The sequence below is a fragment of the Aegilops tauschii genome, chromosome 4 (assembly GCF_002575655.3).
Source record: "Aegilops tauschii subsp. strangulata cultivar AL8/78 chromosome 4, Aet v6.0, whole genome shotgun sequence".
NCBI lineage: Eukaryota > Viridiplantae > Streptophyta > Magnoliopsida > Poales > Poaceae > Aegilops > Aegilops tauschii.
In genome coordinates this window covers 204,676,338-204,820,516 of record NC_053038.3, presented here as the reverse complement: position 1 = coordinate 204,820,516, position 144,179 = coordinate 204,676,338, and the positions used below count along the sequence as shown (strand labels likewise).

The window sequence follows — 144,179 nt, the reverse complement described above, 5'->3', positions numbered from 1 at the left end:
TTGACGTGCATGCTTTGTTCTTCAATATATCTGCTCATGCATGCACAATTTTGCCAGACACCAATTTTCATCATGCATTCATATTCTTCAAATATCTTATGATCATACATGATTGGATTCCAAGATATAGGGGGAGATCTCCACAATTTCAACCTGCCATGTACATTTACAATCCAAAGCAAATTCCTCATATGCACATCTTCAGGGGGAGTTCCTCGATATTTTGTAACCAATTTCTTCAAACTATGTACTTACACTTCAAGTATTTTTACTCCCGTTGAAACCTAACCAATTTGTCATCAATCACCAAAAAGGGGGAGATTGTAAGTGCATCACGTGCCCCCTTAGTTGTTTTCGAGTATTGAAGACAAATAGGTTGAGGAACTAATGAGTTTGTGAGTGTACACAGGAGACAGAGTCCCAAAAGATTTGGTTTAACACATGGAAGATGACCCCTAAAAATGAATTTTCTTCAAGTGAAGAAATTGATGTGAAGACTTTGAAGCTTGAAGACTTTTGTTTTCATAGTTTTTTTCTTCTTATTTGAGTCATAGGAAAAACTACACTGTTAAAGGGGCTCTAGGTGAAACATATTTCACATGTCCAAAGTGATGCTCAAACCTACTCAAACCTATACACAAAAGCCGCTTCGAGTGAAGCCTTTGGAAATCTCCAGTACAGCTGACGCAATTGCTAGCGACGGTGACGAAGTTCATCTAGTCGCTGAAGAATTTGGCACGCCGGGGAGTTGGGAGTTCGCTAGTGCAATCTTCCTAAAAGTGAGGAAATTGAGTGCCCCGATGAATTTGAGAGTTCAAATTTTGACTGTTGTTGCACTGCATGCCAGTTGTCAAGTGGATCCTTATCCTGACAACGGTCGAATCAGAGAAGGGCATTTAAGACAATTCATGTCCGGTTGTCGTGGCTATAAATAGCCGCCCCCACAGCCACTTGTTGGTTGGCTACTCTGAGAGTACTTAACACTTTTCATAAGAGACCAACCCATCCTCTGACGATTTTGAGAGAATCCTAAGTAAGGAAAAATCCAGAGCCAAAGTGATTGAGCCACTAAAGAGATTGATCTGTGTGATCCGGCGCCTATTACCTTTGAAGATTGTCATTCTTCCACACAGTTAGGCTCAAGTTCTGAGTATACCAAGAGTCATTGTGGCGTGCCGGTGAACAAGTTTGTGAAGGTTTTGGAAGTCTACCTTGAAGACTTATCACGAGTGATTGGACGAGATCTGCAGGTTTTAGTTCAAGAGGAACCTCTGAGTTGCAACTCAGCCGCCACAACCAGACGTACAGTTGATGCAGCAACTAGAACCGGTCTATCAAATTCCATTGTCTTCACCAAGCCAACCTGGTTTGAAATTTCTCAACTCTCTCTTACATTATTCCGCTGCTGAAGAATTTGTGATATATGCTCTGATGAATTTGAACTGAAGAATTTCATCACGCTATCTTTTATTTCCTTAGTTCATATTCTTCATGCTTGTATGAATGTATGATTGCATGTTCTTCACTCTTATGTATCCTGATTGCATGTACTCTGATTCTGTGATGACTTAGTTTCCCTCGTGTTTCTATTTCTTCACTCTGATCTTCGTCAAATTCTTCAGAGTTTGACGAATTTCTAAAAATCTTCCATTCACCCCCCTTTGGGAGATAACCTGCGCTTTTAAACTTATTATCTGAAAATATCACTTAACCATCGGACCCTCCTTCCGGAGTAGATCGTGGTTGGTCTCCATCCTGTATAGCTTTTGTTAGCTTGTTCCTGTAATGATTTTTGCTTGCCATTCAGATTCACGGAAACCATGAAAGCATGAAGGGAACCTGAAGTCAAAATTCCAGGATTTTTTCACGTGTTTAGTTCATGCATTCTGGTGATCCGTAATCTGAGTGTGTTGCTATGAATAACTTACACTGATCCATGACAATTGTGTAATATTTCCTCTGAAAGGGCCTTGATGTATTTCACATTAGCGGAAAAGTTTCACTACAAAAAAAATACACATCCGTGACATTTTGGGCCGAACGAAATTTTTTTCTGTCATACTTATGACACTTCTATGACGATAATTGTGACAAAACCCGGTATCATCATAGATGTGGTTGGGTCCTACTTCTATGACAAAAAATCATGACAGAAAATGGGCTTTTCGTCCTGGGCGGGCCGGAGACGCAGCTGCATGACATTCTTTGGGCCGTCCATGACGGAAAAAACCGTGGTAGAAGCGAGGGTGAGGAAAATATCGGGGTGTTCCCGGTTACGGTGGGTGGTCAGGGCCGAGCGATGCGCGTTTCTCTCGTACACGCACGCGCGTGGGTGCGAGGCGTTGGGCTCTAACTGAACCCGGGCGAGGGGTTGGGCTCTAACTGAACCCGAGTGATTGCACTGCAGGCTACGCGTTACTGAACTCGAGCGATCGATCGATGGCTGTTAACTGAACCCGATCGAGCGATTCCTTCGCTACTGCTGCCTCTGGATGAACAGTGAGTGTTGCTGGGGGGTTTGGATGAACAGTTCCCGGTGTGGGTGGATGAACAGGACCCCGTGGTGTTGCCTCTGGATGAACAGGACCCCAATCGATCGAGCCAGTTGGGGCTGGATGAACAGGACCCCGTGGAGGGCAGGATGAACAGGACCACCCCGTGGAGGGCAGGATGAACAGTAGACGGTGGAGGGCTGGATGAACAGTAGCCCGTGGAGGGGTGGTTGAATAGGAGCCCGTGGAGAGGGCTGGTTGAACAGTAGCCGGTGGAGTAGCGCGCGGTGGAGGCTGGATGAACAGGAGCCCGTGGATGAACAGTCGCAGGTGGAGGCTGGAGGAGGTCGACGGTGGATGAACAGTAGCCCGTGGAGGCTGGAGGGGGTCGACGGTGGAGATGAACAGTATCTCGTGGAGTCTCGTTTTGCGGTACGCCACACCCCTCCCGATGAACAGGACCCCCGTTTCGACCGTAGCGCTCCAACACAAGTCCGTTTCCTCCGTTTTGCGGTACGCCACACCCCTCCCGATCAACAGGACCCCCGTTTCGACCGTAGAAGGTCCGTTTCCTCCGTTTTGCGGTACGTCAGACCCCTCCCGATGAACAGGATCCCGTTTCGAACGTGGCCGGTCGAACACAAGGTCGTTTCCTCCGTTCTGTGGTACACCAGGCCTCGTTTCCATCGGCTGTTCCATCCAAGCCCTCCCGATGAACACGACGACGCATTCAGTTCCGACCCAGCCGGTTGGCTCCCCATGAACACGACGACGACGCAGTTTCTCCGTTCCAACCCAGCCATGTACACGAGCCCTGGTCGTACGTATGCGCGAGTAGGCGTTCGAGACCCTGCCCGTATGTACGTACGTGGCCGTATTTTCTTTCTTACACACTGGTTGCTGTACGTACGTGTACATGCTACATGCGCGCCTCTACTACGACACGTGCGCGCCTCTACATCAACCAGTATGTACGTACACGTTCGCGACCAGAATGACAACGCTACGTACGCTTCGACCAGGTGGGTCCCGACTGTCAGGCACTTCCTTACGTGCGAAGATGTAGCTGGTGGGTCCCAGCAGTCAGGGGGAAACATTTTTTTCATGAAATACGGTGGCCCGTCCGGTGGGTCCCCGCTGTCAGGTGGAGGAATAATTATTTTGCGTGTAATAAGGAGGCACTTCCTTGCTGTGGCCGTGGACCCAGCTGTCAGCCTCTCCACGTACAGTCCACGTCCGATGGAAGCCGTTCCTTGACCACGTTGACCACGCCACGCCAAGAGCACCAGGGCAGTGGATGACGGCGAGGCTAGGAAGGGGACGACGCGGAGCCGGGGAAGACGCGGCAGTGGATGCCCATGCGTAGAGGAGTACGAGGGTTCACTGGTTCGCTGTGGTGTGAGGCTGCCGTCGCCGCAGAATAACAGGGGGTGTGGGTGAGAAGAGGGATGGCCTAGCCAGCGGTGGGAATAGTAGGGGGCGGTGAGGCCTCCGCGGCAGCACAGCCGGCCACGGGAGGCAGGAGCATGCGGCACGACCGGCGCTGCTTTGGGCGGCTGGAGCAACAAGACCAGAGGTTGAAGAAGCACTACGGTCGTTGGATGGACATCGTACGGTCACTGGAGCTAGAATCGTTCATATTGACTAAGTTGACAAAGCACTCCGTCCCCGTCAACTTAGTAGGCCCACAAGTCAGCCTCCCACCAAGGTGGCTCCCAACTAGCAGGGGGAGATACATTTTTTGTGCGTAATAAGGAGGGACTTACTTGCGTGCGAAGATATAGCTGGTGGGTCCGACCTGTCAGCGGTGGGAACGTTTTTTCGCGAAATACAGAGGCCCTTCCGGTGGGTCCCAGCTGTCAGGTGGAGGAATCATTATTTTGCGCGTAATAAGGAGGCATTTCCTTGCGTGCGGCCGTGGACCTATTTGTCAGCCTCTCCACGCACAGTCTACTTCCGATGGTGTCGTTCGTTGACCACGTTGACCACTCCGCGCCGAGCGCATCCAAGGTGGTGGACGACGGCGAGGCCCCGGACAGCAACGAGCCGGAGATGGGAAGACGCGGGAGTAGAGTCGCAGACGGAGAGGTGTACGAGGGTTAACTGGTTCTGGTGCGGTGTGGTTCGGCAGTCGATGGAGAAGAACAGGAGGTGTGGAGGGGTGGAGGGATGGCCTGGCCAACAGTGGAGTAGCGCCTCATAGCGAAGCGTGCTAAGCAGAGCTGCGAGCAGCAGGAGGTGGGAGCAGGTGGTGCCGGCGGCGCTGGAGGAAGAAGACGAGAGATTGAAGATGGATGCCGGTCGTTGGATGTAAATCCAATGGCTAACGATGTCAGAATCATTTCTTGACTAAGTTGACAACGACTTGCATTGGCTTCGGCCTATTAGCCCACATTTCAGCCTCCAAAAATGTGGCACGTATTCAACCCATTTTTCAGAATTTACAGTATTTTTTTGCGGGGTAGAATTTACAGTCCATTTGATCTCTTTTTTTTGAATTACAGTCCATTAGCTGGGTTGGGTGAACAAATAATGTAGCGTCCATGCAGCCCATTTATGTTTTTCCTAAAAAAAATACAGGCCATTTGCACTTTCTCGAAATACACGATTTTGCTGGGCTGATTCTAATTATAATGTTGGGGTGGGCGCAGCAATGTTATCAAAAAATAAACAGGGGCTGAGAATTTTGTTATATATTTAAATAATAAGTGATTTATTATTACATTGGTCCTTAAATCTTACCAAGCTTTTGTACACAATCACCAGGATTTTCGTTGCCAAAAAAAATCCAGGATTTTATTGTTAAGAAATTATTTTTATAAGTTAACAAGATGTGGGATATTGTTTTCTTACATATGTAAGTATCTGTTAAATATATGATGACAATAATAATAATATATAATAACATATAAAATATTAAATATATATAATATAGTTAGAAGGGAAACATACGTTGGACCAAGCGTTCCTATTCTTATATAGAAAAATAGAACAGACCTCTGCGTTTTCTTCAAAAAAAATACATAAATTGGGCTGCCGATGTTTCAGAAAAAATAAAACCTCGCCGGTCGATACATGACGGCCCTCAAGAAAATACAAACAGCCTTATGGACCTCCCAGGTCGTGGGCTGCGCATGTTAAAAAAGAAAGCCTAGACGGGGCAGCCCAAAACCCAGCTGATACTTGCTGCCCGAGTGATAATAAATGATTCCTGCCAGCTCCCCGACTTTGTTGTGAATTTATCTCCTATAGTAACTACGTTGAAGCACCTAAAAATGTAACTATGTTGACAAACCCGTGGGCCCCAACGTCAGTATAGCATTAGGAAGAAGTATTTTTGCCTCTGCCTTTATTGACATGTGGGTCCCAATTGTCATCTACGCACACCACGTCCTACACTTGCCAAAACTTCGTCCCTCGTTTTCTCTCTTTTTCGCACACTCGACATTGTGTGGGCATTTTGAAAATAGCATATCTTTTTGACTGTGCATCATATGAAGATGTGCTATGCATGAATGTTGATCAGCATGATGTTAACTGGCTGGTAGTTCCAGTTTCGACCATGAATAAAACCTCCAGCATGATGTTAACACTGTTTGAAAAGGCCGTGTTAATATAAATGCTCTACCTCTGAAAGTTGCAGTTTCTTATCTGAAACTGAACTTGGAGTTTCTTATCTGAAACTGAAACTTGCAGTTCTTCTCTGAGAATCACATTGTCTGCACTTTTATACTCCTATGAAACTACATTTTTTAAGTGCTAAAAATAGATCTCTAGAATTCATAAAATACTTCATATGCTCAATACTGCAAATCTGAAATTCAAAAGACATTCATATATGAAAGTACTCTCAAAATACACAACACAAAACATAATTCACAACCTGCAAATACTAACAACCCTAAGCTCCTCCTGACAATTCACAACCTGCCCGACTATTGGTCGGGGGGCAAATCCCTCCTATTCCTCGGCGGCAAACAGCCGCCCCGTGAGACGATGTGAACGGCGAGGGAGAGGATGGCGGGGAAGCGTCGTCGGGCCAACTGTTTTTCTCCTCTTGCAGTTGGGTTCGGTCGACGAAGAATCCACCGGCTCGCTCTGGCACGACACCCTCACAAACGGCACCCTGTAGATGCTCGATCCTTCAATCTCTGGTGGATGCTCCATCTGGATCGATACTCCCACCACCGCTCCCTCACGATCGGATTCGGTGAATCTGTTTGCTCCATGGCCCAGAGGAGCAGCTCTATGTACTCCCGCGTGACTCCCTCCGGGAGTATCGCCGCCTTTTCGCTCTGTTGCAGATATTTGGCCATGGATGTCGTCGTCGCCACTAGTTGGTCCTTGTTGTCAAACCAAGACTGTATCTCCAACATCCTAGCTAGCTTCACAGGGTCGCCGTCTGCGATCCTCAAGTATCGGTTGTACTCCTCCATCGATCTACTTCTCCACGGCACCTTCACTCGCCGGCGGTGGTTTTTGAATGGAAGAGGAGAGGAGCAGTGCTGGTTTTGGTTTAGAACGGGAGAGGAGCGACACTGGTTTTGGATTGGAACATGAGAGGAGGGGCGGTGGTTTTGAAATGGAAGAGGAGAGGAGCGGCGCTGGATTTAGATTGGAACAGGAGAGGAGCGGCGGTGGTTTAAGAGGAGAAGAGCGGAAGAGCAGCACTGGTCTTGGAAGTATTTTTTTGTTTTGCGTATTTTGGGTCAAAGTTTGACCACGTACTGTATTTGACAAGCAAAATGTGAATGCATGTCACCAAAAATTGTATCGTTTGCTTCGTATATGAATGTACTTTCAAATTATATTATTTTTGCAACGTATAACATATATTTTATTTGCAGAAATCATGGTCAATTATGACCCAGAATAAAAGGGAGACTAGTTAATGTGGGGTCGCTTTCTTAATTGAAGGGTAAATTGATTTTGATTTTGATCCAGTCACAGCGCGCCGGCCCTCTCGTCCAATCCTAAATCGCTGCCGCACGCTCCTCTCCCTCTTCTCCATTGCAAAACCACCTCCTCTCCTCTCCACCATCTCCATTCCAAAACCACCGTCTCGCCTCTCCCTCTTCTCCATTCCAAAACCACCTCCTCTCTCCTCGGACGAGGATCCCCTGACGTAGCCCATCCTACCATTGAGACACTGACACATGGGTCCCACCAAGCGCGGGGCCCACCTGTCAGTGACCGAAAGGCAGGGGAACCTCTCCTCTCCATCATCTCCATTCCAAAACCACCGTCTCGTCTCTCCCTCTTCTCTATTACAAAGACCACCATCTCTCCTCCCATCTTCCAAAGCTAGCACCGGACCACTCAGAAGGACATCTATGGAGGGGATGCGACAGCGAATCAGGCAGATCGCCGGCGGCGACCAGGCAAAGTTAGCCAGGTTGAAGGAGATCCTTACTTGTTAGCCACGTTCCACAAGTATAGGGGATCGCAACAGTTTTCGAGGGTAGAGTATTCAACCCAAATTTATTGATTCGACACAAGGGGAGCCAAAGAATATTCTCAAGTATTAGCAGTTGAGTTGTCAATTCAACCACACCTGGATAACTTAATATCTGCAGCAAAGTAATATGGAAGTAATGGTAACGATAGCAAAAGTAATATTTTTGGGTTTTGTAGTAATTGTAACAGTATCAACGGAAAAGTAAATAAGCAAAGAACAATATGTGAAAAGCTCGTAGGCATTGGATAGGTGATGGAGAATTATGCCGGATGCGGTTCATCATGTAACAATCATAACATAGGGTGACACGGAACTAGCTCCAATTCATCAATGTAATGTAGGCATGTATTCCGAATATAGTCATACGTGCTTATGGAAAAGAACTTGCATGACATCTTTTGTCCTACCCTCCCGTGGTTAGCGGGGTCCTAGCGAAAACTAAGGGATATTAAGGCCTCCTTTTAATAGAGTACCGGACCAAAGCATTAACACATAGTGAATACATGAACTCCTCAAACTAAGGTCATCACCGGGAGTGGTCCTGATTATTGTCACTTCGGGGTTGCCGGATCATAAGACATAGTAGGTGACTATAGACTTGCAAGATAGGATCAAGAACTCACATATATTCATGAAAACATAATAGGTTCAGATCTAAAATCATGGCACTCGGGCCCTAGTGACAAGCATTAAGCATAGCAAAGTCATAGCAACATCAATCTCAGAACATAGTGGATACTAGGGATCAAACCTTAACAAAAACTAACTCGATTACATGATAGATCTCATCCAACCCATCACTGTCCAGCAAGCCTATGATGGAATTACTCACGCACGGCGGTGAGCATCATGAAATTGGTGATGGAGGATGGTTCATGATGACGACGGTGATGGATTCCCCTCTCCGGAGCCCTGAACGGACTCAGATCAGCCATCCCGAGAGAGTTTAGGGCTTGGTGGCAGCTTCGTATCGTAAAACGCGATGAATCTTTCTCTCTGATTTTTTTCTCCCCGAACACGAATATATGGAGTTGGAGTTGAGGTCGGGGGAGCACCAAGGGGCCCACGAGGCAGGGGGCGCGCCCAGGGGGCAGGCGCGCCCCCACCCTCGTGGCAAGGGTGTGGGCTCCCTGGCCTTGATTCTTTCGCCAGTATTTTTTATTATTTCCAAAAATAATCTCCGTGGAGTTTCAGGTCATTCCGAGAACTTTTGTTTCTGCACATAAATAACACCATGGCAATTCTGCTGAAAACAACGTCACTCCGGGTTAGTTCCATTCAAATCATGCAAGTTAGAGTCCAAAACAAGGGCAAAAGTGTTTGGAAAAGTAGATACGACGGAGATGTATCAACTCCCCCAAGCTTAAACCATTGCTTGTCCTCAAGCAATTCAGTTGACAAACTGAAAGTGATAAAGAAAAACTTTTACAAACTCTGTTTGCTCTTGTTGTTGTAAATATGTAAAGCCAGCATTCAAGTTTTCAGCAAAGATTATGAACTAACCATATTCACAATAACATTTAGGTTTCATGTTTACTCATATCAATGGCATAATCAACTAGCGAGCAATAATAATAACTCTCGGATGACAACACTTTCTCAAAACAATCATAATATGATATAACAAGATGGTATCTCGCTAGCCCTTTCTGAGACCGCAAAACATAAATGCAGAGCATCTTTAAAGATCAAGGACTGACTAAACATCGTAATTCATGGTAAAAGAGATCCAGTCATAGTCATACCCAATATAAATTAGTAGTAATGGATGCAAATGACAGCGGTACTCTCCAGTTGGTGCTTTTTAATAAGAGGGTGATGACTCAACATAAAAGTAAATAGACAAGCCCTTCGCAGAGGGAAGCAGGGATTTGTAGAGGTGCCAAAGCTAGATTTTAAAGCAGAGATAAATAATATTTTGAGCGGCATACTTTCATTGTCAACATAACAACCAAGAGATGGCAATATCTTCCATGCTACACACATTATAGGCGGTTCCCAATCAGAATGGTAAAGTTTATACTCCCCCTCCACCAACAAGCATCAATCCATGGCTTGCTCGAAACAACGAGTGCCTCCAACTAACAACAGTCCCGGGGGAGTTTTCTTTGCAATTATTTTTATTTGATTTGCATAAAGCATGGGACTGGGCATCCCGGTGACCAGCCATTTTCTCGTGAGTGAGGAGCGGAGTCCACTCCTCTTGAGAATAACCCGCCTAGCATGAAAGATACGGACAACCCTAGTTGATATATGAGCTATTCGAGCATACAAAACAGAATTTCATTTGAAGGTTTAGAGTTTGGCACATACAAATTTACTTGGAATGGCAGGTAGATACCACATATGGGAAGGTATGGTGGACTCATATGGCATAACTTTGGGTTTAAGGAATTGGATGCACAAGCAGTATTCCCGCTTAGTACAAGTGAAGGCTAGCAAAAGACTAGGAAGCGACCAACTAGAGAGCGACAACAGTCATGAACATGCATTAAAATTAATGAACATTGAGTGCAAGCATGAGTAGGATATAATCCACCATGAACATAAATATCGTGAAGGCTATGTTGATTTTGTTTCAACTACATGCGTGAACATGTGCCAAGTCAAGTCACTTGAATCATTCAAAGGAGGATACCACCCCATCATACCACATCACAACCATTTTAATAGCATGTTGGCACGCAAGGTAAACCATTATAAACTCCTAGCTAATTAAGCATGGCCTAAGTAACTATAATCTCTAATTGTCATTGCAAACATGTTTATTCATAATAGGCTGAATCAGAAAGATGAACTAATCATATTTACAAAAACAAGAGAGGTCGAGTTCATACCAGCTTCTCTCATCTCAATCAGTCCATCATATATCGTCATAATTGCCTTTCACTTGCACGACCGAACGATGTGAATAATAATAATAGTGCACGTGCATTGGACTAAGCTGGAATCTGCGAGCATCCAATAAACAGGAGAAGACAAGGCAATATGGGCTCTTGGTTAAATCAACAATAATGCATAAAAGAGCCAACTCAGCAATTTAATCATGGTCTTCTCCTATCGACCCCCAAAGAAAAGAAAAGAAATAAAACTATCTACACGGGAAAGCTCCCAACAAGCAAAAGAAGAACAGGAAATATTTTTGGGTTTTCTTTTAATTATTACTACTACAGCAAGAAAAATAAACTAGCTAAAAGCTACTACTAATTTTTTTTGTTTTTCTTAAGTTTATTAAACACACAAGAAGAAAGCATAAAAAGAAAATAAACTAGCATGGATACTACAGTGAAAAAGTATGAGCACCGACATCTAGAAATGAGTGTGTAAACATGAATGTAATGTCGGTGAGAAATACGTACTCCCCCAAGCTCAGGCTTTTGGCCTAAGTTGGCTTATTGGCACGGATGGCCTGGCGGATATCCAAAGTTATAGTTGGGGTCGTACTGAGATGCAACAGTCATTGCATCGTGGGCTGCAGCTTGGAGGCGAGCTATCTCAGCCCTCCTCTTATACTCTTCCGCCTCCTCTCTAGTTATAAAATATCTCCCTTTTGCCTGAAAGTCAAAGAAAGTAGAAGCAGAGAGAGCGACGTGATAGGTGCGTCGTCTGTCAAAGATTAGTCGGTACTGGAGGAACTGATCGTTCCTCTGAACAAAATGATGACGAACCATAGCCTCATAATCCAAATAAGCAGGAGAAAACTCAATATCATCCTCACGTATGGTTACACCAAGAAAATTAGCTATACGGGTTGCATAAATTCCACCAAAGAAATCTCCATTAAATCTATTATGATGCAACCTACGTGCAACAATGGCTCCCAAATTATAATGTTTATCTCCTAACACAGCACTCCTAAGAACACTGAGGTCAGGGACACACATGTGACATGCTTCATCCTTACCATTTATGCACCTACCTATGAAGAGAGCAAAATAGTGTATAGCAGGAAAATGAATGCTCCCTATGGTAGCTTGTGCTATGTCTCTAGATTCCCCCACAGTTATACTAGCAAGAAAATCTCTAAATTCAGATTTGGGAGGTTCACTAGTACTACCCCATTGTGGAAGTTTGCAAGAAGTGGTAAAATCCTCTAAGTCCATAGTATAAGAATTTTCATAAAGATCAAACAGGACAGTTTGAGAATTGCGTGAAGATGAAAATTCAAACCTCCTCATAAAGGAACTAGTGAGATAGTGGTACTGGCGGCACTTATCTGCCTCAAAGCTCACAAGATCAGCGTTACGCAAATATGCGTTAAATTCTTCCTTAATTCCTGCTTGATCCATGAAGTCCTCTAAAGACCATTCACAAGGCCGCACGGGAGCGTCCCTTGGTGGTTCATCATCAGCATCACGCATTGCAAGCCTGGGTCCTTGCTTCCTTGAAGGACCACCTTGGTACATTTTCCTAAACATATTTCTTCCTCTGTAAAATTTCTGAAATTTTTAGTAACTTCAAATAAAAGTGAACCAAACTCAACAAAATTGATAGCAACTACTCCTACAAGTGCCTAGAGCCTATATCATGCATTAGAACTACTTGGAACCATATAAATTTGACATGCAAGCTCAAGAACATGGTCACCTAGGCAGCACAAATTTGCAATGAATAAAGCACTAGAACAAAAACTAACTGGACCAATGGAGGAGTCACATACCAAGGAACAATCCCCCCAAGCAGTTTTGTGAGAGGTGCTTTGAGCAAGGAGATCGAAAATCGCAGCGAAATGAGCTAGAACTCGTGCTTGAGCTGGTTGGTGATTTTTTTGGGAGGAAGAAGAAGTGTGTGGGTGCAGGAATAAGTGGAGGGGAGCCACCGTGGGCCCACGAGGCAGGGGCGCGCCCAGGGGGTGGGCGCGCCCTGGACCCTCATGCCCAGGTGCTTACTCCCCCTGCTGTGTTCTCAGTGCCAGATATTCTCAAATATTCCAGAAAAAATCATATTTCAATTTCAGGGCATTTGGAGAACTTTTATTTTCGGGGTATTTTTATATTGCACGGATAATTCAGAAAACTAAGAGAAAATACTATTTTTACTTTATTTAAACTAAATAACAGAAAGTAAAAGGAGGGTACATAAGGTTGTGCTGTCTAACTTCATCCATCTCATGCTCATCAAAAGGAATCCACTAACAAGGTTGATCAGGTCTTGTTAACAAACTCATTTCGAATAACATGAAACCGGAGAAATTTTGAATAACACTATGTTACCTCAATGAGGATATGCACATCCCCAATAATAAGAATATCATATTTATTTTTGACAGTAGGAAGAGGAAATTCAAAACCTCCAAAAATAATCGATGGAACTTTTCCAATAGAATTTATACTGTGAACTTAAGGTTGTTTCCTCAGAAAGTGTACCGTATGCTCATTACCATTAACATGAAAAGTGACATTGCCTTTGTTGCAATCAATAACAGTCCCTGCAGTATTCAAAAAGGGTCTTCCAAGAATAATAGACATACTATCTTCCTCAGGAATATCAAGAATAACAAAGTCCGTTAAAATAGTAACGTTTGCACAACAGGCACATCCTCACAAATACCGACAGGTATAGCAGTTGATTTATCAGCCATTTGCAAAGATATTTCAGTAGGTGTCAACTTATTCAAGTCAAGTCTATGATATAAAGAGAGAGGCATAACACTCACACCGGCTCCAAGATCACATAAAGCAGTTCTAACATAATTTCTTTTAATGGAGCATGGTATAGTTGGTACTCCTGGATCTCCAAGTTTCTTTGGTATTCCACCCTTAAAGGTATAATTAGCAAGCATGGTGGAAATTTCAGCTTCCGGTATCTTTCTTTTATTAGTAACAATTTCTTTCATATACTTAGCATACGGATTCATTTTGAGCATATCAGTTAATTGCATACGCAAGAAGATAGGTCTAATCATTTCGGCAAAGCGCTCAAAATCCTCATCATCCTTTTTATTGGATGGTTTAGGAGGAAAAGGCATGGGTTTCTGAACCCATGGTTCTCTTTCTTTACCGTGCTTCCTAGCAACAAAGTCTCTCTTATCATAACGTTGATTCTTTGATTGTGGGTTATCAAGATCAACAGCAGGTTCAATTTCTACATCATTATCATTGCTAGGTTGAGCATCATCATGAACATCTTCATTAACATTATCACTAGGTTCATGTTCATTACCAGATTGTGTTTCAGCATCAGAAATAGAAATATCATTTGGATTCTCAGGTGGTTCAGCAATAGGTTCACTAGAAGCATGCAAAGTCCTATCATTTTTATTTTTCTTCTTTTTAGAAGGTGATGAGGACATGACTACCTTGGATACGACCAAAAATATTGCATACATGCATATTTGTCAGGTGATTTCTAGTGCAAATTATTCAATAATTTATTTATGTTATCCAGAACAAAAATACTTCACACACTTTTGTGTTTTGTCTAATTGCAGGTGTATGGGACATTTGTACAATCCACATATGAAGATAGGGGAAAAGGAGAAGTTTAGGTTCTGTTCAAAAAGTCCTCTCACGTCATTTTTGGGCCAAGAGAAGATAGAGTCCAAGTCTCTCACGTTCTGGATTCAGATTCAGACTGCACAGACATACCTGACTCAAAACGCCAACAACTTTTTCATACGGACTCCGAATCGGGTGATTCTTTTTTTGTTGGAAAGTAGATTTCGTCCTCTTTCCAACCCAATTGGATTCACCTTTCAATTCGCCCAGAGCATTGAGATATGGACGAAACAATCTGATGCTGCAGCAGAATCCGAGTCAAACAACAAGTCCAAAGGTGTTGCATCACCTCCACTTGGGCCCATGAGCCTTGTACGACCTAGGGTTGGTTTTAGGCTGCCTTGGGATGTCTTCCCACCTCCTTGGCCTCCACCCCTTGCTCCTATATAAGTAGATCCATCTAGTAGCTTTTTCCTTGGGATTTGTTTAGTTAAAAGTTAGCCATTGCAACTTCGTGTACTTCGTTTGTGTCCAACGACCAAACCAAGACCGCTTACGGATCCCCACCTTTATCAATACTTTATCTATATTCGCAATATTCAGATTGCATTATCATATTCTTGCTTGTTCTTCGATTGCGTGCAGGAATAGACCTTCGTGGTCAGGCTGATTGTGCTTCCAGCATCGTCAGTAACCTCGGGAGATTGGTTTAGCGATTGCTAAGGCGCAACGTCGTGCACGTTTGTAGTCGGATCGTCAAAGTCGGCTCCACCAAATCGATAGTTATCATCTCATCGAAAGATCGGGACACCCCGCCTCTATCAGAAGGACTAGGTGCATCTACATTATTTCTCTGAGAATCTTGCTCAACTCTCTTAGGATGGCCTTCAGGATACAAAGGTTCCTAAGTCATTTTACCAGTTCTAGTAGCCACTCTAACAGCATAGTCATTATTCTTATTATTCAATTCATTGAGCAAATCATTCTGAGCCTTAAGTACTTGTTCTACTTGAGTGGTAACCATAGAAGCATGTTTACTCAATCATATAAGCATTTTGTTTTAATTGTCTACAAAAATAAGCATTAAAATCTTCTTGCTTAACCATAAAGTTATCAAACTCATCCAAACATTGGCTAGCAAACTTAGTAGGAGGGATTTCAGCTTTATCATACCTATAGAGAGAATTTACCTTTACTACCTGTGTCGGGTTATCAAGACCATGTGTTTCTTCAATAGGTGATGAATTAAGTCCATATATTTCTTCAACAGGCGGTAAATTAAGACCATGTATTTCTTCAATAGGAGGTAAATTCTTAACATCTTCAGCTTTTATACCTTTTTCTTTCATAGATTTCTTTGCCTCTTGCATATCTTCAGGACTGAGAAATAGAACACCCCTCTTCTTCGGAGTTGGCTTAGGAGTTGGTTCAGGAAGTGTCCAATTATTTTCATTTGTCAACATATTATTCAATAGAATTTCAGCTTCATCTGGTGTTCTTTCCCTGAAAACAGAACCAGCAGAACTATCCAGGTGGTCTCTGGAAGCATCGGTTAGTCCATTATAAAAGATATCAAGTATTTCATTTTTCTTGAGAGGATGATCAGGCAAAGCATTAAGTAATTGGAGAAGCCTCCCCCAAGCTTGTGGGAGACTCTCTTCTTCAATTTGCACAAAATTATATATTTCCCTTAAAGCAGCTTGTTTCTTATGAGCAGGGAAATATTTAGCAGAGAAGTAGTAAATCATATCCTGGGGACTACGCACACAACCAGGATCAAGAGAATTAAACCATATCTTAGAATCACCCTTTAATGAGAACGGAAATATCTTAAGGATATAATAGTAGCGAGTTTTCTCATCATTAGTGAATAGGGTGGCTATATCATTTAATTTAGTAAGATGTGCCGCAACAGTTTCAGATTCATAGCCATAAAAAGGATCAGATTCAACCAAAGTAATTATATCAGGATCAATAGAGAATTCATAATCCTTATCAGTAACAAAGATAGGTGAAGTAGCATAAGCAGGATCATATTTCATTCTAGCATTCAGAGTTTTTTGTTTAAGCTTAGCTAATAATTTCTTTAGATCACTTCTATCATTGCAAGCAAGAAAGTCTCTAGTAGTTTCTTCATCCATAACATAGCCCTCAGGCACAACAGGCAATTCATATTTATTGGGAGAGCCTTCATCATCACTTTCATCAATATTATCAGTTTCAATAATTTCATTCTCTCTAGCCCTAGCAAGTTGTTCATCCAGAAATTCACCAAGTGGCACAGTAGTACCAAGCATAGAAGTAGTTTCATCATAAGTATCATGCATAGCAGAAGTGGCATCATCAATAACATGCGACATATCAGAATTAATAGCAGAAGCAGGTTTAGGTATCGCAAGCTTACTCAAAATAGAAGGTGAATCAAGTGCAGAGCTAGATGGCAGTTCCTTACCTCCCCTCGTAGTTGAGGGATAAATTTTTGTTTTCGCGTCTTTCAAGTTCTTCATAGTGACCAGCAGATATAAATCCCAAGTGACTCAAAGAATAGAGCTATGCTCCCCGGCAATGGCGCCAGAAAATAGTCTTGATAACCCACAAGTATAGGGGATCGCAACAGTTTTCGAGGGTAGAGTATTCAACCCAAATTTATCGATTCGACACAAGGGGAGCCAAAGAATATTCTCAAGTATTAGCAGTTGAGTTGTCAATTCAACCACACCTGGATAACTTAATATCTGCAGCAAAGTATTTAGTAGCAAAGTAATATGGAAGTAACGGTAACGATAGCAAAAGTAATATTTTTGGGTTTTGTAGTAATTGTAACAGTAGCAACAGAAAAGTAAATAAGCAAAGAACAATATGTGAAAAGCTCGTAGGCATTGGATCGGTGATGGAGAATTATGCCGGATGCGGTTCATCATGTAACAATCATAACATAGGGTGACACAGAACTAGCTCCAATTCATCAATGTAATGTAGGCATGTATTCCCGAATATAGTCATACGTGCTTATGGAAAAGAACTTGCATGACATCTTTTGTCTTACCCTCCTGTGGCAGCGGGGTACTAGCGGAAACTAAGGGATATTAAGGCCTCCTTTTAATAGAGTACCGGACCAAAGCACTAACACATAGTGAATACATGAACTCCTCAAACTAAGGTCATCACCGGAAGTGGTCCCGATTATTGTCACTTCGGGGTTGTTGGATCATAACACATAGTAGGTGACTATAGACTTGCAAGATAGGATCAAGAACTCAGATATATTCATGAAAACATAATAGGTTCAGATCTGAAATCATGGCACTCGGGCCCTAGTGACAAGCATTAAGCATAGCAAAGTCATAGCAACATCAATCTCAGAACATAGTGGATACTAGGGATCAAACCCTAACAAACCTAACTCGATTACATGATAAATCTCATTCAACCCATCACCGCCCGGCAAGCCTACGATGGAATTACTCACGCACGGCGGTGAGCATCATGAAATTGGTGATGGAGGATGGTTGATGATGACGACGGCGACGGATTCCCCTCTCCGGAGCCCCGAACGGACTCTAGATCAACCGTCCCGAGAGAGTTTAGGGCTTGGTGGTGGCTCCGTATCGTAAAACGCGATGAATCTTTCTCTCTGATTTTTTTCTCCCCGAACACGAATATATGGAGTTGGAGTTGAAGTCGATGGAGCACCATGGGGCCCACGAGGCAGGGCGCGCGCCCAGGGGGGCAGGCGCGCCCCCACCCTCGTGGCAAGGGTGTGGGCCCCCTGGCCTTGATTCTTTTGCCAGTATTTTTTATTATTTCCAAAAATAATCTCCTGGAGTTTCAGGTCATTCCGAGAACTTTTGTTTCTGCACATAAATAACACCATGGCAATTCTGCTGAAAACAGCGTCAGTCCGGGTTAGTTCCATTCAAATCATGCAAGTTAGAGTCCAAAACAAGGGCAAAAGTGTTTGGAAAAGTAGATACGACAGAGACGTATCAGAGGTGTACCGTGCGTCGCAAGGATGAAGGCCGGGGGTGCTTAGACTGGGATGCTGAAGCTGGCTCTTTCAGTCCCTATCTTCCCCCTGATGTTTCTGTGGTAGCATTTGGGTTGTAATCCAAACTTGGTCGAGCTGGTGCTGCGTCCCCCTACCTGCCTAACTTATGTGGCGAACTTGTCTCCTGCTAGTACTCAGTCCGTTCTAGTAGTAGTTGCATAACTGCCCGTTTACACTGAGATGTTGTCGGATAATGGTTCTCTATGGTTGGGTTTCTTTAATGAAATCGGAGGGAACCCCCTCTTTCGGTATATAAAAAAACAGTGGCACTAGCGGTGCCAAAACATTGCCTCAAATTAATAGTGCCACTAGATTAAGGTGCAAAATAATAACATTACTGCTTTATCATGGTAGTGCCAAAACAGTAGCACAAGAGCAGGATCAACATGCAGGATCTTTGGAAAAGGTCAAACCAAAAAGGAACATACCTCGTGATGGGAACCATATCTGTAGTCAACGCCATCGTAGAAGGGATGACACCAGTCACCAACATGGATGATTCAATTCATGGGACCTTTTGGTGCAGTTCACCTAAAATGAAGCAATGTCCCATGAGCTAGCAGCTTCTTCTTCTTCTTCTTTTTAAGATAAGGGCTCCAGCCCCGCTTCCATTTCCATCAGAAAATGAAACCCACAGAGCTTCTTCATTAGTTGCAATAAAATTGAGCAACATCAAGGTTGGTCGTGAAGCTCCTGGAGAGTAGGCGGACCAGGACACTTGCATCTCTAACGAAAAGAAGCAACTTATCTTAATGGGAAATTTAGCAGGACATGAAAAAAGTGCCATTGATTCATATTACTGGAGGCATTACATTGAAAACAACATTGGTTTAACGTGTCCTTACTTTTAACAGTGCGACTGCTACATTTTACCAGTGGCATTACATAAGAGCGGCTCGGGGCAACAAACATCAGAAGAGGATATCTGGGTTGGTCCCATTTTTGTTCGGTATATAGCCACCTTATACTGTGTGAGGCTAGCAAATCTAGTGCTGGACTTATTTTGTTGACTTGTCCCCTAGTCCCCACTTTCTTTCCTTTTTCAACCAATAGATCGGGTTTATATTGAGTTTGTACTGCGTTCCCTTTATTTCCCTATTAGACCTAGAGACCAGTTGGATAGCCAGTCTCTACTACCTTTCGCCCCCATTATTTCCTCTTTCGACCAAGTCCTAGATTCAGGTAACAAATCTTCCCCCACCCCCACCCCCTTTCTTCCTTGTTTGAACCAAGTACTACTAGATTCGAGTGCATGAACTAGTTTTACCTCTTAACAGTAAAAAATTAGGTGGTTTTCGAACAGCCAGTCGATCCTATCTACACGAGGGGGCCTGAGAAATAGTAAAAGATACAAATGCAGCGACGTCAGGAGCTCGAGAAGTAGAGCAAGGCCGGTTTCGAAGAAGTTATACCTGAGGGTCACCGGGATGTCGCTAGGTGGGCGGCGGGAGGCCGGATCTACCCACACTACGGCAGCGAGGAAGAAGGGGTGGGAGGCCCTCCCTCGCCAGCGATGCTTGGGAGAGAACGGCAAGGCACGCTGATCGGGATGCGCCGGCAGTGGGTAAGAGCCGTCGCCGAGGACGACCGCGTGAACATTGCACCTTCTCACCTTCCCCGGCGGAGAGGATCTGGCTGGATCTATGACCAGCGGTGAGTAGAGAGAGAGTGTGTGGCCACCGCTGTCGTGTTTAGATCTGGAGAGGACGAGACAGTGTGAAGAGAGCAACACTAGCAAGCAAGCGCGGAGGCTGCTGCCTATATAGCGGAGTACTAGTTTTCTTTTGTCTACGGGCCGGAGCCAGCTTGACCTCGGCAATGACTGTCGAGAAGTCTTCATGCACGTGCCCCGGAGGTGCAGTTGTCGTCATTTTTTGATCTGAAGCACCGGATTTTAACATATAACACGAAAAAATGCCACATGACAAGAAATCATAACCTCACTGCCCAAAGGAGACAAGATGAATCCCGACGGACAAACTAGACGAGGATCAAAGCTCAAATTAAAGATAAACTCTAGAAAAGGGGTCCGTCGATAGATGTCCTAATTAACATAGCTGGCTTGACCTAGATGGCAGCCGAGTAGTCTTCGTGCATGTGCCCCCAATGACTAGCCCAACTCAATTGTCGCTGTTTAACCTTCGCAGTGATCCGAAGCACATGACACCTAATTTTGCGAGATGACAAGAAACCTTTTTTTAGATTTCTCACCAAAACTATAGCCCTGTACAACACAGCCTGCACGATATGTAGACGATAGCCAATCCAGGCATGTCTACTGGAGTCTGGTCACATGCATGGACGAACTGATCTTCCGTGTCTTGCAGGGATCGTCCAGGTACCAATGTGGAGTATGTACTTCTATTAACTCACCCGACTTGCAGGGCCAGGGAGTGTGCCTATGGTCGGTTCTCAATTGCGGTCCCACACGTGTGTGCAAACGCAATATGACACGCGTTCCATTCGGAGAGCGGCGTGCCAGACCGACCGACCGTCTGGGGTGCGACGCGAACGCGACGGGCGTGCTGTATACTCTGTACAAGTGTACCGCCGTTTTCTTGAGGCTTTGCTCCATGGCGCAATCCATGGATACAAAATTAGTATACTGTACTATTTAAAAGTCGAGGGCGGGGCTTTTCCCGCGCGGTAGGCGGGGCAGTTCCGCCTAGTCAGTTCGATAGAGACGCGAGAAGATGAGGGAGTAGGCTGCTGCAAATGTAGGGCTGTGTGATTTGACAGTGAGTTAATTCTGGATAGGTGGGGCCCGGTGATTTGACTTGCCATTATCATTTTAACTGCGGTGCTACGACCGGCTTGAGTCTCCCGATTCCTGACCACCTCCATACAGGTGCCTCTCCCGATGCTCCACCATGTAGAGGCTGGCTCTTGCTTGAGAGCCCACTCCTCCACTTTTTCCTTGCCTCTTTCCCCCACATATGCAAAAATGCCATGTAAAGCGGGCTTATAGCCCACTATTGTACTTGATCCTACAGGTGCTAAGCCTGCCACATAGGCATAAAGTCTGATGTGGCAAGTTAATTAAGAAGAGAGAGACTAGTTTGTTGACCCCAGGAAGAAACGGTGCTAAGCGCGTGTACCTAGATGAAGCAAACTTAGCTACAAAAAACTAAGCACCTATGCATTGGGAACTTGAGTTGCTAAGCCATTTAATGCCCATAGCACCTCATCTAAGCACCATTTCATTGGAAGAGGTCACTCCTTGGCAAATGCAATAAATACTACGAAGAAAGAGATAGAGAGAAGTAAACAAAAAATACTCTTATAGCCAACCTTATAGCTAACCTTGTTGTATGAGTGACTAAGTGATGACTATGTATGACATGCCCACATCAGATAGCCTAACACACCATGTTAAATCTCCAAGGGCGCGACCGCGCGGGCGAGGCGACGGTCGTGGTAGGCGCGACCATGATACAGGCTGCTGGCAGCCCTTGGATCTGAGATCGAACGATCGCATGCTAAGTTGCTGAAAATTTGCAGAATAACCCTCCAGGATAGGATATTCACCCATAGGTCTAGAATCACGCCATGCAACCGTTCGATCTCAGATCCAAGGGCTCTCAGAAGCCCGTATCATGGGAGAATGGAAAGCTTCGTATCACGTGTAATTTTCCCGACGCTTGACATGACATCGAAAGCCATTTAATTGGGCGTCGAGTAGACATGACATCTAATTGGGCCCCCATTGTACTGTGCATGAATCCATCTATCCACCAGGCAAGCCACTACCCTGCCATTCGCACGCCCCCCCCCCCCCCCTGCTCGACATTTTTACAATCGATAAACCGCTCCTAGTCGTCTCGTCCTTTCACATTACGGCAGTTCGACTAATCCTAACCCTCCTCCCAAATCCATGGCGTCCCAAATCTCCATGATCGGCGGTGAGTACAAGGTTAGAACCATCACCTGCGATGAGTTCGACGTCATCTACACCCGTTCTTCCGCAACGGTGAAAGAATGCCCTTGCTCGCTTCAAACGCATGTTCGAAAACTCAAATGATGAGTGGGTCGCTAGGCTAGATGTTGAGTACACCACAGTCCTGGGAAGCGAGAAGAAACTAAAGGAGGCAGAGAAGAAGAAGCCCGCTGTGATCCAGGTTTGCGTGCATGACTTATGCTTGGTCTACCACATATGCCATGCCGACGTTGAGTGCGAGGAATTTAAGAACTTCCTCAAGGGCGGCCGAGTCAAATTCGTTACTGTAGACTTTAGGAACGACAAGGAAATCCTGGGTTGGATAGGCCTCGTTGTAGGCGACCCCTTCAACCTCCAGAAGGAAGGGCTGGTGCCCTCCCTTGATCAGCCTTCAATGTTGACCCTGGCAGGAGCCATGGTTCATCCTTCATACGGTAAACTAGAGAAACCTCCGTACACGTTTCATCGTCATGCATGGTAGTGGAATGTACTAGATATAGACCACATCCACTAGGCTACAATGGATGGCTACCTTTGTTTCAATATCTACAAGGGTTGGATGAAGAGCAAGAGGCAAGTGTGCGGTTCAAGCAAAGAAGTATCGCCCAAGAGGAAGAGGGACAAGGACGAAGTCGAGGACGTGGACGAGGACTCCGAGTAAGGTGGCAGTGTCATTGCTCATGGTGGTTCTAATGTAGTGTCTACCGGATTAGTTGCTTAGTTTAATTTCGGGTGTGCTTAGTTTTATTTGAGGGGTGTGTTGTGCTGAGCCCCCAGCAGAACTATGTTATGTTTCTTCTCGTTTTATTTCGTACATTTCATCTTTTAGTTGGTATAGTACTACCACTCGTTTCTTGACATTATCTACGTACAATATATATGGCCAACATCATATAGCCAGCAGTTTAGTTGTCAAAGAATTTCAGGGTGCTTAGTTTTGTGAAAGAATTCCAGGGTGCTTAGTTTTATTTGAGGGGTGTGTTGTGCTGGACACCATTAACTTATCATTGTGACAATCGGCTTATTTTTGTCATGTAACATGGTCAACGGGGTTTGACGTGAAAATAACAATGTCTAATGGCATTTCTGAGCAAACATCTAACTTAACGATGGCATTTTTTAGATATCTAATTGCATTTTTGAGCAGGCATCTCACGGATCGATGGCATTTTTTGAGTAGTTGTAACTTCTAATGGAAAAACTGAGTAGTGATACACAACTAGTGGCATAAATAATAAGAACCTAAGAATTAAATAGGGCTAATTTATTTATTTCTTTATACCTTTGTGTGCGAAACAATATACGCCGCCTCCCGCCAGATTTTCTTTACAGAGGCAACATAGAACTATATGAGTGCCCTGTTAAATTTTGGAATTATTCCGGGTTCGTTTGGCCTTTTTATACATTAATTGAGTTTCTGGTCATTTAATGTGCATAATTCAAATTTGAACTACAAGCACATGCTCTCGTGCACCAAAGTTGACTGAAAAATCACATGTGTGTCCTCGGGTGAATTTCTAGGTCCCATGCAAAAATGGGAATGAAATTCAAACATCTGGGCATCGTGGTTCGGCCGAGAAGATTGAGAAGCTTGGTTTTAAAATTCTTGTAAATCCAAAACACGCCTGAAAATCATGAAACTTGGCATGGTGTCATGTCATGGTACTACCATGCTGTGGTAAAAAAATTGCAGAATAGGAACAAGTTTTGGTATAAGTTTCTTGCAACCCGGAGCTTCTCTCAAGAAGGCTCGTGGTTCTGAGAGGGAACGTGTCACCTTTGTGTGCATAATTCAAATTTTAAATACAAGCACATGCTCCAGTGCACCAAAGCTGGTTGAAAAATCACATGTGTGTCCTCGGGTAAATTTCTAGGTCCCATGCCAGAAATGGGAATGAAATTCAAACATCTGGGCATCATGGCTCGGCTGGAAACATTGAGAAACTTGGTTTTTTTAATTCCTATAAATCCAAAACACGCATGAAAATCATGAAACTTGGCTTGGTGCCATGACATGGCACCAACATGATGTGGTAATTTTGCTGTCCGGTTTGCGAAGGCGCACACATTAACAATCAACAAAGTCATTTTGGAACAAGTGTTGTCACGTTACAATCGGAAACACAAGTATTATTGAAACCATGGACGTTCTATTTACCATTTACGTGCCGCCACGCGTCCCCTTTTTTTATTAGCTAGGAGGCACCGTGCAGGGTAGCTATTTGAGTACGGGAGGCGTGTGATCAGACCCCTGCGCGTGCTTATCGGGAGGAGAGCCCTTTGACCTCCATCTGTCGTCCACCTCTCTCCCAAGGTCTCCATTAATGGCGCCCGAGCCTCTGTTTAATGGCATGGCAATGTCTCACTCGACTGAGATTTAAGAGAGAAAAAAGAAAGTCTGAAAAGAAAATTTTGCACGGATCTTGATGTAAGATCCGACGGACCTATATAGCATCTACTGCGACTTATAGCAAGACTGATGAATATATATAAGGACGACGAGAGTGGATAATAATTGTCTTACATAATTAGGAAGATAATTAAAAAAGCCACATGCGGCTACACCGGAAATACACAAGGGCAGAAGAAGAAGGAAGACGCATACAACGATCTGGCTCGCTGATCTCTACTTTCTTTATGCGCTGCAGGTCGCGGAGACTAGTTCTCGCGGCGAGCAATGATCTCTTTCATCAGTTTCATGTCCTTAATACGTTGCTTGGCAGCATCCATGGATTCCTCCACCAGCCTGTTGCACTTGATGCAGAGCATGGCATTCTCGTCCATAAGTTTCTTGATGATGACGCCCGTCCTCTGGAACACGACAGCGGTCTCCTCCTCCTGCTTCGCCCTTCCGGCGATCTTCGCCCTCAGCAAGTCGCGCTCGCCCCGGAGCTTCGCATTGCCCTCCCCCAGTTGCCGGATGATGCCGGTAGCCTTGTCCTGCATCCTCGCCCAGTCGGAGATCTGATCCATCTGGCTATGGACTATCGCATGCATGCGCCTGTAAGAGTCCTCGCCTGCCCGCGAGAAATTTTCCCAGGCCGCCGCGGCGCGGCGGGACCTCCCTGCTGCTTCGGCGGCGCGGCGGGACATCTCTGCTGCTTCCGCGGCGTGGTCGGACCAGTCTGCTACATTGATGGCGCGGCTGGACCTCTGTGCTGCTACTTCTGCGCGGCTGGACATGTCGGCTGCTTTCCTGGCGAGGCGGGACATCTCTCATGCTTCCTCTTCCATGCTCACCTCTCCCTGGTGGAAATCTCTCGACCCAGAACTCACGCTGGTTATGGCTTGATTGTTTTTTGTGGATGAGGAGTTGAGGAGGAATGTGCAGTCATCTTAGCATAGTAGTATTTATAACCGAGTACTACTAATACGCTCCTAAGTGGGAAACCGTTTAGGTTGTGATCGGTGTGAACAGGTTTGCAATTAAATATAGCGTGGCAGTAGTAGTAATTTGGAATGTGACGAGACACGCTCAAAATTTATTGACGGTTCTAGTTTCGAAGTGCGGCACTATTCCCGGATGGCGTAACGTCGGCATGTTTTCTCGGCCGTGGTGTAGCATATGCCATGGTACTAGTTCTTTTTCTACTGCTATGTACGTGCAAAAACTGGCACCGTCGGATACATATCTTACGCTTGGCGTTCGATAGGAATAGCCTCGTGGCGAGCTATAGACTAGTCTTTTTTTCAAACGCATTACACCTATCTCTCGGGACTTCTCGCACGCACCATAACAGCTCCCTAGGTCGATGCCACCCACATACAGTTGTACTCTGAGAATAGGTGCACGCACGCACTCGTCCTCTCTCACACACGCATCTGTAGCTATGAATTGTAGTGTTCTCAACCATCTGATTGGCTCTATCATAGGTTTCACGTTGCTCCTTGGCCTTGAGATTGAGATGTTTTAAACGTGGAGGCTAAGATGGAGGCACGAGGTTTTGGTTAATGTGCGGGCTGCACACGGCACCAACACGACACGAGTTTCGTCTTGCCTGGTGCGCATGCAGTCGGGTGAGTTGTCCAAGTATAGACACAACCAGGCCCTCGTTGGTATCCGCGCCTTGACTTTGGCTGGTCATAGTGGAGAGTAACATAGACCAGTTACTAGTCTATGTTACTAGTACCTTCATAGTGCATAGTTTTGCTCCATGGCGCAATCCATCGATACTAAGGCTAGAGGGCGGGGCAGTCTAGCTTGGTCCTTTTCACGAGAGGCGAGGGCCTTTGTGATTTGACGGCTCATTACTGCTGGAAGGCGGGGCCTTGTGATTTGACTGCTCGTATAAATGTGTCGACGACCTGAGGAGGAGCAAAGAAGCATGCGGTATACTCAAGTTTTCCACTGGAGTACGACGGAGGAGCACGAAACACGGCAGCCCAGTGCCATATCCTCTACTCTCTACTCTTATTATATATTACTAGCAAGAGGCATTGTTCTATTGGCGATAAAGAATGATCTAATTTGCTAGTCATCTCATTTTTAGCACTGTTCTATTCATGCCTCGCAGAGAAGGTGACACGTGTGGCGAAACACCCGAAGCAAAATAAGAAACACAGGAGCAAAAGAAGAAGGAGGATTATCACCCCAAAAAAGAAGGAAGATGCACACACAAGTCTGGGGCGCTGCTCTCACTACATGAAAGGTTGCTGGCCGCGGAGTCGTAACTGCTTCTTCATCGCCTCCACGACCTCCATCTCCTTGCGCGTCTCCTCCGCCATCTTCATCATTGTGTCCATGACGCGGGATTTCTCGACGCGAGCCTTCATCATCTGTTCCACGGCCGCATTACGTACCTTGACAGCAGCCGGGTGCTCGATGCGGAGCTTCGCCAACTCCTCCTTCTGTTCCATGACGAGGGCCTGCAACATCTTCATCGAGGAACTACTATTCTCATGTAGCTTCTTCCAGCCGGCGTTCTCCTCCTTCAGCAGGTCGAGCTCGTGGCAGAGCTTTGCCTTGTCCTCCTGAAGTTGCAGGATTTCGCCGGTCGCCTTCTTCTCCGAGGCAATGCTCTTCTTCAGCAACATCACCAAGCCGGCGGTCAACTCCCCCTGCTCATTGAGCTCAACGGGCATATCGTCGAGGCTCTCCTTCAGCAGCTCCACCAAGCCGTGGATGAACTCCTTCTGCTTATTGAGGTGCTTATTGAGCTGATCAGGCATGCCGTCGAGGGATAACGACTCCAGCGCCGCCAGCTCGGCATGTTCGCCTCCGCGTCTAGGGCGCTCCTGGGAGCCATCGCCTGCCCGTGAGAGATCTTTCGAGGTCTCTGCGTGGCGGCGAGCCCTCTCTTTTTCCGCAGCCTTGGTTGCCGCTCCCTTGTTACGAGTAGTTCTCGACCTAGAGCTCTGCACACCGGCCATGGCAAGGACGGACGAAGAAGGAGGACTTATGAGGAAGGTAGAGTAATTTTCGGTTAGGTAGTTCCCTTTTTTATAACCTAAGTACTAGCACTAGTACTAAAACCTGCATAGTGGGAACACGTTCAGGTTTGGTACGTACTGGTAGGTGTGAGCAGGCTTGCACTTAATTGTAGCACTAGTACTTTCGAATGTGATGGGAACAAGGTAAAGATTAATTGATAGTTTCTGGTTTCGAGGCCCGAAACGGCTCCCGATGAGTTTAGTGGAACATAAATTTCAAGTAGACTACACTGCTCAGATGCGTAAATATTATGTTACTATCAAAAATTGGCACAAAATATGAAGGAGACCAATGGAAGTACTACTAGCAACCCATGATTTAACTACTCGCATGCGCGTAGTGGAGTAGTAATGTCTTTCTTCCGCCCTCACGTCCACTCAATTTGCATGCGCTGTATTAATTGACCATCAATGAAGTGAAGGACTTTACACGCGTCAAATTATCACATGGGGTGGATCTTGGTACAAAATTGCGTCCGCCCGTGTACCCGCGTGTGTGTGCGAGGGAATGGGTGCGTGTGTGGCGTGCGTGCACATCTTCGCTTCGTGCATGTACCGCCAGTGCGGCTCAGGGAGGACGAGTACATTCTTCTGGAACCAGCAGCATGTCATTGTGATCAATCCACACAAGGATGTCGCGACAATGCCTCCACATGTGCCACGTGGCTTCATGAACTGTAAGAGAGACACTGTGTAGCGTGCCATTGTGTTTTGCACATACTCAAAGTACTAGTAAGGTACACGTGCATTGCACACGTCAGATTTTGCAACCAAATTATGAATAAATACCACACTGTAGCATGTAAGCTCTGAGTCATATATGCCTGATGTAGACCTTTGTTTAATTCTTATAGTTCATCTCATTCAAAATCAATTAGTTTATATAAAAAACCTAGGGCCTCTTTGATTCATAGGATTTCCAAAACGCGGGAATAGGAAGAACACGGGATTAGAGTGGAATGTCGTCTTGAATCCTACAGGATGGTACGAGTGTTTGATTGTGCATAGAAAAAACGCAGAATTCTTTCAAAGAGGTTTGAGTGGATGGGATGTTTCCTATGAAATCTAGTGCAAATGAATCATATGGGATAATTCCTATGGTTTACAATCCTACGAATCAAACAACCAAGATAGGAAAAATTCCTAAGGATTAGAATCCTCCAAAATTCCTTCGAGAATCCTTTGAATCAAAGAAGCCCTTAATTTATTTTATGATTCATGGAATTGTGCATTGTAAAGCATAAAGTAAAAACAAATAATGGCAATTCAACTAGAAAAAAAGTTTGGGCAGTTATGATACGGAAGATTCTAGAACAAAGGAGAACCACTGTTGTTTTGAGATTTGTGCATCATGCTTAAGTTCAACCATGGAGTCTGCTAGATTGTACATGTGGCAAAATCCGGTGGGGGGCTAGAAGATGGTGCGAGGGGCCGAGTGGAGGGAGACTATGAAGGAGTGCACAACTGCGAGATCGATATTTAGAGAGAGGGGGCGAGAACGTGCGCTGTTGCGCGCAGTGGCGGAGCCATGAAAAATGTCCCATGAGCTAGGGGGCCAAGCATTGCTAATCCTTTACGAGGAGGGCCAATTCATCAACTTAAACCATTTTTACCAGCAATTGTCTAATGATCACATTCATATTAGCCTCGATATATAGTGATGTTGGGGGGGGGCAGGGCCCTTGCTGCCCCCTATCTTCGCCATTGTGCGCGCGTCTAAGAGATGAAGCGGAAGGCATGGATGATGAGAGGGGGCGTTGGACATATAATTAATGTGGGTGTATTAGCTATATATGTAATCATATATAGAGAGGTATAGATTGATCGATGTGGACGTGGGAAAGAGGGTGAGACCTCACTAGATATATAGATTGATCGGTTTATGTGGAAAACTATGAAAGACCTAGCTATACACACACACACATAGAGGAACATCGATCGTTGCGCATGCACGTGAGAGATAAAGAATGCCCGATATGATGGAGAGGGGGATGTGTGTGTGTGTGCCTTCATGGGAGACCGACCTGAAGAAAAAGATTGCATGTGTGCGATGGATAATGCCGACTGGTAGTGTGTGTGCATGCATGCACGAGAGAAAGTTAGTGGTACAATTATAAAGAGAAGACCAATGTGTGGGTGTAAAAGACTAGGTGATGTCATAATAAATGTAAAGTTGAATTCAAATATTTGAATAAGAGATCATGATGTTTGAAACCCATGCATGCATGAATATAACGGAGATCTGCGCGGTGTGGTTTGGAAACGAGCATGTTGCAATGTATACACATTGAACAAGGTCAGATTGGTTTGAATTTGAGATACCGATGGCAGACATCATTTGGCCACATTGCATCCGTGCATGGACACACTATTCTAATTGGAGATGATGGGTGGCTTTCGCATCACATATCTATATCTATACCCCTATATATATATCTTATATTTTATATCTTTATATAGTGTGCGGATAACTTTAACTTTGAAAGATGGTCGTTGGATGAGGCCAATCCGATGGTGCAGAGCTGGCAAATTTGAGCACCACTGGCCGTTGGATATCATCTAGATTCCATCAGATTTTGCCACATGTACAATCTAGAAGACTCTATGGTTGAACTTAAGCATGATGCACAAACCTCAAAACACAAGCACTTCTTCTTTGTTCTAGAATCTTCCGTATCAGAATTGCCCAAATGTTTTTCTACATGATTTGTTTTTACTTTATGCCTTACAACGCACAATTCCATGAATCTTAAAATAGATTAGCTTTCTTATAAAAACTAGATGATTTTGAATGAAATGAACTATAAGAATTAAACGAACATCTACATCATGCATATATGACTCAAAGCTTACATGCTATAATGTGGTATTTATTCATAATTTGGTTGCCAAATCTCATGTGTGCAATGCGTGTACCTTACTAGACTAAATGGTGTCTGTGTGTGTGTTGTGCGTGTTAAACACATTGTACGTAGTATATCATACTAGTCTAAATTGTCTTTTTTTGGGTACACGTTAAGCTTGTTCTCCCAAAATTTCAAGCCGCGCCTTGTTATGCCGAAATTTCAAGCTAGCGTCTCTGTCTATTGTGCTGCGAAACTCCCGCCTCTTCAACCCGCGCCTTGTTAGCCCGAAATATTTAAGATATATCTTTGTCTCGTTGTGCTCCGACAACTCTCTCCATCTCAACCCGCGCCTTGCTATTCCAAAATTACAACGCGCGCGAAAACTCCCACCTCCTGTGAAATCCCGACACGCGAAATGCCCGTGATACCCCTGAACCGAAAGAACCGCCTCAAATCGGTGGGGGTACTTCCGTAACTTAGCCCACATTTCGGACAAGCGCGTCCCTAAGCCATGGTTCCCCACTCCCATCCCATCCGCCCACCCATTCATACACCAAGGCCGGCAAAACCCGCGAAGCCCCACACCCTCCTCCGTCCACCACCCAGCCGGAGCCTCTTCCCCGACGACGTCGTCCACAGCAACACCTCGACGTCCCTCATCCACCGTACCGGATGAGGATCCGTCGTCGATCTGGTCGTCCCGCCGGTTCAGCCACCCCGTCCTCCACCTCCAAGGACCTGCCCCGACATTCCCCTCGTCTTTCGCGCCACCTCCATTACCACACCGCCGTCTTCACCTGCACCACCGGAAGAGCATCATCATCACCGTTTCCTCGGATGAAGCTACGGCCTAATCGGCGCCACCAAAGAGGTTGTACAATAATCGCCGCATTTTCTTCTTGATTCGATCTCACGGTGCTGCTGGCGCTCGGTCCCGAGCCGACACGGTGCGGCTCCATCCACGGTGGCGTCGCCGACCACTTCCTCCATGGCGTCGCTCCCTCGGCGGCGACGTCCACATCAGTAGGAGCTGCTGCTGCTTTAGCTCTCGCTCGCGCTGCTGTTGTGCTCTTGCTCTCGGTGCCCTGTCTGGTCTACTCTTGCTCTTGCTCTTGCTCACGCTGCTGCTCTTGGTCTTGCTCGCGCTGCTACTCTCGCTCTTGCTCTTGTTTGCGATGCTGCTCCAATTTAGCTACACTTCAGTCGACTGAATCGACTTTTGGGTCAGTCGATTTTCAGGGGGTGGGGGCGCTCGCCGGAGTTAAGGAAGAACCAGCTGCAGCAGGGAGGGGGGCTTGCCGGAGAGCTACCCCACTATCTATCTTAGGGTTCAGGGTGGGGGCGGTGGTTGCCGACGGTGGTGGGGCGGTGGCGTGGGGATCGCCGGAGAAAAAGCTCGGCACGGGGGGGACCTACAGGGATGGCTGGGGCGGCGGCGGACCGGCGGTGGGGAGTGTTTTCGGGGCGGGCGGGGCGACTGTTTGGCCGATGGTGGCTGGCGGCTCAGGGGGGTGGAGGTTGAAGATGAACTGTAGGCCCTTGATTTCGTATCCAACGGCTGCAAAATCGACTGACCAGAGATGAAAAAGTCAGTCGACTGACTTGTAGCCTCACCTCTAGTGCGTTCAGTTTCGATAGTAAAATTCAGTTTCGACAACAAAATTCAGTTTCGACAGTTAAGTTCAGTTTCGACAGTTAAATTCAGTTTCGACAGTTAAGTTCAGAGATGAGCGGCTGATGTATACATCTAGCACTTTGTGGTTATGTATTTTACGTCATCTATTGGAGATGCTATTAGAATTCCACTCAGGTTAACGTTGTCTCTCTTGTCCAGCTTCAGCCTCGGCGTCGTACAACTCACCGGAGTTGCTCCAACGATGAAACCCTGCCTCACAGCGGAGCAGTATCTCGGGCTCCATCTCCAGATGCCTAAGATCTTCTTCCCCTCCTCCGACAGCCAAGTCAGCCGGAGCATCCTCACCGGCCAACCCAATCACGCTGAGATCGACATGGCTTCGCCAAAGAGGTTGTACACTTCTTGTGGTTTGACTTAATCTCACCATGCTTCTTTGCATCCTGTGATCTTCCAATTCTTGTGAACCAAACACCCAGATTGGCAGAAATCCTGTGTTTTTAAATTCTCTGTTTCGCACGTGCATTCCTATCCTATTCCTGTCTATTTCCTATCCCTGCATTGTTAGAATCCTCAAATTCAAACAAGCCCTTACACAATTACTTCTGTTACAGATATGTGTCAAAGAAAACCTTGTGTGGTTTGTCCTGTTCCTGCGGTGCTGTGTTCCACCCCAGCTCAGCTGCTCCAACGACGGAAGGGTTCACCACAGCAGGGATCCGCTCTCCAGACTGTCTTTCGCCGCCTCAGATCTTCTTCCCCGCCGTCGGCAGCCACGACAACTGCATTACCATCATCAACTGAGCAGATGACCTTGAGGACTACACGGGTCCGCAAGAGAGGTCGCACTCTTCCGTGTTTGCTTACGTTATGCATCGCTTAATATGATGACATGCTACTTTATCGTCGTGTTCACCTATTAGACTCCGACTCAGGTCCAAACTTATGCTGAAACTTGAGTTTTTAAATGGTTGTGGGGTACATATTGGGGCAGCAATCAGTACTATCTGTCTACTATCTGGTTAATCTCGGGTGTCTACTATGAGTTTCATGTTGGGTGCAAACAAACATTAAAGGAGCCATTATCTGTATTTTTTAACTAAAGCTATTATCTGCCTGCTGTCATTTGTTTTGGGTCTATCCACAGTTTGCTACCATCACTCTGGATTTGTGCATGCACTCCTTACATAATCTCACTATGTTTTATTCCTATGCATGTCAGTTATTGTACACAATGGAACTAAACATGTAGAGCAAAAGAGACGAGCCTTGCGTGGCAATAAAATTTCATGCAGACGTCGCTCCATGGTGGGCGCAAAGGCAGCCCCCCCCCCTCCACCCATTTCGGATCGTAATCAAGAGGAAGATAACTGTTCTGAGGGGGATTCAGAAGCAGAAGACCACTCCTATTTACCCCATGAGGTCTTCGCTCTAACTTGGCATGCTGATGTTGGTAATATCATGCATATGGTGCCTTGCATTCTTACTGTATACATCAAAGATGTCATCTGCTTAGTTTAGACATGCTTTGTGTCAATGCCATCTGTTTAGTTTCTTTATCGTATATGTGAATCATGCAATGCCATCTTGTTTAGCTAGGCATCATATATGTGAATTTTGCAATGCCACCCTGGTTAGCCAGTCATCTTATATGTGAATTATATCATGACATCATTTTTTATTACGTGTTAAATTTGTCAACAATTTTAGTACATTCAATTACTCTTCCTGTGCATCAGCCATTCGGCACGGTCATGGAAAAATCTGGAGTGGAAACAAGGTCTTTAGAGCAGACAATTTTATCTGATGAAGCGCATGTCTTGCTGGTTACAGATAGCTCCTCAGAGGAGGATTCAGAGACAGATGACCAGTCCTATTCCCCCCCCTCGAGGTGCATGCTCTAACTTGGCAGGGTTATGATGATCATATCGTGCGTATGGTATCTTGCATTGCTATGTCATTTGCTTAGTTTAGACATGCTTTGTGCGAATGCCACCTGTTTAGTGTCTAGTTACCATATATGTGAATTATGCAATGCCATCTTGTTGCAAGATATTATATATGTGAATTATGCAATGCTATCTTGTTGCAAGGCATTATATATGTGAATTATGCAATGCCATGTTGTTTAGCCAAGCGTCATATATGTGATTGATATCATGCCGTCCTTTTTTGTATTTCTCATTGCTTTTGTCGACAATGTTTGTATATTCAACTGCTCTTCCCGTGCATCAGCCATTTGAATTGGTGATGGAGAAATCTGGAGTGAAAACAAGGTCTTCAGAGCAGACAATGCTACCTGGTGAAGCAGATATCTTGCTGGTTACAGATAGCTCTTCAGAGGAGGATTCAGAGGCAGATGACCAGTCCTATTATCCCCCTGAGGTGTATGCTCAAACTTGGCAGGGTTATATTACTCATATCATGCATATGTTGTATTGCAATGATTAGTTTTTACATCATATACACGATATTGAATGCCATCTCCTTAGTTGACACATCATATATGCGATTGCCCTCTGCTCACTTCCTTAGTATATAAATCATATATTTGAATTATATCATGACATGATGTTTACATAGACAGCATGTATCTGAATTATGGCATGCCAACCCATTTTCTGAAGACATAATATAGTTATATCATCTCATCCTGTTCACATAGTCATCATATTTTTAATTATGTCATTCTATCTGTCGGCGTTCTGGGAACGGGGGTCCCCAGACTTGCCTGCCTGCGGCCCATGGCGTGGCTAAGCCAGCAGGCCGTACGGCCCATCTTCATCAACAAGGCATGCAAGACCCTCGCGAGGGTCCAAGCCTCGCGAGGCGGACGACGCAAGACCTCCTCTAGAGTGGCCTAGCCAGGCAGGCTCACGAGGAGCGGAGATATCAAGGCGGGGCAAACCTCACAAGGCTCTCGTGACGTGAGCCATGACGAACGACACCAGGCGGGCGCCAGCGCGCGCAGCGTCCTTATTTCCTCTTTGGTGCTAAGGAGGCCAGCGCAGGCGAAGAGTTCCGAGGCAATAGGCAAAGGTTGCTATATTGGTGCAACGAGACCAAGACTAGGAGGACGGCAAGACAGAGGTCATCGTGGAGCCCAAGGCAGCGTCACCACCAGAGCTTTTCGCAGGCAGAGACCGCTTTTGTCAGGATAGCTTGTACTAGCTGTCCCCCTTCAAATTTGCCAGCCATTGTTGGCTCCCTTCCCGCTCGATATTTGGGAAGAGGACCAGGGCCTATATAAGTAGAGCTAGCCACCATAGTAGAGGCATCTGATCTGAGCTCGATCCAACCCGATCGAGAGCCTACTCACAAGAACACCTCAACCTCAGGAGGCTGTTCTTCCCTTGTACTGTTCATCATCAGCCCAAGAGGCAATCCACCACCACCACACTTGAGTAGGGTATTACACCACAACGGTGGCCCGAACCAGTATAAACCTCGTGTCCTTCTGTGTTGTGAGTTCGTCGAGTTCGTCCGCGAGATCTTAGTGAGTTAGGGCGTAGATCGGTAGGAGGGAAAGACTTCGCGCGCACCCCAGTGTTCGAACCTTAAGGGTTTGCCGGAACCCCACATCCGACATTTGGCGCGCCAGGTAGGGGTGCACAGGAGCTCCTCTCCACCAACCTGCGCCACGTGCCGCCGTACTTCGCTCCCATGGTGGGTGCCCCACCATCCACCTCCACGACCTACGTCAAAAGCGGGGCATCTGGGTACCAAGCTCTGGCCCCCGCCCTGCACCGAGTGCGGTGGCCGACCAAGTTCAAGCCAGAGATGCCGCCGCGTTACGACGACGCGGCAGACCCGACGCCGTTCCTGCTGGCGTACGAGGAAGCTGTCCTCGAAGCCGGAGGCAACGACAAGATCATGGCCAACTGGTTCCCCATGGCCCTTGCCGGCGAGCCGCGCGCCTGGCTGCTCAACCTCCCGGGATCCACAGTGGCTTCCTGGGGGGAACTCCGTGACCTCTTCATCGATCGCTACGCGGTGCCAACGCACCATGCGGTCGCGGCCCTGCTGGGCGGCTCTCAAGCACCGCCTTCAGATCACCACGTCAAACCGTTCCTCCGTCAGATCGGGGCCGCCTCCAAGCACCCGGGGGCTCCGCCAGGTTGGGCTGCCCCGGAGGCCGGCCTCACCTTTGGCTAAGAAGACCACCTCGGCTCCACCGCCGGCTTCGGCATGCTCCCAATGCTCTGCACGCCCACCATCTGCAACGTGGCCGTCACCAAGACCCTCATTGACGGCGGTGCCGGCCTCAACTTGCTCTCTGTAGAAGCCTTCAGCCTTCTCCATGTGCCGCTCGAGCGGCTCAACCTCAGCAAGCCTTTTTCAGGAGTGGGTGGTGGAGCCGCCCACTCTCTGGGGCAGATCCGCCTCCCTGTCACCTTCGGCACACGCGACAACTACCGCACTGAGCTGGTGGACTTCGACATCGCCCGCATCGGTCTTCCATACAACGCCATCCTCGGGTACCCAGCTCTCGCTCAGTTCATGGCGGCGACCCATCCGGCCTACAACCTCATGAAGATGCCAGGAAGCAAGGGCGTCCTCACCATCAAGGGGGACACTAAGGAGGCCGTGACGGCGCTTAGGCTCGCCTTCAAGACCGCGGCAGCAGCACAGCCAGCCGGCGCCGGTATCCACGACGCCAAGGAGGCCGCGCCTACCAAGAAGAAGCAGTTGTTCACCCAAGACAAGGCGGAAACCAAGCAGGTGCCGGTCAACGAGGACGGGTCTTCAGGGGCCACCTTCACCATAGGAGCCGGCCTTGACCCGGGACAAGAAGAAGCCTTGGTGAGGTTCTTGCGCGCGAACAAGGAAATATTCGCGTGGGAGCCCAATCAGCTGGTAGGGGTCCCGAGAGAGGTGATCCAGCATCATCTAAGGGTATGCCCCAACATACGCCCCGTGAAACAGCGAGCCAGACGGCAGTCCACTGAGAAGCAGGCCTTCATCGTCCAAGAGACATGCAAGCTAGAGGTGGCAGGCGCCATTCGGGAAGTTCGATATCCCGAATGGCTGGCAAACCCTGTCGTAGTGCCAAAGAAAGGCGGGAAGGAGCGCATGCGCGTCGACTTCACCAACCTTAAGAAAGCCTGCCCCCAAGATTCGTTCCCACTCCCGCGCATCGACCAGATTGTTGACTCCATCGCTGAGTGCGACTTGCTGTGCTTCCTGGACGCGTTCTCAGGGTATCATCAGATCAAGATGGCGGTGGAAGATGTGGAGAAGATAGCTTTCCTAACACCATGTGGGGTGTACTGCTACACCTACATGCCCTTCGGGCTGCAAAACGCAGGCGCCACCTTCCAGCGGTTCATGCACATCGCCCTGGGGCGGCAGCTCGGGAGGAACACGGAGGCCTACGTCGACGACATAGTGGTAAAGTCTCGCGAGGCAAGGACATTGATTCAAGATTTGGAGGAAACCTTCGAGAGCCTGCGCCGGGTGAACTTGAGGCTTAACCCGGAGAAGTGCGTGTTCGGTGTCCCCTCCGGCAAGCTGCTGGGATTCCTCGTGTCCCACAGGGGGATCGAGGCGAACCCTGAGAAGATCAAGGCCATCGAGGACATGAGCCCGCCACAGACCCTCAAAGATATGCAAAAGCTAGCGGGGCGGGTGACCGCATTAGGGCGTTTCATCTCTGAGCTAGGAGAGCGTGCCTTACCCTTCTTCAAGCTCATGAAGAAGAAAGGCCCGTTCGAATGGACCCCGGAGGCCGATCAGGCCATCCAAGACCTCAAGGAATACCTTACCAGACCCCCGGTGATGGTGGTACCGCGGCCTCTTGAACCTCCGGTACTCTACCTTGCCGCCACCCCATACTCCGCCAGCGCAGCGCTGGTGGCGGTCAGGGAGGAACGCCAAGCCAAGGGCGCGCCGCTCCAAGCCGGAGTAGAAGTGGCGCGGGATCAGGAGGACGCAGCAAAGGCATCAGCTGGGGAAGACAAAGCTCGGCAGGACAATGTCGCAGAAGCTCCTGAGGACAGCCGAGTCTCGAGAAACCCTCCACCTCAGGAGATGCACCAATCTCCGCAGGACCCCAGCCTCGACAGTGCGCCAGCCCACGTTGAACACCCGGTGTACTTCGTCGGCACCGTGCTGAGAGACGCGAGAGCACGCTACCCCATGCCTCAGAAGCTCCTGCTCGCACTCTTGGTGGCCTCGCGCAAGCTGCGACACTACTTCCAGGGGCACCCGATCAAGGTCGTCTCAGCTTACCCATTGGAGAGGGTACTCAGGAGCCCAAATTCGGCTGGAAGGGTCGCTAAGTGGAATATCGAGCTGCAAGCATTCCAGTTAGAGTTCAGCACAACCAGGGTCATCAAGGGGGCTGCGCTCGCTGACTTTGTGGCAGAATGGACGGATGCCCCGACACTTGAGGAAGGGGAGGACCGGTCCACCTCCCCAGGGAGCGAGGCTCCAGACGGCTGGGTCATGTATTTCGACGGTGCTTTCGCGCACCAGGGCGCGGGAGCCGGAGCGGTGCTCATCTCGCCCACCCAGGACAAGCTCTACTACGCTGTGCAACTCTGCTTCCAGCACGGCGAGAAGGTCTCCAACAATATCGCAAAATACGAAGGCCTCATAGCTGGCCTGAAGGCTGCAGCGGCTCTAGGGGTGAACCGCCTCACCGTCAGAGGCGACTCGCAACTCCTCGTCAACTTCTCCAACAAGGTGTACGAGCCGAAGGACGAGCACATGGAGGCCTACCTTGCAGACGTACGCAAGATGGAAAAGCAGTTCTCAGGTCTCGAGCTACAGCACATGCCCCGGGGACCAACAAAGAAGCCGACAACATCGCCAGGAGAGCATCCAAGCGGCTACCCCAAGAGCCTGGTATCTTTGAGGAGTGGCTCTTCAAGCCATCTGCTACGCCACCCCTTTCAAGCACTACTCAGCCTCGGGAGGAGCTCCCACAGCCCCCGGTCACGGGAGCCCTGGCTTGTGGCCCGACCTCAGGAGCTCGGCTGCTCTTGGCGCCCGAGTCCCAGGAGGAATGCTGGACTAAGGAATTCAAGGAGTACCTGACACACGGGGCGCTACCGGAGAAGGAAGAGGACGCGGAGCGCGTGGCCCGGCAAGCCACGGCGTACTGCATTCAAGACGGCGAGTTGTATAGGAAACGGCCGAATGATGTCACACTGCGCTGCATCTCCAGCGATCAAGGAAGGGAGCTGCTGATTGACATACACAGCGGGGACTGCGGGCATCACTCGTCGTCACGGACCCTCGTCGGCAAGGTGTTCCGAGTGGATTCTATTGGCCTACAACGCTCAACGACGCAGCCGAGCTGGTGAAGTCCTGCGAAGCTTGCCAATTCCATGCCAAGCAAATCCATCAGCCTGCTCAGGGCCTCCAAACCATCCCTCTCACATGGCCGTTCGCAGTCTGGGGGCTGGACATCTTAGGCCCGTTTCCACGGGCGCCAGGGGGCTATTGCTATCTCTACGTCGCCATCGACAAGTTCACCAAGTGGGCGGAAGTGGAAGCCGTCCGTACCATCCCGGCCGGCTCTGCCGTCAAGTTCATCAAGGGTCTCGTGAGCCGCTTCGGGGTCCCCAACCGCATCATCACAGATAACGGCTCGCAGTTTACTAGTAACCTCTTCAGAACCTACTGTGCTAACCTTGGAACGCAGATCTGCTACGCTTCGGTGGCCCACCCCAGGAGCAATGGTCAGGCTGAGCGCGCCAACGCTGAGGTCCTAAGGGGCCTCAAGACCAGGACCGTCAAGAAGAAGCTGGAGGCATGCGGCAGGGGCTGGCACAACGAACTCCAGTCCGTGCTGTGGTCCATCCGCACCACCGCTACCAAGCCAACGGGCGAGACTCCGTTCTTCCTCGTCTATGGAGCCGAAGCAGTCCTCCCTCACGAGGTCAAGCATCGCTCCGCGCGAGTTCTGGCGTTCAACGAAACGCAGCAGGACGCCATGCGGGGGATGGATCTCGTGCTGGGGGAGGAACGTCGTCGCGAAGTTGCATTAAGGGCGACAAGGTACCAGCAAGCGCTGCGGCGTTACCACTGCCGCAACATTCGCTCCAGGACACTCGAGACGGGTGACCTGGTCCTGAGGCGGGTCCTCTCCAGGGAAGGGTTGCAGAAGCTTTCACCCATGTGGGAGGGCCCCTTCAGGGTCGTCCACATCTCCAGGCCTGGCGCCGTGCGCCTGGAGACGCAAGAAGGGACACCTATCCAAAACGCCTGGAACATCCAGCACCTCCGGAAGTTCTACCCATGAAGCAAGGCCCAGAGCCTATGAAGCAAGGCCCAGAGCCTGTGAAGAAAGGCCCAGAGCCTATGAAGAAGGCCCGGTGCCTGTGAAGAATCGCCGCCTGTGACACTCTCATGTAATAATGAGTTGGGGCTGTACACGCCCCGGAGTCTCAGGAGCGCCGGCCTCAGGCCCTGGGGCTCCCGCCCACGCCTAGTGGCAGCACTTAGCTCCGCGCTGGTGAGAAGACTTGAAGACTAGATTAGGTGCCGGACGCGGCTTTTCATTTGCTTTCCGAAGTTGGCTCGCTTTTCCTTAATCGAAGTTGCTCTTGGTGTTCGTTGCTGATTTGATTCCCTAGCCTTTGACCGCATTTTTCGGCTCTAGTTTGCTCATGTTTTCTTTCTCGCATACCTCACGAGGGGGCTAGGCAGGTGCCCTCGTGAGAATTTTTCTTCTCTCTGCCTTCTCGCGAGCCACCCTCGTTCGAGCCTGAAAGCTGGCACATCTCTCCTAATCCGTGCCCCTCGGGTACCGCGATACAAAGCGCCAAGTCAAGGCTCGGGTGGACGGCAAATCCTCTAGCGCACCCACTAATGAATTTTTTTGCAGTTTCTGAGCAAACGCAGACACCTCGTGAGGGAAAGGGCGTCCCAAATGCGCCAGGTTAAGTTATCTTTGCACAAAATAACAACACGGCATGGGAATAACACGCACAGTGCATTAACTAAAGAACCACAGTTCGATACACGCCCCTCTGGGCCCATACTGGTTTCGTTTTCTGATGCAGGAAAAAAGGAAAAAAAAAGCTAAACAAAGTAGCGTTACAGCAATCCGCGGAGGCAGGCCCTTAGCGACGCCCCGAGCCTAGCCAGACCCCTCCTCGCGCTTCACGGAGGCGCGGCGACGAGATGACCCGTTGCCTCCTTCGAAGCGGGCGCGGTGGCGCGGCGGCTGGTCGTAGCCACCTCTGCTGGAGCTGTCACCAGAGGAAGAGCCCCCGTAGCTGGAAGAGACGCGGTCGCCACCGAGGGAAGGCTCACCCTCATCCTCGTCGCCTAAGGCCGAGCACCTCCTCACCGTCGTTCGTCTCGGGGCAGCACCCGACGCAGCGACCATCTTCCCCGAACACCCTCACATAGAGGGTCGATCCGCCGTCATACTTGAAGTGGAGCGTGCACCGCCTGCCCAGGCCGCGCGCGCGGGCGAACATCTGCCAGCCGTGGGCCAGGGCTATGTTGCCCGCAGCGGAAGTCTCGACCGTGACCCAAGAGGCCTTGCTGCAGCAACCATCCGCCTGCAACCAGAGCCCGCTTGGACCAGGGGCCGGCAGTTCAGCGACAAAGAAGCGCGGAAGCAGGAGCCAGTTGCCGGCCGGGTTCTCCGACCAGACGACGAACTCCGGCAACACCTTCGCTGAATGGAAGCGCGGGCAGGGAGGCCGCGCCACCATTGCGCGCCTCCCCTCGTCAGCTGGACCACCATGGTTGGGACGATCCCCTCCACGCGCCGCGGCGCCGCCTCGACGGTGGGCCACGGAGGGGGCGGCGTGCTTGCGCGGACGGCCGCGGCCGTGCTTGGGCGTCGGGGAACCAGGGCCCTCGTGAGGGGCCTTCCCCTTCTCGGCGGCGGAGAACTTCCTTCGTGGCGCCATCGAAGGCACTGCGAGCAATGAAGCAAAGAAGAAGCAAGCAAGCGAGGAAGAGATGGGCGACGGGGGCTCCGCTCCCCTCCCCATTTATAGTGGAAGAAGGCCAACCGGCATCTCCCACGACCGCAGGTAATGATGGTTTTCCTTGCATGTCGCAGGGACTTGTCAAATCGTGCAATTGCCGAGGCAGCGTGGGGAAGCGGAGATGCCCACGTCCAATCAACCGCCATGCGTCAACCGAGGCCGCAGACTTTTGGGGCCCGCGGTGCTCCGAACTTGACCCTTGGCTTCGCCGCGAAGCCAAGCCCGAGCGCACCTTGGGCCCGGGGGCTACTGTCGGTGTTCTGGGAACGGGGGTCCCCAGACTTGCCTGCCTGCGGCCCATGGCGTGGCTAAGCCAGCAGGCCGTACGGCCCATCTTCATCAACAAGGCATCCAAGACCCTCGCGAGGGTCCAAGCCTCGCGAGGCGGACGACGCAAGACCTCCTCTGGAGTGGCCTAGCCAGACAGGCTCACGAGGAGCAAAGATATCAAGGCGGGGCAAACCTCACGAGGCTCTCGTGACGTGAGCCATGACAAACCACACCAGGCTGGCGCCAGCGCGCGCAGCGTCCTTATTTCCTCTTTGGTGCTAAGGAGGCCAGCGCAGGCGAAGAGTACCGAGGCATCAGGCAAAGGTTGCTATATTGGTTCAACGAGACCAAGACCAGGAGGACGGTAAGACGGAGGTCATCGTGGAGCCCAAGGCAGCGTCACCACCAGAGCTTTTCGCAGGCGGAGACCGCTTTTGTTAGGATAGCTTGTACTAGCTGTCCCCCTTCAAATTTGCCCGCCATTGTTGGCTCCCTTCCCGCTCGATATTTGGGAAGAGGACAAGGGCCTATATAAGTAGAGCTAGCCACCATAGTAGAGGCATCTGATCTGAGCTCGATCCAACCCGATCGAGAGCCTACTCACAAGAACACCTCAACCTCAGGAGGTTGTTCTTCCCTTGTACTGTTCATCATCAACCCAAGAGGCAATCCACCACCACCACACTGGAGTAGGGTATTACACCACAACGGTGGCCCGAACCAGTATAAACCTCGTGTCCTTCTGTGTTGTGAGTTCGTCGAGTTCGTCCGCGAGATCTTAGTGAGCTAGGGCGTAGATCGGTAGGAGGGAAAGACTTCACGCGCTCCCCGGTGTTCGAACCTTAAGGGTTTGCCAGAACCCCACATCCGACACTATCCGTGAATTATATCATGCCATCATGTTTCCATTGACGGCATGTTTGTGATTTATGGCATGCCAACCACTTTAATAGACACATCGTATAGTTATATCATGTCATCCTGTTTACATAGTCATCATATTTTGAAGTATGTCATTCTATCCTTAGTTAGCCATCATACATGTGAAATTGTGTCATGCTATCCTGTTTAATTAGCCATCGTATATGTGAAATTATGTCCTGCTATTATGTTTGGTTAGACAACATAAATGTGAATTATTTCATGCCCTGTTTTCTTCCCTACTATCCATTGCACATGTCTATCTTACAATGTCTGTACATTCACTTACTTTTCTTGTTTATCAGCCATTTCAATTGGAGGGGGTGATGGCAGTATCTATGGGAGTAAAAACACGGTCTTCAGAAAAGATCGTGCTACCTGTCGATGGAGATAGAACCACGGTTGTACTTGCCCATGAACTAGCCCCACCACACATAACCCAGACTCACGCAGATTGTACCCCTACCCAGTTGGACAGAGAACCAACTACGCCCCTTCTAACCCCAACCCCAGCAGATAGTAACCCGGTTCCCGTTGACACAACACCGTCTCCACCACAGAGCACCCAAACACGAGCAGTTAGTAAGGCAACTGTAGTGCCCAAAACACGAGGACCACCACTCTGAACCCCAAGTCAACGCTTAAAGCAGAAAAAGAATTGTTCTCAGGTCAGGTTTCGTAGCTATGGTTCATACTACTTTACTCTTGCATCACTGTATTTACTCATACCAACTAATTTCAAATTTGAAGGATGCAATTGAAACTCCAATGGCGCAACAGGTATGTTTTAAACCTGTTTCTTTAACGTGTTTGCTGTTGTAACTTGCTCTATGTTGATTTCAGTTTCAATTGAATAAACAGTTATATTATCATGCCATGCACCTTACAAGTGTTGTTATTGTTGTGTAGTTTCCCACACTTATATTCTGTCTAAGCTGCTTTGTCTTAAATAGATATGATTCGGACTGTATCTATCTTGATTTGGCAACATAAACTAGAATGATATAGACCATACAGTCACCATACTACATAGATATATGTTTGTTTCATGCTGTTATCCTGTCCACCTTACTACTGAACTGGTTTACTAAAATGAGTTTCATATACTACATTGTAAACCTGTAATGTGTTTGTTTGTTTCTCTTTTAGAATGCGGATAAAATATTAGAGAAGAGTACCCCGTTATGCAATGGTACATGAAGTAATGCAGATAAGGTTCAAGATAGTGAGACATCCCTGTTGGTCTCCAAGAAAGCTGATAAAAACTATATTGAAGACACTGAGACAACCCCAAAGTCCTGTCTTGATGTAGTGTTCGAGTTACTGGCTACTACTGCTGGCACCAGCTCTTCGAACTCGCTGCCTGAATCAGATCGGCTTCTTGAGTCTCAACTTCAAGTTGAAAGACATCGATCAGATGTTATGCGACAGGAAGCCGAAGGAGTGAGGAAGTCCCTGCAGAATTCAGATGCATACTTTCTGGTGCAACAGCAAGTGCTGGAGGATTTAAGCGTCAAACAAGAGAAAGTTAATAAGCTTGCTAAGCATCTTGCCAGCATTATGGGTACCCAGGATATTGTTTCTTGAGCTCTTCTGAAGTGGTTTTAGTTCTGGACTTGTTTTGCTGCGGCGTTTATATGCTGCTTTGTTCCCTATATTTGCACTGGTGGTGAACTTTGATGCACAGTGGATGTAATATGTGTAATAGCCATTATAGCCTAGCGTAAGTTGCTTGCCTATTTATTTCCTTATTGTCTTGTTTATTTGTTTTCTTGTAGTCAGTGGGGTTTTTTTTCGCGGTTTGCTAGTGGCCGCAATAGCCTATTTTTTAAAACTAGGGCACATTAACCATGGGCTACATATTTACTGTAGTTAACATGGGCCTCCTATGGGCTGTAGAAACAATGGGCCTTCTAAGGGCCGTAGAAACAATGGGCCTTCTACGGGGCGTAGAAACAATGGGCCTTATACGGGTCGTAGACACAATGGGCCTTCTACGGGCCGTATCATCAATGGGCCTTCTATGGGCCGTATGATCGATTGGCCAAACATGGGCCAATAACAGACCACATTATGGCCGTAAATGGGCTAGAGTTGAAATCGTCCATTCATGGGCTGACCATAACGGGCCATCGTTAATCGGCCGTATTTGATGACGCTATGAAAACGGCCCAACGTATTAACGGGCCACAAACGGGCCGACTGTAACCACGGGCTGAATTTGGCCCACAAGCAGAAAATGACAGTAACGGGCCGAAAGTAAACGAATGTTGGAAATGAGCCCAAGAATAAATGGGCCCTGAGAAGGCCGAAAGATAACATGGGCTGGAAACGGCCCAACGGTATAATGGGCCGTTAATGGGTATAAAGTGATACACTGTTCATTACGGGCCAGTTTTACCACGGGCCGTTAATGGGCCGAGGGTTACTAAGGGCCTCATATGGGCCGAAAGACGTCATGGGCCATACATGGGTCGGAAGTTAAAACGGGCTGGAATTATTTTGGACGGCCCAGATGACGCTACTGGACCTAATTCGGATAGGCCGTAAACGGGCCCTAGGTTAGCGGGCTGTAAATGGGCTATATGTGAACAGGCCGTTAACAGGCTTGACGTGGGCCGGCCCGCCACGTTTTGACCAAGTCAAACGGGCCGGCCTTTTCACAGGAATGGGCCTCTGTTGGGCCGTGCCACGTGTCGACGTATCATAGACGCTTTGGGTCCAATGAGTGGATGACATCTGTCCCAACGGCGAGCCAACACGTGTTCCCTCCAGCCAATGATGATTTTACACGTGGAAATCCCCATTGGTCGGGGCTGTTAACGAGTTATCGGATCCAAAACCGGACCCGATAGCTTAACGGCGTTCCGTTACGGTGGATGCCACGTGTCGGTCACCCTTGACGAAAGCACTTCTGTGACGCGCGATTTATCGTCATGGAAGTGGACACTTCCGTGATGATAATTTTGGTAATGTCATGGAACACTTCTATGACAGCACAGGTATGACTATCTTGATTTCGTCATAAATTTGTCATGGATGTACATGCATGACAGAAAACATGACCTACTGTAACAAACACGTATCATCACGGAAGTGTATTTTTTTGTAGTGTTTACTGTCGTGTGATCAAACTGTACAATTGTCCAAACAATAATATGCTTTGTTTTTCATTATTTTATGCCTGAAACTCAGTTTCAGTATCCTCTCAACTTGACACTAGTTTCATTAGAGTGGAGTTAGCACTTGATCACCAATGACCTTTCCTCATAGAAGGAAGTTTAGTACTTATTTACCAAATCAGAGTTAGTAATCCATGCTGCGTGGGAAGTGCTTGAAATATTAATTTTCTTTACAAGGTTCTTACTCCATCAATATTATGTAGCTCATGGGCAGGATACAAAATCTTCACCTAAGAAACACAGTTGCTTTCATGGATATACCAAGATATATTCTGCAGTGGATTACACCTACTAGTAGAATGCCCGTGCGTTGCTACGAGCCTTTCGTTGTATAAAACTCGGTGAATTTTTTGTCCCTTCTAACAACATCGCCTCGACACCTTTGTGGATGGATTTTTTTAAGTCGACATAATCCATTTCCATCTCTCCCATAATCTACAAAAATAAAGATATATAGAAACACACCTTTTTGTGTTATGATGTGGAACAGATATATAAAGAATAATCATTTGTATGCATCTCTTTGGATTGTGTAAAACTCGATGATTTTTCAGTCCGAACCATCATAAAACTTTGTCAATCGACATTTATCAAAGCATCCTCAGAAGCCACCAGTTTTTATCTCTGATATACAAAAGTGAACATATAAACAATATTTTAAAAAATAAGCTTATATACAACATATATTCATTGGTCACATGCTAAAAGCGAGTAGGTTATGTTTCTAGTCGGAGTGAGTGGCATCATTCTTTTAGTAGAGTGGATCAGATTCTAATTTTAATAAACTATAAGTTCACCTATAAATCACTTGTTGGTAAAAAAAATCCCAGAAATGTCTTTGTTGAGGTATCTGATATTTTTCACTACATAAAAGTATGTGGCATTTCTCTCATAGCAAACAATCGCTTTCCCTAAAAAAAGCAAACAGCCGCACCTTCTTATTTTTTATATAAAAAAAGCAATTCACTCTCTCATTCTCTCACTCCATGGCAGAACGCTCATACCCACATCTCATTCCCCCACCCTGCTTTCCTCGCTGATGCCATTGCCATCTCTCCCAGCCACGACGTTCAACCCACATCTTTCTCTCAGCGTAGTCTCCCCTTCCTTCCATGGTGTCACCCTCCCCTCCTCTCCCCTCTACGGTGTCCCGGGCCAATTCCCAGTGCCAAAGAATGCACACCATCGTAGCCGGCCATGATATATGAAATGGTATCTATACTACGACAACGGGCCTGTACTCTAGTGGTTCAACATCAATCTTGCCAACATATACTTTACAATAAATATTCACGCATTGCCACACAATAACAATAAATGATAAAAAATTGTTCTAATTTAGAAAATAATATGTCAAACATGATGACTTATACTTTCCATTTATATAACAAAAACTGATTTTCCAAATTTTTTCTCTATCAATAATTGTTGTGTCTCCTTAACTTCGCTCTATTTATTTTTAGAAGACCAAAAAAATCCTACCCCTCATTTCCATTCTTTGTGTCTCCTTAACCTCACTCTATTTATTTTTAGAAGACAAAAAAAGAAAGAAATCCTACCCCTACTTTCCATTTTCCTTCATTCTCGACACCGTGTCTTGGCTCTCTTTTCAATATATGTACTTTCCTTCCTGGTTGTTTGTCCTAACTGCCGAAACCTGAAGCATTTTTCTTTTTAGAACAGAAACCGTGCGAAATCCCACAAGATAAGACATATTTCAGGACCAAAGAAGTACACTTGAAAAATTGTTCCTACTTTGTGAAATTCGGACTTCCTAGCTATATTACCTTTGCTAGAGAATTATTTGAAGCTCTAATCCTCAAATAATGGGAAGGAGAAACTACCATGCCAAATAATTTATTTATGTTGTCATTGGATCAACTTCTTTAGGTTGTTATGGGAGACCAAGGGCTGGAAGGAAAAAGTTTGAAGATAAACCAAAAGTACAATAAATGGCAAAACATAATAAGAAAGACCTGCTCATTATTTTAACTGACCAAGCTTTAGACTACCTACTTGATTTAGCTTCAGTATAGGAGTACATGACTAATTACATGCTAACATAAAAAAAGGTCAAATACCAAATATATTTTGTGCTAACATAATACGGGCTTCTTTGCTGCCATTTCAAGATATGTTACTTGAAATAACTTCATCCACTATACAAATAAATTATCCCAACAGTTTCTATTATCCTAATAATTTTTTCCTTTAACACAACCAAATATCACTAATGGAGTCTTGAAGTTGACTCGACTGCCGCGTCGATGGATGCATCGGCTCACGACCACAGACTTGACCGCCTCATGAAGCGTTGTTGCCTCATTGCCGCCTACCACCGGCGCCACCACCTCCGTGGGCAGGTTTCGTTTGTCGAAGCATGCAATGTTTGGCTCTTCTGTTTATTTGTTTTTTTTGGCAAAATGAAATACATATAAATAATTGATAGACCAATAACTTCAAGAACATAAAGTGAATTCAGATTACTCAGGCAAACAATAGAAACACAATATATACTTTGGTAGAGAAAACCTTGTATATGTTTCAATACATAATCTAATGTGACTTTCATGCATTTCAATATCTACAAGAGGGTTAATGCAAGAACCATACAGTACCATCTTGGATCTTCCTGCCATCAGATCAATGTTTTTATACATCATTAGTGCAAGCTCATACCAGCTGAAAACACAAACATGGAATTAGTTATACATCCAATATTTTGACAAAATGATGGATTCCTTCTGACGACGGCATGCTTCCAAGCCCATACCAGATGAAAACACAAACATTATAAGCAAGCTGCAGTGATTAAAAGACATGCATGTCCATTGCTAAATTTGTGTTTTGTTGGGTATTTCTCCCATTCTAGCATCTATCTAGGATAATTATTCCAAAATCCAAACTACAAAGGACAAGGAGTTATAGCCTTTGAACATAGGAACTTTAGCTGTGCAACTATAGTTGTGCCTCACCCCAAAAGAGGCCATCTTCACTACAAAGAAAGCAATTAGTATCTCACTCTCCAGTTGATGAGTTAGTCTCTTTACTTAAAACTCTGATTCATTAAATGGTCAAAAGATGCACCCTTATATGTTGTTACTCTGCAACTAAGAAAGTCTCTCTATGTGTACTATTTTTCTTTTTGGTATCCAAACAAAGCATCGTCCCCTAGAAACACACCAACAAGCAACGAGGACTAGCAGGCGACATGGCCAACACCACCCAGTCCGACATGCCTCTTGAATTGTCTTGACATCATTTGCCTACATGCTCGTATACTTATCAACATGTGAATGTATCGACACTGACGCATGCACGATGCGCGCGCGCACACACACACACACATTTTTTTCCTAGATGTTAACCTTGTTGCCAGGTTATGTTTGTTTGATATGCAAGTCCGAACTTGAGAAGTAAATAACAACTTTACCTCGCTCCAGCATCGAATCAATCTGAGATCATCAACATCCACCATGAAATGGTCGCTCTACAGTAACATACAAGCACAACCGAATTCCCGGCACAGATCTTGTGTCCTGTGCAGGTAGAGCTTTCTCCTCACGTCTTCCCTTCCCTTCATTCCTCAAATTGTAGGGATTAACAGAAGATGAGCCTAGTAGAATGTGTACAAAGCAATTTCCAATCATCTTAGCAGTGGCAATTGTTCAAAAACTCAAAGGCTATCACTGAGACTGACACACCTTTTTCTTTGAGGAATACACACGCCTCAAAAAACTTGTTGGATAACACTAAATATATTGCTATGCTACCTCTCACATGGAGGAAATGCTTATATTATTTTATGATAAACCATGAAGTGGAAGACTGAAGACCAGCAGCAGATATTATAATTTAGCTCATATAATTCCAGATTTAGTCCATACACTATTTAAACACTTGGCTACAGAGGCAAAAATATGAGTAGTGGCATGCATACCTTTAAAATGACCGAAACTCAAGGAATGAAAACATTCCAATTCCAAGCACCTGTTATTTTTCACATGGGTGGAAACAATATGAGCAGCTCGAACTGTTACTGGAATCAAATAATAAGAGGTACTCTGGCAATCTTATTATAAATATATCTTCATGAAAAATAGTTATTTATACATGGATATAGCTATATATATCTGAAGGAAACATAACCGGTACATATAAATTAGGCATCAAAGAAAAATACCTTGTTGATTTCTCTTTCTTATAAGAAATCTAGTTCTTCATGTACTTTGAGCTTTGTGTTGACGACCACAGTAACGATCAGGCCCAGCCCTTCCAAAACTCAGGGCTACAACAAGAAGTACAAACAACAACACCATAATGGCTCGCTTCATGGAGATTCCACAAACTGGGGTTGCAAAAAACGTAACAACAAATGTTACATCAGCGCATAAATGCCAGTAGCAAGAGTAGTTTCTCTCAGTAACAAGGGCTTCTTTTTTCTTTGAAGGAAATGTTCCGATTCCACAAAGCGGGGTTGGAAAAAAACATAAGAAGAAATATTAGACCAGCTTCTTTTCAAACCTTGTGATTGAGTGCATGACTACCAGTAGCAAGAGGGATTTCTCTCAACAAGGGCTTCTGTTTTGTTTGAAGGGAAAGTTGTGGTTGAGCTCACGCACACCCACCAAATTACTGATGACTAAAGGTGGCTCTGAACTGATTACTTCTTAGTTCTCTGAACTGAGCTGATTATTGAAGATGGTTTTGAACTGATTGCTTCTTAGTTCTCTGAACTGATTACTTCTTAGTTAGAAGATGGCTTGACACACCAAATTACTGATGATTGAACTACTTGCCGGAGTAGAGTAACTTGCGATCGTGAGGTAGCCAACTTGTAGCTTCTTCACGTTCTTGAACCCCTGCAACAAAGATAAAAATCAAGTAACCCACATCAATTTATGCCACGGAGTATGATGTGCATTGACCGAAAAAACATGATCCAGAGGAGGAGGTCGGCTACCTTGCAGGACGGCAGCATCGGCGGAAACCAGCGACCTTCAATAGTGGAGATCAATCTTGAAGGAGACAACAATATGAAGATGAGTAGGATTTGGGGAGTAGAGAACTGAGACCTTTGAGAAGCAGCGGCGGTTATCGACGTTCTATGGCTGGCTGCATCGATGCCCTCGATGCCGCCGTGGACAACTGTAGCGGAGGGATGGGCGTGAGGCCATGGCGGTGTGGCGTTGGGAGGAGCAGCCAGAGGGAGGAGATCGGGATCTACGAGATGGGGAAAGCGAAGAGAACGGGGAGTTTCAGGTGTGGCCGTGTGGCCCAATGTGTCGGCGCTCGTGCTAAAGAAATCTGAGGGAGCATGCGAGACGAACAAACCACGTACAAACTTAGAGAAATTCTTTATATGACACTGTTTTGAATTTTCTTTCCCTATTTAACACTGGAAAACTTTTTCTTCCCTATCTAACATCATATCTAAATTTTATGTCCTTTTATAACATTTCTGTCCATTTCGACCCTTAACGGTGTTAAATGGCACTTGAGACCTATTTACCCCTCATGGGGTATGTGCCCAGAATTTAGCGTGATAGTTTAGATTCAGTATGCGATTCTATCTGGTTGGTGTTCGATGTGATTTTGCACCAAAGAAAAGTTAATCGAAGATTTTCCTTGAATGCAAAATGTACAGGAAAGGAAACACGCACTAGTACATGCATGCGCTAGCTCATCTTTGATTAGCATTGCACGTGCATGCATATTAGGTTGGTCACGTACTCTTACGTGATAGTATCGGCATGCATATAAGGGGTGGCTCATGGGTGCCGGCAACCATCCTACGTACAGCTTGAATTTTTTCACGCTAAATTATAAAATGAATTTTGAATTTAATTTTTTCCAATGTACGTCTAAATATATGTAGTTAACAGATAGTGTACGTGCAGTGCTTCTTGTTACAGTGGTCACACGGCCGTCCTCGCTATGGATGCTCGCGAGATCGCTCCTTGCTGCTGCATAAGTGTTGTTTTCTTTTACCTCGCAAAAAAAAACAACTTTGTTTTTGAGGGTTACCTTCACAAACTGAGGAATCGAACCTGCGATGTGGAGCAGGTAGGACGCGCACCCCTGCCCTATAGTGACCTGCCGGCTGCTGCCTCCAGCTCGCACGATCACAACTTACGAACGAATATTTCGCAAAAAAAGAAAAAGAATGAATAACACATAATGCATCTGTATACACGTGCACCTACCAAAACGAGTCAGCTGGATACACACGTACACGTTAAATTTTGGTCACTCACATACCACACAAAGGGCAAATAGATCTTTTCAGATGTCATGGTTAAAGCTCAATACGGAAGTGTCATAAAGGCCATAAAATTTAGATCTAATGTTAAATAAAGAAGAAAAAAAATCAGTGCCAAATAAGGTAACAAATTTTAAGACGGTGTTAAATAAGGAATTCTCACAAACTTATGACCGCAGGCTCCTCGCTTAGATGTATGACAAGATTAATTAATGTGATTGAACGAATTTATGGTAAGGTTAATTAATTTAGATTTGATCTTTAAAGATTGATCGTGATTGATTCTTTCACATAAATACATTACTAAATAACTTGCGTCAGCAAGGAAAGTTCTGATCCGTTCAGATTTTTTCGTTGTGTGAAAGGTGATGCAAAAATAAACCGGTGGGCTGGTGGGAGGGGGGGGGGGGGGGCGAAAAAAGCAACGAAATAAAACGGACGAAAGTGATGGGACAAAAAAAACCGTGGATACTATTCACCAATTCAGACATTAGGAGTAGAGATGATGCACATCCACTTCCGAGACCCCCCACCCCCACCGATTCTCCTTCGCCTTCCACCGATTTTGCTCCCCCTTCCACCGGGGTTTTTTCTCTTCTACTGGTTTTCTCGTCTGCCCGTCATGCCTGTGAAATCCCAGTGTATCTCAAATGTAGTATGGTAATTGCGGTAATCAATCAATTCACATATGATAAGGCCATAAACTCATGATAATCTCATATATGGCAATTATGGTAATCAATCAACTCACTTATGGCAAGGTTATAATTTGCGAAAACCACATAATCAATCTCTGCCATAAACTCACTGAATCTCTTATGTATAAGCCCATAAATCCTGGTGTTATCCAGATGTGCTTCATACCTACAAAAAATCGTGAGTTTCAGTTTAAATTGTTTACGTTGAGCTATGGCTGTAGACATACACGACTGATGTGATACTCCCTCTTTTTCGGTTTACAAGGCTTATCTCAACTCTTTTGTTTTTCAAATTTAGAGTGCTCATCTCATCTCATTTTTAGTTTCCAATGCGGTGGCAAACATGCATGCACTGTAATTAATCTAAATTAATGCATGAGTTTAATTGGGGTAGTTTTGTAAAATACGAGATACAACCCGAAGGAGGGAGTATTATATATATATATCCTGGTTGCAACGTACGTCAAATAGTTAGTTTTTTTTAAAGGTTCTTCCAACCACCACCCACGAAGCGTGGGCAAGGCACTGACGCACATTTCTTCTCCATGACACGCGGGCCCGAAGCCGATCCAGCTTACGGCCGGATCCGCCCACAACGAAGCACGCAGGCAGCTTCGTCCCGTGTCCGTCGCGTCGCGCAACAAAACCAGCGGGAGGAGAAAAACATTAGTAGAACGAACGAGGAGAGGCCTTGTTGATTGGAAATCGACCATCCAAATCCGAGCCCTAATCCTTCGCATTTCCTGGAGCGCTATCTTCATCTGTCCGCGTCGCGCGGGAGGTAGGATTCTTGCGCTGTCCGGGGGTTGACAGGGATCGGTGGCGGTTCTTGAATTGGATTCGCTTCGTTTTGGATTTGTTCAGATGATGGGGGCGGCGGACAAGGCCGAGCTAGGGTTCGAGGAGGAGGATGATATGGCGGCCGGCACGCCGCCGCCGGCCAGGAAGATGCAGTCGCTCGATTTCGAGCACATCGGCTCGCTCGCGGCGGTGGCGGAGTCGCTCTCGCCCCGGAGCAAGTGGCGGATGACGCTCAGGAGCATACGCATCGTCATCTTCCAGGCCAAGATCAATGTGCTCCTGCCCTTCGGGCCCCTCGCCATCACGCTTCACTACCTCTCCGGGAACCACGTAAGGAACATGCCCACAATGATCACCCATCTAAACTGAGTACTCTGCAGCATTCATCAGAGTTGATGCAGTATGATTTACTCTTTCTGCTTTGTTAGCTTCTTTCGTTTTTACTACTGTACTACTTTTGAATCTATAATAGGGGCGCATGCTTTCATTTTTTCTGCTGCATTCTTCGTCACGTTTACTTGCAACAGCAAGACTGACCTGATAATGCTTTCCATTTCTGGGATTGCTTCCTTCAAATGCTTCACAGCAAGGATGGGTTTTCCTTTTCAGCTTAGTTGGTATCACGCCCTTGGCCGAGAGATTGGGATATGCAACTGAGTAAGTGCCTAGTGGATTTTGTCTAATCTAGCTTCTTTATGTTATATAACTTACTGTATATTACAACGGATGAGTAGGGCGTTTTGGAGGACGGGCTCCATGGAGCCTGTTACTGAAAAAACAAATTCAAAATTCAAAATTTTCAGTTTCAAAAAATTATGTACAAAAATATACACGTATACAAAGATGTAATGTACTAAACAAAAGACAACAAAATCGTTGACTTTGAGAATGAATAGTGCATGTGCTAAACAGCCACATATTTGTTTTTTTGTGTAGCTCTCATTTTAACGTATTTCAACATGAAATTTTACACTCATGTACATTATGTCTCTGGGTATATGCATATTTTTCAGAATGTTTTGAAACATAAAAGTGTGATTTTGAATTTTTCAAAATTCCGTCCACATGGAGCTCGAGCTCCATTTAGCATTTTCAATAACAGATTCCTTGTCTTGTGCAGGCAACTTGCTTGCTACACTGGCCCAACAAGTATGTGTCTTCATTCCATATTATCTTAGCTTTCTAATTCAAATCTTGACTTCAGCAATCGGTAAAGACTCTTCCTTTTGAAACTGCAGTTGGGGGGCTTCTAAATGCTACTTTTGGAAATGCGACAGAGATGATTATCTCGATATATGCTCTCAAAAACGGAATGATTCGTGTCGTACAGCAGTCACTACTAGGCTCTATATTATCAAACATGCTGTTAGTTCTTGGGTGTGCTTTCTTTGCTGGTGGGCTTGCTCATCCTAATAGAGATCAGGTCTTCAATAAGGTAAGAATAAAAAGGTGGTTATTTCCATATTATCCACACATTTTATCTCTATTAACTTGCATTTTTCTATGTAGGCATCAGCTGTTGTGAACTCTGGGTTGTTGTTGATGGCTGTCTTGGGTCTAATGTTTCCAGCGGTGCTTCACTTTACACATTCTGAAGCGCACTATGGAAAATCCGAAGTTTCTCTTTCAAGGTTTAGTAGCTGCATAATGCTTGTGGCTTATGCTAGCTATCTTTTTTTTCAACTCAAGAGCCAGCGCAGTCTGTACAGCCCAATTGGCGAAGTAAGTAGTTGAAAGCTAATTTATGCAAACACTTTTCTTAGATGAGGGGAAATAGTTTATGCAAACACTGAAAACTGTAAAGCGAGATATGGATGCATAAGGTTTTACTCTGAGGGGCACATATCATTTTAATGCTGTGTCATAGTTATTATAGTCATCCATGTACAATTGTGTCATCTGCATTGGGTGGTGTAAGTAAGTGATCAAGCTGCACAGTATGCATGCAATATATGTCTAGGGGTTTTCGCGGGTCCTAACAGCGGTACTAGAGCTAGTACATCGAATTTGTAGTCGAGGGGACGTCACGTCAGGATATCAGTAGATCTAAAACACAAGTAAAGGGGGACAAATGATTTACCCAGATTTAGGGCCCCAAGGTGAAAGCCCTACTACCCAACTTGCTCTTTTCTTTATATATCGAGGATATCAGGCATTACAATGTCAGGGGTACCCCTCGAGTCATGGAAACTCAGCGAGTTGTGAGGATAGTACATGAGATTTTGGATTGCTTCATCATGTTCCTGCGAAGCTGACAAGTTGAACACTCCACTCACAGTTTCTTCTTCAGAGAGACGCTCCTGATTCTGCTCTACTTGTATACGTGTTCTCTCTTGAACGATCCTCTTCCCTATGATCTTGTGTATTGCCTTCTGGCAACATAAGTTTGCTTCACCCTTTGGTTGTCCAGACTGTTGCTGAAGTTCTAGGGTGGATACCCCGATCTGTCTCATGCATTGCAGTTGGTAGCGACCTCTTTCACCGTGAATCTCTCATGATTCTCCTCCTTGGGTGAATTCGTCGGGCGTTTGGGGTCGGAGGACTTGAATTATGACGCCTTCTCCTGTGCATTTGGACTTCCCTTGGTCGGGTCGGAAAAGAAGTAGGGGCGTTCTCGCTGAGTAAGCCCCGAGTCTTTCTCCCGTGACCCTTGGCTATTTGTCATTGCCCTGGATGATTCGTCGTCGGACAATGATGATGAAATGATGTCATAGATTTGATCTGATTTCGTGACAACCACATGGTCGGCACCAGTTGTTGAGAGATTTTCGCTGTGTCCTAACATCAGCACTAGAGCAAGTACGTGGACTTTGTAGTTGAGGGGACCTAACTTTTAGGATACAGTAGATCTAGAACACAAGTAAAGGGGGACACCGTGATTTAACCAGGTTCAGCCCCCATGGTGGGTGAACGCCTTCCTTCCTTCCTTGCTCTTTTCTTTATATATCGAGGATATCGAGGATTACAACGTCGGGGGATGCCCGTCGAGTTATGATGAGATTTGGACGATAAGCGCCGAAATCGTTATGCATGGAGTAGTATGCTAAAACTAGTTAGAAAGGAGTGGACCCCCTTCTATGTGGCCCCTATTTATAGCTCTGACATTGTCGGCGTAAGTGAAATTACGTACGGCATGTCTCCCATCGCCGCTCAAATGGGCCCTGCAAAGCCCAAAGATAGCACCTCAACACATGGAGAAGCGCCGCTCCCTCAGGAGACCTGCCATCGAATGAAATTAAGGGAGTAGGAAAATACTGTATGGAACATAGGAAGAGGGCCAAACGCATTGTATACTGACACCGTATCCGACTCCTATCTCTGCACACCCCATCACACCGATATGGAGCCATCCATAACCAGTGCTATATAAGGGGTACCAGGGGCATCACAGAAGGGGACCGCTCCCTCACCCTAGTTTTAGCCTACACCATGTAGAAGATTCAGGAGCTTCAGGCCGGGATCTACACCATCATCAGAACTAGCCCAGACTGCCTGACTTGCCGAGGTCCTCCCCCTATTGTAACTCTCGATATTCTCCACATATATAAGGAAGAAGCAAGGCAGGAAGTATGGCTTTCACCCACAATTGGGGCCTGAACCCGGGTATATCATGTGTCTTCGTGTTCTGTGCTCAAGACCCTCTGATCTCCTGACGTGACATCCCATCGACTACAAATTCCACACTCACTCTATTACCGCTGTTAGGATCGATGTAAAATCCCTCAACAGGTATGGGTGACTCCATATCGATGCGTGGGGCGTATAGGAGTAGGAGTTGGACTGGTGTTAATTTACAACACGTATAGCCTTTCCTAAGTCATAGGGAGTTTCCTTTGATATGTTGTACTTTGATGGGAAGTCTCCTCCGTGGTCGGTGGCGGTCCTCCTTGGTGCGATATCCTATCTGTTGATTTAGTGGTGGCTGTTGACACGTGGTAATTCTACTTATCATCGACAATGCTAGCGACACTCCTTTTGCCTTTAAATATGTTAGCTCTGCACTAGTACATCACATACCTTTCTTTGAATATCCCTTCTGACTTATATATGTGTCACTTCACCACACTTTCCAAACAGTTCAGGCTCTTTTAATTAGTCATGTAATCATTTGCTGTTTTCTCAAAGTCACATGAGGCAAAAAGGAACAATTGCCCATCAAAACAAACCAGAGAAAATCTGGACTTAAATTTGTGCACAGTTCCTTCAAATCCTAATTTTCTTACTTGCCATAACAGGAAGAAGAAAGCACTGAGGATGAGGAGGATGAAAAGGAGATAGCACAGGGGGAAGCCATCTCCTGGCTTTTTGTATTGACTATTTGGATTTCAATTCTCTCTGGGTACCTGGTAGATGCCATACAGGTAACGAAATGTTTTACATCAGGATACAAATATAATCCCTATTTTACATCAATGCATTATCTCCTGCTCAAACTGTGCTTCTTTACTATGTTGTAACAGGGGGCCTCTGAATCATTAAACATGCCACTGGCCTTTATTAGTGTTATTCTGCTTCCTATCGTGGGGAATGCTGCTGAGCATGCAAGCGCCATTATGTTTGCCATGAAAAACAAACTTGTAAGTAGCCCCTGCTTTCTGCAACTCAATTGTGTGATTCTGTTCTCATCTTTAATCTCTTGCATGCCACAAGGACATTACATTGGGTGTTGCCATAGGGTCGTCAACACAGATATCTATGTTTGTGGTAAGTTCATTTACTCAACAAGATTCAACTGTCGTCCTGTACATTTTCAATATTTTTTTTTGCAAGGTTAAACAATTGCAACCAACACCCATGTTGCATGATTTGCAGATTCCATTCTGTGTGGTAATTGGCTGGATGATGGGGGAAGAGATGGACTTGAACTTTCAATTGTTTGAGACAGCAACTCTTTTTATAACAGTACTTGTGGTGGCATTTATGCTACAGGTATGTTTGCAGAATGAGTCAGCATTTATAATCTATTCTGTAGTTTATACAGTTGCCACAATGTGCTCCTTTAAATTTGATCAAGTGCAACTCTAACACTTTAGTCTATGCTTTTTCCAGGAAGGCACGTCGAACTATTTTAAAGGCTTTATGCTCATATTATGCTATCTCATAGTTGCCGCAAGCTTTTTTGTGCACGTTGATCCCAAATCAAGTATGTATTTTTCTCACCTTTCAACCTCCATAATTATATCATCACTAATCCTCTGAGTTTATCTGGTGCTTGAACATAAAGGCTTATTACTCCCTCTGTTCTAAAAGAATTGAAGTTTTAGGATTTTCCTAAGTCAAACTTTTTAAAGTTTGACCATGTCTATTAAAAAATCTAATGAAGTAATTTTGGTTTTGTAGATGTTGATATATTTTCATATAAACTTGGTCAAACTTAATGAAGTTTGACTTAGGACAATCTTAGAACTTCAATTATTTTGGACAAATAACCTGTTAATTGCTTAAAATTGTTCTGCATGTCTAACAAATGAAGTGACCAGTGTTTCTGTGCTTATATTCCTTGTCAATTTGAAGTTGATGTGTGCCATGCGTATTGTTATCTGGGGAATTCCTCATGGTAGGCGCAAGGCAGCAGGGGCAGGTTAGGCTGTGGCTAGACAAGGGCAGTTTGATGTCCTGAAGGATGCTTCTGTATTGGTAGTCTCCAGGTTCTGTTAAGGTAGTCTACTTTGAGTTATATTCCAATTAGAGTCGAGAGTATGGCAAAGTAGTACTAGTTCGTGTCCTAGACGCGGTTTCCTTGGCCTTGCAGGCTACTACGGGCAAGTTCATCAAGAACTTTGGTACCATCGCAGCCCCGCTCACAAAGCTTCTGAAGAAAGGAGGGATTACGTTGGTGCGAAGAAGTTCAGGCCATGATTGGTGCGCACAAGCGCCCCCTCAGTACACAGCCTCAGTCCTTGAGATGCTTGACTTTGGCACTCGCTTCATCGTCAAGTGTGATGCTTCCAGTTCTGGCTTCGGCCCCATTGTTCACCAGGGTGATCTGTTGGCTTTCTACAGCGGCCAACGTGACTCCAGGAGGCAGTCCACAGGCCCGGCTAGGAGCAAGGAGTTCATCTTGGCGTGCAAGCCAAGAAGCCCTCACGCATGAGGTCGGTTAGGAGCCCAGTAAACCCTAGCCCTCGTCCGTTTTTTTTTTTTTGAAACTTCGGCCTCTTTATTAGATCAAATAACCGTTACATCATCCACCAGCCACCTTACAATAGATGCCGGTGGTTCCTCAACCCACAAACCGGGTGGATTAAAAACCGCCAGCCTAGCTAGCTCATGAGAGACACAGTTTGCCTCTCTAGGGCAGTGAATGAAAGACACCGAAGTATAACCTACTGATAAAACATTGCAGTCTGCATAAATTGCCGCCGCTCCTGTTGCAGTGAAGCCACCCGAGTTCATTGTACTGATCACCTCCAAACAATCCGCCTCCACCACCAGCTTGTTTACTCCCATTTGTTGCGCTAGAAGGAGGCCATGCCTTAATGCATATGCTTCTGCTGATGCTGCATCCGACACATGCTCCAGTTTGTCATTGGAGGCTGCTAAGAACCCCCCTTTGTCATCCCTGAGCACTGCCCCAACTGCTCCATTCAGATTCTGTGCATAAAATGATGCATCAACGTTGAGCTTCACGAATCCCTCCCTTGGCTTGGTCCATCCTCCCTTCTTCACTCCCATCTCCTTCTTTCTTGCGTTCGTGTAGTTGGCAGCGAGAGCAGAAATCGACAACGCTGATCGGGCTGGCGGTTGTACTTCCTCTCCATGGACCTTTTGCCTTCTCTCCCACCACACATACCACACTCCCACAAGGATTAAGGTCTGCGCACTGACATCCGGAAGTAGACTTCCTCTCGGCGGTGCACATAAAATATAGTCCAGCACCGATGAACCAGCTCTATCCACCTCGCTTGCCTCCTCCACAAAGCCATCCAACTTTAGGCATCTCCATATCTCAGCCGCTCTTGGGCAAGTAAACAGCACATGCTTTATATCCTCGCATCCTCCTGCACACATTGGAACAGTTCGTGGGCATAGCTATATGATGATTCGCGAGGACTCGAAAGCATGGCAAAAACCCATGCAGCACTTTCCACGCATGTATCTTGACTTTACCCGGCAGTGAAGATTCCCACAATTTTGCCCATACTGGATATTGTTGTGACGGTTGGCCTTCCGTTCGCTCGAACCAGCGTCCGAACTGATGATCCCACTCAGCGTGATATGCCGACCTAACCGTGAATATGTTATTCTTTGTGAACCTCCACGCCACAAAATCATCCATCATTCCTGACGGCACCAGCGGAATAGCAAGGATTCTCTCTGCATCCACCTGCCAGAACGTATCCATAATAAGCTCGTGATCCCACACTCCTGTCGCCGGGTCGATCAGGTCAGATACCTTCGACAGCAGGTTTGCTCCTCTCGGGGTGACTTACACGTCCATCCGCGCTCGCTGCTATCCATGGGTCAGACCAAATATTAACTTGTGAGCCATCTCCTATCCTCCAAATGGCCCCTCTTTTGAAGGTATGAATACCAGCACATATACTCTGCCATGTGAAAGAACATCCACTCTTCATCTTCGCTTCCAGAAGTTTCCCGTCCGGGTAGTATTTCGATCTTAGGACCTGCGCACACAAAGAGTCCGGATTTTCCAACAATCTCCATACTTGCCTGGCAAGCAAAGCGAGATTGAAGCTATGCAGATCCCTAAATCCCATCCCCCCTTTGTTCTTCGGAATACAAAGTTTCCACCATGCCTCCCAATGTATCCTCTTATGGTTATCGTCTTCACCCCACCAGTATCTTGATATGGCATCCGTCATCCCTTTGCAAACTTTTTTCGGGATATTAAACACCGACATCGCGAATACTGGCATGGCTTGAGCAACAGCCTTAATGAGCACATCTTTCCCTCCTGTAGATAACAGCTTCTCTTTCCATCCGCTCAACAACTGATTGATCCGGTCAATGAGGTATTCAAAAGCTTCGCTCCTATCCGCCCCCACCATCGCCGGTAGACCCAAGTATCTATCATTCATAGCTTCCGTGAATATACGCAGATTCTGACATATTACTACTCTTTCTTCCACTGCCAAATTCGGGCTAAAGTAGATGCTGGACTTGGCATCACTTACCAACTGCCCCGAGCTCTCACAATAAGCATCCAAAATATCCCGTAGACATTCAGCATTAGCCCCATCGGCTCTCATCAGTATTAGGGAGTCGTCCGCAAAGAGTAAATGTGAAATTTGTGGTGCATCTCTACAGACTCTCACGCCTACTAGATTCCCATTGTTCTCTTCCCTTTGCAGCAAACTTGACAAGGCCTCATCACACAACAGAAATAAGTAAGGAGACAAGGGGTCTCCCTGCCTTAGCCCTCTCGATGGGTGGAACACGTCCGTATTTGTCCCGTTGAAGCAAACATTATATGAAACTGATGACACACAAGCCATTATCAACGAGACCCATCTGTTATCAAAACCCAACCTCTCCATCATTCTCTTCAGGAAGCACCATTCCACCCTGTCGTATGCCTTGTGCATATCTAATTTCACCGCACATAGGCCTGACTTGCCTTGTTTCCTCTTTATAGTGTTCATGCATTCATACGCAATAAGTATGTTATCCGTGATCAATCTCCCGGGGACAAAAGCGCTCTGCGCCGGGCTGATGATTTCCAGTAAGATTCCTTTCAACCGATTAGCTAGCATCTTAGAGATGATCTTGTAGGCCACATTACAAAGACTAATCGGTCTAAACTGCGTGATATTAGTCGGAGCTGCCACTTTCGGAATCAACACTATTGTGGTACTATTCCATCCTTCTGGGATCGTACCTGTGTTTATTGCTTCCAACACTTCCTTCACCAGATCCTCCTTAATCATGTTCCAAAACCTTTTGTAAAAGGCAGCATGTAATCCGTCCGGTCCAGGGGCCTTGAAATCTCCTATACTGAACAGTGCTCGACGGACATCCTCTTCAGTGAACGGAGCTAGAAGCGCTTCGTTCATTTGCACCGATACCTTAGGCACCACTTTTTGGATTACATCCTCATTTGGAATATTCACCTGCGAGGTAAACAAGTTAGTAAAATAATTTTGTACAATCTTCTCCATTTCTGCTTGCCCTTCCTGCACCACGCCATTCTCATCTTGTAAACTCTTGATAGTATTCTTCTTCCTCCTAGCTGAGGCATACATGTGAAATTTTTTTGTGTTTCGATCACCATGTTTTAACCAATTCGCTCGGCCTCTCTGCACCCACTCAATTTCCTCCTGTTCCAGCAAGTTCTCAATGACAAGAAGTATCTCCTTCTGCCTATCTATGGCTGCATCTGTAGCCGGACCCCTTCTCAAGTCCTCCAGCTCCGCCTTAAGGGCCGCCAACCTCTTTTGCGGTCTCTTCAACACTTCCCTATCCCACTGGTGCAGTTCCGTGTGTACGACATCGACTTTAGACTTGAAAGGACCAATGCCTAGCATCGCAGCCCGTTGCCACGCCGTTCGTACCACCTCCTCCACCGTTTCCTCCTTGAGCCATCTTGCTTCAAACCTTCTTTTAGTTCCCCTCGGTCTACTATGTTCCGCATAATATTCCGTATTCACCACTAAGGGTCGATGATCAGACTTCGTCATCTCCCCATTCAGCACTCCTACATGCGGGAAAAGGTTATTCCACCGCGAATTGCAAATCGCTCTATCTAGTCGCTCCTTGATCCGACCTCTGCTCCAAGTAAAACTATCTCCCGAGGCCCCCATATCATCTAGATCACAATCGGCCAGAGCATCTCTAAACCCTTGCATCTGTCGCTGCTCCCCCCTCCTTCTCATGAGCAAAAAGAATCTCATTAAAGTCTCCAAAAACCATCCAGGGAACATCCATAACTTGGTGCAGCGACCTAAGATAGTCCCATGATTTATGCTTATTCTCTCTTGCCGGTTCTCCGTAGAATCCTGTACATCTCCACTTCTTTCCATCATCAATAATGGCATCAATGAAATTACTCATCACATCAATTTTTGTAATATTCATCTCGCGTCTCCAAAACATCACTAGACCCCCCGCCCTACCATCACTCGGGTCGACCAGCCTCTCCAGGAACCCTAACTTTGTCATCAACTTCTCCGCCTCTGTGTCAGACAGATGTGCCTCTGACAGAAAAAGCACATCTGGTTTGTAGCACCTCTGGACCTCCCGAAGTGCTCGAACTGCCCGGGACTGACGCATCCCGCGGCAGTTCCACCCTAAGAGTATCATTAGGCCTGGCGGTCCCCCGAACCGGGGGCCACCAATGTTGCCAAGTCCATAGAAACTGTACCATCCACCTCTACCCTGCGAGCTTGTGTCATCCTCCCCCTCCTCCCCTCCTTTTATGCTTGCTTCCTTCGATTCCAGCTGCTCTCCCCCTTTGCCATCAGTTAACAGAAGCTGCGTTCCTGCCCCCTGATCCTTCTCTTCAAACTCCAACCTTCTTTTAAATGACCCCACAGGTTGGGCATCACTAGGATATTTGACCGGGCTGCTAGCCGTGCTACGTAGATCCTCATCATACCTCTCTTTTGCAGTCTGGTTCCTCCAAGCTCCTCCACCTCGCCCTCCTCTTCCTCCTCGAGTATTCCATGTACCTCTCTCCTCCTGGCCTGTTTGCGCCCAATGTTCATCTCTTCTAAACTCCGGAGCAATCAATGAGATAGGGTAAATTATAGCACTTTCATCATGGACACCATTACCATGCTCCTTGGCGACATGACTAACCAGGCCACAAACACCACAAAATACTGGCATCTTCTCATACTCAAACTCAAAGTACACCTTCTTCTGCCTTAGTGTAAGGCTTGCGCATCTCATCAATGGTTTTCGCACGTCCAAAGTGACTCTCACTCGGATCCCTCCCCCTTGGCCCTTGACTGACCGCTCATCCACACGCACCACTTCCCCTGCCTTTCTCGCTAATTGCCTAGCAATACTCGCAGTTCTCATCTTCTTCAGCCCCATCACCCTCATCCAAACCTGGTAGGTATTGAGTTCAATCTCATTCACCTCCGATCACCCATCATACGGGACCAGCAATACTGGGCAGTTTCTGAATATCCACGGCCCTTCGTTCATCACCCTCTCCCAATCTCCTAAGCAACTCATCTGTATCGAAAACAGGTTATCCTCAATTGCCCTAAACTCCACTTCTTGCTCCAGGTTCCAAGCCGATCTCATATTGCCATAGAAGGCACCATGACTGAACTTTTTGTTAGTATGGACCCTAGCCAACGCCATGAATTCAGCATCCTTCTCTAGCCCTTCCAGGTCTTCCTCTAATACCACGTCTTCTTCCTCCTCCTCCCTGAGATTCATGTACTTAAGCTTCTCGTTCAACGAATCTTCCTGCGACACCCTGGGTCCATCCATCGAACCTTCCGACCCCAGATCTCCCTTCACCCTCCTCTTCCCTCCCTCCTGCTCCACCATCTTCCGCCCATTAACCCTAGATGTGGATGAGTCCGCACTTGCCATGATCTTCCCGCCTAGGGTTGTTGTCCCCCCTTGCTCTGCCCTTCTGGATCAAGAGAGCCCTGCCGGACTAGAAGCCCGATCGGGATCCGATCTAGTCTCGCCATGTTCCCGCGGTCTCCTCGGCCGTCGCCTAAGAGAAGGAAACCCTAAAGGGTACGTGACATATCTAGCCCTCGTCCGCTTTATAAGGCGAGGCTAGGGGTAGCTCATATCCATCTGTTCCATAGACATAGACAGTACTCTCGGTAGTCATATTCACCATTCTCTTGTAACCCCCTCGCACGAGGTGCTCCCACATCAATACAAAACAAAGCAGGACCTAGGGTATTACCTCACCATGATGGCCCGAACCTGGGTAAACCCTCCGTGCGAACTCGCCTCTGGTACTTCCGGCCACGCTCGCTACCCTACCGAGGGATCTGATGGTTTTCTGCACCATCATCTGCGCCTATCAAGTTGTTGACAACGACAGTACATGGAGTCTTTTAACTAAGGAACAGCGGTGCCTCACCCTCTCACTGGCACGTGGGGCCCGCGAGAGGCAGGAGGACTCGAGTGCTTGGTAGCCTGCTCGTGTCAAACGACCAATTGCCTGACAGCAGCCACCCAAGTGAAAGATAAGGCATGTGACTAATTACGTCCAAGTTCATAGTATATATATATAAACATGCTTTAACAGGCTTGAGCCTGCCCTCCAATAGAGATAATTTCTTTTTAACTACCAACGATCAGGCCCAGCGCAGCAAATCGGCTGCTTCCCAGCCCATCTCAATGGCACAATTAGAGTTGAGCCTACCCACCATCTACTCCATAGATTCGCCACTACCCCCCACCCTCCCCCCTGATGGTATATAAGGGGAGAGCCACGGCCAGGAGAAGGAAAAGTCTTTTAGACACAACAAATCATGGTAGAAGAGAGGAGAGAAGAGTAGGGGTGCCCGGGCCAGTACGCTCTGATCACTTAGCTATCCCCGAGCACTCCCCAATAGTGCGCGAGCACTTGTACCCTCTATATATCTACCATATAAACGGAACAAGGCAGGAGTAGGGTATTACGCATCATTGCGGCCTGAACCTGGGTAAAAAAGAATCATGTCTTGAGATGGTGATTTAGCTAGTTGTTTGTCTTAAGCATGTTTTAGCCCCTGGCCAAATCTTAAAAAGGGGGTCACCTGACTCTGATATCATGAGATCACACTCCGACAGCTTTATATAGGGGGGACAGGGCTAGGGTTAAATGTACCCGGGTCGGTACAATCTAGCCTAATCATACGGGATTACACCAGATCTTGCGAGACGCATATTTTCGTACGCCAAGTCTTGATGTGTGCCCCGGTGTATGTCATGGGCCGAGCCATGGGATTGTGCCATCCCATGGCTAACGGGCCCACTCCTGCCTTTGCTGGTACACCCTGGGGGCATGGCATCATCAAGTAGTTTGCAGCTTCTGGTAAGGTTCTCTAGTTTGAGTAAGGTTCCAATTAGAGCCCAAAACATGTCAAAGTAGTACTAGTTCGGTGTCCTAAAGGGCCTCCCCGTGTAAGCTAGAGGCAATCAATAATCAATAAAGTCTAGTTTCTCTAATCCCTGTTCTCTATCTCTAATCCCCGCTACCTTCTGCTACTGGATAGCCCTCAGATCCAGGGGCTGTTCCACATATGGTTATGTACATTGCCGATCTTTTAACTCTTTAAGCGCTCTCAGAAATAATGCTATCTGTCACACCAACTCAATGAGAGTTTCTAATGCCATATGGTATGTACTTCATAAGACACGTGGCCAGAAGCAACCAACTTATTTTCAAATGTCTTGTTTGTACATTAAATGGTTCTACTGTTGCCGCATCCACTAACTATGTTCATTATTGGCCTAAAGCAGGTGACAACAAATGACAAGTTCCCAACAGAACTGTGAAGTGATAGGGAAGGCTACTATCAGAATTGCAGATTTAGCACCCGTGGATTCCTGAGTTTGAAGAACTTGCTGGTAGCAGCATCCCACATTAAGGCTTTAAGTTTCAGTTTGAAATCACAAGACGCTGATGCGGCTGTTTTAAGATAGCAACGACATCACCCTTCGAGAAACTTTAACTATATGGAATAGCGCACGAGGACCACTAGTCTGTATTTGCTGTAAGCTACACCTGGTTGCAGTTTTGATGATGTTGTTACAGTTTGCCAAGGAACTGACTACACTCTGCAGTCCAAGGGACACTGGTAGTTATGTAATTGTTCTATCACGGGATATAATATCGAATGGATTTGTTATGTCACGACGGTCTTTGCCACAATGCTTAGCTCTTTCTGTTATACAGACCAATTCACTTCTAAGTATATACTGAGACAAAGGAAAACAACGTGATCAGACTATAATTGAAGAGGTCAGTTGATGCTGGCTGATCAGGTCTCTACTCTGACTAGAGGATACATTCCGTCTCAACAAGGCTATGTTTGGTTGCTAGGGTGAGAAATTCCAGGGTAAAAACAGCACGGGAGTAATTTTCTTCACAACTTGAAATCCACGGGCATCACCGAGCAAGCGAGACCCATCTTCAACGTCGGATTAACCGTTTCTGCTCCGGTGCTCCGCCCTGCAGCACCCTGGAATGAACGCTCGGCGTGTGAAACACAAGGACGGTTGAAATCTGTCAAAAACGATTTATGAAGAAGGGGCAGGATTGTCTTTTTTATGCCCGTGTAGAGCGCGCGTAGAGACCGTAGAGCATGCGTAGAGCCCTGTACAAGCCCGCACCGGCCTGATTACTTTTGTATGCTGGGGGTATACATGTATTGTATGTGGGCGTTTCATTTTCCTATGTCACGTGCGGCGGTCGTGGGCTAGCCACGCCACACACGAAAAATTTGAAAAACGTCCCATCCTATAAGGGGGGGGGGGACCACCACTGCCCGCACCGCCCCCACCATTTCCCCCCCAAATCGCCTCACTCCCTCCCTCCTTGCCGCATCGTCTCCCCCTCGTCTCCATCGCCTCGCCACCGCACGTACTCGCTCAACCCCACCGCCTCCCTCTCTCTGATGGGTTCTCTCAGGCTTCGATGGAGCAAGGTCGTGGCGCTGCCGCCGCTGTGCACGGAGTTGTGGTCGAGGCCGCGAACACCGTGGCAGATGCCGTCCAAGAAGTGGCCGTCGTCGGCGGTGCGGGCGATGCTGCACCCGCAGTCGCTGGATCGGTCGCTGCGACGGCGGATCTGGTGGAGCAGGGGGTGGTGGGCTCCGACTCTGTCGTGCAGGACCTGGTGGTGACGGGGTCTGGCGGGGCGCACTGGATGTAGGTGCGGAGGCGAGCGACAAGCAGGTGGTGGATGTGGTAATGCTTCTCGTTCCCCTCCTTTCATAGTTGTAGTTGATAAGCAGAAGATTTAGTAGATAGGCTTTTTTATAGTAGATTTGTGATTGAATGGGGCACCCCTTCTGCCTGTTAGGGTTTTTTGATTGAATGGGGAACCCCATTTGAGAGTTAGGGTTTTTTGTAGTTGATTCGTGCTTAAATGCTAGAGAGATCATAATGAGAGTTAGGTTTTTTATATTAGAATCTGGATTGCTGCATGTGCTCAGATTTTGTTCTGTGTTGTATATGTTGTTAGATTTGTTGTGCATATTCCCTCAGTGGGCCACGACAGGGGCTGAGCAGCCACCCGGTGTATCTATTAAAGTTGATATTGTACAAATTAGGTTAAAATCTTACTTCCTTCATTTAAAGTCGATCAATTAATTTTTGAAATGAACACAGTACGTTTAACTAGTGCACAATTTCAAAATAGTTAGGAGCTTCACTTCATTATCCATAAACTAAAATTGTAGGTAGGTTTATTTTTAATCTGTAGGATTCCTGTACTTATAAAGTGAACCATAAGTAGGTTTGCTAGAAATTCAACTATGCCAGATGACCAACTCATATTAAATTGCTGTTGCATAACTCCATGCATGAATGTCATATGAAATAGTTTCACACCTAACACCAAAAATTGCACAAAGCTTTCCTTTCCTGAAGCTCATGGCATTACAATATACCATCCAATATAAGGTTCAGAGAATAGGGCAGCTGATGCATCACTATCTACATTACATGAGCCAGATGAACTAAATGCAATTACTTCTTGTGAACCACAATGGCTCACTGACATTGTTGCAGGGTACATCAAAGACACCATCTCCCAGAATGTACTATCTCCATTGGCAGTCCTGAGCACTCACAAGATTAGTGTTGGTGCCCAGTCTGGCATTATAGTTTGAAGGACCACAGTCAGCATGACCTAAAATTTTAGTTTGACCAAGCTATAATTGTAGAATGCTTCACCTTTGGATACAGTTTAATTTTAGGTCAAAGTATCATTTCAGGTAATTAGAAGCACATTGCAGATTGCTTGACCTTTGCATACTGTGTTATGTAGTTAGTAGTAATTGAATTACTTATATTGCAGGAAGAGGAAGCTGCTGGCACCAAGAGGAAGCTGGCCATCACTGGGTTCAACGACCCGTATGATTCTGACTATGACGACGACGACGTGTATGAGGTAACCCCAAGTTGATTTTTTGTCTGTTTATGAATTTGTATGAGATGTTGTTTGTTGATGAAGCCCTATATGAATGCCTCTAAATTGGATTGTTATGTTGTTTATTCATTCATATAATAAAGTTGTGTTGTTTGTTCATTAATTAGCTCTAAATGGGATATTTGTGGTCTTTGTTCATGAAACCATATATGAATGCATATAAATGGAAAGATTCTATTGTTTGTGCATTAAATTATTGTAAAATGGAAAAATTTGTTATATTTTTATTTAATTCCTCTAAAAGTTGTGTTGTTTGTGCATTAATTAGCTTTAAATGGGATATTTGTGATGTATTTTCATGAAACCATATATGAATGCATATAAATGGAAATATTCTGTTGTTTGTCCATTAAATTCTTCTAAAATTGAAAATTTTCTTATATTTTCATTTAATTTCCCAAAATTTGAAATTTCTATTGTTTAGTTCAGTATAAGCAGTATATGAATGCATCTACATGGGATTTTTTGTAGTTTGTCAATGAAATTGATGTAAATGGTAATTTACTGTTTTTTGTTAATTAAATTACTATACGTGGCTATTATGTTTGTTTGTTCATTAAATTCCAGTAAATGGCAATTATCTGATGTTTGTTAATTAAATTCCTCCAAATGGGAAATATGTATTTATGCAAATCATTTGTATGTGCAGTACAACTTTGGAGATGAGGTGTACGACGAGAACAAAGAGTCCTTCATTGAGAAGGAAGCCGAGAAGATCAGGAGAAGGGGAAGGCGGTCTACTTCAAGAGGGGCAAGTTCAAGTGCACATACTGCACCACTAAGCCAATTCCCAAGGATGGGCTGTATGAGCACCTTATGTCGCATGCACGCGGTTTAGCTACGAGTGGGAACGACGTGAAGATCAGGGCAGAGCATGCAACCATCCTGAAGGCTACGGGTCCCATCTAGTAACCCTCTGTGAAGTGGTAGTGGTACTCATCATCAGTATAGTTGATGATGTTTTACTTTTGCGCTAGTATGGTTGTGAACTGTGAAGCTAGAAGCTGGAAGTGGTTGTGAACTGTTGGAAGGTTGTTCTAGTTGTAGTATGGCAGACTCTTAAGTAATGTAGTATGTCTCTGAACTATATGTACTGTCTAGATGCACTGGAATCTGGTTAGCTATGCTTTGTTGCAATGTTTATATTCTGATGCTGCAATGATCACAGTAGGTGCTTCAATGTTGCTTGACTGATGAGACATGCTGCATACAGTTCCCATGCTGTGGCCATGTGCAACATGATGTGCCCCATTTGCAAAGCATACCAAATCATAGATTGTGGCCATCTTCGAAAACCGAATTGTCATTAATTTGGGTAGATGGGGTTTAGTCAAGTTAGTGCTAATTGACCATCATTATATCATTTGAATAAGCAAATAGAGCAAGAACGGAGAAAATATTCCATCATTTCATAAAATGTATGAAGAAAATAGAATATAAATATAGAAGACTAATAAAATAGTGCTTGGTAATGGTGTCTGCAAAGAACAACAATTGAATTAAGATTTAATGGTTTTTTGTAATATAGGAGTGAAATAGAAGAAAAGAAATTATCCTAATTATTTGAATTTGTAAACTTCAACTGATTTATAAGGAAAAGAACGAGAAAATGTTAAAATGAAAAAGTAGTGCATGCAAAATATAACGTTTGAATTAGCATGGAATTTTTTTGTCGATGTTTTCATCTGTCACATTTATTTGTCCTACCATTACAAATGTTTTTTATAAAGTACACAAGCCTTATCTACATAGGTTACAAAGTCAAATACATGGACTTGAGGTTTTCATAAGTTAGCATGATTGAATCTTCATTTCAAATATATTATAAAAATTAAAAAATGTTGAAAATCAATTTTTGTCAATGTTCATAAGTTAGCATGATTGAATATTCCATTTCAAATATATTATAAAAATTAGAAAATGTTGAAAATCATTTTTTGTCAATGTTCATAAGTTAGAATGATTGAATATTCCATTTCAAATATATTTTAAAAATGAGAAAATATTGAAAATCTTTTTTTGTCAATGGTCATAAGTTAGCATGATTGAAACTTCCATTTTAAATATATTATAAAAATTAGAAAATTTCGAAAATCTTTTTTTGTCAATGTTCATAAGTTAGCAAGATTGAATCTTCCATTTCAAATATATTTTAAAAAGTAGAAAATTTTGAAAATCTTTTTTTGTCAATGTTCATAAGTTAGCATGATTGAATCTTCCATTTCAAATATATTATAAAAATTTTAAAATCTTTTTTTGTCAATGTTCATAAGTTAGCATGATTGAATCTTCCATTTCAAATATATTATAAAAATTTGAAAATTTTGAAAATCATTTTTTGTCATTGTTGATAAGTTGGCATGATTGAATCTTCCATTTTAAATATATTTTAAAAACTAGAAAATTTTGAAAATCTTTTTTTGTCAATGTTCATAAGTTAGCATGATTGAATCTTCCATTTTAAATATTTTTTAAAAATTAAAAAATCTTGAAAATCTTTTTATGTCAATGTTCATAAGTTAGCATGATTGAATATTCCATTTCAATTTTTTTAAAGTATAAATAAAAAAAATAAAAAAAGTAAAACCTTGAAAACCCAGCTATGTTTGTGTAGGAGAACATGTGTGCAAAATTGAAGTTCATTTGGAGGAGGTGAAAAAAATCACCACACTACGGAGGGACCATTTGGTCTCATTTAAGCCAGTTTTTTGAGAAAAAGTGAATTTTGGGACCATCTCCAAATGACCCCAAATTTGTTATACATGGTCAAATACATGTGCCAAATATGGCTATGAAGTAAAATTTCAAAATAGATTTAGTTTACAATGCCCCCTTAAGATATAGACCGATTTCTTCAACAGACAGTCTACAGGGCATTATAAATTCAAACAAATTCAAAAAACTGTAAAACCTTGAAAACCTAGCTATGTTTGTGAAGGAGAACATGTGTGCAAATTTTAAGTTCATTTGGAGGAGGTGAAAAAAATCACCACACTACGGCGGGACCATTTGGTCAAGCCAGTTTTTTGAGAAAAGGTGAATTTCTGGACCATCTCCAAATGACCCCATTTTTTATACATGGTCAAATAAATGTGCCAAACATGGCTATTAAGTAAAATTTCAAAATAGATTTAGTTTACAAGGCCCCCTTAAGGTATAGACCGAATTCTTCAACAGTCAGTCTGATAGAGGCAAAGGTGTCCCGTCTTTCGATGAGATGATGGATATCGCTTTGGTAGAAGTCGACTTTGACGATCCGACTACGAACGTGCGATGACGTCGAGCCTTAGCAATCGCTAAACCAACTCCGAGAGGTTATTGACCACGCTGGAGCACGATCAACCTGACCACGAGGGTCTGTTTCCTGCGAGCAAACGAAGAACAAGCAAGAAACTGAGATTGCAATCTGGATATTGCGAATATAAGATGAAAGCTTTATTGATCAAGGTGGGGTTCTGTGACACATTTGTCTGGTCGTTGAACACAAACGAAGTACGCGAAGTTGCAGCTATGGCGAACTTTTAATCTAAACAAAACCCAAAGTCTAAACGACGCCCTAAGGGCTGTATATATGGAGGAAGAGGGGGGAATTTCGTGGCCCTTGGGGAAGGGGTCCGAAACCAACCCTATCTCTTGTTTCCTCACACATACGGACTCTAAAAACAGCCTATACTCAAGTATTTCGAAATTACATGGGCCTGGCCCAATAATAAGGTGACGCAGCACCTAGAATAGCCTCTGGACGAAAGTTATGAAGTAGCATCTTGTATATTCCGTCCAACGCTTCGTGCACGCATTATGGTGGCTTCAACGTCCTGAAATCATCACTTGTAACTCCGTTCTTGTTCCCCATGCGCATGCCATCATCTCCATGCTTGTTCTTGCTCCAATGTTCATCCTTCTCAAAGCTAGGCCCTTCATTTGTAAGCAAAACAAATGTATCCAATTTAGGCAGCATCATATTCTCATGAACATTAGAATCATTACCAAGAAACGAAAGTACCTGGTAATTTAATTGGCGTGCGCGAGCTCTAGTAATTGGTCCAGTATGTATAGTAGCAGGGGCTGTGGGTGTAACAATGGTATTGATGTCCTCATCACAGTCTACAGGGCATTATAAATTCTTTATATTTTAGAGTGACATGTGACAAATGCAAAAATTAAAATATGTTCTCTTTTATTTTCTCCTTGCTATCTGCTATTACCTACATCAGCAAGTCCATTGCTGCAAGTTGACTGTAAATATTTCTTTGCTCTTTTATGTTTGAAATATTTGAAAATCAAATATATTTTTCCTCTTTCATTTATTCTGCCAGTTTTAAAATTCAAAAAATGCAAGATAATATGTTCTCATTTATTTCACTTAGTTATATGTTTGAAATAATTTTAAATCGTATATATTTTTTCTCATTTATTTTTTCTGACAGTTATAAAATTTAGAAATGTATGAAATAATGTTGTGTTATATTCTTGACAATTGTTTATATTTTAGAGTGACATGTGACAAATGCAAAAATTAATATATGAAATAAAAAGCCCCGCCTACTAGCTGCATATTTCCCAATTCAACGGCTCGCATATGACTAGAAACCCAATCATTTATTGGGCCAGGATGCAGGCCCGCCGGGATTGTTAATATACTGCTAGTGGGCCCCATAGGGCAGGGACGGACTAGGTTAGGCAATGAGCTGCCCGCTTTAGTTAGGAACTTGACAGGGGAAGCTCAGCCCGTATATAAACCGATGCGAGCTCCCCTCGCTTGGCGAGGTGGGACTAAAATCCCAGCACCCCTCGGCTGTGCCCGGCGCGCCGCTAGCTTGGGCCCAATTCGGGTGGGCCGTCCCACGCCTGCCTCGCCCGCGCACAGAACATTTTCACTTTTAATTTTTACATTGTTTCCTAAAAAACCTTGTTAATTCTTTCATTCTATTCTGTTTTATATTTTCGTTTATTTCAGTTCGTGTTTCCAATAATTATTTTAATTTTTATATTTATAATATTTTAAAATCAATTATATTTTATTTTTTGTGAAAGTTCTTAAATTCACTAACGTACGAAAAATTAATGTGTTCTATTTCACTTATTCAAAGAAATATTTATTTTCTTTTTTAAATTTGAAATATTTGAAAATCAAATCTATTTTTCCTCTTTCATTTATTCTGTCAGTTTTAAAAATCAAGAAATGCAAGATAATCTGACGTATTTGATTTAACTTCTTAATTCACATATTTATTTTTATTTTTATATTTCAAATAAAAATTTTAAAATCATATATATTTTATATCTTTTATTTCTTCTTACAGTTTTAAAATTCAAAATATGCAAGATAATCTATTCTATTTGATTAACTTCTTAGTTCACATATTTATTTTCAGTTTTCTATTTTAAGTAAAATTTTAAAATCATATCTATTTTATCTCTTTTATTTCTTCTTACAGTTTTAAAAATCAAAAAATGCAAGATAATCTGTTCCATTTGATTAACTTCTTAATTAACATATTTTCCAGTTTTCTATTTTAAATAACAATTTTAAACAGTAGGATGACCATGGCAAGCATGCATGACAAGTACCGTTGATTTATGACAATCGATGCATTTTCTAGGGTCTTCCCGATGAAAAAACCATAAAACACTGCCCGGACGTGACACAACGTGCGTTTTGTGTCGGAATTCAACCAGACCTTGCCTGTGGGACCACATTGCCCATGCCCACATGGTGCCAAAAGTTGGTGTCATCTCATGCATGCCTCCACATGCACCATGTGCAAGCAGGACCATTCCGGTCTCCCGGACGGCAAGTGTCAAAGAGGTTTTTTTTTTGTTCCACCGATTGAGCCCAAACTCTGTGCACAACCTAGGATGACCATGGCAAGCATGCATGACAAGTACCATTGATTTCAGACAATCGATGCATTTTTTAGGGTTTTGCTGGTGAAAAAACCGTAAAACACTGCCCGGACGTGACACAACGTGCGTTTTGTGTCCGAATTCGGCCAGACCTTGCCTGTGGAACCACATTGGCCATGCCCACATAGTGCCAACAGTTGGGGTCATCTCATGCATGCCTCCACATGCACCATGTGCAAGCAGGACCATTCCAGTCTCCCGGAGGGCAAGTGTGAAAGAGGTTTTTTTTTCGTTCCATCGATTGAGCCCAAACTCTGTGCACAACCTAGGATGACTATGGCAAGCATGCATGACAAGTACCATTGATTTCTAAAAATGGATGCATTTTGTAGGGTTTTCCAGGTGAAAAAACCCGTAAAGCACTGCCCGGACGTGACGCAACGTGCATTTTGTGTCCGAATTCAGCCAGACCTTGCCTGTGGGACCACATTGCCCATGCCCACATGGTGCCAAAAGTTGGTGTCATCTCATGCATGCCTCCACATGCGCCATGTGCAAGCAGGACCATTCCGGTCTCCCGGAGGGCAAGTGTCAAAGAGGTATTTTTGTTCCACCGATTGAGCCCAAACTCTGTGCACAACCTAGGATGACCATGGCAAGCATGCATGACAAGTACCGTTGATTTCAGACAATTGATGCATTTTCTAGGGTTTTCCCGGTGAAAAAACCGTAAAACACTGCTCGGACGTGACACAACGTCCGTTTTGTGTCCGAATTCGGCCAGACCTTGCCTGTGGGACCACATTGGCCATAACCACATGGTGCCAATAGTTGGGGTCATCTCATGCATGCCTCCACATGCACCATGTGCAAGCAGGACCATTCCAGTCTCCCGGAGGGCAAGTGTGAATGAGGTTTTTTTTTCGTTCCATCGATTGAGCCCAAACTCTGTGCACAACCTAGGGTGACTATGGCAAGCATGCATGACAAGTACCGTTGATTTCTGAAAATGGATGCATTTTCTAGGGTTTTCCTGGTGAAAAAACCGTAAAGCACTGCCCGAACGTGACACAACGTGCGACTGGTGTCCGAATTCGGCCAGGCCTTGCCTGTGGGACCACATTGGCCATGCCCACATGGTGCCAACAATTGGGGTCATCTCATGCTTGTCTCCACATTCACCATGTCCAAGCAGGACCATTCGGGTCTCCCGGAGGGAAAGTGTCAAAGAGTTTTTTTTTCTGGTTCCACGGGTTGAGCCCAAACTCTGTGCACAATGTAGGATGACCATGGCAAGCATGCATGACAAGTACCATTGATGTCTGACAATCGATGCATTTTCTAGGGTTTTCCCGATGAAAAAACCGTAAAACACTGCCAGGACGTGATAGAACGTGCGTTTTGATTTCTGACACTCGATGTAGACTCTCATGTTAGGGTTTAGTGTTTTACTGTATTTTCACATGCGGTAAATCAACAAAAAATGACATGCATGCTTGCCATAGTGCTCTGAGTGTGTGGATACAAATTGGGCTCATTTGGTATACGTTAAAAGTTCATTATTTGAAATACATGTAGTTCACAATTCGAATTATTTTTATTTCATATTTTTTAGGGTATTTATTTCTGAGTGGAAATTTTTTTAGGGTATTTTTTCTCAGTGAAATTATATTTTTGAGGGGTACATTAGTAATTAGGTGGGATAAAAGTTGAAGTGGCCCACATCCCGAAGCCCACGTATTCCATGCACGTTCCCACGTCGATCAAAGGAGTAGTTGCCATATTGTTACACTTTTTCTAGTTCGTGCTAATCCCAATCTCCCTAAGCCCTCGGTGCGAGGAGCCCGTCTACAAAGGAAAAAAAGATTCTTGACGTACGCTGCCAGCAAGTTACGGAGACCTAGGAGATTTTCCTCTTATATAGTTCCGATAACCTCGTGCATCTCGCCTCCTATCGCCGCGTCCGACGAGAGCTCGTCCCCCGCATCCGCCGTCACGTGTTGCCGCCGTTGACGAACTACATCCACACCGCATCATCCCCTACTTCCATCTTCATCGTATGTGCAAGTAAGTTGTCCGCCATACCCCGTTGATAGCAACATAGGTTCTGCGTGTTTTAGCTAGGTTTTCCGGATCTGTTGTAATTCGGAGTGTTCGATTACATGCATTCCAGCCAGATGGCATAGAAGAATTTGATCTACTCTTTTTTCATGTTACAATATTTTTGTTTCCCTATCCGGCTAGATCTACTTAATCTCTCACGAACTTTTAGGTCAGATTGGTTATCGTTCATCTTTGGGATTCGTTTGTTTCTTGAGTCCATCCTGTTTGTGCTCTTTGTTGCTACCGTTTCCTCCTTCCGTAGGTTTGCACCACTGTCATACATGAGGGGTAGTACATGTAGTTAGTTTTTGTATGGACGACCCCATCAGTTGAGCCGACGGCCCATGTTACTTTCCGGCGATAGTGCATGTATGTGCTGAGACAGCTTCGACAAGCAGCGGTCGTCTTAAATCGTTATTACACGCTGATTTAGATGTAGTCAGTCAAGATTACAATGTTTGCCACTGTTGTTTAACAAAAACAATGTTGCCAAACTAGGCAAAACAGAGAAAAACTAAGTTTAAAATCTGAGTTCTTTGATTACCATAGTTTAGGAAAAACAATGTTGGCAAACTAGGCCTTTCTATTGCCACACAAACGACTCGGTGCAACAAATCATGTGCGGTCAATTAAATATTGTGCAGTCAGATGTATCCATTTATAATATTTGTTGGCATAATTTCTACTTCATGTATGTAGCTTTTGCCAAAAGCCGTGTAGTCAATTGACCACTCAGCTTATGTAATTTAAAACCATAGTATTTGTTGCCAACTCATAAGAATACTGTGATTTTAGCATACTTAGGTTTTTAGTATTGCATTTATAAACACAACGTATTCTACTTTTGTTTGCTGTACTATAGCATTTGTAAACAAGTCTTTTGTTTTTTCAACAGGATAGACGAACTGAATGGATAAATTGTCCGCGCTGTTAAAAAATGGTGCAAACTGATGACCGCTCTATCTGGCGCTCAACGCGCTAGACTCGCCGAAACAACGTTGCGGGGCATGATGCAGATGCCATCGATTAAGATGCATACACTTTTGATAAGGTACACGGTTGAGATTTTTGAGCCCACCACGGGAAGATTCATTGTAGAAGAGGTGGTTGGTGAGGTGTCTCTCGGTGCCGTGGACGTTGAGTGCATCTTCAACTTGGACAACCTAGGACTGTCGGCATCAGACATTCTTAGTGAAGAAGGTGAGGACATAAAAGACCGGGTGCCGCCTCAATTGTTGAGTAAGTCTACTGGTAATATCGTCATCGATGATCTCATTGCGGACATCATTAAGAATAAATCCGCCGACGACGATTTCCTTCGGAAAGTAGTCCTTGTCCTCCTAGGAACAGTCCTTGCTCCCATGTCGAGCAAGATTGTCCCAAAACAGTACTATGCATTGGTGGACGATGTGAAACGTATTTCCAAGATTAATTGGAATGCGTTCACCCTCGATGTTCTCCTCGACCGCCTTCGCGTTGTGAGGAAAGGCAAACACACCTCCGTCAATGGCCGAGGGGCAGTTTAGCACTCTTGCAGGTACACCTACCAGACTTAATTATAACATTGTACATTTCCTTTAACATACCAACTTTATGTTATGTACCAACTTTATGCTATGTATACTACTAACTATAAATCTTTTTATTTATGCAATACTTGTACTGGGAGAAGGTGCAACCTCTGGAAGGTGATTGTGTTTTCAATCCAAACTTGTGCATTCAATCTCTTATGAGAAATTGGACTGAAGCTGCAGCTAGTAGGAGAGATCGTTTTGATTATGACAACGGTCGCGGCCGTGGTAACGCCAAGGTATTTCAATGCGTTCTGTCAATCTTACATATTTGTTAAGTTAACATGTTTGTTCTGCTTCATGAGATGTACTTGTATTTGACATGCAGGTGGAAGATAATATTACACAGGAATATAGGGTACAGGAGGCCAAAGTCCCACAAGATGCTCCACAAAAGGCAAAACCCAAGCCCGCTAGTGTCACCGCAAGGAAGTCCAAGGCTGCGATATCCGCGGATGAGATGATGAAGGCTATACTGAAGCGATGCATGGAATACATACACAAAGAGATGAGGCAAATCCCTGATCTAGTAGTAGAGGTGACACACCGTAACCTTTATGTTTACAGTATGGTTGTAGTTACAAAACTAGGCATGCATTAATTAATTTATATTTGTATCGCAGAGATTGTTGGAGAAGTTGAACAAAGAAGGTGTGATGTACAAGCCCGTGGGTGTAGAGGCATCCGGTAAAAATGATATAGATGATGATGAGGCTTCGTTTAAGAATGGTCCGCATGAAAAAAGGAATTCATGGAGAAGGATGACAATGTGTCTGACGCTTCTGAAGATCCCATCATTGATCTAACGCAGCCAGAGGAAGATGTTGCGTACCAGAAAGCTGTAGATGAGGAAGTATGTTTTGATATTTTAATGTTGTATTTCCTTGTTTCATATTTTTAGTGTTCATGAAGTAAACCTAATTTTTTTTTGTGCCTATCAGAAAACACCAGCTAAGAAGAATGTTGACAATGGTGCTGCACCTACTAAGCCAAACGATGAAATTGGTGCAACACCGGACAACCCTTGGATTGTTGGTAATTCTTCTGAAGCAGGTTCATCGGACATAGACATTAGTGCAACTTCTGTCACCAACTTCATGGCTAAGGCAAAACCAACAAAGGCTGAAACAAACGGGAAGGAAGAGGACTTTACGCCCGGGAAGCAGAAGCAGACCCTTCGCAAGAAATTTGAATGCCCATATGCACTTGACAAGCCGAGCAGGCGTGCCACCCGTGGTACTCGACCATCCGGTACTACTACCGTGAGTAGAGGTACCGTTACTACCTTTCTTACTCCGTTCTTTAGTACTATTGCATGTAATCACCATTGTTGACGTTCATATATTTTCATGCAGCTTTGTTTAATGAGAACAAAGTGCCGGAGGTTGTGGCAGATGAGTTAACGCCAGAACTAATTGATGCAGCTGTTTCATTTGTGGAACTAACTTGCAAGAGCAAGAAGAACATGAAAAAAAGAGTTTACTACAATGCTAGTGGTAATGCTCTGAGGTCTGAAAGGCTTCAACCGGTACTACAACATAGATGGCTGTCGGATGATGTAAGTGAGGGAGTCCTGGATTAGGAGGTCCTTGGACAGCCGAACTATATACTTTGGCCGGACTGTTGGACTATGAAGATACAAGATTAAAGACTTCGTCCCGTGTCCGGGTGGGACTCTCCTTTGCGTGGAAGGCAAGCTTGGCAATTCGGATATGTAGATCTCCTCCCTTGTAATCGACTCTGTGTAACCCTAGCCCCTTCCGGTGTCTATATAAACCGGAGGGTTTAGTCCGTAGGACAACAACAATCATAATCGTAGGCTAGCTTCTAGGGTTTAGCCTCTACGATCTCGTGGTAGATCAACTCTTGTAATACTCATATCATCAAGATCAATCAAGCAGGAAGTAGGGTATTACCTCCATCGAGAGAGCCCGAACCTGGGTAAACATTGTGTCCCCCGCCTCGTGTTACCATCCGCCTTAGACGCACAGTTCGGGACCCCCTACCCGAGATCCGTCGGTTTTGACACCGACATTGGTGCTTTAATTGAGAGTTCCACTGTGCCGTCATGATAAGGCTTGATGGCTCGTCTTGTTGTCAAGGACAACATTACCTCGGGGGGAGCCCTGGCTGTAGGCCAAACTCTCCGACTAGGCGGCTTCGTCATGACCGCCCGTTCGGCCGTCGCGCCGACGATGACTTCTCGGGTCATCAAAAACAGCCTCCACGTCGGCCCGGGATTCGCCGAGAAGATGGATCCAATAGAGCTCTCTTCCTTGAATGAGCTCTTGGATCACATCGCCGCCCTGGGAGTCGCTACGGACTATGATCGGATCGGGCTTAAACCCGACCAAAGGGAGATTAACTCTCCGCCGGTCACCCATCAGATAGCTGTGGTGGAGGAGCAATGTAGCGATTCTTCCTCTGTTTTGAGGACAAACTATGTCCGGATTCCCAAGCTCTCCGAGCCGGATACCCGTCCACGGGAGGACATGGCCCAAGCTTCGAACCTAGAATCAGACAGCGGGCCCGAATTATTGGGCAACGTCCCGGAGCCCGAACTGCTAAGCTCGAAAACTCCTCCGCCCCTGGGTCTCAGATCGGGTCAGGGTTTGGACCTAAATCTACCCACCCACCCAGACATATGTGATCTTTCCCACATTAGACAAGAGCCCCAAGAGACAGTACATCACTATTGGGCCAGATTCCTCCTTGTAATGAGCAAGGTCAAGGACTGTCGCGAGGAAGACGCAATTTCATTCTTTTGCAAAAATTGCACGGACAAGGGAATCCTCAACGCCATAAGTCGCCATGACATAGCACACTTCGCTGACTTGGCGGCCATAGTACAGAAGTACTGTGCGATGGAAAGCGCCTGGAAAACCCAAACAAAATTCTGGGATCCTCCGGCTCTCACTAAACCCCCCCGTCCGAACTAAAAGGGTGTACTCTCGTAAGTCATCCGATCCAATTACAAAGAAACCAAAGCCCACTACAGGGCGTGGAACTGTATTGGAGGGATGGCTCAATGGGCCATGCAAAATTCACAGTACAGCGGATACCATGCCACAACAGCCTTAGAGCATGTTGGATACTCCGGCAGGTGGCCAAGAGCAGTGAGGATCTCCTCATCAACAATACAACAGAGCACCATCCCGTGGAAAATAACAATACAGTATTGACAGTCTTCGAGACCTTCGCCTCAAATAATAGGCGCAAGCGAGCACTCCGCAGCCTTGCCGAAGTCTGCCACGTTGCAGCAATAAATCCATGGAACGACACGGCCATAACCTTCAATGCCAGTGACGAACCTCAATTCCGAACAGCCCGAGCACCAGCCGCTTTGGTCCTTAGTCCAATTGTGGACGGCTTCCAGCTTACTAAAGTGCTCATGGACGGTGGCAGCGGATTAAACCTCATCTACGAGGAAACTCTTAGCAAAATGGAAATAGACAAGAGCCGCATTGAGCAAAGCAGCACGACCTTCAGAGGAATCATCCCTAGTCGGGAGGCACGATGTGCGGGAAATATCACACTAGATGTGGTATTCGGCACGCCGGAGAATTATAGGTCCGAAGAAATCACATTCCAAGTGGCCCCGTTCAGTAGCGGATACCACGCCCTTTTAGGGCGGGAGGCATTCACGATCTTCCAAGCTATACCCCATTACGGGTACATGAAGCTCAAAATGCCCGGGCCCAATGGAGTCATCACTCTAGCTAGTGATCCGGACATAGCACTCCGCGCCGAAAATAAAACCGCCGCACTAGCCCTCGAGGCGTTATCCGAAGCCCTTGCGGCCGAAGAACTAACTGCGCTGCGCTCCATAGTGGATAGGGACGACGTGATACTCGACAAAAGACCCAAGTCCACCTCTTTTAAACCAGCGGACGAAATAGTCAAATTTCAGGTCCACCCAACGGACCCTACAAAAACAACATCCATCGGGGCACAGTTGAACCCCACAACAGACGCCGCACTGCAGGAGTTCTTGCGCGAGAATTGGGACATCTTCGCCTGGCATCCTTCAGACATGCCAGGAATCCCACACAGGCTGGCCGAGCATAGCCTTAACATTCTAAAGGGGTTCAAGCCGGTCAAGCAGACTCTTCGGCGTTTCTCTGAGCCTAAGCGACAAGCCATGGGAGAAGAGCTAGCCAAGTTACTCGAGGCCGGATTCATTAGAGAAATAAAACATCTGGACTGGCTAGCAAACCTGGTGATGGTACCAAAGAAGGACAAATCCTGGCGCCTATGTGTCGATTTCAAGGACCTTAACAAGGCTTGCCCCAAGGATCCCTTCCCCCTCCCCCGCATCGATCAAATTATCAACGCTACCGCAGGACACGACTCATTGTGTTTCCTCGACGCATACTCCGGATACCATCAAATTAAGATGGCGGAGTCCGATCAAGCCGCATCTTTTTCATTGTTCGTTCTGAGGTGGATTCGAACCACTCTCTCCGTTTGGATTTCGAGTCCAAAAGGCCCGGCGAAAGAGGATTTTCAGTCCTATGCCCGCTGCCAGCCAGAACGGGATTTTTCCACTTCACACCCACACAATCGGGATTTGATGAAATAGCTACGTTTTTTTCTTATTTGATTCGGATACTGTCAATCTACTGTCCATCTTTCTCTTTAGTTTTCTCCTTTCTTTCTCCTCAACCTATCTCCATTGGATGGACTTACGAAATAATAATATCTAATCTCCCCATCGCGGTTAGGATCCCATGAACCAGGAGCGCCAGCACCGGTTCCTCGATCTTCCTACTGGAGTTTATCACTCCATACGACCCCTTCTGTTTTAACACCATGCCCTTTGGGCTCAAAAACGCCGGTGCAACCTATCAACGCATGATTCAGACATGCCTGGAAACACAAATCGGCAAAACAGTGGAGGCATGCGTAGACGATGTGGTCATCAAAACTAGACACATCGAATCTTTAATAGATGACTGAGGCTTACGTTCGACAATCTCCGAACATATGACATCAAGCTCAATCCGGAAAAATGCGTTTTCGGCGTGCCCGCCGGAAAGCTCTTGGGCTTCATCGTTTCCAATAGAGGAATTGAAGCAAATCCGGCTAAAATTCGAGCTCTGTTACAATTGGCTATCCCAACAGACCTCAAGCAAATCTAGAAATTAACTGGATGCGTGGCTGCCTTAAGCCGCTTTATCTCCCGATTGGGAGAAAAGGCACTACCTCTTTATCGCCTTCTTCGACGCATTGAACACTTCGAGTGGACGGATGCGGCCATGGCCGGATTGGAAGAAATAAAAGCCGTCTTGGCCACCAACCCAATCTTGGCCGCGCCAAATGTCGGCGAACCAATGCTGTTATATATAGCGGCAACACACCAAGTTGTAAGCGCAGTGCTCGTCGTCCAACGAGAGACGGACGGACATAAGTCCCCGCTTCAAAAGTCGGTATACTACGTATCCACTGTCCTCATTCCATGCAAATCATGGTACCCACATTATCAAAAGATAGCATACGCGGTCTTCATGGCATCCCGAAAACTACGACACTACTTTCAAGAGTGTTCAATTACGGTGGCCTCCGAAGTACCACTCAATGACATAATAAATAACCGCGATGCCACGGGCCAGATTGCTAAATGGGCTATCGAGCTCCTCCCGTTCGACATAACATACAAACCATGGCGAGCCATTAAGTCACAAGTACTGGCTGATTTCGTCGCCGAATGGACGGAAGCCGAACTCCCTAAAGAGTACGGCGCATACTCTAATTGGATCATGCACTTTGACGGCTCTAAGATGCTGGCTGGTCTGGGGGCAGGCGTCGTCCTGACATCCCCCACCGGAGATACAGTCCAATACGTACTCCAAATATTATACACAGACTCCAACAATGCAGCAGAATATGAGGCCCTGTTGCATGGTCTCCGGATGGCAGTCTCCATGGGCATTCAACGCCTAGAGGTGCGTGGGGATTCGAACCTCGCAATATCTCAAATAAATGGAGACCTTGATGCCAAGGACCCAAAAATGGCGGCTTACCGCAACGCCGTCCTAAAAATGTCAGCTCGGTTTGAGGGGCTTGAATTCCATCATGTGGTCCGAGAAAACAATCAAGCGGCGGATATCCTCGCCCGCATCGGCGCTAAGCGCGACCCTGTCCCACCTAATATCTTCTTGGAAAGGCTGTTTAAGCCATCCGTGGTGTGGGAAGGGGATACCGGCAACAACAGTCCGGATCCGGCCACAACGCCAGATCCCGAACACTCTGACGTAATCAGAGGCCCTGCCACCGAAACAACACCTTCGGCCCACATGATTATGGCTGTCGTCGCCCCGTGGACAGAACCCTTCTTGGCTTACCTAACTAGGCAAGAACTCCCTGATGACCCAAACGAGGCACGTTGCATTGTGCGGCGGTCTAAAGCCTACAAGGTCCACGAGGGAGAGCTTTATAAGAAAAGCGCTACCGGAGTACTTCAAAGGTGCATCTCCGAAGAGGAAGGACGGCAACTTTTGGCAGAAATTCATGCTGGACTTGGCGGCCACCACGCCGCAGCTTGGGCCCTTGTAAGCAAGGCCTTCCGTACAGGTTTTTACTGGCCGACGGCCCGAGCAGACGCACAAGACCTCGTTCAATGTTGCGTCGGTTGCTAGCTTTTTGCAAACCAAAGCCATATGCCACCTACCGCTCTCCAAACAATCCCCATTACTTGGCCCTTTGTGGTCTGGGGGCTCGATATGGTCGGACCCCTTAAAGGGGGAAGCCATAAGAAAAAATACCTATTGGTCATGGTGGATAAATTCACCAAATGGATAGAAGCCAAACCAGTTAAAACGGCCGAGTCCGGACCAGTGATAGACTTCATATCCGGGGTTGTACACCGTTACGGCGTCCCCCACAGCATCATCACCGATAACGGCTCGAACTTTACAGCCGACGAGGTAAAAACTTGGTGCAACAACATGGGCATTAAGCTCGATTATGCCTCTGTCTATCACCCTCAAACTAACGGTCAAGTCGAGCGAGCAAATGGTCTTATCATGAGCGGCATTAAACCCAGATTAGTACGGTCCTTGAAGGAATCAGATACGCACTAGGTCGAGGAGCTCGACTCCGTACTATGGGGGCTGCGGACCACGCCGAATTGCACTACCGGATACACACCGTTTTTATGGTGTACGATGCAGAGGCGGTATTGCCCTGTGACATCATTCATGACTCACCTCGAGTGCGCATGTACGAAGAGAAAGAAGCCGAGCTTGATCGGCAGGACAGTTTGGACGCCCCGGAGGAGGAGCGTGACGTGGCAAAAGCCTGCTCCGCATTCTATCAGCAACAGGCTCGACGGTATCAAAGCAGAGAAGTACGGGCCAAAACTTATGACGTTGGCGAACTCGTTCTACGCCTACCGGAGAAGAAAAAGGACAAGCTCAAGCCCAAATGGGAAGGTCCCTTTGTTATTGACAAAGTTCTGACCGGTGGAGCATACCGTCTGCGGGATGCATCGGACAATCGACTCGAGCCAAACCCATGGAAGGCAGCCAGACTCCGAAGGTTCTACGCCTAGTGCCGGACTCTGTGTTCGTCTCCGTACCTCCATCAATTTTTTTATTATATATCCATTATCTGTCTTTTCTTTCTTTCTTTTCTCCCTTTTTCTTCATGGCCTTAAAAGGTTAAAATGTGTCTTGACTACACAATCTTGACGCGCTAGGCGTGCTCATTATACCTGGGGGCTTCTTATACAGAAGCTTAATATAACTATGCTCCGGGCTCTATGCCCCCCGCACATGTGTTACTTTTCCACATGTACCTTTTCTTCGCCATTATATGCATCGATATGACTTAAGTTTTAGCCAAGTTGGGTTGCCTGGCTCTTGTGTTTATGCCCTACGTTCCCGTTAATTCGGCTAGGGCATAAGGGGAGCACCTCTGCGATTGTTACTGCCGGGTCAGCCGGATGTGTACCTCAGACTGGGTGAAGCCGAAAGCTAGCATTCTTAAGGGAATATTCGGTCAGTGAACAAAAGATGACTTTTACTTATTTCAATAAATGCCCCAGATGTTTATATCCTGCATCTCTTTTCGCAGTTCGGACATGCACACTAATGCATGCGTACCGAGGGAAAGGAACCCTTAATGAAACTATTCTCCCTGGAAGATGTTTCGTACTATCCATGTAATATAACATAGCTAGTTGGGTACTTGTCTGTTCAAGCACTTATGACCCCTACGCCTGGTTTCCACGCGTACCCCGGTTTTTACATAACTGAGCGGGTATTCGGATACACTCCGGACTGTCGGGTCCGGAGGTCGAAGCGAAAAGGTCCGCCATGACAAATGATTTACAACCCGGCTAGGGACAATATATGTCAATTGAAGTACACAGTCACTTAGACTGACTAAATTCTTCTTCTATACCATCCAACAGGCTGTCTAGCCTACAATCCTGTTGGGAATACTTTGCGGCTAATTTCACCTGGTCATACACCAAGCTGACGGGTATCTCTTTCCCATCAGACCCCACAGGTCCGACCTCGGCCATGTGGTTCGGGTCAGCCTTGGTATATCGAGTCTTCACCATGGCCCAGGCTTCCCTTGCACCTTGTCGGCAGGCAGATATCTTCCATAATCGGAAGCGCCGCCGTGCTCCCTTGAGCATCTCTACAAGCTCCCCCATGCCTCCTGGCAGGGAGGCAGAGGGCCACAAGGCTTGTGCTGTGCCCTGCATCACCTGCCGAACTTGTTCGTGCAGTTGTGAGAGCTCTGGCAGAAGATCACCCGCAGACCCGGGCATCTCCTCTGCGGGACGACCCGTCAGCATACCTACAGATATAACTCTGTTAGATGGTTTCTTCGCCGAACTCTATAAAAGTTCATTCAAGCACTTACTAAAAATGCCGCGTCGAAGCCTCTTATTCTCCTTTACGGAGTCAGCAAGCTGGGCCCGAACATCTTTTAGTTCAACGCCCAGCCGGGTATTGGCATCTTGGAGATCATTTTTCTCCCGCCTAACCTGCATAAGCACGTGCTCGCCAGCCTTTAGCTGTCGTTGAGCATGTTGCTCATCCCCTCGCACGACCTCCGGATTCACTCCGGGATCATCTGCAGAATCTATTGTTAGATTTGCATGCATGCCGAATACTAACTGGTACATGTCTTTCTTTTCGATAGAAACAAGTGTTACCAGATGGGGCCTTCTCGGACTCCTTCATTGCGGCAACTGCGGCCCGTAGCTGGGCTTTGCACTCCTCCAGCTCTTGAGACAACTGGGTATTCTTCTCCGTAAGAACCTACGCAAATAATGATCCTTAAATCAGTTGTGTCAACTGTTTCAAGTCTCATGGGCTACTGATATACATAATTATCAGATTTTCTTACCCGTATATCCTTTACATACTGGTCCGTGGCTCTGGCAAGACCATTTTGAGCAGCTCGGGTGTATGTGTCTCCTGAGTTGAAGGCATCGAACGCCTCTTCAAAGAAACCAGGGTTGCGGAGTACGGCCCAGCGACGCCTGTGATTCATGGCACTCCCCACTTCGGAATTCGTAGCGGACAGCCTATCTGCATCCTCTGTAGGAGGAACATCCGGTGTTGTCCCCACGTTATCATCTGCCTCTGAGTCCGGCTCTGGAGCCCGGCTGGTGGACGCGTGGCCGACAGGCTCTCCGGATACGGTCCGGCGAGCGTTTTTCCTGCCAGGAACCATGGACGTTATTATATTTTAAAGACGACAACCACGGAGCAGGGTCCTTTTTCATACCTCTGCGACGGCGTCTCAGTCCTGACCGCCTTCCTTTTAAGCCTACCCGGTTTCGGTGCCCCTTGTTGGTGAGTCACTGCGGGTTCGGCATGGCGTCCCGAGGGCCTTCCCTGTAAGACACCATATGTGTGCGGTAGGTGAAGTGCAAAAAAAGGGATCCTTCTCGGAAGTTGGGACTCCGGTTTTACTTACGTGCGATGCGGGGAGCAGTCCAGGATAATCGGCTATGATGGCCACCAAGGCACCATCGCAGCTTAACTGATAGAACGTCCCGTCGATGAGCTCCACAAATGTGTCCTGATCTTCTTTGAGTCCGGGGTCGAGGGCCCGGTCAGGGTCCTATGGTTGTGGAGACGGGCTGTGGACCTCCCTCACAGCTTTTCGCAGTTCCTGCTATGAAATAGCAAGGTAAATACTTATGACGAAGAATGCGGGAAGGTCTGGGGTAAAAAGTAGCAGCTCACCCAATTTGGGGGGTTGTACATGGAGAATCCATCCCGTGGCTTAATGCGGATGAACTCCTCTTCCTCTCCTTTATATAAATCGGACAGTATTTTTGCTAGAGCAGCGACGGAGTCTGGACCTTTACGACCGCAGCGGGTGGCATCGTCTTCTCCATTGAAGTGCCACATGGGTTGTCCCCGATATTGAAGTGGCTGCACTCCCCGCATTATACATAGTGACATAACCTCGATTATGGTCAATCCTGATTTAGCCAACGCTTTTATCCGGCCCATCAGGTAAAGGACCTCTCTGTTATCTTCCTCCTGGGGGCTCCGAGGGCGCCAACTGCGGTGTTTCTTCAAAGGGGCGTTATTGAACTCAGGAAGCCCCATCCGAATAGGGTCCGGAAGGGAGACGTCCTCCATATAAAACCACTCCGAAGGCCAGTCTTCGGATGTCTTCTTCGGAGTACCGGACAGGTATCCGGTCCGGGCGATGCGCCATATCTCGGCTCCGCCCACTTGATATATTGACCCCTCCTGCGTACGGTGTACGAGGCAGAATAGCCTCTTCCATAGCTCGAAATGAGCTTCATAGCCCAAAAATAGCTTGCAAAGGGCGACGTAGCCAGCGATGTGTAATATGGAGGCGGGAGTAAAGTTATGCAGCTAGAGGCCGTAGAACTCCAGGAGCACGCGGAGGAATGGATGGATTGGAAATCCAAGTCCCCTTAATAAGTAAGGGATAAGTGATAACCCACAAGTATAGGGGATCGCAACAGTTTTTGAGGGTAGAGTATTCAACCCAAATTTATTGATTCGACACAAGGGGAGCTAAAGAATATTCTCAAGTATTAGCAGTTAAGTTGTCAATTCAACCACACCTGGATAACTTAGTATCTGTAGCAAGGTATTTAGTAGCAAAGTAATATGATAGTAGTGGTAACGGTAACAAAAGTAACGGTAGCAAAAGTAATATTTTTGGTGTTTTATAGTGATTGTAACAGTAGCAACGGAAAAGTAAATAAGCGAAGAACAATATGTGAAAAGCTCGTAGGCATTGGATCGGTGATGGAGAATTATGCCGGATGCGGTTCATCATGTAACAATCATAACATAGGGTGACACAGAACTAGCTCCAATTCATCAATGTAATGTAGGCATGTATTCCAAATATAGTCATACGTGCTTATGGAAAAGAACTTGCATGACATCTTTAGTCCTACCCTCCCGTGGCAGCGGGGTCCTAATGGAAACTAAGGGATATTAAGGCCTCCTTTTAATAGAGAACCGGAACAAAGCATTAGCACATAGTGAATACATGAACTCCTCAAACTATTGTCATCACCGGGAGTGCTCTGATTATTGTCACTTCGGGGTTGCCGGATCATAACACATAGTAGGTGACTATAGACTTGCAAGATAGGATCAAGAACACACATATATTCATGAAAACATAATAGGTTTAGATCTGAAATCATGGCACTCGGGCCCTAGTGACAAGCATTAAGCATAGCAAAGTCATAGCAACATCAATCTCAGAACATAGTGGATACTAGGGATCAAACCCTAACAAAACTAACTCGATTACATGATAGATCTCATCCAACCCATCACCGTCCAGCAAGCCTACGATGGAATTACTCACGCACAGCGGTGAGCATCATGAAATTGGTGATGGAGGATGGTTGATGATGACGATGGCGATGAATCCCCCTCTCCGGAGCCCCGAATGGACTCCAGATCAGCCCTCCCGAGAGGTTTTAGGGCTTGGCGGTGGCTCCGTATCGTAAAACGCGATGAATTCTTCTCTCTGATTTTTTTCTCCCCGAAAGCAAATATATAGAGTTGGAGTTGAGGTCGGAGGAGCTCCAGGGGGCCCACGAGGTAGGGGGCGCGCCCTAGGGGGAGGGCGCGCCCCCACCCTCGTGGACAGGGTGTGGGCCCCCTGGTCTTCATCTTTTGCAAGGATTTTTTATTATTTCCAAATAGACGTTCCGTGGAGTTTCAGGTCATTCCGAGAACTTTTGTTTCTGCACATAAATAACACCATGGAAAGTCTGCTGAAAACAGTGTTAGTCCGGGTTAGTTCCATTCAAATTATGCAAGTTAGAGTCCAAAACAAGGGCAAAAGTGTTTGGAAAAGTAGATACGATGGAGACGTATCAACTCCCCCAAGCTTAAACCTTTGCTTGTCCTCAAGCAATTCAGTTGATAAACTGGAAGTGATAAAGAAAATTTTTACAAACTCTGTTTGCTCTTGTTGTTGTAAATATGTAAAGCCAGCATTCAAGTTTTCAGCAAAGATTATGACTAACCACATTTGCAATAACTTTTAGGTCTCATGTTTACTCATATCAATGGCATAATCAACTACCGAGCAATAATAATAAATCTTGGATGACAACACTTTCTCAAAACAATCATGATGTAATATAACAAGATGGTATCTCGCTAGCCCTTTCTGAGACCGCAAAACATAAATGCAGAGCACGTTTAAAGATCAAGGACTGACTAGACATTGTAATTCATGGTAAAAGAGATCCAGTCATAGTCATACCCAATATAAATTAATAGTAATGAATGCAAATGACAGCTGCGCTCTCCAGCTAGTGCTTTTTAATAAGAGGGTGATGACTCAACATAAAAGTAAATAGATAGGCCCTTCGCAGAGGGAAGCAGGGATTTGTAGAGGTGCCAGAGCTCGGTTTTGAAATAGAGATAAATAATATTTTGAGCAGCATACTTTCATTGTCAACATAACAACCAAGATATGGTGATATCTTCCATGCTACACACATTATAGGCGATTCCCAAACAGAATGGTAAAGTTTATACTCCCCCTCCACCAACAAGCATCAATCCATGACTTGCTCGAAACAACAAGTGTCTCCAACTAGCAACAGTCCTAGGGGGAGTTTTGTTTGCAATTATTTTGATTTAGTTTGCATAAAGCATGGGACTGGGCATCCCGGTGACCAGCCATTTTCTCATGAGTGAGGAGCGGAGTCCACTCCTCTTGAGAATAACCCGCCTAACATGGAAGATAAGGGCAGCCCTAGTTGATACATGAGCTATTCAAGCATACAAAACAAAATGTTTATTTGAAGGTTTAGAGTTTGGCACATACAAATTTACTTGGAACGGCAGGTAGATACCGCATATAGGAAGGTATGGTGGACTCATATGGAATAACTTTGGGGTTCAAGGGATTGGATGCACAAGCAGTATTCCCGCTTAGTACAAGTGAAGGTAGCAAAAGACTGGGAAGCGACCAACTAGAGAGCAACAACAGTCATGAACATGCATTAAAATTAATAAACATTGGATGCAAGCATGAGTAGGATATAATCCACTATGAACATAAATATCGTGAAGGCTATGTTGATTTTGTTTCAACTACATCTGTGAACATGTGCCAAGTCAAGTCACTTAAATCATTCAAAGGAGGATACCACCCCATCGTACCACATCACAACCATTTTAATAGCATGTTGGCACGCAAGGTAAACCATTATAACTCATAGCTAATCAAGCATGACACGAGCAACTATGATCTCTAATTGTCATTGCAAACATGTTTATTCATAATAGGCTGAATCAGGAACGATGAACTAATCATATTTACAAAAACAAGAGAGGTCGAGTTCATACCAGCTTCTCTCATCTCAGTCAGTCCATCATATATCATCATAATTGCCTTTCACTTGCATGACCGAACGATGTGAATAATAATAAGAGTGCACGTGCATTGGACTAAGCTGGAATCTGCGAGCATTCAATAAACAGGAGAAGACAAGGCAATATGGGCTCTTGGTTAAATCAACAATAATGCATATAAGAGCCACTTCAACAATTTAAACATGGTCTTCTCCTATCGACCCCCAAAGAAAAGAAAAGAAATAAAAACTATTTACACGGGAAAGCTCCCAACAAGCAAAAGAAGAACGGGAAATCTTTTTGGGTTTTCTTTTTAATTATTACTACTACAGCAAGAAAAGTAAACTAGCTAAAAGCAATACTAATTTTTTTGGTTTTTCTTAAGGTTTAACAAACACACAAGAAGAAAGCAAGAAAAAGAAAATAAACTAGCATGGATATTACAGTGAAAAAGTATGAGCACCGACATCTAGCAATGAGTGTGTGTGAACATAAATGTAATGTCGGTGAGAAATACGTACTCCCCCAAGCTTAGGCTTTTGGCCTAAGTTGGTTCATTGCTAGGGGTGGCCTGGTGGATATCCGTAGTTGTAGCTGGGGTCGTACTGAGATGCAGCGGTTATCGCCTCCTGAGCTGCAGCATGGCGGCGAGCTGCCTCCGCCCTCCTCTCGTACTCATCTGCCTCCTCTCTGGTAATAAAATGTCTTCCTTTTGCCTGATAATCAAAGAAGGCAAGAGCAGGGAGAGTAATACAGACAGCATGATGTCTGTCAAAGATTAAGCGATATCAGAGAGGTGATTCATTCCTCTCGACAAACTGGTGGTAGACCATAGAGTTATAGTCTAAATAAGTAGGAGGCAACTCAATGTCATCCTCACGAACGTCCACACCAAGAAAATCAGCTAAGCGGGTTGCATAAATTCCACCAAAGAAATCTCCATTAAATCTATTATTATGCAACCTACGTGCAACAATGGCTCCCAAATTATAAGATTTGTCTCAACACAGCACTCCTAAGAACACTAAGGTCAGGGACACACATATGACATGCTTCATCTTTACCATTTATGCACCTACCTATGAAGAGAGCAAAATAATGTATAGCAGGAAAGTGAATGCTCCCTATGGTAGCTTGTGCTATATCTCTAGATTCCCCCACGGTTATACCAGCAAGAAAGTTTCTAAATTCAGATTTACGGGGTTCACTAACACTACCCCATTGTGGAAGTTTGCAAGCAGAAGTAAAATTCTCTAAGTCCATGGTATAAGATTTTTCATAAAGATCAAACAGAACAGTTGGAGAATTACGTGAAGATGAAAATTCAAACCTCCTCACAAATGTACTAGTGAGATAATGGTATTGGCTTCACTTCTATGCCTCGAAGCTTACAAGATCAGCGTTACGCAAATATGCGTTAAATTCTTCCTTGATTCCCGCTCGATCCATAAAATTTTCTGAAGGCCATTCACAGGGCCGCACTGGAGCGTCCATTGGTGGCTCCTCATCAGCATCACGCATTGCAAGCCTGGGTCGTTGCTTCCTTGAAGAACCACCTTGGAACATTTTCCTAAGCATATTTCTTCCTCTGAAAAATTTCTGAAATTTTTAGTAACTTCAAACAAAAGTGAACCAAGCTCAACAAAATTGATAGCAACTACTCCTACAAGTGCCTAGAGACTATATCATGCATTAGAACTACTTGGAACCATATAAATTTGACATGCAAGCTCAAGAACATGGTCACCTAGGCAGCACAAATTTGCAATGAATAAAGCACTAGAGCAAAAACTAATTGGACCAATGGAGGAGTCACATACCAAGGAACAATCTCCCCAAGCAGTTTTGTGAGAGGTGCTTTGAGCAAGGAGATCGAAAATCACAGCAAAATGAGCTAGAACTCGTGCTTGAGCTAGATATTGGTGTTTGTGGGAGGAAGAAGGAGTGTATGGGTGTAGGAATAAGTGGAGGAGGGCCACCGTGGGCCCACGAGGCAGGGGGCGCGCCCTGGGGGGGGTAGGGCGCGCCCTCCACCCTCGTGGCCAGGTGCTTGCCCCTCCTGCTGTGTTCTCAGTGCCAGAAATTCTCAAATATTTCAAAAAAAAACATATTCCATTTTCAGGGCATTTGGAGAACTTTTATTTTCGGGGTATTTTTATATTGCACAGATAAATCAGAAAACAGACAGAAAAAAACTATTTTTACTTTATTTCAACTGAATAACAGAAAATAGAGAGAGGGTACAGAAGGTTGTGCCTTCTAGTTTCATCCATCTCATGCTCATCAAAAGGAATCCACTAACAAGGTTGATCAGGTCTTGTTAACAAACTCATTCTGAATAACATGGAACAGGAGAAATTTCGAATAACACTATGTTACCTCAACGGGGATATACACATCCCCAATAATAAGAATATCATATTTCTTCTTGACAGTAGGAAGAGGAAATTCAAAACCTCCAAATATAATCGATGGAATTTTTCCAATAGAGTTGATACTATGAACTTGAGGTTGTTTCCTCGGAAAGTGTACCGTATGCTCATTACCATTAACATGAAAAGTGACATTGCCTTTGTTGCAATCATTAATAGCCCCTGCGGTATTCAAAAAAGGTCTTCCAAGAATAATAGACATACTATCGTCCTCGGGAATATCAAGAATAACAAAGTCCATTAAAATAGTAACGTTTGCAACCACAACAGGCACGTCCTCTAAAATACCGACAGGTATAGCAGTTGATTTATCAGCCATTTGCAAAGATATTTCAATAGGTGTCAACTTATTCAAATCAAGTCTACGATATAAAGAGAGAGGCATAACACTAACACCGGCTCCAAGATCACATAAAGCAGTTTTAACATAGTTTCTTTTAATGGAGCATGGTATAGTGGGTACTCCTGGATCTCCAAGTTTCTTTGGTATTCCACCCTTAAAAGTATAATTAGCAAGCATGGTGGAAATCTCAGCTTCCGGTATCTTTCTCTTATTTGTAACAATATCCTTCATATACTTAGCATAAGGATTCATTTTGAGCATATCGGTTAATCGCATATGCAAAAATATAGGTCTAATCATTTCAGCAAAGCGCTCAAAATTCTCATCATCCTTTTTCTTGGATGGTTTGGGAGGAAAAGACATGGGTTTCTGAACCCAAGGTTCTCTTTCTTTACCATGTTTCCTAGCAACAAAGTCTCTCTTATCATAACGTTGGTTCTTTGTTTGTGGGTTATCAAGATCTACAGCAGGTTCAATTTCTACATCATTATCATTACTAGGTTGAGCATCATCATGAACATCTTCATTAACATTTTCACTAGGTTCATGTTCATTACCAGATTGTGTTTCAGCATCAGAAATAGAGATATCATTTGGATTCTCAGGTGGTTCAGCAACAGGTTCACTAGAAGCATGCAAAGTCCTATCATTTTTCTTTTTCTTCTTTTTAGAAGGACTAGGTGCATCAATATTATTTCTCTGAGAATCTTGCTCAATTCTCTTAGGGTGGCCTTCAGGATACAAAGGTTCCTGAGTCATTCTACCAGTTCTAGTAGCCACTCTAACAACATAATCATTTTTCTTACTATTCAATTCATTGAGCAAATCATTTTGAGCCTTAAGCACTTGTTCAACTTGAGTGGTAACCATAGAAGCATGTTTAGCAATGAGTTTAAGTTCACATCTAACATTAGCCATGTAATCACCCAAGTGTTCAATCATATAAGCATTTTGTTTTAATTGTCTACCAAAATAAGCATTGAAATCTTCTTGCTTAACCATAAAGTTATCAAACTCATCCAAGCATTGGCTAGCAATTTTAGTAGGAGGGATTTCAGCTCTATCATATCTATAGAGAGAATTTACCTTTACTACCTATGTCGGGTTATCAAGACCATGAGTTTCTTCAATAGGTAATGGATTAAGATCATATGTTTCTTCAACAGGCGGTAAATTAAGACCATGTATCTCTTCAATAGGAGGTAAATTCTTAACATCTTCAGCTTTAATACCTTTTTCTTTCATAGATTTCTTTGCCTCTTGCATATCTTCAGGACTGAGAAATAGAACACCTCTCTTCTTCGGAGTTGGTTTAGGAATAGGCTCAGGAATTGGCTCAGGAGCTGGCTCAGGAAGTGTCCAATTATTTTCATTTGTCAACATATTATTCAATAGAATTTCAGCTTCATCCGGTGTTCTTTCCCTGAAAACAGAACCAGCACAACTATCCAGGTAATCTCTGGAAGCATCGGTTAGTCCATTATAAAAGATATCAAGTATTTCATTTTTCTTAAGAGGATGATCAGGCAAAGCATTAAGTAGCTTGAGAAGCCTCTCCCAAGCTTTTGGGAGACTCTCTTCTTCAATTTGCACAAAGTTGTATATTTCCCTCAAAGCAGCTTGTTTCTTATGAGCAGGGAAATATTTAGCAGAGAAGTAATAAATCATATCCTGGGGACTACGCACACAACCAGGATCAAGGGAATTAAACCATATCTTAGCATCACCCTTTAATGAGAACGAAAATATTTTAAGGATATAAAAGTAGCGAGATCTCTCATCATTAGTGAACAGGGTGGCTATATCATTTAATTTAGTAAGATGTGCCACAACAGTTTCAGATTCATAGCCATAAAAAGGATCAGATTCAACCAAAGTAATTATATCAGGATCAACAGAGAATTCATAATCCTTATCGGTAACACAGATTGGTGAAGTAGCAAAAGCAGGGTCAGGTCTCATTCTATCATTAAGAGATTGCTGATTCCATTTAGCTAATAATCTCTTGAGCTCATATCTATCTTTGCAAGCTAAAATAGCTAAAGAAGCTCTTTATCAAAAACATAACCCTCAGGAATAACAGGCAAGTCTTCATCATCACTTTCATCAATATAATCAGTTTCAATAATTTCTTTCTCTCTAGCCCTAGAAATTTGTTCATCAAGAAATTCACTAAGTGGCATAGTAGTATCAAGCATAGAAGTAGTTTCATCATAAGTATCATGCATAGCAGAAGTGGCATCATCAATAACATGTGACATATCAGAACGAATAGCAGAAGCAGGTTTAGGTGTCGCAAACTTACTCAAAACAGAAGGTGAATCAAGTGCAGAGATAGATGGCAATTCCTTACCTCCCCTCGTAGTTGAGGGATAAATTGTTGTCTTAGCGTCTTTCAAGTTCTTCATAGTGACCAGCATATATAAATCCCAAGTGACTCAAAGAATAGAGCTATGCTCCCCGGCAACGGCGCCAGAAAATAGTCTTGATAACCCACAAGTATAGCGGATCGCAACAGTTTTCAAGGGTAGAGTATTCAACACAAATTTATTGATTCGACACAAGGGGAGCCAAAGAATATTCTCCAGTATTAGCAGTTGAGTTGTCAATTCAACCACACCTGGATAACTTAGTATCTGCAGTAAGGTATTTAGTAGCAAAGTAAGATGATAGTAGTGGTAACGGTAACAAAAGTAACGGTAGCAAAAGTAATATTTTTGGTGTTTTGTAGTGATTGTAACAGTAGCAACGGAAAAGTAAATAAGCGAAGAACAATATGTGAAAAGCTCGTAGGCATTGGATCGGTGATGGAGAATTATGCCGGATGCGGTTCATCATGTAACAATCATAACATAGGGTGACACAGAACTAGCTCCAATTCATCAATGTAATGTAGGCATGTATTCCGAATGTAGTCATACATGCTTATGGAAAAGAACTTGCATGACATCTTTAGTCCTACCCTCCCGTGGCAGCGGGGTCCTAATGGAAACTAAGGGATATTAAGGCCTCCTTTTAATAGAGAACCGGAACAAAGCATTAGCACATAGTGAATACATGAACTCCTCAAACTATGGTCATCACCGGGAGTGGTCCCGATTATTGTCACTTCGGGGTTGCCGGATCATAACACATAGTAGGTGACTATAGACTAGCAAGATAGGATCAAGAACACACATATATTCATGAAAACATAATAGGTTTAGATCTGAAATCATGGCACTCGGGCCCTAGTGACAAGCATTAAGCATAGCAAAGTCATAGCAACATCAATCTCAGAACATAGTGGATACTAGGGATCAAACCCTAACAAAACTAACTCGATTACATGATAGATCTCATCCAACCCATCACCGTCCAGCAAGCCTACGATGGAATTACTCATGCACGGCGGTGAGCATCATGAAATTGGTGATGGAGGATGGTTGATGATGATGATGGCGACGAATCCCCCTCTCCGGAGCCCCGAACGGACTCCAGATCAGCCCTCCCGAGAGGTTTTAGGGCTTGGCGGCAGCTCCGTATCGTAAAATGCGATGAATTCTTCTCTCTGATTTTTTTTCCCCGAAAGCAAATATATAGAGTTGGAGTTGGGGTCGGAGGAGCTCCAGGGGGCCCACGAGGTAGGGGGTGCGCCCTAGGGGGGAGGGCGTGTCCCCCACCCTCGTGTACAGTGTGTGGCCCCCCTGGTCTTCATCTTTTGCAAGGATTTTTTATTATTTCCAAATAGACGTTCCGTGGAGTTTCAGGTCATTCCGAGAACTTTTGTTTCTGCACATAAATAACACCATGGAAAGTCTGCTGAAAACAGCGTCAGTCCGGGTTAGTTCCATTCAAATCATGCAAGTTAGAGTCCAAAACAAGGGCAAAAGTGTTTGGAAAAGTAGATACGACAGAGACGTATCAATAAGGCATACCCGCTCCCCCATGGATGGGTTGGGAAAGCTCTCTGCTTGCTCCCCGCTGTTGTAAGTGGCTAGTCCGGCTCGGACGGGGTCCATATACGCTGGAGGGAGAAACCCCTGGGTCTGTAACTCTACTAATTGGCTGTGGGGGACGGAACACTTCTTCCAATTGCCTGGCTTGGGGCTACGGGAGCGAGAGGAGGAGCTGCGATGGCCGGCCATGATGGGATTGACTTTTCCGGGCGTGCTCCGATGGATACTCGCTATGGGAGGATGGTGTGATCTAGATCTGAGGATCCCCGGCTCTTTAAATAGACGATTTACTCACATGGTTAGGGTGGCAAGTGCAAAAATGCCCCGACTTCTCGCATTCGCTCGACACGTGGAGGATAGCCATTATTAGGCGCAGAAGCCAAGGAGTGCAACATTCATGGGAAGCCGGACACTACTCGACAGGTACTCAGAATTTGGAGAAGAACCCGCCTTGCAATGCCGAAGACAATCTGCGCGCCGGACTCATCGTCATTGAAGCTTGGTTCAGGGGCTATTGAGGGAGTCCTGGATTAGGGGGTCCTCGGACAGCCAGACTATATACTTTGGCCGGACTGTTGGACTATGAAGATACAAGATTGAAGACTTCATCCCGTGTCCGGGTGGGACTCTCCTTTGCATGGAAGGCAAGCTTGGCAATTCAGATATGTAGATCTCCTCCCTTGTAACCGACTCTGTGTAACCCTAGCCCCTTCCGGTGTCTATATAAACCGGAGGGTTTAGTCCATAGGACAACAACAATCATAATCGTAGGCTAGCTTCTAGGGTTTAGCCTCTACGATCTCGTGGTAGATCAACTCTTGTAATACTCATATCATCAAGATCAATCAAGCAGGAAGTAGGGTATTACCTCCATCGAGAGGGCCCGAACCTGGGTAAACATTTTTCCCCGCCTCCTGTTACCATCCGCCTTAGACGCACAGTTCGGGACCCCCTACCCGAGATCCACCGGTTTTGACACCGACAGTAAGTACTTTTTGCATGTCCTGTTATTTCATTCAATAACATGTGTCAACTTTGAATATGTAATGTCGTTATGTTGTATGCAGGTTATTGATGCTTATCTAGAACACTTGGCGCTGCGCGTTCGTCATGATCGCCACCTCTGTCCAGCATGGAGGTCCAAATACCTTGTAGATCGTGCTTTGGCACGTGACAATCTGGTGCCGTCAAGGTACAACATGGATAGTGCAATTGCAAAAGCTGGAGCAGTTGCTAGAGTTCTGGAAGAGTATACTGGGCGTGATAAGGTACGTTAAGTTATAACTTGATCAATGCATGACATTTAAAGAGGCATTTCATGTTAATACACAAGGTTTTCTTACACTGTAGACGTATGTCCCATTGAATATCGGCAATACACACTGGATGACCGTGGTAATGCACATGCCGAAGAAAGAATTCCAAGTTATGGATTCACTCTATCCTCTTGACATGTCAATCGAGACTGTTGAAGCACTGGTACTCTCACCAACATTGCTAATATTGTTCATGCAAATTGTTTTATGGTTCTCAATTAACATTTCCCTTTTTTACAGCGGCTCGCTATAGGACAGGAGGATATGCTAGAGGCAAACCATATTACAGCCGGGAAATATCCAGACGTGACAAAGTGGCCTATCAAAGAATACGACATGCCACAACAAGAAGACGGGTGAGTTAATGATACATCATTATGTAATAACAACACACATGTGCATATGGAGTGTGACTAATGTTTGCATGTATATTTGGAACTCTTGTGGCCTTTTTGTGATTGAATGCATGGAGCATTGGGACGGGGACCAAATGACGGGCCAATTTTCGCAGGTTTGTAGTTATCTATGTTTGTACTCTAGGTAGTATGTTTGTATAACTACTGGAATTGATTTCACCTTCATGTCAACATTTACAGGCCTCGGTGAACGCAAGGAGAGGACGTTTCATCGTTGAGTTGATTTTGTCACCTACGAACACGATGGAATGTGTGAAAAACAAAATTCGAGACATTGCAAAGAGAGGACGTGCGTGAACACTTCATAGATGATGGAAGATTCAAGTTTGAGTGCTTCGATTTTACTCCTTTAGTAGATTTCGGGACCTTGAATAAATTTTCTTTTAGACAATTTATTTAATAAGGAGGTTACCTCCAATATTGTGTGAATCTTTTATTGCTTATGCATACATGCGTATGTGTAATGCTGTGGCACAATTTGATTGTAAGAATACATTTTATTTACTTCACTTAACTATTGATCTTGCTAAATATTTTTCTTAAATGCACATTTTCTTTTCTTTGAAAATTGGTACTTTTTTTGCGAATACGCAGAGGATGCCTATCTTTTCACTGGATGATGTTATGCACGCCCAGGAGCATAACAAATAAATTGGTACTTTTCTCGTACATTGTTTTCCTACTAGTCTCAAAATGACCATCTATGAAATATTATTCTTTTTTTCTTTTATTCTGAAGTACAACTCCCTCTGTATTGATTGCTGATAGCACTTACATCTTTAGGTAAAAGATAAGAATCTCATTAGGAGCAATTTCAATCCACTCACTTCAAAAGTTTGATCTAGCTACGCTAGCTAATTCATGAGCAACAACATTTGCTTCTCCAGGACATAATTGAAACCCAATTTAACTAAACTCACATGCCAAGTGGTAACAACCATCAATGGTGGTTGTTGCATTGCCCGCATACTCACCGTCCTTGTTCATAATCTCCATTAGTTCCAGGCTATCAGAATTAACGAGTAGCCTGTTACACCCTGCCGAGGAGACTTGTGGTCACATGCAATAATTTTTTTTCAATATGTTACCTACTTGTTTAATACAACATGTCTTTTATTGCTCCTTTCCAAAAGTAAAATGTTCATACACCAAGAATTGAGTTCAACCTCGCACACACATTATACATGCATACATCCAACACAGTTTAACCAAAACACACTATCAGAACGGAAAATGCGATAGGTCAAATCCATAGGATGCCATAATGTGAACGCGATACTGCCACTAATTTTACGTGATTTAATTTCCTACTCACCACCTCCTGTTTACTATAGCCTACGACCACTAGCTGATGGTACACAAAATTTAAGCAAGTCTTCTACTCTTCTTCCTGCACTACATTTCTGCACGTGATACGGAGGGGTTAGTTAAAGAATGATATGGTAAAAAAACAATGCATGCAAACACGTACTTCTTATTTAGTTTGCATTTCTTGCTGCATTTAGTGTGTCCTAGCATTTTGCAAGCTCCGCACCGAGTTTTGATCTCATCGAACGAAAGTGGTCTACCATTTTTGGAAAAGGGCGGTTCTCATCATCCTTTGTTGCACCTTTGCTTGATACTTTAATAGGATATTGAACTGCAACTAAGTTGCCTTCACCATCATCTACATATTCAACTGCACACTTACTGAGATCAGACGTTTTCTTGATCAAATTTTCCTTTAGCATATCATACTCATGGCTCTTAGCTATCACGGTCTTCAAACTCTCCTCTAACTGGTCCCACAATGCTGGGTGTTTGCATGCCGCATGCATAGCTTCTGACGCTAACATACTCACCTGTCTATATTTCATTCTTTCCTCTGCCCAGTCCAACCAAATCCCAATTGATTGCTTGTGCGCCTCACCGGCAGTCCCAACATTGCTTCTTTCGTGAACCGAAGAAGAACTAAACACTTAGGTATTTCGGATATATTCATGTACTGTACATGGAATATGTGCTTGCAAGGTAGACCCTTCCTTATCATTCTTGTGCAGCTGCACCTTATAGTTTCTGTGGAATTTTCTGGTGTATACTCTACCCAAAAACGACTCTTTGGGTTATTCTTCCAGGACACGACGAACCGATTGGAATCGTCTCTGACCATTCTATCTACAATCTCCATGCCGCCGATTTTTTTAAGATCATCTTGTAACATATAGAAGTTTGCTGTAGTGAAGATGTGAGAAGCAGCTACCTCAAGTTCCCTGGAGCTAGTAACTGGCACCGGTACAGTCCGTGAGGCTGTGCAGTCATCTCGCTCCTTGTTCTCACGGATACGTACTACGGCGTTCTCATAGTGCAAAACCATATCCACCAGGGTCATAGTCTAGGTGGAGGTGCAGGCAGGAGTTCAAACTTTCACTCCTCTGGTTGCTTTTCATGCCAAGCCAAAACCCCTCTGTCAGATATGCTGCCGCCCACAGTCTCCTCTTCTTATACATCTGCCTCATCCAAGTTACTATTTTTTCTGATTGCAATCTTTTTGCAAACACGTGCCATCTCTCCTCAAATGTGGCCGTGGACGTTGCATAGTACAAAAGAGTCCAGAACTCATTCAACGACTTGTGACTGAGGTGAACCTTCATTTTTTTCTATGTGCCATGTACATATACGGTGCCAAACATCTGGCAACACTTCGCGAATTGCCTTGATCATCGCAGCGTCGGCGTCCGTGATTAGACTCTTCGGCATCTTCTGACACATTGCCCTCAAAAATGTTTGCAGCAGCCACACATATGTCTCTTCCGTCTCATCTGAAACTATGGCACAACCAAAAAACAGTAGTCTTCCGGTGATTGTTAAGGCCAACAAAAGGTATGAATGGCATAGCATAGCGATTCATCTAGTATGTGCTGTCAAATACAACTACGTCACCGAAATCCTCATAGTCCTGCTGAGATCGGGAGTCACACCAGAACATTCTATTCAGATGTCCATCCTTATCTAACTTGTACTCGAAAAAGAAGCTATGATCCCTCTTTTTCCTACTAGCCATGATGCCTATGGATGTGGCAGCATCACCTTTTGAAAGTAGCTTCCTCTTCTCCCTAGATATAAGGTTGTATATATCACGCCTTGTAAACCCAACACCACCGTACCTTACATGTTTGCTGATGAAAGAATCCATAATAGTGTGAGTTCTAATCCCTGCGGCTCCCATTGCTATTATCTCAGCTTTCTGGTACTCTTTGATTTTTCTGTGAGACCAAAGAAAAGGTACTTCATCCGGTCTTGCTAACATATGACTGTGCTTGTCCTCAAAACTACCAACATACCAAATCCCACGCTTTTCGTCAAGCTTCAAGGCCAGGTGCGCATCGCAGTGGCAACGTGTCTCGGCTCTCAGCCTACGAGTGTGTCCTTCCTCGGTTAGCAACTTGCTATCACGTTTCCCTTCTCTGGAACAAACATATCTCATATAGTTCATGTGATGTGACTCAGTTTTGCTGTATCTGACCTTATCCTTTCTAATGCTGAAACCATTATCTCTAGCATAGCTGTCGTAGAAAACAAAGGCAGCTTCTAAAGACATAAAAGTCATATCCATTATCTTCCTGAACATATCCCTCTTATCATCTACATCGGCAGTATCTTGGACATTCTCTTTCCCCTCATCTTCTGTCACCTACACAATGAAAAGATAGACATGAAAACAAAATTTTGTTGTTTAACATTACTTCCATATAACATTAATTACATACATATCTCACTCTTATTGACCGACGACCGCGACTCCCCAGAAACAGGTGAATCTACCGATTCTTCATCAACGGCTATCTCCGCATCGGATTCACCGTAATAGTCATACGCATTATGAGATCCTGAAATTAGCCGAACAATTCAACACAAACAGATAGTTAGTTATAATACAATAGCATCATCTCATACTTTGCACGGCATCAAATATTTCGACTATCGTACCTGACTTATGTATTCTTCATCCGAGACATCGGAATTTTTATCCTCATTATTATCATCCACGTCCATTTACAAATTTTAAATACAAAAATATAATGAGGTCGGATGTCACTCACATTAACAAATACTACATGATAATGACACTCACATTAACATCTTCCCCTTCGTTCGCATTCTCTGGCCAATCTCCGTGCTCCGAATTTTCCTCATCTAACCAATCATCTATCCAGTCTTTCAAAAGCTCTCCGAACTCCAAATCTAATTCTATATAAATTGACCCACTCTCCGCCATTTCCTGCAACAATTAATAAGCATCATCACACATGTAAACAATTGACGCCAAAAACCAGCGCCCATGGATCATCCCCGGTCTCCACAGCGGTAGACAGCAATAAGGTACGTGAACCCTAGTAACCAAGATGCCAACGACAGCCGACGTGATCTATTATGATCGCGAGGAGCAGCACTACCCACACTACCCAAACCTAGATCCGAGATAACCTGCGCCGCCGGATAGCTAGGTTAGCCGCCGCATGAAATAACGATGGAACACAACCGACGCCAACCCACACTACCTTAACCTTAGACAGAACAAACCCACAGCCGCCGTGATCAGTTTCTAACACCATGAACACTACCGGAAGAAGATCCGCGATAGCCTGCGCAGCCTGGTAGATAGGTTAACCACTACGACGAAAATGGCGGCAACTCATTACATGCTGCCGCCAGTGAGACAAAGGCGTGAGACGGGATGCGGTACCTGGGAGTGCTGGAGGTTGACGATGGTGCCGCTGTCGGTAGAGATCGCCGGGGATGAGAACGCCACAGCCAATATTCACAAACAACCTCAGCTAGGGAACTGCGTGAATGATATAGTTAGTTTTGGCAGGTCCTACGTAGTCGTGGGGTCGTGCGACAATTTTTTTTGACCTATACGGCATGAGTACAACGGGTTATACGGGGCTTGGATAAGGGATACAATGGGTTATATGGTGCTTGGGTATGGGCTTATACGGGGCTTTGATATGGGCTACGGCGGGCCGCAGAAAAAAACTAACGGGGGACAAATATACCCCTCTGACGTTCAGTTAGGGAGGAGCACCGGAGCAGGGCTCCGGATTAACCATGCAAATCAGCATAGCGAGTCGCCGGTATAGGGAGCTGAGCTCAACCGGACACCGCCTTACACAGCCTATGCAATCACTCGCTAACTCGCACCCTCTGACTATTCCTATCACGCACTAGCCAAGCATTTTTCCAAGTTTGCCACTCAGCTACGATTTTGCCTGCCACCTGTTTCTACCGATGAGATCTGATCGAAGGTTCGACTGTTCCACTCCTTCCAGAGAGAGAACATGGCTGAGCACACATGCATATGATCTCCCATGGCCGCGATGAGCTGAAGCAGCTTCGATGGGTTCGCTTAACTCGATTCACTCGGTGTTAATCACCAACGCAACAACGCCGTAAGATCCAAAATTGTTGGATCAAGATGCGGGGAGATTTGTTCTTTCACGACTCAAGCTTGTTTATAGTGAGGAAGGGCAAGGAGGGAGGACATGTAAGACTTGTCGGAGGGGGAGGGGAGACGGAAGAGGGTGAGATGAACTTGGCTAGAACGGCGGCGGTGAGAAAGAGAGAGAGAGAGCACCACGGGAATTCTTCCACGGGGTCAGGGGTAGCTGTTCTTTAGCCCGGGAATTTAATATGGATGGACCCGGATGTCCCTCTCCCCTATATTGACCAAATGCAGAACCTCGCAACCATGCGAAGGGATTCCACGGGTGGTAGCTGCCCAAGGAAAGGGCGGGAATCCTGGGGGGATATCGGGCAACCAAAAGAGCCCTAAGGCCAACTCCACCGCGCGACCCCAAACGGACGTCCGTTTTGTCTAGATTCTGTCCGTTTGGGTAGGGAATTGGGGTCGTGTCCGGGCGTGTCCTGGAATGCAGTGGCCGTGCGCCCAACGCGCGGACACATCCATTTGCCCCATCCTGTCCGCGTCTATTTAAAAAACCAAAAGCAACATTTCAAATGCCAAGCCCTAGTTCATAAGGCCAGCGGCCCCGGTTCATCACGCCGGCAACAGAGCCAGCGGCCTACACGTCCATCGCCGACATCAGCTAGCGGCCGGCAACACAGCCAGCCTCCAGAATGAATAGTTGTCCTCGCCGGCAACACAGCCGGCCTCCAAAATGAATGGTTTTCTCGCCGGCACACAGCCAGCAGCCCAGCGGGTGGGCGACACCCATGCCAGCCTCCAAAAAGAACGGCCACGGCCAATCGGACGACCTAGTTCATGCCTTCGGCGTCGAGCATCTCCTTCTGCCTGGCCTCGAACCAGGTGATAGAGGCAAAGGTGTCCCGTCTTTCGATGAGATGATGGATATCGCTTTGGTGAAAGTCGACTTTGACGATCCGACTACGAACGTGCGAGGACGTCGCGCCTTAGCAATCGCTAAACCAACTCCGAGAGGTTATCGACCACGCCGGAGCACGATCAACCTGACCACGAGGGTCTGTTTCCTGCGAGCAAACGAAGAACAAGCAAGAAACTGAGATTGCAATCTGGATATTGCGAATATAAGATGAAAGCTTTATTGATCAAGGTGGAGTTCTGTGACGCCTTTGTCTGGTCGCTGAACACAAACGAAGTACGCGAAGTTGCAGCTATGGCGAACTTTTAATCTAAACAAAACCCAAAGTCTAAACGACGCCCTAAGGGCTGTATATATGGAGGAAGAGGGGGGGAATTTCGTGGCCCTTGAGGAAGGGGTCCAAAACCAACCCTATCTCTTGTTTCCCCACACATACGGACTCTAAAAACAGCCTATACTTATGTATTTCGAAATTACATGGGCCTGACCCAATAATAAGGTGACGCAACACCTAGAATAGCCTCTGGACGAAAGTTATGAAGTAGCATCTTGTATATTTCGTCCAAGGCTTCATGCACGCATTATGGTGGCTTCAACGTCCTGAAATCATCACTTGTAACTCCGTTCTTGTTCCCCATGCGCATGCCATCATCTCCATGCTTGTTCTTGCTCCAATGTTCATCCTTCTCAAAGCTAGGCCCTTCATTTGTAAGCAAAACAAATGTATCCAATTTAGGCAGCATCATATTCTCATGAACATTAGAATCATTACCAAGAAACGAAAGTACCTGGTAATTTAATTGGCGTGCGCGAGCTCTAGTAATTGGTCCAGTATGTATAGCAGCAGGGGCTGTGGGTGTAACAATGGTATTGATGTCCTCATCATCCTCCCCTTCTTGAAATGAAGTCGTCCTCGACGGAAGCTCATCTTCCTCACCCAAATAAGGCTTCAAATCTGCAATGTTAAAAGTGGGACTAACCCCAAAATCTGCAGGCAGCTCAAGTTTATATGCATTATCATTTATTTTCTCTAACACCTTAAAAGGACCATCAGCACGTGGCATTAGCTTTGATTTGCGCAAATCAGGAAATCTATCCTTACGCAAATGTAACGAAACAAGATCTCCAGGTGCAAACACAACATGTTTTCTACCCTTATCTCCAGCAAGTTTATATTTAGCATTCATACGCTCAATGTTTTCCTTAGTTAACTCATGCATTTTTAAGATCAATTCAGCACGTTGTTTAGCATCAAAATTAACCTTCTCCGAAGATGGAAGAGGCAACAAATCAATAGGTGCACGAGGTAGGAAACCATACACAATTTCAAAAGGGCACATCTTAGTAGTAGAATGCAATGAACGATTATAAGCGAACTCAATATGAGGCAAGCATTCTTCCCACATTTTCTTATTATTCTTGAAAAACAGCCCTAAGCATAGTAGACAATGTTCTATTGACTACTTCAGTTTGTCCATCAGTTTGGGGGTGACAAGTAGTACTAAAAAGCAGTTTAGTCCCCAACTTAGCCCATAAACATCTCCAAAAGTGGCTAAGAAATTTAGTATCACGATCGGAAACAATAGTATTTGGCACACCATGCAAGCGAATAATTTCACGAAAGAACAAATCAGCAACATTAACAGCATCATCGCTTTTATGACATGGTATAAAGTGTGCCATTTTCGAGAATCTATCCACGACAACAAATATGCTATCCCTCCCCTTCTTTGTTCGAGGTAAACCTAAAACAAAGTCCATAGATATATCCTCCCAAGGAACACTAGGTACAGGCAAAGGCATATATAAACCATGAGGATTGAGTCGTGACTTAGCTTTTTGACATGTAGTGCAGCGAGCAACAAAACGCTCAACATCCCGTCTCATCTTTGGCCAAAAGAAATGTGTAGCAAGTACGTCCTCCGTCTTCTTCACGCCAAAGTGTCCCATTAATCCTCCTCCATGCGCCTCCTGCAACAACAAAAGACGAAGAGAGCTAGCTGGAATGCATAGCTTGTTAGCACGGAACACAAATCCATCATTAACGACAAACTTGTTCCAGGTTCTTCCTTCTTTACAATTCTGCAAAACATCTTTAAAATCAGCATCATGCACATATTGATCTTTGATGGTCTCCAAACCAAATATTTTGAAGTCAAGTTGTGAAAGCATAGTATAGCGACGAGACAATGCATCAGCAATAACATTTTCTTTACCCTTCTTGTGTTTAATGACATAAGGGAAAGTTTAATGAATTCAACCCATTTAGCATGTCTACGATTCAGTTTAGCTTGACTTTTAATATGTTTCAAAGATTCATGATCAGAATGTATAACAAATTCTTTGGGCCATAAATAATGTTGCCATGTTTCTAAAGTCTGAACAAGAGCATATAGTTCTTTATCATAAGTAGAATAATTTAGACTAGGCCCACTCAATTTTTCAGAAAAGTATGCAACAGGTTTGCCATCTTGTAATAACACACCTCCTAATCCAATGCCACTAGCATCACATTCAAGCTCAAAAGTCTTATTAAAATCAGGAAGTTGGAGTAAAGGAGCATGTGTCAACTTATCTTTCAATACCGTGAAGGCTTCTTCCTGTGCGGTACCCCAAACAAAAGGCACATCCTTCTTTGTAAGCTCGTTGAGAGGTGCAGCAATGGTGCTAAAATCTCTCACAAAACGCCTATAGAAACCAGCGAGTCCAAGAAAACTCCGCACTTGTGTGACCGTTTTGGGCTGCGGCCAACTCTCAATAGCTTCAATCTTGGCTTTATCAACTTCAATTCCCTGTGGAGTAACAACATAGCCAAGAAAAGATACTCGGTCGGTGCAAAAGGTGCACTTCCCAAGGTTACCAAACAAACGTGCATCACGTAGAGCAATAAAAACAGCACGTAAATGTTCCAAATGTTCTTCCAAAGATTTGCTATAAATCAGTATATCATCAAAATAGACTACCACAAATCGTCCAATGAAAGCACGTAAAACTTCGTTCATTAGTCTCATGAAAGTACTAGGTGCATTAGTTAACCCAAAAGGAATGACTAACCAGTCATATAAACCAAACTTAGTTTTAAATGCAGTTTTCCATTCATCTCCCAATTTCATACGAATTTGATGGTATCCACTACGCAAATCAACTTTGGAGAATATTGTAGAGCCACTCAATTCATCAAGCATATCATCTAGCCTAGGAATAGGATGACGATAACGAATAGTAATATTATTAATGCCTCTACAATCAACACACATACGCGACGTACCATCCTTTTTAGGCACTAGTATAATAGGAACAGCACAAGGACTAAGAGATTCGCGTGTATAACCTTTGTCGAGCAGCTCCTGTACTTGACGCATAATCTCCTTCGTCTCCTCTGGATTGGTACGGTATGGTGCACGGTTGGGTAGCGATGCACCGGGAATTAAATCAATTTGATGCTCAATCCCTCGAATAGGTGGTAATCCCGGTGGCACGTCTTGTGGGAAGACGTCAGCGAACTCCTGCAAAATGTTAGTGACACCAGGGGGCAAAGAGGAAGGCACGTCCTCGAATGAAAATAATGCCTCTTTGCACACAAAAGCATAGCAAACAAATTTGCTGAAATCTAGTTCATCAATATCAGATTTTGTGGCAAGTAAACATGCACTTTTCAATTTAATTTCAGAAACAACACTAGATGGTTTATTATTAGGTTTCATTTGTTGCTCAAATTCCTTTGCCACAATCTGATTTTCACTCTTATTTTTCTCCTGTTTTGCTTTATTAGCTCTATTAATGTCATCTTTCAAAATGGAATCAGGAGTCATAGGAAGCAAAGTAATATTTTTATCCTTATGAACAAGAGTATACTGATTGTTTCTACCATGGTGTACAGAATTTTTATCAAATTGCCATGGTCTACCTAGTAATAAGGAACATGCTTGCATGGGTACCACATCACAATCAACATAATCAGCATATGTAGAGATACTAAAATGCACACGAACAGTACGTGTTACCTTAACCTTGCCGCTGTTGTTGAACCATTGGATGTAGTAAGGATGTGGATGTGGTCTTGTGGTGAGAGATAGCTTCTCCACCATCTCCATGCTAGCCAAGTTGTTACAGCTCCCTCCATCTATGATGACGCGAACAGAACGTTCCTTCATAACTCCCTTTGTATGGAACAAATTATGCCTCTGATTTTGCTCTGCTTGTGTGACCTGCACACTCAAAACACGTTGAGCAACTAAACATTCATACCTGTCAGCGTCTTCAGGAGCCATGTAGTGCGTCTCATTTTCAGAATCATCTCCACCATGTTCTTCACGGGTAATAAGAGCCAAAGTCTCCTCATCATAGTCACTAGCGGACTCATACCCACCATCCTCAGTAGCAATCATTACACGCTGAGATTTGCATTCTCTCGCAAAATGTCCTCTTCCCTTACAACGACGACAAATAATATCACTTGTGTGCCCTGTCGATGCCATGGAAGAAGAAGAGCTCTGCGCAGGCCCGGCAGGTGTGCTCTTGGCAGAGAGTGGTGGTTGTGCCTGCTTTCTTGTATCATGGCTGGAGGTGGCACCTGATGGAGGTGATGGTGAAGTGGAAGTAGAAGATGCACGCGGTGTCCATGATGAAGATCGACCTGCAGAAAAGTTAGTTCGCGCCAATGGCTGTCGATCCTGCACTTCACGTTCAGCTTTACAAGCAAGATGGAATAAACGAGTGATATTATTATAATCCTTATACTCTAGAATGGTCTGAATCTCTTTATTTAATCCACCCATAAAACATGCAAGCATAGCTTCATTCTCCTCAACAATACCACATCTAATCATGCCAGTTTGTAATTCCTGATAATATTCTTCTACAGAATTTTTCCCTTGTCTTAAACGCTGCAATTTTTGAAGTAATTCACGTTGATAATATGGTGGAACCCAACGAGTACGCATAGCAGTTTTCAAAGCAGCCCAAGTAGCTGGAACAGGATATAATCTACAATGTTCAGACCACCAAACACATGCAAAGCTAGTGAAAGCACAAACAGCAGCAGGAACACGTCTCTCCTCAGGATATTGTAAACATGTAAATCATTGTTCAGTTTCTAACTCCCAAGTAAGATATATATCAGGAACATATCTACCCTCAAATGGTGGAATATTCAATTTCAGTTTAGGGAGATGGTCATGATCTCGTACCTGAGGTGGTGGTGCCGGCCTACCGTTGCGAATATATACCTGAGGTCGACCTGCTGGTGGTGGTGCTGGTGGCGGCACGTAGTTCTGATTTTGATCAACCTCATCCTCATAATCGCCCGCATAATCGTCATCCTCCTCAGCCGCCGCAGGAGCAGGAGCCAAAGAAGCATCAACAGTAGGTGCAGCAGCACCCGAATTTTGACCAATCTCAATTGGAACGCGCTGTGCCCGTCCCACTTGATTTGGAAGGCGGCGTTGGAGATGTGGTTTTTGTTGTTGTAGAGGTGCAACATGTGCAGCCGGTGGTGGTTGGGGAAGACGCTTGAGTAATTCAGTAAACTTGTTATCCAGCTTTGTCTCGAACGACTTCTCCACGGCATCTATCTTCTCCATAGCCTCTTCAAATCTGTTTAGCACATCTCCCACCTGGCCACTCATCATTTGCTGAAATTTATCATGCAACTCCTTGTTCGTCATGTTCTCCCAATCAGTCTCATCGGCGTGTGAACCTGCCATGGTTAGCAGCAATAGAAACACAAAAGAATATGATCCTGCAGACTACTAGAAGTGGTGGTGATGGTGGTGTGTCACAAAACCTTCAAGCGAATCTCAAATTCTTACCAGTTCTTACCCAGCAGCAGGTGGTGATCGGCAACCGTTGTAGTCAAAAACTCTCAAAGCTTGGATATAGCGATTACCAGGGAGAGTCAAACGCACGATGTAGACTTATGTGGAGCTGGGAAGGCTTATAATATGGTAGCAAAATGGTAAGCAATAATCAATTCAGAGATGCAAAGTTGAATAAATGCTCAACGACGGTACTGTGCTGGTCCTAGGCTAGACCGTGCTAGAGACGCGAGCCTAGAACACTAACAAAATCACGGCGCTGCACGTAAACAAGGGAAAAGCACACTCTGGAAAAAAAAATTTGCTCTTTTTTTTTCCGAGACCTACTCAGGCAAGGAAACACGAAACGGAAAATAGATGGATCTCTAAAACCAACCGAATATGAAAAGAACTCGGATTGGTGGTGGATATATGGCGGTAGGATATGGCAGCGGTGGTGGTATATGGTAGCGGTAGTGGTATATGGATACGGATCGGTGGTGGTATATAGATACGGATGCAGAGCGGTGGCGGATGAGCAATGGTGGTAGATGGCAAGGCGATGATGATGGTGCGGCGGCGGCGTGACAACTTATGACCAGAACTCGAAACTCTAAAAGACTAGACTCTAAGACCAGCAACTTGACACGACGATGCAACCGCAAATTCAACAAAGCAAAAACCCTAAAAAGATTATGCAAAGGCTCAGATTGGTTCGGATATGATGAACTAACCCTAATTTTTTGTGTGGCTTTTTCGTGGACTGTAGGTATGAAGAACAGACTCGATCTAAACTACGAAAAACTGTAAAATCTCACCGAGCAACCTGGCTCTGATACCACTTGATAGAGGCAAAGGTGTCCCGTCTTTCGATGAGATGATGGATATCGCTTTGGTGGAAGTCGACTTTGACGATCCGACTACGAACGTGCGAGGACGTCGCGCCTTAGCAATCGCTAAACCAACTCCGAGAGGTTATCGACCACGCCGGAGCACGATCAACCTGACCACGAGGGTCTGTTTCCTGCGAGCAAACGAAGAACAAGCAAGAAACTGAGATTGCAATCTGGATATTGCGAATATAAGATGAAAGCTTTATTGATCAAGGTGGAGTTCTGTGACGCCTTTGTCTGGTCGCTGAACACAAACGAAGTACGCGAAGTTGCAGCTATGGCGAACTTTTAATCTAAACAAAACCCAAAGTCTAAACGACGCCCTAAGGGCTGTATATATGGAGGAAGAGGGGGGAATTTCGTGGCCCTTGAGGAAGGGGTCCGAAACCAACCCTATCTCTTGTTTCCCCACACATACGGACTCTAAAAACAGCCTATACTTATGTATTTCGAAATTACATGGGCCTGGCCCAATAATAAGGTGACGCATCACCTAGAATAGCCTCTGGACGAAAGTTATGAAGTAGCATCTTGTATATTTCGTCCAAGGCTTCATGCACGCATTATGGTGGCTTCAACGTCCTGAAATCATCACTTGTAACTCCGTTCTTGTTCCCCATGCGCATGCCATCATCTCCATGCTTGTTCTTGCTCCAATGTTCATCCTTCTCAAAGCTAGGCCCTTCATTTGTAAGCAAAACAAATGTATCCAATTTAGGCAGCATCATATTCTCATGAACATTAGAATCATTACCAAGAAACGAAAGTACCTGGTAATTTAATTGGCGTGCGCGAGCTCTAGTAATTGGTCCAGTATGTATAGCAGCAGGGGCTGTGGGTGTAACAATGGTATTGATGTCCTCATCACCAGGCCCTCATCTTCTCGCTCTTCTTCGACAAGTCCACACTCATGATCGCCAGGGCCACCTCCTTCGCATTGGTGGCGGCATTGGTGGCCTTGATGTCGAGCTGCCTCTGCCTGGCCTTGACGTTATCGGCCTTGATGTCGAGCTGCCTTTGCCGGGCCACCTCCTCCATGTCGAGCTGCCTTTGCCGGGCCGCCTCCTCCATGCCGATCTTCCTCCTCTTGGCCGCCTCCTCCATCTCAAGCTTCTTTCTTTGAAGGTCTAGGTATTGCTTCATTTGCTCGTCCTTGCTTTGTCGCTTCTTCTTGTCCCTCACATCCTTTTGAGATAGCATGCCATGCAAAGTGTCATGCAATGCCATGGATGATGCATCACGTATGTCGTCAACCTTGGAGTTGGTCTTGCCCCTCGGCCTCTTCAACGCCTCGCCGTCTCCACCTCCGGCGAACTTGGTCGTCTTCAAGCCTCTCTTCCTTTGAAGTTCACGGTATTGGTCCTTGAATTTAGGGCAATTGTTGATGATCATCCAACAATGCGTAAGAGTGAATGGCTTGTCATTGTACCGGGCCTTGAATGCCTCCAAAGATTAAAATACCTACACCACATGATCAACAACAATTGAACATGCAAACATATACAAGGCCGAAGTCTCATGGCCGTAGCAAGGAAAGGACTAGGAAGAGGAGAGCATGCCATGTCCCCAACGCCGAGACCACTCACGGGCCGTGCTTCCACGCTCTCAAATGTGGTGCAATACTTGTTGCACTCTTGTTGGATGAACAACCACCTCTTTTGAATCGAGCCGATGCCACGGTTGCTTGTAAATTGGTAGGGCTCAAACATCTTCCTTTCATGGAATGTTTTGTGGACTCTCATCCAAAAAACAAGGCCCTTTTGTTGTGCGCCGGTCCTCAGGTCTTGGCTAATCTCCATCCAAGCTTGGCAAATCAACTTGTCCTCATCTTGTGTATATGAACCCGTGCGAATGCTCTTCCTCTTCTTTTGTGCTTCCGCTCTTTGGGTGAGCTCATCGATGAACAATGGGTCGCCACTAATATCAACGTCATTGACTTCTTCTTCATCACCATCACCTTTGACATAGATGTCATCGTCTTCATGCCACGAGTCACCATGGTTGTAGTCTGCACGGTCGTCGGCCTCTTCTTCATCAGGGACATACTGGGCGCGTCCATCCTGACTTTGGGTCTCGTCGGGGTCGTAGGCACGGCCCTCCCCACCCTCGAAGATCACGTCCTCCATGTACTGGTTGTAGAAGGGGTCGTCGACCGTTGGCATTGGTGGTGGCATTCCGTCAAACAAGAGGCGGGGGGCCGGCATGGTGCCCGTGAACGGTGCCCGTGCTTGCTTTCTTTGCATCTCGACGGACGGCCGGCCGCTGCTGCTTGACCCAGGCGTGACGTTCAGGTCGATGACGGCCGCTGGGCGAGGTGTGGATGGCGCGAACAAGCCAACGTCCGGCGACCCCGAGAAACAGGTCTGGCCGTCGTGCCTTGGCGGAGGCAAGACGGGCGACATGGGCGTGGTCCGCGACGTCGGCGACTGGCAGTGCGGAGGCCGGGCGACCGACGAGCCTGTGCTCGCCGGGCCGACGGCCGCTGCAGGGAAACCGGCCGGCCGGACCATGCCAAGCATGAGGAGGGCGTGCGCTTTGTTGACGATGTCCTCCTCGTCGACCGCGGCCTTGCGCCACGCGGCCTCCATCGCATCGCGCTCGGTGGCGAACTTGGCCGCAGCGGCATTGACCTTGACGGCCGCTCTCCGGCCCCTCCTCTTCGCCGATTTCGCGTCCAACTTGGCGATCTCCTCCGGCGTGCACTCCGACCGCGGCTTCCTTGGCGCCTTGGCTGCCTTCTTCTTCACCTTTCTCGGCGGGTCGTCGGCCAGGCCGCGGGAATTCGTCTGGGCATCGGCCATGGACGGGGGGAGAGAGGGGGCGGCGGGAGGGACGTGGGAGGGTTTGGGGAAATGGCGCCAAATGGGGCGTGGGGGGGGGGTTTGTTTCTCCCACCGACAGGCGGGCCAGGGGAGGATAAGCGCACACGTCCCGCCCGTCCGCGCGCTGTCCGTTCACCCCAGAACCGGCGCAAACTTGGGCCAGGGATGGGTCGAAAGCGGACACAAAACGGACAAAAGTCCGTTTGCGCCCGCGCGCTGGGCCGTCTGGTTCGTCCGTTTTATCCCAAACGGATGCGCGCGGACAGGATGGGGTCGCGCGGTGGAGTTGGCCTAAGTATATGACCGCAAGTTCCCTTTTCTCATCACCCGAGGGTTTATTGTTGTTGCATTCCTATTTCTAAAACCTTAACTAACTCCTCGTTGCCGGATTTCTACATGCCTACATTGTTAAAGTGATTATGCTCTATTGTGGAAACGGAATGCAATTGCATGGTTAGTATTGAACATGTATATACGTATGTAGGTCTGGGTTTGTATGCCGCACCTGTAGTGTGTCTCTCCCCTTGTATCTTAGGAGACAAGACACCGGTCGCACCCCTTGTCCCTCTATATGTGCCTAGTGCACGATCAATGAGAATATCGATGCACACAATCCCTCTCTCCCAAACTTACATGGTATCAGATACCGTATCAATCCTTTCCTAATCGCCTCTGCAACCCTAGCCGCCGTAGCCCCGGGCCGCCGCCGCCACCACCTCCCCACGCCGCTGCCCTTCCTTCCCGCAGCCGCGCCACCCACCAGCCGCCGCGCCATCCCTTTTGCCGCACCGCTGCAACCCCTCCCCAACCCTAGCTGCCGCCCCTCCTCCTCTCCACGTGCGCCGCCACCATGTCCTCCAACGCCTCAACCTACTCCAACACCTTCGCCAGGCCGGACCCCGCCGATATCTGTGACATCAACATCCATGAACGCGTTTGAACCTCGATGCCACCGACTCCACGTACTTTGCGTGGAAGACTTATTTCTCATTCCTCTTCTGCGAGAACAATCTTGTGGATCATGTTGATGGCACCGTCGAATCTCGCGTCATGGTGGGCGACTCAGAGTGGACTGCGATCGACGCTACGCTCATCCGGTGGTTCTTCACCACCATCTCCAATGACCCGTTTCACACGGTCGTGAGCGATGGTGGTGACGCCCGCGCCGTGTGGGTCAAGCTCAACGGCCTCTTCACCGACAACAAGCTTCAACGTCGCGTTTTCTGCAGTAGGAATTTTTTTATTGTCATCAGGATGAACAGTCCATCGATGACTACTGCCGCCGCCTGAAGACGTTGGCGCATGAACTCCGTGACATCGGCGCCAAGGTTGATGACGACCTCCTCCTCAGCTCGCTCACCGCTGGCCTCAACAAGGACTTCACCAACGCCGCCGCCAACCTCACCTTGATGCCGAAGCCCTCCTTCCCCAAGTTTGTGGAGTACTTGCGGTTGGAGGAGTGCCGGATGAAGGGGGTGAAGAAGCGCGTGCAGCACCATGCCCTATTAATTGCAACAATGACGAAAACTATGTTTGTCAACTCTCAACAACTTTTATTCATCATACTCTTTATATGTGAAGTCATTACTCTCCATAAGGTCAATATATGATATTTTTATTTCCTTATATTCTTTGTTTTATTTAATTCCCTTAAGATCATAGCAAAATAGGAAAGCCCCCAACTCAACACTACACTTTATTTTATATAACTCACGGACTCGATTACATAGATAGAGATCAAAACGGAACTCAAAGCTAGATCATACTAAAAACTTTATTCTACTAGATCAAGATATAACCAAAAGGATTGAACTAAGAAAAACAATAAAGGTAAAAGTGTGATGTGATACAATACCGGGGCACCTCCCCCAAGCTTGGCAGTTGCCAAGGGGAGTGCCCATACCCATGTATTTATGTCTCTTTCTTCGGAGGTGGTGATGATGGAGTTGTTGATGAATCCATTAGCTTCATTAATGCACCTTTCAGAAGTTGAAGTTCTTGGAGCACACGTTGGAGCATATTTGCATTCTTCTGAATGCTTATTTTCAGGCCCCCAAGAGCTCTTCCCTGCATTGCTTTCACTTGGACGGGATATGTCCCAATTGGAGGGTATATGTGTATGAGGGGTGTTCTCGACTCCGTAATTATGAACCAAATTATGAAAGTTGTTCCGATGTAACCTGTGTAAGGGTCTCCTAGGGGGAATCCCTTCTCGAACCTCTTGGTCTTCATGGTTGTTTGTGGTTCCTATTACTTGATGGGGACTTAGAATAGCGGAGATGCCCGCCAGAGTACCCCTCTCCGTTGCCGGAGGTTGTTCCTCAAGCGAATCCCCCTTCATACTCCTCCATCATGGCTCCCTCGGCATACTCCCTTCTAAGTTCCATCTACATCAACCAAGCATCACCGTCCGCGTTGTTGCAGAAGGGGGACAACATGATGCCTGGCATCGAAAACTCTGGCAGAAAACAGCTCAAAAGGAAAACATGGGATATTGCCGTGGTACGGTGGTCAAAACATATGGGAGATTATATAATGAATTTTTACCGACCAAAAGAAGTACTGTGCAAGAAAACGGAGTTCGGAGGGCACACGAGGTGGCCACAAGGCACGGGGGCGCGCCCAGGGGGGTAGGGCGCACCCTCCACCCTCGTGGATGCCTCGTGCGCTCTTCAGACTACTTTTTATTTTCCTAAATTTTTTAAATATTCCAAAACAGAGAAAAATTGCTATTGGAAACATTTTGGAGCCGGTTTACTTACCACATACCTATTCCTTTTCGGAGTCTGAAACATTCTAGAAAGTGTCCCTTATGTACTCCTCCGGTGTTACGGTGTCAATTATATTGGTCTCAACATTTATGGGAGTACCTGAGATATAATGTTTGATTCTCTGACCGTTTACCACCTTTGGATTTGTGCCTTTGGCGTTGTTGTTTTTTATGGCACTGGAACGATAGACCTCCTTGATAACGTAAGGACCTTCCCATTTAGAGAGAAGTTTTCCTGCAAAAAATCTTAAACGAGAGTTGCATAGCAAAACATGATCACCTACATTAAACTCATACTTTCGTATCCTCTTGTCATGCCATCTTTTAACTTTTTCTTTAAACAACTTGGCATTCTCATAGGCTTGGGTTCTCCATTCATCAAGCGAGCTAATGTCAAATAACCTCATCTCACCGGCAAGTTTGAAGTCATAATTGAGCTCTTTAATAGCCCATATGCCTTATGTTCTAGTTCGAGAGGTAAGTGACAAGCCTTTCCATAAACCATTTTATATGGAGACATACCCATAGGGTTCTTATAAGCAGTTCTATAAGCCCATAATGCATCATCAAGTTTCTAGGCCAATTCTTCCTAGATCTATTAACAGTCTTTTGCAAAATCAATTTAATCTCTCTATTGCTCAATTCTACTTAACCACTAGACTGAGGATGATATGGAGATGCAATTCTATGGTTAACATCATATTTAGCAAGCATTTTACGGAAAGCACCATGAATAAAATGTGAACCACCATCAGTCATTAAATATCTAGGGACCCCAAACCTGGAAAAATAACTTCTTTAAGCATCTTAATAGAAGTGTTATGATCAGCACTTCTAGTTGGAATAGCTTCGACCCACTTAGTAACGTAATCAACAGCAACTAAAATATGTGTATACCCATTAGAGGAAGGAAAAGGTCCCATATAATAAAAGCCCCAAACATCAAATGGTTCAATAACAAGTGAACAATTCATAGGAATTTCCTGACGTCTACTAATATTGCCAATTCTTTGGCATTCATCACAAGACAAGACAAACTTACGAGCTTCCTTGAAGAGAGTAGGCCAATAAAAACCAGATTGCAATACCTTGTGTGCAGTTCTATCTCCAGCATGGTGTCCTCCTAAGACTCGGAGTGGCACTTGCATAGGATCTGTTCTTGTTCATGCTCAGGTACACAACGTCTAATAACACCATCTACTCATTCTTTATAAAGGTGTGGGTCATCCCAAAAGTAATGTCTCAAATCATAGAAAAACTTTTTCTTTTGCTGGTATGTGAAACTAGGAGATATAAATTTAGCAACAATGTAATTAGCATAATCAGCATACCATGGAGTATTACTAGAAGCATTTGTGACAACTAATTGTTCATCACGGAGGCTATCATCAATGGGCAGTGGGTCATCAGGAACATTTTCTAACCTAGACAAGTTGTCTGCAACGGGTTTCACAGCTCCCTTTCTATCAATAATATGCAAATCAAATTCTTGTAGCAAGAGAACCCATCTAATAAGTCTAGGTTTAGCATCTTTCTTTTCCGTAAGATATTTAATAGCAGCATGATCCGTGTGAACAGTTACTTTGGAATCAACAATATAAGATCTGAACTTATCACAAGCAAAAACAACTGCTAAAAATTCTTTTTCAGTAGTAGCATAATTTCTCTGGGCACTGTCTAGAGTTTTACTAGCATACTAGCATAATGAATAACATTTAATTTCTTATCAACTCTTTGCCCTAGAATAGCACCAACATCATAATCACTAGCATCGCACATAATTTGAAAGGGTAAATTCCAATCAGGTGGTTGAACAATAGGTGCAAAAATTAAGGCTTTCTGAAGTATTTCGAATGCTTCTACACAATTGTCATCAAAAACAAAAGGAACATATTTTTGCAAGAGATTAGTAAGAGGCCTAGAAATTTTAGACAATTCTTTAATAAACCTCCTATACAAACCAACATGACCAAGGAAACTTCTTATACCTTTGATATCTTTAGGACACGACATCTTTTCAATAGCATCTACTTTAGCTTTATCCACTTCAATACCTGTTTCAGAAATTTTATGCCCCAAGACAATACCTTGACTAACCATAAAGTGGCACTTATCCCAATTCAAGACAAGATTAGTTTCTTCACATCTCTACAAAACTCGATCAAGGTTGCTTAAGAAATCATCAAAAGAAGTTCCGTAAACGGAGAAATCATCCATGAAAACCTCAACAATCTTTTCACAAAAAATAGAGAATATAGCAGTCATACATCTTTTAAAGGTAGCACGTGCATTGCATAAACCAAAAGGCATACGTCTATAAGCAAAGGTATCGAAAGGGCAAGTAAAAGTGGTATTTTTCTGGTCATCTTTTGACACAGGTATTTGAGAAAAAACAGAATTACCATCTAGAAAGAAAAAATGTGTATGTTTGGATGGTCTTTCTAGCATTTGATCAATAAAAGGTAGAGGGTAATGATCTTTTCTAGTAGCTTTATTCAATTTGCGAAAATTAATTACCATTTTATAACCTGTAACAATTCTTTGTGGAATCAATTCATTCTTATATTAGGAACAACAGTAATACCTCCCTTCTCAGGAACATAATGAACGGGACTTCCCCATCTACTATCAGCAATAGGGTAAATTATACCTGCCTCCAGAAGCTTTAATATTTCATTTCTTACCACTTCTTCCATCTTAGGATTTAACCGTCGTTGGCGACCAACAACTGGTTTAGCATCATGCTCCAAATTAACTTTGTGCTGACATAGAGTGGGACTAATGCCCTTAAGATCATCAAGAGTATATCCAATATCGGCAGTGTGCTTCTTCAGAGTTTTCCATAATTTCTTTTCTTCATGCTCTGAAAGGTTAGCACTAATAATAACAGGATATATCTTGTTTTCATCGAGATAAGCATATTTCAAAGTATCAGGTAATTGTTTAAGCTCAAACAAGGGATCTCCCTTGGGTGGAGGAGGATCCCCAAGGATTTCAACAGGCAAATTGTGTTTCAAAATAGGCCCTTTATTAAAGAATATTTCATCTATTCCCCTTCTATATTTCATGATCATATCATTTCATGGTCTAGAAAATATTGTTCTAAAGGATCAGTAGGAGGCACGACAATAGAAGCAAGACCAATAATTTCATCCTTACTAGGCAATTCTTTATCATGGGGTTGTCTACGAAATTTTGAGAAATTAAAATCATGAGACATATCCCCTAAACCAACAATAACAATATCTTTCTCGCAGTCTATCTTAGCATTAACAGTATTCAAGAAAGGTCTACCAAATATAATGGGACACAAATCATCTTGTGGGGAACCAAGAACAAGAAAATCAGTAGGGTATTTTATTTTCCCACACAAGACTTCAACATCTCTAACAATCCCCATTGGTGATATAGTATCTCTATTGGCAAGCTTAATAGTAACATCAATATCTTCTATCTCAGCAGGTGCAATATCATTCGTAATTTCTGGGTACAAGGTATAAGGAATTGCACTCACACTAGCACCCACATCACATAAGCCATGATAACAATGATCTCCAATTTTAACAGAAACAATAGGCATGCCAACAACAGGTCTATGTTTATCTTTAATATTACGTTTAGCAATTCTAGCAGCTTCATCACAGAAATAAATAACATGCCCATCAATCTTATCAACCAAGAAATCTTTAACCATAGCAATACTAGGTTCAACTTTAATTTGTTCAGGGGGTGTACGTGTTCTAGTATAACTCTTACGAACCACAGTTGAAGCTTTAGCATGATCCTTTATTCTAACAGGAAAAGGTGGTTTCTCAATATAAGCAGTAGGAACAATAGGATCAACATTATAAGTAATAGTTTCTTCTTCAACTTCAATAGGTTCTACTACTTTAACTTCAATGGGAGGATGATATTTAAACCACTTCTCCTTAGGGAGATCAACATGAGTAGCCAAAGATTCACAGAAAGAAGCTACTATCTCAGAGTCAAGTCCATATTTAGTGCTAAAATCAGGAAAAGCATCGGTATCCATAAAAGATTTAACACAATCAAACTTAAGGTTTATACCTGACTCCTTACCTTCGGGGAGTTCCCAATCTTTAGAGTTGTGTTTAATTCTTTCCAATAAATCCCATTTGAATTCGATATCCTTCTTCATAAAAGAACAAGTACAAGAAGTATCGAGCATAGATCGATCATTATGAGAAAGCCGAGCATAAAAATTCTGAATAATAATTTCTCTTGAGAGCTCATGATTGGGGCATGAATATAACATTGACTTAAGCCTCCCCCAAGCTTGAGTGATACTTTCTCCTTCACGAGGCCAAAAATTATATATATAATTCTGATCAAGATGAACCAGATGCATAGGATAAAACTTCTGATGAAATTCCAATTTCAACCGGTTGTTGTTCCAAGATCCAATATCATCACATAGCCTATACCATGTCAATGCCTTTCCCTTCAAACATAACGGGAAGACCTTCTTCTTGACAACTTCCTCGGGCATACCTGCAAGCTTAAATAATCCAGAAACTTCATCCACATAGATTAGGTGCATATCAGGATGTAATGTTCCATCTCCTGCATAAGGATTATCTATCAGTTTTTCTATCATACCCGAAGTTATTTACCACTTCTCACTTTTACCCATATTGCCATGTTCACTTTGCATGATATGCTCATTTCTATACCCTCTCCATGCATTTGTGACCCATGCCTTGCATCTCACATGGCACTTGATTCTGTGACTTGTATGTGTATTTGCATGGTTGGTGGATATATTGCGTGTTATCACCATGTTTGTTTTGTGCCCGATGCCTATGATGATCCTTTGATCATATCTTGTTTTCATGCTTGTCCTATGTCATGCGCATTACATATGCCTGTTATTTGCCCACATGACATGCTTGCCATGATTTCCTCTAGTATGTTGCATCTTCACACTACTAGTTTGCATGACGTGATTGATAAGCTTGCCTATGTTACATCACCGATGATTCATACTTGATCGTTTCATGCGGTTGATGACATCCATTTCCATGCTTGTCACATGATCGACTTGATTGCCTCACATATGATGAACAATTGCTCTTTCCATTGTGTTGAGTGCCACAATATCTTCACAACACCATATGCACATTATGCTTGGATTGTCTTGCCCCATGTGTTTAGACACTTCATTTTATGTGGTGTTGTGAATGATTCATATGCTTACATGACATGACACAATCTTTTGTCACACCATATGATATGCATGATGACAACACTTCTTTGGTGAATCACCACCTGAATGCTTGGTTTTGAACTAACGCTAACCACATTTGTTTTTCCAACAGTTTGTTGTTCTTGCTCCTTTTGAAGGAATCACGAGCCGGTGCGACATTGGAGAGTACCCACTTTGATCTTCAAGACTATGAGTACTTGGTGAACATTCACTTCTACACGTGTAAAGAATTACTGGAGGGGGACCCACCAGGCAGCCACAAGCCTGGGGGGTGTTCCCTACCCTCTAGGGCGCTCACCCCGAGCTTGTGGGGCCCATAGCAGGCCTCTGGAGCCTGTCTTCTGCTGTATGATGCCATTTTACCTAGAAAAGAATCAAGATGAAGGTTTGGGGACGAAACGCCGTCGTCTCAAGGCGGAACCTGGAAGTAGCACTTTTGCTCTCCGGCAGAGTGACTCCGCTGGTGGAACCTCCCTCCGGGAGGGGGAAATCGAAGCCATCGTGATCACCAACAATCCTCTCATCATGGGAGGACCAATCTTCATTAACATCTACATCAACACCATCTCATCTCAAACCCTAGTTCCTCTTTTGTATTCAATCTTTGTCTCAAAACCTCAGATTGGTAGATGTGGTTTGCTAGTAGTGTTGATTACGTCATGTAGTTGATGTTAGTTCATTTATTTGGTGGAAGATTATATGTTCAGATCCTTAATGATATTCAATACCCCTCTGATCTTGAACATGAATACAATTTGTGAGTAGTAACTTTTTTCTTAAGGACATGGGAGAAGTCCGGTCATAAGTAATCATGTGAATTTGGTATTTGTTCGATATTTTGATGATATGTATGTTGTTGCTTCCTTTAGTGGTGTCATGTTTATGTCGACTACATGACACTTCACCATACTTGGGCCTAAGGGAAGGCATTGTGGAGTAGTAATTAGATTATGGGTTGCTAGAGTGACCGAAAGTTAAACCCTAGTTTATGCGCTATTCCATAAGGCGCTGATTTGTCTCCATATGTTTCATGCTATCAAACTATTTGTTACAGATAATTTCAGCGCTTGTAGAAAATACCTTGCTGAAAACCGCTTGTCATTTCCTTCTGCTCCTTGTTGGGTTCGACACTCTTACTTATCGAAAGGACTACGATTGATCCCCTATACTTGTGGGTCATCAAGAGTCTTTTCTAGCACCGTTGCCAGGAGGTGAAGCGCCTTTGGTAAGTGGAATTTGGTAAGGAAACATTTATATTACGTGCTGAAATTTACTGTCACTTGTCACTATGGAAAGTAAGCCTTCGAGGGGTTTGTTCGGGGTATCTTAACCTCGACCATAAGCAATAAGAGTTGCTCCTCAACCTACTGAACTACTGATAATATTTACTATGAGATTCCTTTGGGTATGTTAGAGAAACTGCTAGCTAATCCTTATGCAGGAGATGGAATGGTACATCCTGATATGCACTTGATATATATAGATGAAATTTGTGGATTATTTAAGCTTGCAGGTTTATCCGATGATGGAGGTAAGAAGAAGGTATTTGATGCGGAGCATCCTATGGACATCACCATGTCAAGAGTTTGTTTGGCAAGTGACACGTGCGACATCTACTTCACATACACAAAGGTGAGTCATCTCCTTTACACGTGCTCACTTGACCCCTTCGAGGTTGGTATACTACTTGACACTTCTCCCGAGTGCATGCATAGGTATTGTCGGAGCTTCACGGATGTTGAGGAGGAGTGCAAGCGCCAAGGAACAACTACACCATCCGCGAGGAAAGCCTAGAAGCGACGACGGAAGAAGACGGAGCCGCTGAAGCTACAGCGGCCGGACATCCGGGCCAGAGGCCGGACATCCAGCGCCTGTGCAACCGCCAAGGAGCTGCACCAACACACGGCCAACAGCATCAGCGGCCGGACATCCGGCGCCAGCCCCTGACATCCGGCGCCTCGCCAAAGCCCGGATATCCGGCCCTTCCCCCGGAAATCCGGCATCGACGACAGAACGCACCCGAAGTTTGGCCACTTCAGCCCGGACATCCGGCCCGAGCCCCGGACATCCGGTGCCTCGCGAAGCCCAGGACATCCGCCCCCCAGCCCGGATACCGGCGCCTGCCTGCGCGCAGCCACGGGCCAGAGGCCCATGTATCTCTCTTTCCCACTTACCCCTTCGTGGCTTAGACTATATATACTACTCCCCCTCCTCCTAGTTAGGGTTAGCAAAGTGATAGCTCATTTGATAGAGAGCTTTGCTCCTTGTACCACTCTACTCTTGAGAGAGAGACTACTACCCCTTATGGAGGCCAAGACCTCCATCTAGGAGAAGATCCTGCGGGATATATCATCAAGACCCCCTCTTGGGCGGCCCCCTTCAAGACCTCCTCATGGAGATGAACTTTACCTTGTATCTTTTCCTTTGTTGTTCATGTACCTTATGGACCTTGTGTGTTTGATTGTCTAGTGGATGTGTGATTGGACTTGTTCTTGAGTGTTTCCCCTTGTGATTTTTCTCCGTTCTTCCCCATGTTCATCGTGTTCTTCGAGGGAACCCACTCCAATCGTGAAAGATTGGCCTACACCGGGTTAGCCCCGTATCATATTGTATCATGAGCCATGTTGATCACGTATTTGGAGTCCCTCCCACCGTTTTCTAGCCTTCTTTTGCTTGATTTCGTCCTAAGTTCGAAAATCCCCACCAAAAATAGCCCCCAAATTTTTTTGTGATTTGTTGGTTTGATGATGTTTTGTTGATTTTGGTCCATGGATTTGCTTGGTTTCAAGTGGATCTAGCTTCCCCCCATCTTTTCCCCCTTTTCATCCACAAAATCCATCAAATTTTGCCCCCGAAATCATCCATTTCCGCCCCAAATCGAGTTTCGAAGTCCAAATCCCGATCTGGAATCGTCGGGCCGGACATCCGGGCCATCGGGCCGGACATCCGGGCCCCAAGCTGGACATCTGGCTCCTGGAGCACCAAATCTGCATGGTTCTGGACACTGACCTCCGGAAATCCGGACCCAACCCCGGATGTCCGACCCCTGGGATTTCAGCCATCACCGTTTCACCGTTTTGTCCATAACTAATTCATCCGGAGTCCGATTTTCGCGTCCTTTAGCTCGTTGAGTAGCTATTGACATCCTCTATCCATCTAGATAGGTCCCATCACCATTTGACTCCATAAAATTTTGACAACTTTGGCATCTTTGCCTAGGGCTTCCACCACAACATCCGCATAACCACCACCGACTTCCGCAACCTAACCCATTCCGTTCCTTATAGCATTAGTGGTTGTTTGAGTTGTGATTTGAGTCTCCTAAGGTGTTTAGGCTACTTAGGGACGGTTGCTTCTTCATCAACCACCACCATAACTTCCGCATAGGCTTGCACACCATACACTTCCGCCAACTTAACCCAATTTTGTTTGTGTTGTGAGTTGTGTCTCCTAAGGTGTTTCGGCTACTTAGGGACCGTGCTTCCAACTCCGACACCGTGTATAGTCACCCTCAACTTCCGCATTGCGTACTCCTAAATCCATCATTGCATTTCCGCAATCCCATTGAGCTTCCGCAAAACCACCACCGCATTCCCGCTACCACCATTTGACTTTTGTCCTTGAGATTTTGAGTTGTGGTTTTTCCGTTTCCTAAGGTGTTTCGGCTAATTAGGAACGGGTTCACATCGACAACACCGCCTCTCATCATCGACACGGACGGTAACCTCGACGACATCATTGTACATTCTTCCTTACCATTACATTGTTAACCCCTAGCCTGTTTTGCGTCACTTGCCTATCGAGACTAGCCATTTGAGTATTGCCGGCAACGTTACTTGTGCACATTAGTGATCTACACCTTCCATTGCATACATACCATATCATATTGGTATCATCATATCATCTCTTGTGTCACAAGATTGTTCCCGCATATACACAATTGCTACCTTGGTTTGTGCATTTCGCATAGTGGCTATCCAAAAAAAGAGAAAAAAAGCTTTTAAGCAAAGAAAAAGAGTGAACAAAGAGCTTGTAAGCAATAGCCATAGCATCACAATATATCATATGGTATCATACTTGATCATCTTGGATCATCGTGTGAGAAACACCGGGAACCATACATACGTAGCATACTTGGGATAGAAAGTTTATCCATTTTTCATCTTATAGGTTGTGCACAAGTGTCGTATCCGCCTATTGAGCAATCGTGCTAGCGTCTCTCTTGAGTTGTGCAACACGAGCGTTTTCCATGGATTCCACATTTTGTGCTCATTCCTTGGTTGCACGACCCCATTTATCTATCCGTGTGTGTGTTTCCGTGTGCCATTCTTTGCTATTGGTCTACTTGTTTCACTTGCGAATTTGTGAATCTCTTTCAACATTATTGACTCTTGCTAACATTTTGCATTAACTTTTTGTGCCACTATCCTCACCGAGCTACTCCATAAGCTTTAGTTTGTAGGTGTGAGTGAACAAGTCCGGTACCAATTCCACTATTCTTTCATCTCACATTGAGTGAAACGGGATACATCCTCAACTTTGGGAAAAGGTAACTTGGTATTGTTTATCTCATCTCCTACTCACCTCTACTCGAGTCTTGTGATGGATAGGCAAGGCATTTCACCTTCGGTCTACAACAACGACGAGTTCGATGCCACGAACAACTCCAACGACGCCAAGATGCAAGCTCAAATGGAGGAGATCAAAGCCCTCATCAAGTCATACAAGCGATCTTCCTCATCTTCGAGAAGACGCTCAAGAGCACATGCCTCCGAGGTACCATCTCCGGCAAGGTCACATCGGCATCGACACCATCACCACCAAGAACGTGAAGGTCAAGAGCTCAACTCCAACAACCGCTCAACGACTTCACCATCTCCCTTGGTATCTTTGCCAAGCGACATCAAGGCATCTTCGCCTATGGACATACGACATCTTTGCCAACAAGCACTTCAAGACTACGCTCAAGAGAAGCTTCCCAAGCTCAAGTCCGCGACTTCCACGAGCTACTACAACCTCGACACCGACCACCAGATTCCTTTCTATGGGACTCAAGAACCCGAGGAGTATCTCGAGTGGGAGCACCTAATGGACGACTACCTCAAGCTACATCAAGTTCCTCCCGAAGATCAAGTGAAGTGCGCCACAAGAAACTTCCATGACTACGCCTCGACATGGTGGTTTCACACACCTTCGGAGAGCTACGACATGAGTTGGCCCAAGACGATGAAAGCTTTGCGGCGTGAGTTCGTGCCTCCAACCTACACGGAACAACTTCTACGCCAATTGGAGAACACCATCCAAGGATCCAAGTCCATCGACGAGTACTTCAAGGAGATGAAGAAAGCCTTGCGACGAGCCGGCGTGGACGACCCCATGTCAATGAAGTTCCACTTCATGATGGGATTGAACAACGACATCTCCAAGACTATCTTCCTCGAGAACTACAAGTCCCTCGAACATTGGTGCTCTCAAGGCGGAACAAGAACTCATGAAGGCCAAGGCTTCTCCACCCCAAGCACACTTCTCGAAGACCAAACTCAAAAACGACAAGCATGAGGCTAGTACCACCAAGATGTCCAAGCCCGATGAGCTCCAAGACGATGCTCCCAAGTTCAACTTCACCGCCATCCCTCTTTATGGCATTGATGATGCTGAGTCCTCCACGACTCTTTTTCAAGATGGTGCGGCGACGAGTACGACTATGGAGACCTTCAAGGACCAAGCTTTGGAGGCGAGCGACTTGGTGACGAGCAAGGATGATGCTTCCATCTTAGGAGGCGATAGTGATGATGTGCCATCTTTGGCCTTCATCCACGGCGACGATGCCGAGATGATCGAGCATGGGATTTTCCCTTCGGTCATGGAGGATAGTGATGATGTGCCATCTTCAGCCTTCATCCATGATGACGGCGATGAGATGGTTGAGTATTTCACTTCGACCACGGCGACGTATGATGAGTTGAGTGACTTGTGCCACCATATTGAGAGTGAGAGTGACTTCACCACTAGCCACATATATGATGAGTTGCCCCAATTCCCATGTGAGGAGAGCCACAACCCCCACCACTTGAGTGAGATGAGTGACTCCACCATACGTGAGATTGAGTGCACCTACTTTGAGGGAGTGAGTGAACCACCACATAGAGAGAGTGAGGAGATTTTGAACTCTAACGACTTAACCTCTACCTCTATTGTGTCTTCTCATTTGGTGCTAGGTCCCATATATGATGACGCGCCGATTCGCGACGACTACGTCCTGCCTTTGGACAAGACGATGGCCATGGTGGAATATGATGCACCCCCCACATGGTTCCATCAAGATGAAGATGACCACCATTTGGTCTTTCCCACCTCACCTACACCACTGAGTGGAATGAACAAGGTAACATAGGTGAAGGTGATGCTCTAGTCCCACTAGTGGACATTCTTGACATTGATTGCTTGCATGATGTCGATCCACCTATTTCCATGCTTCATGCTAGTGCGACTTCCTCATGTGATGATTTGTTACCCATTTATGATGTGTATGATGATTCTCATGTCGAGTCTATTGGTTGTGATGCCATGTTACATAGGATTTCTTGTGACAATTCTTTAGGTCACATCATGTTTGAGAACCCGCTTGACTTGTCATATGCTATGCATGAGATCAACAATATGTCATATTTGCAATCTCTTCATAGTGACTATGCATATGCCATTAAAATAACCCAATTTGCACTTATGGCATAGATGACAAGCCCATGGTTATTGGCATTTGTTTTTCTTGTGATGATATTGATATGCTTCCTTTGCATCATTTATCTCATGTGCCATGCCATGACCAACTAGCTTCGGATATGCATTGTTTTGGATGTTGTCCATTTTCTCCATATGATGTTTCCAATATTCCTCATGAGGAGACCCCCATAGTTTCCTTATACATGTTAGGAGATTTTGATTCATCCTATCCATTGCATGATCCCAATACTTGTGTGCACCATATGCTCCCCATGAATAGGCATGCTATTGATGTGCCATATACTTGCATTCTCAATTTGTGTCCCCATCGTGTCATACACAATAACTATTCTTTCATGATGGATGACATGTTCTTATACCATGCATCAAATTTCTTTGAGCGATGCTTATCTTGTGCTAACTCACACATGCACATACACATCATGATGGATGATGTGTACATTTACCACGCGCACAATTTCTTTGCATTGTGTCTCTTTTGTGTAGGTACCCATGAATACTTGTCAACCTCGCAATCCCACGAGTTGACAAAACGAGCTCTAGAGAGCAATGATGACTTGGGATCCCATGGACTGCCTTTCCCACCGCTCACTTCGCGCAAACACTTCGCGCATTGCTTTTACATGGCCCTCACATTGTTATGGATTGTTGTCCATTATATATCCTTTGCCCATCTTGCCATGTTCACTTTGCATGATATGCCCATTCCTATGCCTTTGCCATGCATTTGTGACCCATGCTTTGCATTACACATGATGATTGATTCTAGTACTTATATGTGTATTTGTAAGCGTGTTGGAGATATTGTTTGTTATTGCCATGATTGCTTTGTGCCCCATGCCTATGATGATACTATGATCTTGCTTTGTGTTCGTGCTTGCGATATGTCATGTGCATTGCCTATGCCCATTACTTGCTCACATGACATGATTGGCATGATTTCCTCTAGTGTGTTGCATCTTCGCTCCACTAGCTTGCACGACTTGATTACTATGCTTGCCTATGTTGTATCACCAATGATTTATACTTGCTCACTTCATGCGGTTGATGACAACCATTTCCATGCGTTGCACATGATTGTTATTGCTTCTTGTCATTTATCTCCATGTGTTGCCTCTCTCATGCTAGATGATTTGACATGTATTGAGTGCAACAATGCCCTTAGTCTTGATAATGAGTTTGCCCCCATATCATTCTCACATATATTTGGAGATTTTGACATATTCCTTATGAAGCATGCTTGTCTTACCTCTTTGCATCATATACCTAGTGCCATGAATATAGCCATTGTTGCATCATATTATTCATGCACTTGTGCTTCTAATGGTTATGTGCAAAAGAAGAGAACCATCATGATGGATGATGTGTTTATCTACCATGCGCATACGTTCTTTGTTTTCTTGTGTGCATGTGTAGGATACTTGGACTTTGTGTCGACTTCCACGTCACGTGAGTTGACAATTCGAGCTCTTGAGAGTGAACCCTCTTCTACCACGACAATTCTAGATCGCAGTTGCTTGTACTTCGGCATTGTGAAGGACGCACAAGGACACGCCTTCAAGGTGACATCTTTCTTGATCATGGATATTATGGATCATACTACTTGTGTTGCTTGCACCATGAGCCTTATTGGTCATCTTGGACCAGTTGATTGCGCACATGTTCGAGATCTTGCTTTGACTTGTCATTTTCACCATTCCATGCATCATGATATATATGCCTTGTGTGTTGCATCCAATTCTTGGACTACTTGCTACTATCATATGGTTGGTTGCACCAAAATCATTTCTTCACATATGCTATGTCCCATTGCTTGTCACATGATTGACTTGATTGCCTCACACATGATGAACAATTGCTCTTTCTATTGTGTTGAGTGCCACACTATGTTCACTACACCCTATGCACATTATGCTTGGATTGTCTTGCACTTAACCCATGTGTTTAGACATCTCATTTTCTTTGGTGTTGTGAATGCTTCCTATGCCTACCATAGACCTTTCATTGAGCAATTTGTGAATGCTTCCTATGAACTTGAGGTAGATGCTTATTATCCTGACACACATATTTGCATCACTACCTCACATTTACATGCTTGTCCCCATGATATCTTTGCTTGTGCTCGATTGATATGCTTACATGCCATGTCACAATCCCTTGTCACACCATATGCTTTGCATGATGACGGAACTTGTTGGGTGAATCACCTCTTGAATGCTTGGTTTTGCACTAACGCTAACCACATTTATTTCTCCAAGGTTTGTTGTCCTTGCTCATTTTGAAGGAATCACTAGACAGTGCGACATTGGAGAGTGCCCATTGCGAGCCTCAAGATGATGAGTACTTGGTGAACGTCCACTTCTACACGGCGAAGCCATCTCTTTTCCATGGTCATTTGGTTTTCGATCCGAGGTCGGATCTTTCCCAAGGGAGGGGAGATGATGCGGAGCATCCTATGGACATCACCATGTCAAGAGTTCGTTTGGCAAGTGACACGTGCGACATCTACTTCACATACACAAAGGTGAATCATCTCCTTTACACGTGCTCACTTGACCCCTTCGAGGTTGGTATACTACTTGACACTTCTCCTGTGTGCATGCATAGGTATTGTCGGAGCTTCACGGATGTTGAGGAGGAGTGCAAGCGCCAAGGAACAACTACACCATCCGCGAGGGAAGCCTGGAAGCGACGACGGAAGAAGACGGAGCTGCTGAAGCTACAACGGCCGGACATCCGGGCCAGAGGCCGGACATCCGGCGCCTGTGCAACCGCCAAGGAGCTACACCAACACACGGCCAACAGCATCAGCGGCCGGACATCCGGCGCCTCGCCAAAGCCCGGACATCCGGCCCTTCCCCTGGAAATCCGGCATCAACGACAGAACGCACCCGAAGTTTGGCCACTTCAGCCCGGACATCCGGCCCGAGCCCCGGACATCTAGCGCCTCGCGAAGCCCCGGACATCCGGCCCCCAGCTCGGACATCCGGCGCCTGCCTGCGCGCAGCCACGGGCCAGAGGCCCATGTATCTCTCTTTCCCACTTACCCCTTCGTGGCTTAGACTATATATACTACTCCCCTCCTCCTAGTTAGGGTTAGCAAAGTGATAGCTCATTTGATAGAGAGCTTTGCTCCTTGTACCACTCTACTCTTGAGAGAGAGAGAGAGAGACTACTACCCCTTATGGAGGCCAAGACCTCCCTCTAGGAGAAGATCCTGCGGGATATATCATCAAGACCCCCTCTTGGGCGGCCCCCTTCAAGACCTCCTCATGGAGATGAACTTTACCTTGTATCTTTTCCTTTGTTGTTCATGTACCTTGTGGATCTTGTGTGTTTGATTGTCTAGTGGATGTGTGATTGGACTTGTTCTTGAGTGTTTCCCTTTGTGATTTCTCTCCGTTCTTCCCCGTGTTCATCGTGTTTTTCGAGGGAAACCACTCCAATCGTGAAAGATCGGCCTACACCGGGTTAGCCCCGTATCAGTATTCCCTTTATGTTTGGAGGTAAAGGCCTCGACATGGTATAGGCTATTGGATGATACTGGAACATGGGATTGGAACCGGCTGAAATTGGAATTTCATCAGAAATTTTATCCTATGCATCTGGTTCATCATGATCTGGGATTGGAACCGGCTGAAAGTATATCTCAAGCTTGGGGGAGGCTTAAGTACATGATGCACACATCCCCCAATCATGAGATCTGAAGAAAAATTATTATTCATAATTTTTATGCTCGACTTTCTCATAATGATCGATCCATGCTCGATTCTTCTTCTACTAGTTCTTGTATGAAGAAACCTATTGAATTCTAGTGGGATCTTTTGGAAAGAATTAAATGCAACTCTGAGTATTGGGAATTCGACAAAGGTAAAGAGTCAGGTATAAATCTTGAGTTTGATTGTGTTAAGTCTTTTATGGAAACTGATGCTTTTCATAAGTTTAGTACTAAATATGGACTTGACTCTGAGATAGTAGCTACATTTTGTGAATCTTTTGCTGCTCATTTGATCTCCCTAAGGAGAAGTGGTTTAAATATCATCCACTTATTGAGGAAATAATTGAGGAACCTGTTATACTTAAAGATGAAACAATCGTTTATAATGTTGATCCAGTTGTGCCTACTGCTTATATTGAGAAATCTCCTTTTCCTGTTAGGATTAAGGAACACGCTAAAGCTACAACTATGGTTAATAAAATTAATATTAGAACACCTAGACCCTATGAACAAATTAAGGTTGAACCTAATATTGCAATGGTTAAAGATCTCTTGGTTGATAATATTGATGGGCATGTTATTTATTTTTGCGATGATGCTGCTAGAATTGCTAAACCCATTAGAAACGAATGCGATTTGCTAGATAAGAATAAACCTGTAGTGGGCATGCCTGTTGTTTCTGTTAAAATTGGAGATCATTGCTACCATGGTTTATGTGATACGGGTGCTAGTGTGAGCACTATTCCGTTTACTATATATCAAGAAATTATGAATGATATTGCACCTACTGAGATTGAAGATATTGATGCTACTATCAAATTAGCAAGTAGAGATACTATTTCACCACATGGGATTGTTCAAGATGTTGAAGTCTTGTGTGGTAAGATCAAATACCCTAATGATTTCTTAGTACTTGGTTGACAACAAGATAATTTTTGTCCCATTATATTTGGTAGAACTTTCTTTAACACCGTTAATGCTGAAATTGATTGTGTTAAAGAAAATGTTAGAGATAAATTTGGTGATGCATCTCATGAGTTCAGTTTCTCTAAGTTTCGTAGACAACCTCACGAAAAAAGAATTGTCAAGTAAGGATGAAATTATTGGTCTTGATTCTATTGATATTCCTCCCACAGATCCTTTAGAACAATATTTGCTAGACCATGAAAATTCTATGCATATGAATGAAAGGAATGAAATAGATAATATATTGTTCAAACAAGTACCTTTCCCTGAACATAACTTGCCTATTGAAACTCTTGGGGACCGTCTTCCGCCTAAGAGTGATCCCATGTTTGAATTAAAGCAATTATCAGACACATTGAAATGTGCTTATCTTGATGAAAAGAAGATATATCATGTTATTATTAGTGCTAACCATTCAGAGCATGAAGAAAAGAGATTACTTAAAACTCCGAGGAAGCACCGTGCTGCTATTGGATATATTCTTGATGATCTTAAGGGCATTAGTCCCACTCTATGTCAGCATAAGATTAATATGGAGCCCGATGCTAAGCCAGTTGTTGATCATCAATGACCGTTGAATCCTAAGATGAAGGATGTGGTAGGAACTGAAATATTAAAGATTTTGGAGGCAGGTATAATTTATCCCGTAGCTGATAGTAGATGGGTACGTCCTGTTCACTATGTCCTTAAGAAAGGAGGTGATTTAGGGTGGAACCCTAGGGGCCGATCTTCACGATTTGGAGGGAATCCCACGAAGAACACATTGAACACACGAGGGGAAACGAGAGGAAAGACTCAAATCAACGGGATACGATGACACATGTGCTAGATCCAAGAACACAAAGAGGCCACAACGATCCAAAGACAACAAAGGAAGGATACAAGTAGCTAGTTCTTCTCCAAGAGGTGGTCTTGAATCCACTAGGGGATCTTCCCTTGCGGGGTCTTGAATCCACTTGGGATCTTCTCAGTGGAGGCCTCGATCTCCAATGGAGTATATATCAAGTGGATGAGCAAATCTCTATCTCTCAAATGAGCTAAAGCAATGCTAACCCTAGAAAGAGGGAGGAGGAGGAGTATATATATAGTCTAGGGGGATGAATGGGTACATGGGCCTCAACCCTAGTCTCTCTGCGTAGACAGGCGTCAGACGTCTGAAGGGTCTCGGATGTCCGGTGGCTCGTGAAGGTCCGATCGTCTGGAAGGCATCGGGCGTCCGGTGATTCGGCTCTGGTCAGGGATCGTCGGATGTCCGGTGGGCATCGAATGTCCGGAGGCTCGGTTGTCTGGAGGGTTCATACTTCTGTTAATTTCCCTTCTGTTACGTGACACCGGATGTCCAGAGTGGAGTGGTTGTCCAGGTGCTGGGATGTGTCGGACATTCGGCCGCTGTAGCGTACGCTGGCTGGGACTTGGGCTGGCTGTCTGGCGCTTCAGGCATCGGACGTCCGGCCTGGTCCGGTCGTCCAGTGGCTGTAGGTTTTATTGCGGCTCCTCTTCTTGGTCCTTGTACTTGGTGCTCTCGCCATCTTGTCCATTGGATGTAGTTGTTCCTTGGCTGATAACCCACAAGTATAGGGGATCACAACAGTTTTTGAGGGTAGAGCATTCAACCCAAATTTATAGATTCAACATAAGGGGAGCCAAAGAATATTTGCAAGTATTAGCAGCTGAGTTGCCAATTTAACCACACCTGGATATTAATTATCTGCAGCAAAGCGACCAGTAGCACAGTAATATGATAGTTTTGATAGTAGTAGCAACATCAACAGCAACAGTAATGGTAACAGTGATAGCAATGATTTTGTAGCAAGTGTAATAGTAACAATAGTAGTAGTAACTTAGCAAGATCAATATGAAGTAAATTCGTCGGCATAGGATCGGTGGATTCGTTGGATGATATTCATCATATAACAGTCATAACCTAGGGCGATACAAAACTAGCTCTAGTTCATAAATATAATCTAGGCATGTATTCCGTAAATATTCATATGGAAAGAATTTGCGTGACATCTTTTGTCCTACCCTCCCGTGGCAGCGGGGTCCATATGGAAACTAAGGTGTCGTGGGAAACCACGGCCACCTATGGGACCAAGAGCCCCTTTCTGGTTCGGCGAGGGGATGGCACATTGCACAAAGAGCGGAGTAGCGTGGAACAGCACGACAGAGATCACACGGGCAGTCTTTTACCCAGGTTTGGGCCGCCGTGAGGCGTAGAACCCTACTCCTGCTTTGGTGGATTGATGGTGGAAATATGGCAGTGAGCACAACATGCTCGCCCGGCAGGGTTGCCTTGAGGCAAGAACGGCTACGCGCGTATGAGTGTGTGAGAGGATGGATTAGCCAACCCTTTCTACGGTTGCCTTGGGCCTCCTTTTATAGATAAAGGGGTTACCATAGTGGCAAATCAGTCATTATGCACTGATGAGATAGCAAACAGTGCTATCATACCTAACTCTGCAGGCTGACACAGCGCATTAAATGCGCCACTCAACGTCACATCACAGCTCGCCCGGCAGAGCCAACGTCACATCACAGCTCATCCGGTAGGCTCTACCGGGCTGTTGTGCCAGCTTTGCGCCTGCTTGCTTGACACGTCGCAGGACGGGTGTCGCTCGGAATTATTTTCTGTAGGAAGTGGCTGCCATGTGGCGAATAGTAGCCACTTAGTCACTTTGGATCTTAACACCGCACTAATCGACGACGTGCGTCATGATGGGGTGGTGCGGTGGGGTGGTTCTGCCTCCGTAAGCCCCGGCAGGCCTGCCGGGACGGCCCGAAGGCTTGCTTCCGGGGGTAACCCCATCCTTGGTAGGCTCGCCTGCCCGGCAAGGGAGGTTTTCCCTTAGCGCTATCTTGCTCTTCTGGCTAGTCTTGGTCCTATTGTGTGATGACCCACAAGTATAGGGGATCTATCGTAGTCCTTTCGATAAGTAAGAGTGTCGAACCCAACGAGGAGCAGAAGGAAATGACAAGCAGTTTTCAGTAAGGTATTCTCTACAAGCACTGGAATTATCGGTAACAGATAGTTTTATGATAAGGTAATTCATAACGGGTAACAAGTAACAAAAGTAAACAAGGTGTAGCAAGGTGGCCCAATCATTTTTGTAGCAAAGGAAAAGCCTGGACAAACTCTTATATAAAGGAAAGCGCTCCCGAGGACACAAGGGAATTATCGTCAAGCTAGTTTTCATCATGCTCATATGATTCGCGTTCGTTACTTTGATAATTTGATATGTGGGTGGACCGGTACTTAGGTACTGCCCTTCCTTGGACAAGCATCCCACTTATGATTAACCCCCCTCACAAGCATCCGCAACTACGAAAGAAGAAATTAAGGTAAACCTAACCATAGCATGAAACATATGGATCCAAATCAGCCCCTTACGAAGCAACACATAAACTAGGGTTTAAGCTTCTGCCACTCTAGCAACACATCATCTACTTATTACTTACCAATGCCTTCCCCTAGGCCCAAACAATGGTGAAGTGTCATGTAGTCGACGTTCACATAACACCACTAGAGGAAAGACAACATACATCTCATCAAAATATCGAACGAATACCAAATTCACATGACTACTTATAACAAAACTTCTCCCATGTCCTCAGGACCAAACATAACTACTCAAAAATCATATTCATGTTCATAATCAAAGGGGTATTAATGTGCATAAAGGATCTGAACATATAATCTTCCACCGAATAAACCAACTAGCATCAACTGCAAGGAGTAATCAACACTACTAGCAACCCACAGGTACAAATATGAGGTTTTGAGACAAAGATCGGATACAAGAGATGAACTAGGGTTTGAGAGGAGATGGTGCTGATGAAGATGTTGATGGAGGTTAACCCCCTCCCGATGAGAGGATTGATGGTGATGACGATGGTGACGATTTGCCCCTCCCGGAGGGATGTTTCCCCGGTAGAACAGCTCCGCCGGAGCCCTAGATTGGTTCCGCCTCAAGACGGCAGCGCTTCGTCCCTAAAGCTTCCTTCTTATTTTTTTCAGGGCAAAATACACCTTATATCAGAAGATGGGCATTGGGGGGCTTCCAGGTGGCCCACGAGGCAGGGGCGCACCCAAGGGGTAGGGCGCGTCCTCCACCCTCATGGACAGTGGGTGGCCCCCCTCTGGTGCTTTCTTCGCCCAATATTTTTAATATATTCCAAAACTGACTTTCGTGGAGTTTCAGGACTTTTGGAGTTGTGCAGAATAGGTCTCTAATATTTGCTCCTTTTCCAGCCCAGAATTCCAGCTGCCGGCATTCTCCCTCTTCATGTAAACCTTATAAAATAAGAGAGAAAAGGCATGAGTACTGTGACATAATGTGTAATAACAGCCCATAATGCTATAAATATCGATATAAAAGCATGATGCAAAATGGACATATCAACTCCCCCAAGCTTAGACCTCGCTTGTCCTCAAGCAGAAGCCGATATCGAAAAATATGTCCACAAGTTTAGAGATAGAGGTATCGATAAAATAAAATATGGACATGAGGGCATCATGATCATTCTTAAATAGCAACATATATATATAGGACAAATTTTATCTACCACCAGTGGTAGTTACCACCACTTGAGTTTTGTATGTTGTATGTAGTATTTATCAAATCGGAGAGTATGTACGCGTAGTATGTAGTATATAAGAATGTTTAGGTACTATATATACTACTTTTTTGGTAGTATATATCATATTTTGAGTATTCTCCTTTTTACGTACAAATATGTACGTATTTCACAAATATAATAAAAATCATGAGTCAATTTGCAATTTTTTCATGTAACTCACTTTGGAGTATCTTATATATATGATATGAACATACTTAAAATGTTAAAGTAGAATATATACTACCACATGGTAGTATATGAGACATGTGGGGTAACTACCCCCAGGTGGTAGGATTGATTTTCCCTATATATATTGTCATATGATTTCTTATGCTAAAGTAACAATCTATTCACAATGTAAAATATGAATCAGAAACTTCCTTGAAAAACTAGCAAACTATAATCTCAGTCATTGAAGCAATTGCAATTTATCATAACATCAGAAAGAGTCAATATAAGAGCTTTTCAGCAAGTCCACATACTCTACTATCATTTAGTCTTTCACAATTGCTAACACTCACGCAATACTTATGGGTATGAAGTTTTAATCGAACACAGAGAAAGATAGGGGCTTATAGTTTTGCCTCCCAACCTTTTACCTCAAGGGTAACGTCAACAATAATGCTTTATGAAAACCCACATCCAATTGGATATATATAACATGATCTTTCCAACACATAGTGCTTGCCAAAGGATAAAGTGTAAAAAAGAAAGGTGAAGATCACCATGACTCTTGTATAAGGTATAAGACAAAAATAAAAGATAGGCCCTTCGCGGAGGGAAGCAGAGGTTGTCATGTGCTTTTATGGTTGGATGCACAAAATCTTAATTCAAAAGAACGTCACTTTATATTGCCACTTGTGATAGGGACCTTTATTATGCAGTCCGTCGCTTTTATTTCTTCCATATCACAAGCTCGTATAAAGCTTATTTTCTCCACACTAATAGATCATACATGTTTAGAGAGCAATTTTTATTGCTTGCAGCAATGGCAAAGGATCTTACTCAATCCGTAGGTAGATATGGTGGACTCTCATGGCAAGACTGGGTTTAAGGATATTTGGAAGCACAAGTAGTATCTCTACTTGGTGCAAACAATTTGGCTAGCATGAGGGGGAAAGGCAAGCTCAACATGTTGGATGATTCATGGCAATATAGTTTATTTCGGATATAAGAAAACATAACCCATTACGTTGTCTTCCTTGTCCAACATCAACTTTTTAGCATGTCATATTTTAATGAGTACTCACAATCATAAAAGATGTCCAAGATAGTATATTTATATGTGAAAACCTCTCTTTCTTTATTACTTCCTATTAATTGCAATGATGACCAAAACTATGTTTGTCAGCTCTCAACAACTTTTATTCATCATACTCTTTATATGTGAAGTCATTACTCTCCATAAGATCAATATGATCTCTTTATTTATTTTTATTCTTCCCCTTTTTTTCTTTTATTATTCCCTCAAGATCATAGCAAGATAACCAAGCCCTCGACTCAAGACTAATCTTTATTATATATAGCTCACAGACTCGATTACATAGATAAGGATCAACACAAAAACTAAAAGCTAGATCATACTAAACTTTATTCTACTAGATCAAGATATAACCAAAAGGATCGAACTAAGAAAAACGGTAAAGATAGAAGTGTGATGGTGATACGATACCGGGGCACCTCCCACAAGCTTGGCAGTTGCCAAGGGGAGTGCCCATACCCGACACTCAGTTCTCCTATGGTGGTGAAGAAAATGGTGGTGGTGATGCGAATTGTGCCTTCAGCTTTTTCATATTGTAGTTGAGGAGAGCGATTTCCTCCTTTAAATCATCGACCTCCAACTCCAGCTTCAAGATCTTGTCACATAAATCTCCTTTGCTTTTATATCCCCAGGTTGAGGTAGAGGAACATCCTCCTTCTCCGAACTTGAATCATCGATCCTCATCAAGTGAGCATCCTCCTCGTCATCCGTAGTTCGACCATAAGGAGATAGGTCCCCGTAGGTCTTT

At 45.0% G+C, this 144,179-nt stretch overlaps 4 protein-coding genes and 1 long non-coding RNA gene across 12 annotated transcripts; 3 read left to right on the top strand and 2 right to left on the bottom strand.

Annotated features, from left to right (window-relative positions):
* Window positions 1-48,579: 48,579 nt before the first annotated feature.
* LOC120962868 (uncharacterized) lies at window positions 48,580-51,863 on the bottom strand. Of its 5 annotated transcripts, none has more exons than XR_005754039.3 (7): window positions 51,577-51,863; window positions 51,138-51,475; window positions 50,797-50,961; window positions 50,554-50,603; window positions 50,047-50,229; window positions 49,232-49,295; window positions 48,580-49,011 (listed from the first exon to the last, which is right to left on the bottom strand). It is a non-coding gene; the product is annotated as an uncharacterized lncRNA (long non-coding RNA). The 5 variants fall into 5 exon arrangements; XR_005754040.3 differs by having other exon boundaries at window positions 50,797-50,901; XR_006662477.2 differs by having other exon boundaries at window positions 50,797-51,475; window positions 51,577-51,611; window positions 51,689-51,863.
* A 2,226-nt stretch (window positions 51,864-54,089) lies between these two features.
* On the top strand, window positions 54,090-68,157 carry LOC109742129 (vacuolar cation/proton exchanger 2). 4 transcript variants are annotated; one of them, XR_012181779.1, is made up of 13 exons: window positions 54,090-54,354; window positions 54,438-54,704; window positions 54,961-55,031; window positions 55,495-55,523; window positions 55,613-55,809; window positions 55,884-56,096; window positions 58,610-58,735; window positions 58,835-58,951; window positions 59,025-59,078; window positions 59,187-59,303; window positions 59,424-60,033; window positions 60,127-60,469; window positions 67,764-68,157. XR_012181779.1 is itself a non-coding variant. In XM_020301203.3 (12 exons), the coding sequence occupies exons 2-12, from the start codon at window positions 54,438-54,440 to the stop codon at window positions 67,775-67,777; spliced, it is 1,299 nt and encodes a 432-aa protein (XP_020156792.1). In that variant the 5' UTR covers window positions 54,090-54,354; the 3' UTR covers window positions 67,778-68,157. The 4 variants fall into 4 exon arrangements, 2 of the variants coding, with proteins under 2 accessions (XP_020156792.1, XP_020156791.1); XR_012181778.1 differs by having other exon boundaries at window positions 59,424-60,469; XM_020301203.3 differs by lacking the exon at window positions 60,127-60,469 and having other exon boundaries at window positions 59,424-59,517.
* An 11,258-nt stretch (window positions 68,158-79,415) lies between these two features.
* On the top strand, window positions 79,416-102,221 carry LOC109742126 (uncharacterized). The gene is made up of 10 exons (XM_045227621.1): window positions 79,416-79,896; window positions 80,163-80,218; window positions 80,308-80,517; window positions 80,603-80,666; window positions 80,768-80,832; window positions 80,921-81,215; window positions 81,335-81,507; window positions 101,613-101,813; window positions 101,896-102,024; window positions 102,102-102,221. Exons 1-10 carry the CDS (start codon window positions 79,416-79,418, stop codon window positions 102,219-102,221), a joined length of 1,794 nt encoding a protein of 597 aa, XP_045083556.1.
* Window positions 102,222-105,164: 2,943 nt separating this feature from the next.
* LOC109742125 (protein FAR1-RELATED SEQUENCE 5-like) lies at window positions 105,165-106,869 on the bottom strand. Its single transcript, XM_020301198.1, has 3 exons — window positions 106,816-106,869; window positions 106,389-106,535; window positions 105,165-105,947 (listed from the first exon to the last, which is right to left on the bottom strand). Exons 1-3 carry the CDS (start codon window positions 106,867-106,869, stop codon window positions 105,165-105,167), a joined length of 984 nt encoding a protein of 327 aa, XP_020156787.1.
* Window positions 106,870-119,178: 12,309 nt separating this feature from the next.
* LOC109742124 (uncharacterized) lies at window positions 119,179-126,303 on the top strand. Its single transcript, XM_020301197.1, has 3 exons — window positions 119,179-119,301; window positions 119,382-119,603; window positions 126,238-126,303. Exons 1-3 carry the CDS (start codon window positions 119,179-119,181, stop codon window positions 126,301-126,303), a joined length of 411 nt encoding a protein of 136 aa, XP_020156786.1.
* The last annotated feature ends 17,876 nt before the right edge of the window (window positions 126,304-144,179 follow it).

Excerpts from the sequence above, each read along its gene's own strand:
- LOC109742129 (XM_020301202.3), top strand. The coding sequence starts at position 54,438 with ATGATGGGGGCGGCGGACAAGGCCGAGCTAGGGTTCGAGGAGGAGGAT. Across the intron at positions 55,032-55,494 it reads AGATTGGGATATGCAACTGA|GCAACTTGCTTGCTACACTG; the intron begins GTAAGTGCCTAG and ends TGTCTTGTGCAG. Across the intron at positions 59,079-59,186 it reads CACAGATATCTATGTTTGTG|ATTCCATTCTGTGTGGTAAT; the intron begins GTAAGTTCATTT and ends CATGATTTGCAG.
- LOC109742126 (XM_045227621.1), top strand. The coding sequence starts at position 79,416 with ATGATGCAGATGCCATCGATTAAGATGCATACACTTTTGATAAGGTAC. Across the intron at positions 80,667-80,767 it reads CGTGGGTGTAGAGGCATCCG|ATCCCATCATTGATCTAACG; the intron begins GTAAAAATGATA and ends ACGCTTCTGAAG. Across the intron at positions 81,508-101,612 it reads GGTCTGAAAGGCTTCAACCG|GTTATTGATGCTTATCTAGA; the intron begins GTACTACAACAT and ends TGTTGTATGCAG.
- LOC109742125 (XM_020301198.1), bottom strand. The coding sequence starts at position 106,869 with ATGGTGTTAGAAACTGATCACGGCGGCTGTGGGTTTGTTCTGTCTAAG. Across the intron at positions 106,536-106,815 it reads TTGTTCTGTCTAAGGTTAAG|GAAATGGCGGAGAGTGGGTC; the intron begins GTAGTGTGGGTT and ends TAATTGTTGCAG. Across the intron at positions 105,948-106,388 it reads ACGAAGGGGAAGATGTTAAT|GTGACAGAAGATGAGGGGAA; the intron begins GTGAGTGTCATT and ends TTCATTGTGTAG.
- LOC109742124 (XM_020301197.1), top strand. The coding sequence starts at position 119,179 with ATGGTGGGCGACTCAGAGTGGACTGCGATCGACGCTACGCTCATCCGG. Across the intron at positions 119,302-119,381 it reads GTGACGCCCGCGCCGTGTGG|GATGAACAGTCCATCGATGA; the intron begins GTCAAGCTCAAC and ends TATTGTCATCAG. Across the intron at positions 119,604-126,237 it reads AGGAGTGCCGGATGAAGGGG|TTTGTTGTTCTTGCTCCTTT; the intron begins GTGAAGAAGCGC and ends TTTTTCCAACAG.